The sequence below is a fragment of the Zalophus californianus genome, chromosome 4 (genome assembly GCF_009762305.2).
Source record: "Zalophus californianus isolate mZalCal1 chromosome 4, mZalCal1.pri.v2, whole genome shotgun sequence".
Taxonomy (NCBI): domain Eukaryota; kingdom Metazoa; phylum Chordata; class Mammalia; order Carnivora; family Otariidae; genus Zalophus; species Zalophus californianus.
Window position 1 is genome coordinate 8450224 of NC_045598.1, and position 142584 is coordinate 8592807.

At 51.4% G+C, this 142584-nt stretch overlaps 1 protein-coding gene and 1 pseudogene across 4 annotated transcripts; one reads left to right on the forward strand and one right to left on the reverse strand.

Moving 5' to 3' along the window:
- The first annotated feature begins 17770 nt into the window (after window positions 1–17770).
- DISP3 (dispatched RND transporter family member 3) lies at window positions 17771–79782 on the forward strand. Of its 4 annotated transcripts, none has more exons than XM_027582105.2 (21): window positions 17771–17973; window positions 36593–37694; window positions 38592–38811; window positions 48755–48891; window positions 49795–49929; window positions 50229–50389; window positions 51704–51843; window positions 52797–52945; window positions 53151–53312; window positions 54152–54313; window positions 56342–56455; window positions 57696–57832; window positions 58872–59056; window positions 60941–61071; window positions 61149–61321; window positions 62330–62456; window positions 63019–63164; window positions 65066–65225; window positions 65769–65882; window positions 66351–66517; window positions 67307–67669. In XM_027582105.2, the coding sequence occupies exons 2-21, from the start codon at window positions 36596–36598 to the stop codon at window positions 67667–67669; spliced, it is 4182 nt and encodes a 1393-aa protein (XP_027437906.2). In that variant the 5' UTR covers window positions 17771–17973; window positions 36593–36595. The 4 variants fall into 4 exon arrangements, 2 of the variants coding, with proteins under 2 accessions (XP_027437906.2, XP_027437920.2); XR_003517868.2 differs by lacking the exon at window positions 17771–17973 and adding an exon at window positions 79532–79782 and having other exon boundaries at window positions 36596–37694; window positions 67307–69713; XR_003517867.2 differs by lacking the exon at window positions 17771–17973 and adding an exon at window positions 71516–73388 and having other exon boundaries at window positions 36596–37694; window positions 67307–69713.
- A 31232-nt stretch (window positions 79783–111014) lies between these two features.
- Window positions 111015–111291, reverse strand: LOC113916096 (annotated as a pseudogene).
- Between the last annotated feature and the right edge of the window lie 31293 nt (window positions 111292–142584).

Consider the following 142584-nt stretch of genomic DNA (forward strand, 5'->3'; position numbering starts at 1 on the left):
AGCCAGGGCCCTCAGATGTGTCCTTGGACTGAGGATGTGGCACTATTCTTGCACCTTACTGTGCAGGGGCCCTTCATCTTCTTCCCGAGACAGCGAACTCCCTGGGTTCGGGCGAGGGCCGTGGTTCCCCCTGCATCTCCCCTCCCAGATCTGACAGAGCCCACAGCAGGCAGAGCCTGGCATCTCCTGGCCTGGGGCTGAACCAGTGGGGCTTCTGTGTCCTCTGTCACGGCAGAGCAGCCGTCCAGGGAGTCTCCGAGAGAAGCAGCTGATAAGTGCATCAACTTGCCACGGGAAGCAGGAAAGGTTGGCTTTGGGGTCAGACGGACTGGTCCCTCCGTGCCAGTGCTGTGTGACCCTGGCCCAGTCACTTCAGCTCTCTGGGCCCTCATTTCCTCATGTGTACAGCTTTGACAGACAAGGAGGGAGCAGAGCAGGCAGCCGGTGGCGAGCACCACGCCTCCCTGCCTCTCCCCCACGGTGCTCCACTCCATCCTCCATGGGGTGATGGATGCGGCCTCCGTTTCCCCGGCTTTCAACTCACATACTTAAATTCTCACCATTTTTCTTTTAAGAAATGAAGCACAACACAGATAAACAGCCATTGAGAATCATGACGCCATAATCCAGGAATTCTCCTTCCAGTGCAATCTGTTCAGCAATTATTCTGTGAAGTGGAGGGAGAGCATCATGGGTAAGCGCAGCACGCCAATTCCCAGGGGGAGGTGAAAGCCCCGATTCTCCAGATTGGTCTTTTCTCCCCAGAAATGTCAGCACATGTCCCAGTTTGGGAATACTATGTCCCCCCGTCCTGGTGAGCCCCCGAGGAGGGGGTCTCTGCCTGCCAAGTCAGGACCCTGCTAGCAGGGAGTGGGGTGCGGGGCAGCCAAGTCAGGACCAACACGTCTGGTTACTGCTGTGAAAATGGCCAGTGGATGTCCTCTGGGGGCAGCCACGCCCAGGGAGCCAGGACCTGGGAGGGTAGATGCAGGGGGGAACACAGCCCTCGCCTGCGCCAGGGGAGTTCACCCAGTGGAAATGCCCGGGCTTATGGTCAAGCTTTGGCTCTGACACCTGCTGGTTGTGTGGCTTTGGGCAGGTCCTTTAGCCTCCTTGGAGCTCAGTTTCCTTGGCTGTAAAATGGGTAGCAGTAGTACTTACCCAGCATCTGGGTGGTGAGGACTGAGAGGGAGCCTGGCGGTGCTCAGCATCATTTCTGGCCCATGAGGAGGGCTACACACATGGCTGTCTGGCTGTCCATCATCCCAGGCAGAAGAAATGAGGACGGCCTTGATGTGCTGCTGAAGGACAGAAGAGAAAAGAGCCGGGAGTTCTACCCAACAAATCGGGAAAGGCTTCCTGTAGGAGGTAGCCTTTGAGCTGGGCCTTGGAGGAGGAGAAGTTGGATTCCTGTAAGGGAAGGAGACACAGGCATGAAAGCCAACTTCCTGAACTGGCATAAGGTTTCATTGGGTATGAGGCTCCGCACACAGAGCTTGGAGCATGGGAGGTACTCAATCCACGTTCCCCTCTCTCAGGGCCCCGGGCTTAGGGAGAATGCGCTTTCCCTCTCATGGGACTTGGCACACAGTACGGGCTGAGTACATATTCCCCTCGCAAGGTTGGCACATGGTAGGTGTTCTGTATACACTCCTCTCCCTCGGGGACTGATAAGGTGCTCAATGCACGTTGGCCTCACACAAGACACGGCATACAGCTGTGTTCATCACATGCCAGGATCTTTCCCCTTCTCATCCCCCTTTAAGAGCAGGGACTGTGCCTTCTCCTTGCTGCCCCACGGCATCTCACCCATGGCTGAATGCACAGTAGGTGCTGGTAAATGTGGACTGAATGGGCCTCCTCCTTCCGAGCAGGGCTGAGCACAGCAAATGGGAGCATGCAGGCAAGCTGAGAGAGGGCAGCTTCTCCAGATCCCTGGAACTCGGCTGGATGTGTGAGCATGCTTACAGCCGCAGCACTGCCTTCCCCGCCTCTCTGGCATCAATAATCTGACTGCAGTCACTGCCCCACTAACCTGCCCATTGGCTCCTCACTGGAGACCCGGGGTATGACCCTGCTGCCTGTCTGCCTCCCTCTCTTCCTCCCTTCCACTTCGCCAGGAGGGAGTCAGGCCAGACCGGCTGTGCAGGACAGCCTGGCAGCTCGCGGGCTCTGCACCTCTCAGGCCCACTCCAGGGCAGCAGCGGACTCTGAGTGCCAAAGGACTGGCAAGTGGGAAGTTGGCTGATATGCTGGTAGAGTGAGGTGCAGAAGGTGCCATTAGCAGGAGTATACTGGGGCCCCTAGGACATCTTGCCCCTGGCACTGGTAATCTGGGCACCTCATTCAATCACGTTTGTCTCGAGCATTTATCCCTACCAAGCCCAGGGCTTAGCGTTAGGGATCCTGATGGGTCCCTGATCTCCAGGAGCCACAGTCCCCCAGGGGAGGCAGACTATAATGGAGATGCGTAATGCAGGCAGGACATGCTCCCATCTCTGTGCAAGTTCAGCTGTCCCTGCCTGGAGGCACAGGGGACTTCATGGAGAAGGTGACATTTGAGTTTGGCCTCAGTGGTGCATTAAGATTAGACCAGAGGAGTACAACAGGGAGTGGGAACGAGCTGTACAAAGCGTGGGGGTGTGGAAGGGCATGAAGGTGGAGACAGGTCACCTGCCCCCTTGACACATTTTTCTGGCCCATGTGGATACACCAGCTTCTCTATTTCTCAGAGCCTGAGGAGGAGGAGAGAAAAAGCGCTGGGTTCCAGGGTCCGGGGCCTGCCACTGTCACTAACACTGTGGAGGGGCCTCAGAGATCAGCCGGCACCTGGGATGGTAAAGAGACTTAAATTTCAGTGCCACCTGGGAGGGCCGCACTGCCTGTGGGGGTGGGGGGAGTGCTGAGAAAAGTCCGGGGTCAGTCTGGGCACAGTGGGGAGCAGTGCTGTGGCAGATGGGCAGTGTGCCAAGGGACTCTAAGGAGGGTGACAACCCCGATCTGCTCCACCCCTCCCTCATTTACACACATGGAAACTGAAGCCCAAAGAGGGAGAGTCCCCCACCCAAGGACACACAGAGCCAGGGACAGATGCCAGAGCTCCTCTCCCAACCCTGAGTCTGTCCCAGAATTACCGGAAAGGCTGCTAAAGCATAGGTTCTGGGCCCCATCACCAGAGTTTCTGATTCAGATGTTTGCATTCCTAATAAGTTCCAGGGCGATGCTGCTCGTTCTGGGGACTTGACTTTGAGAACCACTCTTCTACACTAACCTGCTAGGCTGAAAAATGAAGATAACGCCATTTCTGGAAGATGGAAACAACCAGGCCCTCCTAAGCTACCAGGGTTGTAGTGAAGGGCCCATGAGGTCAAGTTTCAGGATGTACTCTGTAAAGTTAAAGCAGTGGTCCCCAGCCTTGGCTGCCCATTAGGATCATCACTTGGACCCTAAAAAGTCCTGCTGGAAAAGGGATGACAGTTATGTGATGTGATGGAGGTGTTAGCTAACGTTACTGTTTTGCAAGATATAAGTGTATCAAGTCATCACATGTACACCTTAAACTTATACAATGTTAAATGTCAATTATATCTCAACAGAGTCCTGCTGCCCAGGTGACAGCCCAGACCAATTAAATCAGAATCTCTGGAATATATCCAGGCGCCTGGGTTTTCCAAACCTCCCTGGATGATTCTAATATGCGGCTAGCCTTGGGAAACAGTGGAGAACCTTGTTGACATTGCAAACTCACATTTAGTAGGTGCGAAATGGGACTGAGAGTCTGCACTTTTAACAAATGCCCAGATACTGTATTTGCATAATGCAATAAATGCATCTGCATTTTAAACAAATGCCCAGGTATTGCCAATGCTGCTGGTCCATGGACCATGCTTTGAGAAGCAAGGTCCAGAGGAGAAAGAGAGCCTGAGGCTATCATCTCTGAGGCTGGTCCATTCTAAGGGTTCATCCTCACATTTGCAAACCCTCCCTCCCGGTTACCAGTGTTACCAGCAGGCCATCCTGGTTACATTGTTTCCATCCTCTCTGCAGCCCTGACTGGGGGGATCTGGGGACCATTCCAGAGCCCTGCAGGCCCCCAGCTGCTTTGTCAGGCAGGAGCCAAGCACACCATCCGCTGCTCCTCATTTCCTTCATCTCCATTCTAGTCTTTGGCAAACAGCGTCAGATATGATAGATTTTTTGTTTGCAAACCTAGGCTCCAGGCTGGAAATTGACATCTCCCTTTCTCCTGATGCATCCTTTGCATGCTGTGGTCTTTTTGCCCATGATTGCTCCTTGTCAGTTGCCCGTAAAGCATTTCAGCCAATTCATGAATTGATTGAGTACCTACTGTGTGCAGAGGAGATGACAATTTGCTCTGTGCCCTTCGGCAAGTGTATCACCCACCCCAACTGAGCAGCTTGTGGGTCAGGACCTTGTTTTAGTCACCTTAATGTCCTGACACCTTACTACAGTGCCTGGCAAGTAGACTGTGCTCAATGAGACTGCTGAATGAATAGCTCATCAGGGACCCTCAGAGCCTTGGCTTCTTAGCCTGTAGAATGGGAGTGCGAAGGCCCATTTCATAAAAGTGTAGTGAGGCTTATCACTATTGGGGAAGCCTCCGTTTTTCAAGTGGACAAATTGATGCCAATTTATACAAGTAGCAAGCCCCTGGAGAAAGTGGAACTGGAACCCAAATTATTATACTCAGGAACCTCCATGCGGGGCAAAAGAGCCACTTACCTTCTGAGGAAGAATGGCCAGGCCAGAAGTGAAGCTGGGTCCAGGAGCTGTGGCCAGGTGGGAGGCCCTGTGGGCTGGAGAGGAACACAGCCAATGGCAGCCTGGGTCCTGGCAGAGAGAAGTGGTCCAGCAGCCAGTTCAGCCATTGGCACCTTTGAAGATCCTCTCAGCAGGTGGAGAAGCCAGCGCGAGATGTGATCTTCCGTTCCTTTTCCTGAAATATCTGCTCAGAAAGGTCAGCCAGCAAGAGTGGGCACTGATGCCAAGAGGGAGGTTGGCACACTGGGCCAGGCGCCTGCCTCAGAGCAGTCTGGTCTGGGGCAGGCTTTTCTGCTGGCCAAATGCAGCTTTTCTAAGGGGTGTCCTCATCATCCACCTCTCCTTCCCAGCAGCACTGCTTGCACTGCTCAGAACCCATCTCTTCCCTGCATGAAAGGATAAAAGGGTACCATGCAGAAGGACAATCCCAAAGGGCTGTCTGGGATTGTGCATCTCATTGCACATGGCTCTCCCAGGCCAATCCACAGTCTAGTGCTTGGAACTGCAGGAGCTCCTGGTTTGGGACAAATGCACTGGCACCAGTGGGGGTGCATAAAGGCAACTCGGGCCCTCCCCTGCTCCACACCCATAGCTTTGAGGTCCTCTCCATATTCCTTTCAGTCAGGCTTAGTCTCTAAGGACTTAAACTCTGAGATTCAACCAATTTGGTATTATTTTTCTCAAAGATTTATTTATTTATTTTAGAGAAAGAGAGCGAGAGAGAGTGCAAGCAGGAGGGACAAAGGGAGAGTGAGAGAGAACCCCAAGCAGACTCCACGCTGAGCATGGAACCCGACACGGGGCTTGATCCTATGACACCGACACCATGACCTGAGCCGAAACCAAGAGTCAGATGCCCAACCAGCTGCAACACCCAGGCGCCCCAACAAATTTATTATCCTAAGCATCCTTGGCGTTAGCTGCCCCAAATTCCATGATTATGGGAGTCCATGATTATTTAATCAGGACTCTTTCAGTTATAAGTGACAGAAAACCTTTTCTACCCGATCTAATAGCTGAAAAGTCTCAAGGTAGGACTCAGGCATAGCTTGATCCAGGAGCTTAAGTCAAGTCTCCCTTTGTCCCTCAGTTCATGGTGAGGCTGGCATACTTTATTCTTGGAATCAGTGTAGTGCCATGATGGCTATTAGTAACACAGAGTCTATAGCCTCTCAGATTCAAGTCCTGCAGGAAAAACAGAGTCTCTTCCTCGCTTCCTTCTCACTCCTCATGTCATGCCCAGAAATTTTTTTTAATTTTTTTATTGTTATGTTAATTACCATACATTACATCATTAGTTTTGGCTGTAGTGTTCCATGATTCATTGTTTGTGCATAACACCCAGTGCTCCACGCAGAACGTGCCCTCTTTAATACCCATCACCAGGCTAACACATCCCCCCACCCCCCTCCCCTCTAGAACCCTCAGTTTGTTTTTCAGAGTCCATCGTCTCTCATGGTTTGTCTCCCCCTCCGACTTACTCCCCTTCATTCTTCCCCTCCTGCTATCTTCTTCATTTTCTTTTTTCTTAACATATATTGCATTATTTGTTTCAGAAGTACAGATCTGTGATTCAACAGTCTTGCACAATTCACAGCACTCGCCGTAGCACATACCCTCCCCAATGTCTATCACCCAGCCACCCCATCCCTCCCACCCCCTACCACTCCAGCAACCCTCAGTTTGTTTCCTGAGATTAAGAATTCCTCATATCAGTGAGGTCATATGATACATGTCTTTCTCTGATTGACTTATTTCACTCAGCATAACACCCTCCAGTTCCATCCACGTCGTTGCAAATGGCAAGATCTCATTCCTTTTGATGGCTGCATAATATTCCATTGTGTATATACACCACATCTCCTTTATCCATTCATCTGTCGATGGGCATCTTGGCTCTTTCCACAGTTTGGCTATTGGGGACATTGCTGCTATAAACATCGGGGTGCACGTACCCCTTCGGATCCCTACATTTGTATCTTTGCAGTAAATACCCAGTAGTCATGCCCAGAAATCTGACGAAAGTTCAGGACTGAATTCTCTTTGGCCTGGATTTGCCAGGGGTCTATTTCTGAATCAATCACTGTAGCCAAGGAGACAATGGGATGCTCTGATTGGTTTAGGCCTGGGTCACATGTGCATGCCTCCCACCAAATCACATGGTCTAAAGGGGAAATGGTGGTTCTCCATTGGAAATTGGTGGGCCGCTATCAAAAAATGGTGAACTGATGAAAATAGAAACAAATTGCTAAAAAGTGTCCCCACACTGAGGTTCCGAAGCCGTGTAGATGAGTGGTCCTATGAGAACTTGACTCAAAGCTTTGAGGGGCCCCTAAAGCTCACCTTTCAGATTTGGGACAATGGGTAGTGCTGGAAGATGGGGGTGAGGATAGATCTCCAGCACTCTCCGCCCTTCCGAAGTTAAACAAACGATGTGCCTCCTTCCTCTCCCTTTACCTTTAACACTTGGAGCCTGAGTATTCTCTTTACATTTCTTTTCCACCATTGTTTTGCAATCAGCACAGCTAAGTTTCAGATGGGAAAGGTGGAGCATCCGCTGAAAGCTCTGTGGGTAGTAACTGCAGGGAAGGAAGCTGAAGAGACTTGTCTAGTGGCTTGCGGAGCAGTCAGCGATCGATTTCAATCTGTAGGAGGGAAGGTGGAGGCATAAACTGAATTATTGGTCTTAATTCTCCAGCCTCCCAGATTGGTATTTTACATTTATAGCCTTGCTATGGCTACATCATGAGCTGAGTCTCCTTCATCCCCAGTTGACTTTTTGAGCTTGGCCAGGGGACTTGCTCTTGTCATTGGGATGGCAGCACATACAATGAGAAAAGAGCCTTGAGATGTGTTTAGGCGGTTGTGCTTATGTTCCTGCATTTCTGCCACAGCCACAAAAGGAACCTAATCAGGGTAGCTGCAGCCCCTTATAGGATACATGGAGCATACATGAGCTGGACCACAGCCTGAAGCAGAGTTCTCCAGTCAGGTTCTAGACCTGTGAGCCAAATACACATATTAATGTTAAATCCTCCTGAGACTTTGAAGTGGTTTGTTACACAGCATTATTATGGCAATTGCTGACTAATAAAGGTAGCAAGGATCATTGGAGGCTCTGGGTAGCAGAGACAGTGTGCATCAGCCCAGCTGTACAACGGGGACTTTGGGGGACCCCACAGGATCAGGAGTCGGGGGCCCAGGTTCTGTAGTTTCCCCATGAAGTGCCATGTGATCATGGGGAGTAACGCCTGACTCCAGATTCTGGCCTCAGTAGCCAGGGCCTGGAGCAGATGGTCCTGGAAGTCCAGGCTCTGTTGCTTCTTAGGATCTGCCCTTCATGCCCTCAGCCCTTGCCTGGTAAGTGGCCCCCTCCGCAGAGTCCTCATGCACCTTCACACCTCATGTGCCCTTGCGCAACACACTCTATATAGAAAACAAGTCAGACCGTGACAAATGCAGAAATAGATGTGTGAAATTGTTCCAGGAGCAAAGAAGAGAGAGAGCTAAAGACTCTGGGGAAGAGTGGGTGTAGGGTTGGGGGGTAGCTCCAGCATGGAACGGATTAGTTGGGCCTTTAGGATGAGTAATATTTCAGCCGGTAGAGAAGAAGAGAAAGAGCCTTTCAGACAGATGGAGTGACGTGAGAAAGGCTGTGAGGCATATCTGAGCCATCACGGGCTCTTGGGGCAGGAGTGGAGTTGAGGCTCCTGGGGGCGGCGGGGGGCTGCAGTAACAGGGTTGGAGAGAGGCCATTGAGGAGCAAAGGGCCTTGGGTGTCATATTCGCTCAGGGCTGTGTCCTGTGGGCAGTGGGGAGGGTGGAGCCATGGAGCATTTGGATCAGCAGACCCTTCAGCAGGGACCAGAAGGAGTCCTAGGGGCTTCCTGGATGCCTGGGAGCTCTCCTGGCTTCCCACAGCTCATGTCAGCCCTGGGGGAGAGCAAGGCTGGACTCAGGGCCACTGCAGGCTCCCCATGGCTTGGAAGCCCTGCAGAGTGAGCAGGTTTGGGAATAGGAGTACCCAGGGAATCTGTAAGAGTTAAACGGGAGTCTCTTTGAAATAAATGACTGAATGGGAACATCAAGAGGAAGCAAGAGGGTGGCAAGTGAGCTCATCTGGGTCATGGCATTGGAGGAGCTGACTGAGCCTCGAAGCCCCATTCTCCTCTTCCCTCCCAGACACGTGACTGCAATGCGAAACGCGGAAGCCTGGGAATCAGTCAGAACTGGGTTCAAATCCTGTCTCTGCCACTTACTAGCTATATGACCTTGGACCAGTGACTCAACCTCTACCGGTTACTTCTTTTGTAAAACAAGGATGATAATATCCACTTTCTGAGATTGGTGTAGAGATTAAATAATAGTGTGTGACATTTATACCAACCACTTATCAAGGCTCGGCACTGATCTTGGTAACTTTCCGTGCACCCCCAACTCCTCATCGCACCTTTAGGAAGTAGGTGCTGCTATAAGCTCCTTTGACAGGTGAGGACAGCGAAGCACAGAAAGGTTAGGTGACTTCCCCAAAGTTACACAGCCGGTAAGTGGCAGAGCCGGGATTTGAACGTAGGTTGTCTGGCCCTAGGACTTATGCTCAGAACCCACACGTTCTATATGAGATGATATGACCCATTCACATATCACACATGGGACACATACAAAAATGCTGGCTATGACCGTGCTATCTAAATCCTACCAAAAAATATTTGGAAGAGCAATTTCTGGGGAATGAGTACCAGGGGAACCCCCTGGGCTAGAGGGAGTATGTTTCTCTAATTCTCTTGACCCAATATGAGATGGAGAAGGCCATGGCCTGTGGACTGTGTACCAGACACACTGTATACACTATCTTATTGATCTTCACGACCACTCTTCGAGGTGAGTACTGTCTCTCTTTTATAGGCAAGAACGCTGAGACTCAGAGAATTCCGGCAGGTTGACCACCATCACCTGGTCAGTGGCATAGCTATAAATGGACTCAAGACTTTGACCCCAGACTCCATGCTCCTAGCCACCTGCACTGCAGGCCTTAGTTATCCATGGATTGAAATAACCATGATCATGAGGCACTTGGGTGCCTCGGTGGGTGAAGCATCTGGCTCTTGATTTTGGCTCTGGTCATGGTCTTGAAGTCGTGAGATTGAGCCCCACGTCAGGCTCACACGCTCGCCATGGAGCCTGCTTGGGATTCTCTTGCTCCTTCTCCCTTTAACCCTCCCCATCAAGGAAAAAAAAAAAAAAAGCTTTGAAATGACCATGATCACAAAATCCCCAGGGTACGAGGGGAGTCTTCTGCACTTGGCCCACTAACACCTGGTCCCACATGGGTGTGGTGGTCTGGTTGCATTTCCTGACTTAGCGAGCATGATGAACAGCTGACTCTGGGCTGCTCATACACACTGTGGGAAGAGAAGGGTTAGAAGGTGCCGAGAACACAGCAATCCAGCGTGGGGGGATGAAATCAGCTTCGAGCTTTAAAGGAAAATCAAAAGACAAAAAAAACCCCACATCTACCAACAATCCATCCAAGGCTGAAGAGAATGGATCACACCACCTCTGGCCTTCTTGCCCCATGTGTGATGACGTGCTATGTCCCCAGCAGCACAAAGGGACAGGAAGAGTGTGGGCCTTACATCCTGACTTCTCTGAGCCATACTTTCCTTATCTATAAAAGAGACGTGATTATTCTCCAAGGGCCTGTTGTGCAGATCGAAGAGGATGGTGCAGGAAAAATGCTTGGTACGGGGCTTGTCACACAGTAAGTACTCAGCAAATGTTGACTGTGGTCATTATCAAGGGAAGGAGTAAGTGTAAAGGAGGGAAGGTGAGGAGTTTGGAGGTGTTTAGGGGTGTGGGTGGAAAGAGAGGAAGGAAAACAAGAGGGAGGAGGAGCAGTGGAAGGGCGGGGAGAGAGGAGATGGACAGGGAGGACGAAGAGGCGGAGGTGGGTAAGGGGACATGCCACCAGCCTGGCTCCCCAGGCACAACCGGCCGTGTCAGCCTGGCCCGGACTGCTGCCCCACGTGGTCATTAAGACTATTCACATATTCCTCCTGCATCCTGCTGCCATATCTGCCAGATGTGGCTCTGGATGCCAGTTAGAACAGCTGTCCCCAGACGTGCCCAGCTGCAAAATGAGGACTCAGAGGTGTTGGGAAGGACACAGAAGCCTTGGAGGGTTGGCCAAAGGGACAGTGCTGTCAGGAGCCAACCACACCACTGCAGTCACCTGCCCTGGGCCTTCGTCTTCTCATAAATGAGAAGCTAGGAGTCAGCCTGGCATTTTGTGTCAGGTGATGTCTGCAGCCTGTGGCCCTGGCCCCTGCATCTTGTCCTGGGAGGGATGAGTATGACCCTGTCCTTCTGGGTCCTGGGGACTGTCCTGCCATTTTGCAGAATGGCCCTTCTAGTGTCCATGGAAGAATGTTATCAGACAAAGGAATTCTCAAATTAGAATGCGAGCTCTGTCTTAGCATGTTGCCCTTGGTAGACTGGGGCTCAGAGAGAGGCAGTGACTTCCCTAAGGAAGAACAGGGAGACTAACTTAGTTGTGTTTTAGACCTAGGAAGGGGACTCTGAGAGTGGGCACCCAACCGGGACCTAGTTCCTTGGGGAGCAGTGGCGTGAACAGATAAACGTGGTATCTCCAACATCAGGCAAATCTTGGTTCAAATCCTCTCCATCACTGACCCTTCTGTGAACTTAACCAATTCCTTCACCTCTCTGACCCTCAGTTTCTCCACTTGTGAAATGGGAATAACAATATGGTAAAGAATCTGAGCTATAGAATCAAACTGCCTAAAGCCGAGTCCTCAGTATTTCCCTGCCATGTGACCTGAGGCAACTTAATCTCTGAGCCTCAATCTTCTCACCTGGAAGTGAGGATGATAAAGGACTCACCTCCTGGGGTGGTTGTGAGGTTAGACGAAGTAATACATATATGGGGCCTGGCATGCAACAAATTGTAGCCATTAATTATTAATGATGCTGATGTTGTCAGTAGCATCCCTTGCTGCCTAAAAGGTATTTTAACTGCCTGAGCACTGATGATCTCTCTACCAGCCCTTTATTCCAGCTTAGGGGCCCTGGCCACAGAGTTCTCTGGCACAGAACGTTCCGCACCATCCCACACTGGATGTGCTGGAATAGGAGCTGGTACTAGGGCAGCCCATCAGAGCCATGCAGATTTCTGACTGGGAAAATGCCAGAAAAGCTCTTTCTTGCTGTTACTGCTGAGGCCCAGATGGGGCCTGGTGGTCAGGGTTAAAGACAGCTTGGCTCCTGGCGCCAGTAGGCCAGCCAGGCTTGAGGCAAAGGGAGGCACTGGCCAACTTGTACCAGGAAGCTGAGGCCAGAGGGACAAAGGGTCAGTGTTGGGGTGGGATTGGGGGAGGGGAGATGGGGCTGGAATTCCATGCTGAGTCATGAAAGAATTCACACACAGGCAGGTGCATGAGGAGCATTAGCTATTCCTGGGGAGAGGCTGGGAGACAGGCCCTATACATGACCCTACTCTTAGGCAATCCCTCTGGGCACTCAGAGACCCCCCACCATGTGTAACTGAGTTATTCTTGAGTGTCAGCATTGCTCACACTAAGTTATTCTTGAACATCAGCATCATCACACCATCTCTGAGGATCCAACTGAGTGGCCAAGTCCATGTCCCTCATCCCTCTGCCCTCACCTCAACCATGGCCCAGGTGTTTGGAGGCTGGCATCTGCCACTGTCGTGGTCCTGAAACACCCCACCAGTGAGAACTGTGCTGGGAACTTCTACCCAGCCTCTCCCAAGTAGTTCTGAACCAGGTGATGATCTTTATTCCCTGTCTTGATAAAAGGTAAGTGGTTTCTTTTACTGATGCAGAACCAACAGATTAGTGACTCTAGGCTTAACTATTTATGTAACTGGTTTCATGTTCTCTTGGCAGTTCCATTACATTTACCGCTGCCATTCACCCCCGAATAATTGGGGATTCTACCCTCCCCATGGCCTCCTACCCATTCTAAACTCATTTCTTCTGCTCATACTCTTCAAAAAAAATCAGTTAGAGGGGCTCTAGAGCTCACTAGCTTCGTGCCCTCATTTGTCAGGTGGGAACAAGAGGCCAGAGTAGAAAGGACACCAGGACCACAGTGGGAGTCATAGCAAACCTGGGTTCAGCATCCAGGTCTCTTAACCCCCATCTACCTCATTCCCCATTGCCTCCCACGTCTGCTCCCCTGCCAAGGGACAAGGGACCCACAGGCAGCACAGAATCTCCTGCCAGGGCTTTGTCCATATAAAACAAAATACAACTTATTTCCAGCTCACCCCAGGCCACTTAGTGTGTTGCTATGTGCTTCTGCATAGCGTTTCCCTGAATCTCCCTCCATGAAGAGGTGTGACCACCGTCCCCAGTTTATAGATAAGGAAATGAGCTCAGAGTCATGAAGGGATTTTCCCAAAGATGCAAAGCTAGTATGTGACTGAACTGATTCAAACCAGAACTTTGGGGACATTTCTGATCTCTCCCTTGCCGGGACTAACAATAAGACCCTCAAGGAGTCTATTTAACCTGGAGGTTGTATTCTCTCCTATATAGTGGGATAGTCTTTGGCTAGTGCCACACAGTGGGCTAGATCTTTGGCAAGGTCTTGCTCCTTCCTGCCGTTGCTTTGGCCCTGCTATGTGTAATGCCCCTCAGGGTCTAACCCTTGGGTGACTTCCACTCTTGAAGACCTCAGGAAAACTTGGTCTTCTCCAGACGCTGGGGTCAGAGCAAAGGCCCCTAAAACATGGATGGAGAGTAGGGTGGTATTGGGGGAGAATTATGCAGCAGAGTGAATATTGTAACTGGCTTTCTTTTCAGAGCCTGGGTGTCTGCAGGCCCAGGTACTGGGGCTAATTGTTGCAGGCAATTAATAACTTGGATTGTATTCACTCTGGTGCAGGCTGCTTGTTTCCTTGGAGGAGGCAGGCAAGGCTGGGAAAGGAGTGCTAGGTCTGGCTGCTTACAGAATTCTGGAGGTAGGAGGAGAGGGTTGCCATCTGTCCGGGCTCCCCAGGCCCTGCCTATTCCAGTCTGGCCCTATCACCTTTCTCCAGACCTTTCTATCTTCTCTTGAATTATTGGCCCCTCTACCCTTTGCCCCCCATAAGCTCACACTCACCTCCTGAACAGAGCTCCAGGGAGAAGGAGGAAAGATGGTGCTTTGGTAGAAGCTCAAGATTGAACCCAGGGAGGCCTGGGTCCAACCCAACTCTTCCACTAACTTCCTACATGACCTTGAGTCAGAAATTCATTCACCATGAATGTGGGCAAGTTTCCTGAGCTCTTTTGCATCCATTATATCAAATGAAGTGCAGTCAACCCTGAAAGTCATGGAAAGAGGGAATGATCATTCTACCCATCTCTATATATAACTATAACAACATCTAACTACATATGTGACTAATTATCAGATGGTTGCCTATAAATCCGTGCTCCACCTCAGCTGAAAAGATCATTGCAGGCATATTATAGGCACAGATCATTATACTCCCATTTTGCAGCTGAGGAAACTGAGTCTCAGAGAAATAAAGTGACTTATCCAAGGTCATAGAGTTAGTAAAAGACTTCTACATCTAGAGCTTTTTCCAGCACACCCAAGTCCACTTGCCTCTACTCAACGGTTTCCTGGAGAAGTGAGACTAGAAGTTGGGGTCAAGAGCTCCAAAGTCAGTGTGTTAGGAGATTGAAGAGAGAATTACTTTTAAATGTAATTATTGTATTCCTTGATGCTGGAACAGTAGAACAACTGTCTTAATCTACCATATTTTTCAGGATAAACAATTCCAACCCTCCCCATATACTCTTCCCCTGAGCTGCTCAACCATCTGGTGAGAGACTTGGTTTGTACACAGTTCATTTCATCAGGGGTGGGGCAAAGAAGTGAGAAGTGTTATGGTCACCTCCAGCAACACACCTCCAGGCCATCTCTTACTCAGCAGGCCATCATCATCATCATCATCACCACCACCACCTAATATTTATTTAGAGATTGGTTTATGCCATACACTGTGCTAAATGCTATTTGTGCACTGAGATTTACTCATTTAATAAACTCTTTATAACCACTACTATGAGATAAGTACTTCTCCCACCCCCATTATATAGACAAAATAACTGAGCTCAGCAAGGTGAAGTGATTCTCCCAAGGTCACACAGCTGGTAAGGGGTGGAACAGAAATATGGCTTTATTGGGAGTGGTGGACTCAGAGGTTGGGCTCAGAGGCCCTACTTCAGACGTAGTTGAAGAGAAAATGAAAACAGAAATAAAGGGATGGGAACGAAGGACAAAGCAGCCCTTTATAGCTCAAACCCCTTACAAAAGAAGCTTTCAATTAGTCCTGAAGACAGAGTATAAGGGAAGCCGCTTATCGGCATTAAGAGGCATTTAAATCAGATCCAGGAAGAACTTCCAGCAGACAGCACTGGAGCGGCAGAGGGGGTGGGGAGGTGGGGGGGTTGGGGGTAAGGTGGGGGTACGGACTGTGGGGGATGGAGAATCTCAGTCTCTGCCGCCTTTCTGTTGGGCAGATCACTGAGGCTTCAGGGAGGTGCCCTGAGGTTGGGCAGGGATCTCTGAGTCCAGCATGCCCAGTCCCCCATAAACACTCGTCCTACAGGCAGTGGGGAGTGGAGGGAAGGAAGTCTGAGGATGAGGCCCTGCAAGGAGGTTTCTCATGACTTTCTGCGCCCGCGCCAGCTATGGCTGCCACCACCAGTTCCACTTTATGGCAGGCATATTTCAAAGGCCCGGTTCCATTTGCATTTTTAAAACTCTGCTGATGGCCTGGGAAAATTGCATCCTTTCAGTGTTCTCGAGCACCACACTCCCTACCTCCTTCCCCACTCTGTGGGCCTCTGCCTCTGCATCCTCGGTACCCAGAAATCCCTGGACAAGGGCAGAGCAAGCCCATCCCCCACTGGAGAGCATCTGGAGACCCCTGGAGGCAGCAAGGGCTTGGAGGAGGGTGTGGCCAAACTGGCCACAGCTGTGGCTAGCTAGGGGGCATGAAGCTAGGACCCCCATCCGCTAAAAATAGTTCCCAGGGGAGTGGGGACTGTGTCCCCAGGTGTGGGCCAAGGGTGGCACAGCACCATGGGGGCTCCCTAGTGGCATTCCCTGTGGATCTGTCAGACTGAGAGCAACAGTGCAGGAGGCTTGGAGAATTTCGAGGAGGCTCCTGGAAGCAGCCATCAAACCAACTGAGAAGAGTAAGCCATTCACCCAGCAAAGAAAACCCTTTGCTCTCAGCTGGGCTTGGGAACACACTTTGTATCTCCCCTATTACTCCCTTAAAAAACCAGTCTTTTCTTTGTTCTCCTTCCTCCCACCCTCTCCCATGGCTTCACATTTTCTGGCTTCCTTCTGGGATGTGGCAAGAGAGACCAGAGATGTGCACAGTGGCACTAGGTCTGTTCCTTTGTACTCCTATGTCATATTTGGCGACTGATCTTGGGGGCAGCAACACACATACTCCCCACTTCTCAGGAGAGGCCTCCTGTCTCTGTCTCCCTCCCCTCCCAGCTCAGGGTGGCACCCTTGGAGTCAGGAGCTGCTTCCAACCCTAAATTTCTTCAAGGCCAGATGAAGCCACTGGGAGTCTCCTAACAGGCTTGGCCAGTCTGGCAACGGCTCCCCTGGGGATCATGAGCACATGGGGAGTGAGTGCTGGGGCAGGGACACTGGCTCGGGCCATTTGTTTCTGCATAGATGAGCTCTCAAGGCATCCAGGGTCATAAATACCAATGTGTCCAGTTGGCAGTGAGCCAGTGGGTACAGCTCCCAGGGACTGGACACCACAGAGCAGGAATGGTAAGTGAGCCACAGACCAGGAGCTCCACTCAGCACCTTAACATTAGAGGTGCCCTCAACTCCATTTTCCTCTTTTAAAGAGAAGGGCTGGAGAAACTGGCATGGGTTGAGTACCTGTGTGTGGGTATGGGGCTTGGTGTTTCATTTTAGAATTCTCTCGTGTTCTTATCTCTCCCGGAAGCTGGGAACTTGCTGCAGGCTGAGTCGTGTTTCCCCCATCTCTGTCTTCCCTGCTCCTTTCCACACACACTCTGAGGATATATGATAAACTGGCTCACCCCTCACACAACAGTGGTGGTGGCCTCCCTACTTCCTGGCTTGTCTAAGTGAAACCTCTCCATTCTGCAGCTGGGGTGCTGTGGCTACCCCGCTTTTGAGGCGACCCGTCAGACTCTCCCCCGGTGACACCAATGCCAATGCCTTCTGAGCCCTGATGGAGAGAAATGGGCCAGGCATTGGTCTTTGCTGCCCGGCCCCTTCTCCTTGTAGCCTTTCGGACAGGGGTGTCAGGCAGACCACGTGCAAGAGCTGGAGGGATGCCCGGCCCCAGGGGCTGGCATGGCTCTGGGCTCGGGTGCCAAAAAGGTGGATGAAGGAGGGAAGGAGGGACGGCGCCAGGAGCCCGGGTTTGGCAGCTCCCTCTGGAGAAGACCCGGGGATGCCCTCGAGTGTCCAGGCGGCTGGTGATCTGCCAAGGCTGTGCGGACGGGGACACAGGAGCGTCCCGTCTGGGAGAGATCTGGGGACCTAGGAAACTTGTGGGCGGGCAGGAGTCACGGCCTGGGCCGTTTGCAGAGGCGTGCATCGACCCCCAGGGGTCGCTACGCCGCTTGCAGCCCCGCCCGCCGGCATTGTGAGCCCGGCTGTACCACCGTGCAGCTCCCGCAGGGGGAGCGGCGGCCACCGCGGCGCCAGGCGGCGGGCTCCAGAGACAGCAGTGCGCGGCGGATCGCAGGCCCTCACCGGCCACCGACGCAAGGCCAGGCGGCGCGCAGGCCGGAGGCACCAGTGGCTGGGGGGCAGCGCAGCTCAAGAGACTGCTCCGGACACCCCCACACCCCGTGGTAGGAGCCGGGACCCAAACAAAGGCGGGCGGCGAATAAAAGGCGGCGGCAGCGCGGAGTGCTTGGGTTGTGCACTGGGGACCAGATTCAGCACCAGGCTGTGCGCGGTCTGTGCTCTCTGGAGCGGAGTGGGAAACCCCGGCCTCCTGCAGCTCCGAAGAGCTTCTCCCTGAGACTTCCGCGAGGGGACAAGTCCTCACGGCGGGGTGGCCGAGCCCCCAGCCCCTCCGGTGTGCCTCCTTCCCGCGCCCGCGGCTCAGCCAGCTCAGCTTGGCAAGCCGAGGTGAGTGCGACGGCCGCTGCGCGCCATCCGGGTCGGGGCTGGGGGATGCATTGCTCGGAGGAAGGGGCAAGCCCTCCGCGCCGCCCCCACCCCGGCCTGAGCGGGGCTGTGTGTGGAGTCCTCTAGCTCTCTGGCCAGCCTTGGGTGCAGGCCTTGGCTTCCCCGGAAAAGCCAGCTGGTGGTGGGCAGAGCCCGGAGCTTGCCCCACGCGACCGGGCCCCGGGTCCGCACCAACTCCTCCCGGGGCCGGAGCAGCTTTTTCATTCTGCATGGGTCAATTTTATGTCCACAGTTGGCGAGATTTCCGATCTCCGGGGACGCTTCCGACCTCCAGCCCCCTGCTTGTCCTCGCGGGTGGATGACTGATTCCGTAAAAGTTGAGTGTAGGTCTAAAAGCCGCCCGGGATCCGGCTCTCGGCCCGGCTAGAGCGGAGGGAGGAAAAGGTTAATGACCTCCTCTCCATCCACTCCCCACCTTAGCGCACTCGTGCTTTCGGCCGGACATTTCCCGAGTCCTGGAAAGCAATTAACCTGGCTGCAGGTCCAGTTGGGCGCGCGGGAGCTCTGGGGCAGACTGGGCGGGCGATGGAAGCCGAGCGCGATAGGGTCCCCGGGCCCTGCCGAGACGCGAGTGAAGGTGGAGGTGGGCTGAGCAGCGGGCAGTGGCGGCGCTGAGGCTTGGGGTAAGATTCCTGATGTGAGTGGCGCGGAGTCCCGTGAGCCAGCCCCGCCGCTGGGAGAACTTTTCCCAACTCCCCGGGGAGACCTGCAGCTGGACTGGCAAGGCGCCTCCAAGGAAGACTTGGAGACTTCCTTTCTGAGGCCCCTGTCTGCTCGACAGCTGGCACCAGGCTCCTGCGGTCCCCCTGAGGCTGGGCGCAGGTGCCCTCCTGTCCACGCCCCGGGTCAGCACCGCGGACAGCGCCGCGAGCTGGCCTTGGAGACCCACAACCCCCGCGCCCGCCCACGGACCCACGGTCCTTGCGCACACTCACACAGACCTACAGGCCACAGGCCACCTGCAAACCATCCCCACACCGACTCATAGTCCACTCATGCAAATATATATCCACTCACAGTCCACACACAGAGGGACGATCCATGCACTCACACGTGGGCAAACTCAGGTCTTCCCACAAGCACTAGCATCTGCGCAGCGTCTTCCTCCAGGTCCTGCTGTCTCCGGACATCTTTCTAAGCCCCAGACTCCAGAGCTCCTCTCTGGGTGCTCGCAGGGATACCCAGTGATTCACAGAGCTGTTCAGGCTCCCCGCACAACACACACATACAGACACACACTTCGTTGGGGAGGGGGGGTTGAAATTCCCCCCGCCCCCCCCCATGCAGACCTGAGCAGGAAGCCGGGCATCTGCCAAATGGAAGGAGGAGGCTATGGCCCAGTGGAAGCTGTGGGCAGAAGCCTGGCCTTACAGAATCTGGATTTTAGGCTCAGAGTCCATTTTGCTCAGCTCACCACCCCCATGCCTGCTCCCCTTCCTCAGATCCTACTCCAGACAGATCTTCTACAACCAGGGTACGTGCCCCTCTTTCTGCATCATTTTTTGTTTGCACTTTCTCTTTGTTTCCCTGCTCTGTTGTCCTCCCCCATGTATCTCCCCCTCCTTTTTTTTTTGGTCTTTCCCAGTTCCTCCTTCCCAGCTGCCTTCACTCTCTCACCAACTTTCCTTCAGCCTGGGTCTGACCCCAGTCCATCTTTGCTCCAACCTGGACACAGCTGACCTTTAGGGGGAGCCGACTCCATTCTCCAGGCAGATTCCATGCCTCCACTCCCTTCTCTGTGAAAGTCTGACACCACCCCCCTCCCTGCCCATGGCCTCAGCAGCTTCCGGCCCCTCCCTGGGAACATATCTAGGGCCAGATGCCCCAGAGCCCCAACAGTCTCTCCAGGGGGCCAGGATTCCTCTGTTCTGGAATCACAGCAAGCCCCCAACCCATGGGGATTTTGAAGTATCTGGTACCCATGTTCTGGCTTGCCCTTTGATACTTCTTCTGCTATTGCCCTTAAAATCCAAAATGGTGTTGGAAGAGCAAGAGTCCCAGCGTGATGTGGTGGAAAGAACACTGGAGTGGGAGTAGGGAGACCTGCATTCTAGTCTCAGCTTGGCCACAGTCTCCCAGTGTGTCTTTGGTCAAGTTATTTCCCTTCTCTGAGCCTCAGCCTTCCCATCTTTGCAAGAACAGGGCTGGCTGAAGTGACCTTCAAGGGTCCCTGTTTGGTCCTAAGAATGTGGAACATTAACTCACTCTTGAGTGTGGGTGGGATTGAAAATCAGCGTTCTAACCTCAGAGGTTATAGTACCTTTCCCCCCTGCTCAAAGCACCTACCACTGGTGATTTCATCTGTCCCCTGAATGAGGGATGTTCATTTCCTTTATAGGACCAGAGATGTCAAGTAATTTTCTTGAGGTCACATTGCTGAAGCGCATTCTCCATTGAGGGGGACATTGTTGTGTTCTGCATGAACCACTGGTTCTGCTGGTGGATGCTAGGTGAATGAATGAATGAATGAATGAATGAAGAGTAGGAACTTCAACCTGGATCTCCTGACCCTAAGAGCCTTAGAATTATGGTTTAAGCCCTTTTCTCTGACAGTTTAAACACATTTCTCTTGTCTCCTCATCTCCCCTTCACTCATCTGGTCATCCAGGCAGATGGAGTTGTCTGTGTTAAGGTCCTTCCTCCCTGAGTTAAGGTCAGCTCTGGGCTGGTTGTAAATGACCACAGAGAAGGGACTCGCTGAGCACACCTTTAGAGGCCTGCCTGGTGGGTAGGGTCTTGGCAATCAGCCCCAAATCCCTAAGACCTGGACCAAGTCAGATGTCCATGGGCAGCTGGCCAAGATCTGAGGCCAGGAGGGAAGAGAGTCATGCTGCCATCTGACTGAGTGGCCACTTCTTACAGCCCCACTAGCTGAGTACTGCAAAATCGCCTTTACAGATGAGCACAGTGAGATGCTGCAAGATGAGGCGGTTTCTGTAAGGGCAGTCTTCCGGGCCACTGTCAGTCATAAAAATAGGCACCCAAAAGTGGTGGTGGTGGTGAAAGCAGTGGTTGATAATAACATTATTGGTGTTGATATTGATTAGCCTCTTCAGTTTTTTTCCCCCTCTTTGAAATTGTTTCCCCACCTGAGCCTCTTCTACTCCTCCCCCACCCACCCAGATATGGAGAGACGGAGGGCTGGACCAGTGAGGCAGGGGTGTCTGATTGTTGGTGGATCCTAGCTGAGAGAAAGCTTGTCATTTTAAATCCTCTTCCCCCTGCCCATCCTCCCCCACCAGAGCATGTCTCCTGCCAGAGGAGCTGGGAGGAGTGTCAAAGTCTGTCAAAACACCCTTCCAAGCTGGGTTCCAAATGCAAAGCCCAAGGAAAATAAATAAAGAGGGCAGTGTCAGCCCGAAATAGAAACATGCACCAACTCACAAATATGCATGTTTTCTGAAAGTCGCATTTCACGGGCAGACAGTGGAGCTCACACTCCAGCTGCTCGACAAAGGCCAGAGGCATAGACACTGCCAGGATAGCCCAGGGAAGGGGGCAGAACTTCCCCCAGTGAGCCAGCTCCCTGCCTGGCCACAGGGAGACCAGAAGGCCACTCCTGCTCCTCACCAGCTGGAACGCACATGTGTGGGAGGACAGCAATTAGCGTGTGTCTGTGTGGTCATCAAAGCTCTTTGGAAATGGGCACCATTCAAGGCTAATGGCCTCAGGTCCCCTGCCTTCCAATGGGAGCCGCAGGCTGGTAATAACAATGCTGATCATGAGGCTGCCGTTTGTTGAGTACCTACTAAGTATTTACATATACTATTTCCCTCAACCTTGTAGCCACCTCATGGAGGAGGGATCATTATTCCCATTTAATATATTGGAAAACCAAGGTTCAGGGAAGTAAAGAGGCTTGCCCAAGGTCATACACCTAGAAGAGGCCAGATTAGGGACAGATTTTTATGGAATAAGCCTGAAGTCCCTATTTTGCCCAGTACTCTGCTTTGTTTCTGGTATTCATCCATCTATCCATTGAATGAATAGTTTTTGTCGAGAAACCATTTACATGATGATTTCAAAAAGAATGTAAATTCCTCTGCTGGCCCCAACAAGGGTGAAGCGTGATGCTGTGGACTGAGTTTAGATCTGGCCATCTCTCAGGGACCAGGGGTGGGTACCTGAGGTTTCTGGGCTAGGGCTGGGACTGGGGGCTTTGCCTTGGCATCCTGGACTCTGTCCCCAACCATGGGAACCCAAACCTGTCTGCCTGTGGATGGGCTCAGGTGGGAGCCCCTTATGAAGCTTGGACTAGGAAAAATGATTTAACTCTGTGAGATGTCAGGGCTTTAAGAGGCCTCTGCCGATAGGGAAGTGACTTCAGAGAGGGCAAGCTGCGAAGCATTACCCAGCAGTGCATTGGTGACAGACCCTGAATGCCAGGGAGCCAGGCTGGTGAGTATGTGGGAAGCATCCAAGGGCCCCCAGTGAAGAAGCTGAGTCAATGCAGGTGGTAAATGTAATACTTCCTTTCCAAGGGCAGGGGTGAAATGCAGCTGGCTTTCACTGCATTTTATACCAAGTCCTCTCCTCTGCACCCTGCACCCCCACCTCAAGCCTGACCCTACTGACCTGCCCACGTCCCCACCTGTGCATCATCATAAACAGCAACACTAGCAAAAACAGAACATTTGTCATGTGCCAGGCACCGTGCTAAATGCTTTACATGCATTAATTGATGTGATCCCTACAACAACCCAGAGGTAGGTGTCCTTACTCCACTTCACAGCTGAAGGGACTGAGGCTAGAGAGGTTGACTCACCTGCCCGAGGCCACACAGCTAGCCAGGAGGTAGGTGGAGCCCACAGAGCCCCTGTTAGCAGGTTTATTCTGGGGGGTAAGGAAGGGGAAAATCCGGAACTGAAGCCAAGGGGAAGGAGGAGCTGATGGGCAGCAGCAGGCTATTTATATTACACTTCCAGGTCTTGTCACGTTTGCCGGCATTTGTGCCAGGAGGAGCTGTGTCCCTGCCAAAAGCTGGAAGGAAGAAGCCTGATTCAGGGTCCTGGGACCATCCCCTGGGGGACTTTACTGAAGCTTCAGGTCTGGGTATGTTTCTCCCTGAACTCAGGGGAGAACCCACTGGGCAGGCGGAACCCCTGGAGCACGCCCTTGATTCTTGCATCCTGCTTCCTTCCTTTGTTCCTCCCTCTGAGGGAACCAGACTGGGAACCTGGGAAATTCAGAAAAAGCCATCACGTGGCAGATCGAGGGTCTTGCTGTATGCAGTGAACTTGACCACTGGAAATGAGGAGGTGGTGGGGACAATGAGGAGTGGCTTGGATTCAGATGCCAGCAGGTGCCATCTAGGTCTCTTATAGGGGATGCTCCTTGGAACCAGGGAGTGATGTCCTGGGAGACTGTCCAGAGGCTTAAACCTCCTCTACCAGGAAGAGTCTTCTCCTTAACCCCCCACCCCCATCCCACAGCTGTCTGCCCGGGCAGCCCCATTGTGTGCCAGGCACTGGGTACAGAGGTGGGAAAGCCTGTCTCGTCCTTGTAGGGCTCACCAGAGTCTCCCATCCCCACCCAGCATCTCCTGCCTAGAGCAGAGGTGATAGATGAAAGCGATGGCTCCTCTAAGTCCCCTACCAGAAGTAGAAGAGGGACCCAGGTGTCCTCTGGGGCTCAGACGACATGATCCAAGCAAGCAGTCATTCCTGGGTCAGGAGAAAAGTCTCCCACGGGTGGTGTCTGCAGCACACTTGGGTGCTCTTCCCGGCTTGATGTCTTGGTGGGAGATGGGGTGTGGTAGGGAAGGCTCATCCCCCACCCAACCATCTGCCCCTGGTATCCAACACACATACTGGCACCTGGACAATACATCCTTTGCCAACCTTCTTAATAGAGGAGAGGTGACTGCCAGCTGGAAGCCACTCCCATCATGGAGGAGAATGTGGTGATCTTGTCTCTGGGGAAGGCGGCTTAGATGGGGCTGAGCTGGGCAAAGGGTTTGGCAAACTGGTGTTCCTGGGATGTTCGGGGAGGAGCATGTGTCCCTCTCCCCCATTCTGGCCTTTGCCCTGTCCCGGAGGATTTCTCATGTTCTTGGCTGGGAGAGCTCAGCGAGGTGACCACTCCAATGACAAAGATGATGATGATGATGATGATGATGATGATGATGATGATGTTGATTCTAATAACAGCCAACATATTTGGAAAGTTTACTACTTGCCAGGCACTGGGCTTAGAGCTTTATAGATATTACAGCTTCATCTCCATGCCTGCCCTATGAGGACATCACTATTAGTATTCCATTTTAAGGATCAGCAATGTGAAATGCAGAAAGATGAAGCACCTTGCTGATGAGCAGTGGAACGTGGGCAGGCTGGCCTCAGGTGCCATAAGCACAGCCACCATATGATGATTGAGGCCTTGCTTTGGCCTTCATATTAACTTGATTTGGGTCTCTAAAGATTGCAACCAAAGTACCTTTGGATCCTTCAGTAATCTGAGAAATTTTTACGTATGGGTCTGTGTCCTGGTTGACAGGGCGACATGCATAGACCATTTGCTTCTTGACTGCCAAGCATCCAAAACAGATCATGTTTCAGATGTCCAGATGTGCGCAACATCTGGCAGACTGGCAGGACTTGTCTGGCTTTCCTCCAGATGTTTCCCCCTTTCGATTCTATGTAGACACAGCTGGGACTTGGATCCCTCTGGACATGACCGAATGTGTGAAATCCCTGGTTGAAAAGTATTTGCTGGCTTTAAAGCATCATCTGTGACTTCCCAAAGGCAGGATGTTGGTTTTGGTTCCTTTCTGCCATCCATGCCTGAGACATATTAGGCTAAGCTAGAGAGAAATCAGGCTTTGGAAAAGTGTCAGCAGCCAGAGGAGAAGACCCTGCCTTCCCTTCTTCAAGCAGAGAAGCTGGAAAGAAGCTGACTGGTGGAGAGCATTGCAGGTAGTAGGTGCTGCATGTTCCTTGCAAGCGTTCCTGACTTTATGACCCGGTCTCCAGAGGCTTTGAGCAGATGGTTCCAGAGTAACAGAGCCAAGAATTTGTGATGAACAGGGATGTGTCAGCCAAGAGGCCCTCTTGGACATGAATGAGCATAAGAATAAATCTGGGGTGGGAAGGTTCATAGAGCCTTCTGGGGGAAAGGAGTTCAAGATAAAGGCGATTTAATAAGTCTTTATTTTATATAGTGAGCACCAACGAGTGAATGAATGAAGACAACGAATGAATGAATCAGGGAGTGAGTGAGTGAATGAATGGGAAGTGGACTTCGACAGAGAGGTCCTGGATTTGATAGAGCCTGACCCCAAGTACTGACAAAGGGAAGGGACCTGTTCTTGTCCGCTGGAATGTCCTTCAGCTCAGGATCAGGGAGAGAGAGTCTGAGTCCTTGAACCTTGCCCTCCTACTGCACACCCCACCCCCTCCCATTCTGCTGGACCCTCTGGTCACAGGGCCCCTCTGGTTCTGGCCATGGCAGGGATTGGAACCAGGGGCCTGCAAAGCTGATGGAGGTGGCAACCCCAGCACCCTGAGAAATCTGCAATGCTCTTCACCTTCCCAGCTGCTCCCCGAGCCCTAAACCGCCCGTTTCTTTCTTGTCATACTTCTGTGTCCTGGCCCTTTGGGGACTCCCAGTGACAACTGGGAGGTATCTGAAATCTCATTGACTCCAACTCTCCCATTTGACAAAGGGCAAACTGAAACCCAGGAAGGAAGACTAGCCCGAGATCACAAACAGATAGGAGACAGAGCCCCATTACTGTGGAAGGATTTGGGGAGAGTTCCCACTGACTTAGGGTAACACTGCACCATTGAGCAGGGTAGGGATGGGGCAGAGAGGGACTGAGATCCTTGAGCCCAGGTAACTTCACTGGGGTCTCTCCTGGCCTCTGGGGCTGGGAGCAACAGTTAATTCCTGGGGCCCTGAATCTCCCAAGCCTTTTATGGGAAAGGCAGCAGAGTTGAAGAGGGATGATACTTGGAGATCTGCTCTTCATCCTGGGCCCTCTGCTCTGACTGCTCAGCTCCAACCCTCAATTCCTGTCTCTGGAGGTAGCTGCACCTTCACAGAGTGTGGGCCAAGGCTAAGAGCCAGTGTCAGACTCCGCACCCTGCCAGAGGCCTCTGTGCTGGCCTCATGTGCACAGAGGTACCAGCTACCCCTCCTAGACTGACCCTTCGACCCCCGACTATAGGCACCTGATCTGTCCATCATCAGTATAGCCAGGAAGCCCTTCCCCAGAGCCACTGACCTGTGCAGGCACTGAAGCTGCGTTTCCACCTAGGCACCCAAGTTGATGAACTTGCTTGTTAGTCCATGATGCTTCTCTCCTCTCTTCCCTGGGGCCAGAGCTGTGCCTAGACTGCAGCCAGATAACTCTGAGGGCAGACACTGTGAGAGAGACAGAGAGAGACAGGGAGAGAGCAAGGAGGAGCTCACATGTGTGCACACCAGTGGGGGTCAGGAAGGCTGACTCCACATCTCGGAGAGTTTTCAACATGTAACACTCAAAACCGAATATAGTGAGAAGAGTATCAAGCTTATCAGAAATCTGGTTCAAATAAATCCCTTTACTTCTTTTAGCCTCTGTTTTCTTGTTTGCAAATTAGAAATAATTCCTAAGACTTGGAAACCCATATGAAAATGATCTACAAGCTGTTAGGTTGCTGCATGGACACAAGATCATTCAGTCCCCCGGGATGGGAGGGCAGGGAGCGCGGTGGCTCTGGCCTGGGAACGCAAGGGCCCAAGCAGCCTCCAGGATCTCCTTGCTGAGCTCCTTGATGAGCTTTCATCTGGTGCTGGCCTTTTTGGCCCTCCGCAAACCCAGGAGCAGGGGCTCGGGGAGCCCCGAGGGTTCAGAGGGAACATTTGCCCTGAGGTTTCTCCCTTTTTTTCGGCGCAATCAGGCTGGGGTCGAAGCCTTCCTAGAACTCCATCCCAAACCAGTCTTGGTGGCCTCTCTGTGGGTTTGAGCACTTTGCATTATGTGCTTTGTATCTTTCAACTTCCAGTTTACCCCCAAGCTTGTCTTTTGCGGTGTGGGGCCAAGAAGGGTCTTGCAATGTTCCTGGACCCACAGATGTGGTCTGGGTGTGCTGGGGGGAAGGGAGGGATAGTCTCCAAAGCCGCCCCCAGAGCTAAGACCCTACAGACGACCACCTGCTGTGTCCCAGCAAAGCTGCTGACACTGAGCACACGTATGTCCCCGGGCCCCCCAGTTACACAACAGCTTCTGAATGGGATGAAAGGGAGCCCTCTCCCCATCCGTTGTCTTGGGCAGAGACTGAGAATCCAAAGGGGGAGGGCTTGAGAGCATCTCTCCTCAGATGGGGGACTACCATTCAGGGGTATTAAGTGACTTGCTCTGAGTCATACAGCAGCAGGTCAGTGGCAGGGGCGTCCCTACTCCCAGCCCCTGGGGCCGCTTTTACTGCCCAGATGGGCATCCCCTGCTCCTGCCTCCTTCCTAGTCCCTGACCTTTGAGCTGCGGGGACTGCTGGCTGGAGCCAGAGATGGTAGGGGAATTGTTCTACATATTTGTTAATCAGGTCTCAGAGAGAGAGAAGGACCCCAAGCTCATCATCCACGAAGGAATCCAATTTGGCTTTTATGGCCATGGTTATTGGTCATACTTTGTGGGGATCTTTTTTTTTTTATTATTAACCCAGCAGTCCGGGGGCTTGGGGGCTGACTGGCTGCTGGGCCCAGTGGGTCCTCCAGGTTCACACTGAAGTCCAGACAGCGGCCAGGACTTGGGACTGGGGGTGGGGAAAAGATGGTGGGAGGGGGACAGGCTGGCCAAGGCATGTAGTGAGGGTTTTCAGGAACCTTCTGACCCTTCAGGCAAGGGGTGCCTGGGGGCCTGGCTATATTTTTTGGGCTCTGTAAGCGTTACTGGTTTTATTAAGCTTTCATTGCCTTTTCTTCAGAGATGCCAAGACTGCTTGGCGGGCTCCAGGAGCCAGGACTGATGGGTCTGGGCCGTGAGGCCCGAGTTCCTAGGCGACAAGAGGTGGGTGGGGTGGGGGCAAGAGTGGGTCAGTCTGAGTGTAATTCCCCCTGCCAGTAGAGCACAGAGGCCAAAATGATGGGCTCTGACACTGGCCTGCAGAGGCCCGGACCCCACCCCCCCACCCCTGCACACTGCCTCATAGAGCTGAGGCTGGATTAGAGATGACATAAATAAATGAAGTGGCCAGCACTGGGCACATGGCAGTGCTTGGTGGATGCAGGGCTCCCTGCCCAAGCCCCTCGCACAGCTTCTGCCAGACAGTAAGCCCTTGGCCTTCTATTCTCTTTCACTGCTCGTTGAAGAGCTGGTTGGCAGATCTGGGCATCCTGGTTGTGTCCCTCTCTCTGGACATAAAGTCCTGGCCCAGGTGCCATCATTTCTTCCCTCCCTACGGCTGGAAGGAGAGGCGCTTGGAGAAGTGAGCCCTGGCCGGAGTTCCAGGAGACTGAGTCCATCCTCAGGATCAGGGGTGTGGTGAGCCTGCAAAGAGGCAAGTGTGAGCCCCAAGGTGGGGAACACCAACAGCTAGACCACCTGCTGGAAGAAGTCTCTGGGGACTGGGGAGGGTGACCAGGGCAGCAGGGTCTTTCAAAGAAGGATCCTGGACCATCTGCAACAGAATCACCTGGGCAGGTGGCGTGACTAGATTCCTGGGCCTCACCATCCTTCCCCACCCCCTGCGCCCAGAGTCTGATTCACTGGATCTGGTGTCTGGCCTAGAAGTTTGTATTTTAACAGGTGCACCTGGGGCCTGATGCATGTTAAAGTCTGAGGGTCTAGGAGGTAGAGAATGAGAGTCGGCTCCAGCCATGAGCAGGAGCCGGATTTGGGGCTCTCCCCACCTCTGAAGCTCATCTCCACTGTACAGATGAAGAAACTGAAACCCCAGGCCCCCCGTGGGTGGCCGAGCTATGGGGCTCAAGCCCAGGTTTGTCTGACAGCAAAATCCATGCTTAGCTCCCCACCGCCACCCCCCAAAATCAGGCCCTGGTGCTCTCAGGACCCATATCCTTCTTAGTGGTGGGGGGACGAGCTCTGTCCCCCTGAGCCCACTAGAGACAACACAGAACGGGAGAGGGCAGCAGTGCTCCTGTGACCATTAATACTGGATTCCTCTGGTGCTGGCTGGGACGTTTCCCCGGGTGATATATTGACCAGAGCAAAGCTTGTTTGCCGGATATATATTGAGCTGTTGGGCTCACGAGTCAGTGCCCAGTTTCCTCACCAGCCGCCAACCCAGGAGGCCAGCTGTCCTCCACACGCTCTGTCTCCACAGCTCGCCCTGCTCTGGAAAATGAGGGGCTGGACAGGCTCGCTGCAGAGCCCCTGCCGACTCCCACTCCCACCGCTCCTGGCTCCAGAGAAATAAGCCCAGATTTTCTTTGTGGGAAGGGGTCATGTGCATCTCTCTGAGCTTCCTGCCCTCTGCTGCCACATTTAGCTAATGAGGCTGGTGTTTCTTGGGGGGGGGGGGGCAGGAGGTCTGAAGGGGCATAGGTGTAGGTGCTTGCTTCAGCGACAGCTACAAAGCCAGGTTTCCCAGGGGCTGGGGCAGGGAGGATGGGGGTGGGAGATTTAGGGTGTTCTTGCTGCGGGAAGGGCTCAGACGCCCTGAGAGCCACCTAACCTCGCCCCTCCCTCTACAGATTTGGAGGGCATTCCCTGGCTCTTTAGCCATTTTCATTTGAGATGCTGGATAAGACTTGCAGCTTTTTGAGAGAAGACTCTAGGAGACACCTAAGATCTAGCTGCTGGGCTGGGACTCCCTGCCTCACCTCTACTTTCCCTCTGGGGAAAGTGTATTAGAAAGAAACAGAACCAATAGGATGTAGATAGATGGATGGATAGATAAAATAATTGGCTCACATAAGTATGAAGACTAAGAGGTCCCACAGTCTGTAATTGGCAAGCTGGAGACCCAGGAGAGCCGATGGTGTAAATTCCCACCTGAAATCCAGCAGACTTGAGACCCAGGGAGAGCCAATGTTTTAGGCCGAGTCTTTTAGGCTGGAAAAGACCAATGCTCCAGCTCCAGCAGAAGTTCCCTCTTACTCAGCCTTTTTATTCTCTTCAGGTCTTCAACTGATTGGATAAGGCCCACATTAGGGAAGGCCTTCTGCTTTACTCAGTCTCCACACCCACACATTGGTCCAAGTCTGAACATCCCATGGCCCAGCCACATAAAGTTAACCACCAACCCATGTTCCCATCGAAGGGAAGACCAGGCTTCCGAGACTGGTGGAGACTTCCTTTAAGTCACGCCTTGAGCTGTCATGTACCAGAAGCAGAATTGCTGACACCTGAGTGATTTCTGGCCTTGTGGGGCTGGTGTGGGCTTGCTAAAGAGCTGTAGGTTTCCTCCATGGGTATTGACATCTCAGCTCTCAAGGAACTTAAGGGCTACCTGGAATGGAGAAAAGATCATGAGCTTCAGAATCTGAAGACCTAAGGTTCACTCTAGTTTCACCCCTTATTACCTGTGTGACCCCAAGGGAGTCACTTAACCTCTCTGTTTATTGTGCTGTTACATGGGGAAGCTTGTAATGCCTCCTTTGCAGGACTGATGTGAGTACGAGAGAGGGTGGATAGAGCACCTGCACATGGTAGACACGCGGCTGATTATTAAACTATGATTATCTTAATGGGTGGCAGTTTCTGCATTGTGCCAGTTGGACTCTTGGCTTCACCCCATCCGTGTGATTCGGCCCCAATTTCACCACCATGTCTCTAATACTTCTGCAGCCTCCTGAGATGCAGTGCCCCAGTCTCGGAGAAGGGCTTGGGATTCGGGATGGCAGGCACATAGCTGGGGCATCTGGAGGGTAGCGGACTCTCAGAAGATGGGGCATTAGGACTTAGGACATCGCTGCCCAGGAGGGACCTCCCTTCTCCTGTCCTCCCTTCTCTGCCTCAGATGAGCTGAATTCACCAAAGGACCAGACGCAGAATCAGGAAGCAGAGAAGAACACAATGTCCCTGCTCCAGCATCAGGGGAGAATGGGACTGTTCAGCTCAAACGATCTCATTTTGAACTTGTGCCCAAATCTCTCAGCCGAAGGGTAGGAGAATCAAAGACCCCGAGATGTTTCCAAGGACCAGTGCTGCTGCATCAGGGAGGCAAACACCCTGAGACAGGAAGAAAAAGCTGATTATCTCCTAATTGCCGTTAAATTATATATACATACACGTATTTTAAGTCGAATCTGCATGTCTAATGTGATCTTTTTTATTACATTTTAATAGTCTGGCTGGGATAAGGGAATGAAGAAGGAAGGTTTCTGTCACCCACCATGGGGAGGAGGGAAGTTGTAACTAGGGCCGAAGGCAGCCTCTGGTGTGGGGCCACATCCCTGGGAGCCACTCTGCAGGAGAGCAAGGAGGGGGCTGGGGGTGTCTTTGAGGCAACATCGCTTCCCACCAAAGCCCCATTCTGTCCAAGTGGGGGAGTCCACCTAGCTTGGGACTTGAAGAATGCTTTTTTCCCTAGACCTTAAAAACAGCTTCCCCATTTGGCTCTTTGGGTGCACATGCCTGGTTGTTTCCGGGGACTGCCAACCCCAACTCCCCACCCCCCGCCCAGAATCTGGTGATGGATCTGACTGAGCACTCCAAGCTCTCGGCTCTTCCACTTACTCTCAGAGGTGGCCAGAATTGAACTCTGGGCCTCCCAGGAGCCCATGAGCCAAAGTGGACATACATCCACAAAACAAGCTCTCCTCCCTTCTCTTGGGAGAAGCAAGTGGGGCAGCTGCCTACAAGGAATGGTAGACCCTCGGGGCCTGGAAAGGAAGAACCTGGCTTTACCCAATAAGGGTAACATCGCCTCCCACCAAAGCCCCATTCTTACCCAATAAGAACTTGGGTTAAGTACCTTCTCTTCACTGGGTCTCAGTTTCCCTAGCTGGAGGATGAAGGAGTTGGACTGGCTGCACTCTGGTGTCCCTTCTGGGCCCAGTGAGCCATGATCTACTCCCTGTTCATTTTAAAGACCCTTCTGTTCGTCTCAGGGGAGCAGGAGATTTTCACACTCGCTCACTCATCGGGCATTCTCCAGGTCCTTCTGCTGTCTAACCAGGGTCTCTCCTGCTGCAACTTGGTCACCCCTCCTCATTTGGTCACCCTTCCTCATTTGGTCACCCCTCCTCATTTTCTCTCCTTGGTAGACAGAACCCTCCTCCCAGGCTGATTATAGTAACTCCTCAAAGAGTTGAGGTCTGTTAGCAAAATCCCTTCCATGCACATACACACACATTCTATTTTTAAATAACAGTATTTCTCACTCTAAAAGTAAGGCTGCACCTGATCACTGCAGAAAAACTGGAAATAGACAAGTATAAAAAAGAAAATAAAAATCACCCATAATCCTCCCAGACCGAGATAACCACTATAAACAGGGTTTTTTTTTTTAATGCATATACATGTGGAATTTTTTTTTCTGTTATAAAACTGAGATTTTGCTTCAAATGTGGCTTTGGATTGTCCCACCCCTGGCCCTTAAAAGTGGGCCAGGTTCTTCCCTTCCAGGCCCTGAGGGTCTACCATTCCTTGTAGGCAGCTGCCCCACCCGCTTCTCCCAAGAGAAGGGAGGAGAGCTTGTTTTGTGGATGTATGTCCACTTTGGCTCATGGGCTCCTGGAAGGCCCAGAGTTCAATTCTGGCCACCTCTGAGAGTGAGTGAGTGTGTGTGTGTGTGTGTGTGTGTGTGTGTGTGTGTGTGTGTGTATCAGAGACAAAGCGGGCGAGGAGCAGAAGCACTGCCCCAAGGGCCCACCCTAAGGGAAGACCATTAAAGGCACAATGGAAGTTGGCTCATGACGGGCACTGTGGAGATGTCCTTAGCTCCTATCCATGGAGCAGCTGGAGCTCCTTGCTAAGCTAATCAGTTCCCATCATTTGAGAAAGGAAAATAAATGTGCAGTTTGCTGCCCACCCTGTGGAAGGGCCCAAGAAGGTGGTTGCCCACTGAGGCATCGCTGTCAGCCCCCACCAGCCAGCTGGGCCTCCCTGGGTTTGGGGAGGGTCTCTCAGATCTCGCCCACCCTTGTTGGCCTGCAGACTAGGCCTCCTCTGCAATTTGCAGGGATGTCACCGCTAGAAGGACCTGGCTCTTCAGCATCCCAATGCCAGATGGGCAAGACAGGGCCCCAGGAAGGGAGGGACATGCCCAGGGTCACACAGAAAGTTGGTGGCTGAGCCAGGCCTGCAGCCCTGGTGGCCAACCACCAGTCTGGTGTCATTTCCCACATGGCAGCTTTTCTTTTCAGGGGTGGACTGAGAAGGTGGGCATGGGGGTGGAGGGGGCGCGACAGACAAAGAACTCATCAAGTCCACTGCTTGTCTGTTTCATCCTCTTCAAGATTCTCCCCCCACCCAGGCAGAAGTAACCATACTCTCGGCCATATGTTTATATTGTTTGGTGACCATCCTCTGTCCAGGGGGAAGTCCTATCTAATATCTAACTCAGATTCTCCAGACATTCCTTTGCCTTATTTCATTCAGCAATATCTGTTAAGCACTGATCACCACCACCTGCCCCCCACCGAGTACTTTAGGCCACATGGAACCCAGCAGGGAACATAACAGCGAAGTCCCTGATGTCTTGGAGTTCATGTCTACCCAGCTGTGGGGCTCTCACCGGGAGGCAGAATGGCTGTGCCCAATTTTCTGGTCACTTAAACCCAGCAAATGTTGTCTGCAGGGCATGAAGTCACACATAGGGGTCAGGGATCCATTGCAATTGTTCCAGTTACTGTTACTATGTCAGCAATCATCCCCAAACTTAGTGATGTATGACAACCAATGCATTATGCTCATGGACTTTCAGGACAGGGCGCCAGGAGAGGGTGGCTTAGCTCTCCTCCACAGTACCTGGGTCTCAACTGGGAAGACTTGAAGGCTTGGGTTACTCCTTGACTGGAGGTGTCTTTACCCACGTGTCTGGTGGTTGATGCTGTCAGCAGGAGCTCCTACGTGTGGTCTCCCTGCCTGGGCTCGTCTGGACTTCCTCCCACGTGGCAGCTGGGTTCCAAGGACAAAGTGTCCCAAGAGAGCCCAGGGGAAGTGGCCTCTCCCTTTGTCTCAGAAGTCTCAGAGCACCACTTCTGCTGTGGTCTCAACACCACCCCCCCAGGCCCCCAGATTCAAGGGGAAGGAATGCAGACATTACTTCTGGATGGAGAAATCTCAGTCATACCATGAGAAAAGCACATGAGATGAGAGAGATTGTTGTGATCATCGGTGGCAGATGCAATGGGCCACGTGGGTCTTGCAGGAGTTCGCAGCCTTTGGGGAGAATCAGAGTATAACAGGACAGTAGTTGTCATTTCCCAGGGACTGTGGTCAGCCTACTGTGTACATCATCCAACCACCTCTGTGAGGAGTACTGTTAGCCCCATTTTGCAGATGGGAAAACCGAGGCTCAGGAAGGCTACCCTGTCGGCCCTAAGTAATATAGCTAGGATCGGCACCCAGGTCTGTCTGCCTCCAAAGCCATAGTCCTTAACATTCTGCCTCTCCTGCCTTGTCCTTAAGTAATTTTTACCCCTGAAGTATGGTGAGAAGCTTAGGCAGGCAGCTGGAGGCTTCAGATCTGGGAAGGCTTCTTGTCAGAGGTGACACTTGAGCAAGACCTTGAAAGATGCTTTAGACTCAGACACCTGGGGAAGGGAGTGGCATTCCTGGTGGAATAGCAGTGGGTTAGAGGATCCCCCAAATCACTCGGGGAGTGCAGCTGTGATCCAGAATCCTGGCCTTGGGACCCCCCCCCCTACACACACACATCAACATATTGTGAACTGTACACCCCGAAAGGCTGGGGATAGGGTGGATGGACCCCAGAAAAAAGGCACAAGTGGCCCCTGCCCCTCCATCATATGCCATCAGCATCCTCCTTCCAAGGCCGGGAGTGGGGCTGGGGCTCCCACCTGCCCCCACCTCCACAGGCCGACTTAGTTCTCCCCTTTGGACACGGGGTGAGTCTGAGCTGCCTCTGGTTCACACTTGGGAGTTTCTGCCGATACAAATTGGGCCCCGGAGCAGATAGCATCCCTTCCGCAGGCTTGCTTTAGGGCATGGCAAATGGAAAGTCTGAAGATCTCATCATAGGAATCTTGCATATTACAGGAGCAGTCCCCACCCCTGCCAGACCTCTCTCCCTTTCAAGCCTTCTCTTTTGCCCTCCTCCTCTCCCACCCACCCTCGCCCCACTCTGTTTCTCTCTCTCTGTTTCCCTATTTGCATCTCTGCCCACCCCCAACCCAATTCCACTCTCCTCTCTGTCTCCTCTTTCCAACCGTCTCTTGTCTCTCATCTCTCCCATTTCCTGTCTCCCTGTCTCTGCTCCCCCCCTTCCCCTCACCCTTTCTTCGTCACTTTCTTTGGGCTGTCGGCAGCGCCCTCTCTTCCTGGACAGACCGTCTAATTGAAATGGAGCACTCTAGAGAATGTTAATAGGAAAGGCAGCATTAATTAGCCAGCTCTGGCATAATTAGCTTCCTCTTCTCAATGCCTGGCGTCTAACTGGATAATGAGTCTCTCTCCGTCCAAACAGAGGACAGGACAGACAAGGGGGCCAGGCCATGCCCAGGGATGCTGGAAGGCCTCCTGCCTTCGGGCCACCCTGCTGGAGTCCTCAGGCTGCCCAGCCTGCCCTCTCCTGCCAGGCCCTCCTGCTGCTTGTGCCCAAGTCCCGGGGAGACAGATGCCTGGCCCCTGCTCATGCCCAAAGGTTTGACGTTGCTGGAGCTGCATGTTAAGCGGTCTGAGTCTGACAAACAGTGGCTGCAGCTGCAGCGTCCCAAAGAGGGGGTGGGGAGCTATTGAGAGTTCTTGAGGAGAGCCATGACAGGCATCTAGTTCCGGGACAGCCCCATGGGCAATGGCTAAGCACATTACAGCCCCCAGAGGGGAGCAAAGAAATCTGTTTATGTGACAGATAATAACGAATATACTGCACAGACTGCAGCGTGCTTCCACCCTTGACCTTCCTTGCAATTGTGTGAGGCAGGAATGGCCACGTCTATTTTATAAAGACTCTGAGGTTCGGAGAGGTTTCCCACCTTGCCAATGTTCACGCTACCAGGACCCGAACTCGGGTCCATCTGATTCCAAAGATCACATTCTTTCCCGTCTATCCTGATACTTCTGCAAGGTACTTCAGAGTTGCTGATTAAATAAAAGTGATTACAGTGGAGTAACACCTCACATTGGCCTTGAGTTCTAAAATCAGAGCGTGGGAAGCAAAAGTTGGGAAATTGGGCGCAAAGTTCCCTTCAAAAAGCCCTTACGTGGGGAGGAATGTCTCTTCTGTTTGCAACTGATTGCAAGTGATTCTCCCTTTTCTGTGACCTTGAGAGCCAAGATCTAGTTGGGGGAGGTGATGGACAAGTAACGTATTTTTTTCTTTCTGTTTTGTGTACGAGCGATTAAATTCAGTTGAGTTAAAGGCCTGCTCGATGCAATTCCACTGTAGTATGTGTGGACGCAGTCGATTCCCAGGGCCGGGCAATTGCAGCCACGGGGCACCCTCCTCTCCCTCTCTCCAGCCTGCTGACCCTCTCCCTCTCCTGTAGGCTATGGACTCGGAGGATGACCCCTTGCTGCAGGATGTGTGGCTAGAGGAGGAGCAGGAAGAGGAGGAGGAAGCAACCGGTGACGCCTTTAGGAGGGCCCAGAAGCCAGGGCCGCAAGCTGGGGAAGGAGGGCAGTGTTGCTGGCGGCGTTGGACCTTGCCTTCCCGGCCCCCGGCCTCGGGCTTCTGGAGTACCCTGGGCTGGGCTTTCACAAACCCGTGCTGTGCGGGGCTGGTGCTCTTCCTGGGCTGCAGCATCCCCATGGCCCTGTCAGCTTTCATGTTCCTCTACTACCCGCCGCTGGACATTGACATTTCCTACAACGCCTTTGAGATCCGCAACCACGAGGCCTCCCAGCGCTTTGATGCCCTCGCGCTGGCGCTCAAGTCCCAGTTTGGGTCCTGGGGGCGCAACCGGCGCGACTTGGCCGACTTCACCTCAGAGACGCTCCAGCGCCTTATCTCGGAGCAGTTGCAGCAGCTGCATCTGGGCAACCGCTCCCGGCCGGTCAGCAGGACCACCCCGGCAGTCTTTGCGGCCCCAAGGCGTGGCCCAGGCCTATCTCCGGACCCTTCCACCGACCAGAAACCAAAAGCCGATCGGATTGGGCGTCTTCGGCGCGAGGCCCCACCCCCGGTGGATCTGGCAGCCAACCAGAGTGAAGGCCCAATGAACAGGCGGCTGGAGAGGAACGGGCGGTGCCAACCCAGCGCCCCGCCCCCTGCTGTGGCTGCGGCCAATCAGAGCCGAGCCCGCCGAGGAGCCTCCCGCTGGGACTCCTCCCGCTCATCTGTGAGCGCCAACACCCAGACGCATGCGCACTGGCGCATCGAGCTCATTTTCCTGGCACGCGGCGACGCAGAGCGCAACATTTTCACCAGTGAGCGGCTGGTCACAATCCACGAGATTGAGCGCAAGATCATGGATCACCCGGGCTTCCGGGAGTTCTGCTGGAAGCCCCATGAGGTGCTCAAGGACCTTCCACTGGGGTCCTACTCTTACTGCTCGCCCCCCAGCTCACTCATGACCTATTTCTTCCCCACTGAGAGAGGGGGCAAGATCTACTATGATGGCATGGGCCAGGACCTGGCTGACATCCGGGGTGAGCAGCCCTGTGTGTGGCTGGGGGTGGGGGCCGGTGGGGAAGGACTTGTGAGAGATGGGGCCTTGGGTGGGCAGGGCCTTGATGAGGCTGGGGGCTGGGTCTTCTTGGGGCTGAGACAAGGTACTTTAGAGGTGCACAGGAAACCCGGCTTCGGACTCACACCTGAAGGAGGCTGGGGTGGGACTCGGCTGCGGGTCGGAGTGAGGCTGGAGCTGCCTGCTGGGTGTGACTTGAAGGTGACAGGTCGAAGGGCTGGGAGCAGTGTTGGGTGTGAGATGGGATCCAGGGGTGGCAAGGAGGGAGGTTTGGGCACGCACCTGGGTTGGGGGAAATTGGGAGTTAGAGAAAGCATGGGCTGGGGCTTGGGCTCGAGGTTGGTTAGAGGGAAGCCCGGGTGTGGTGACAGAGGACTGGACATCTAATCAGGGGAAGATAGGGGAGAGACTGGGGTTGCAGGGAGACCAAGGTGGGCTTAGTTCGAGGTAATTTAGGGATGAGCCTTGAAGGGGGCTAGAGAATGGCCTCGGGGCTTGGGGGCTTAGGTATGCCTTGTAAGGGACACATGGACAGGGTTTTAGGCAGATGGAGGGGGACTGGAATGGGAAGGTGGAGTTCGGGGATTACAAAGACTGAGCCTTGGAATTAGGTGAAGTTCACATGCAAATAAAATGTGAATTTATTGGGGGCTGCCTGAACAGGTCTGGGGGCTGCTACTCTTGGGCAGTGAGTTCTTTAAACCCTCTCTCTGTCCCATCAGGGACAGTTGTAGGCAGCCTGAGGGGGAGTTTCCTATGTCCTTAGAAAGGAGTCAGATGGTGAGGAGGGCAGAGTGATGTTGATGGAGGGCTGGGGGGGAGCTGACCCTCTGAGCTCCTTGGGCCCCCACCCCTGCAGGCTCCCTAGAGCTGGCCATGACTCACCCCGAGTTCTACTGGTATGTGGACGAGGGCCTCTCCGCAGAAAACCTCAAGAGCTCCCTCCTGCGCAGCGAGATCCTGTTTGGAGCACCCCTGCCCAACTACTACTCGGTGGACGATCGCTGGGAGGAGCAGCGGGCCAAGTTTCAGAGCTTTGTGGTCACCTACGTGGCCATGCTGGCCAAGCAGTCTACTAGGTAGGAGGTCCAGCTGCACCCAGTGTGTATTTGCCCTTGTGTATACCAGGAAAGGGCTGTGTTAGGGCAAGAAACTGTCTTCCTTCCAGGTGCTTCTTTCTCCTAAACCCCAGATCACCTGCCCCTCAACTTTCTCCCTAGGAGGTCTTTCTTCTTGAATCAGGGGCAGAGCCAGATGCATCTGTCACTCGGATGGCTGAAAGACTCATTTTCTTGATCAGTGCTAATGGGCAGTGAGCATGAAAGCTTTGGCAGAGGCAGGAAATCCCACAGTTCTTGCCCCTGGAGGTGTGGGGTATTGCTTTTCTCCTGAGATGGTGCTAAAGGGCTTTCTGAAAAGAGTATTGACTGGGGAGTATTGGCCTCTCTGCCTCTACTACCCAGGGAGGTAGTTGGCAAGTCACTCTTCTTCTCTAGGCCGCAGTTTCCCTGCCTTTAAAATGGGGATGGTGAGTCCTCATACCCTTCTGGAAGCATTAGGAGATGAGCCAAGAGATGTGAAGGTGCTCTCAGGCAGTGGGTGCTTTGGTTGTCCTCCAAACCTTGGGATATGTGTCTAAGAATACAACTAGGCCCCTCCTCACCCAGAGAGAGCATTAGATAGTTCATCTGTCAGTCCTGATGGACAATAACTGGAATGCCTCTCAGTCCTCTGCCCTGACAGGCCAGCCCCAGACACAGGAGGAATCATTCTGCCTGAAATACCCTTGTTCCCTCCATTACTCATCCATTACATTGAGCAACTACTTTGAGCAACTACTGTGAAAATCAGAGCTAACATTCATGTGGCACAGAGCAGGTAGAAGCCCCTTATACACAACATCTCATTTAATCTTCACACCAACCCAATGAGGTAGGTGCTATTATGATTATCTCCATTTTACAGTTGAGGAAATCGAGGCACAGCACAATTAAGGAAGTTGTCCAAAATGATAAAGCCATAAGTGGTGGAATGGCATTAAAATCCAGGCTTTCTGGGGCACCTGGGCTGCTCAGTCGGATAAGCATCTGACTTTTGATTTCGGCTCAGGTCATGATCTCACAGTCCTGAGATTGAGCCCCACATTGGGCTCTGCGCTGGGTGTGGAGCCTGCTTAAGATCCTCCCCCTCTGCCCCTGCCCACTTTTGCACATGCTCTCTCTCTCTCTCTATCAAAAAAAAAAAAAAAAAAAAATCCGGGCTTTCGAATCTGGGCCCCTTACCCTTTGTGCTTTTACACCAGTTGCTGCACTAGGAGCCTTCTCCCAGCCATGCTTCTTTGCCAAGGAAATCCTGTTCATCCCTTAAGATCCAACCTGGGCAGTTTCTCCCTAAAGCTGGATCAAAAGCCCACTCTGCCCCCTTCCACCGTGCCATTCCTTCTTTCTAAAGGAGGCAGGGAAGAGCATGTGTTGAGTTAGATATATCTGGGGTCGCATACCAGCAACTCCACTTAGTTGTGTGAGTTTCAGTGGGCTCTCTCACCTCTCTGAGCTACAGTTCCTTAGTAGCCCTTGGCAGTCTGTATTTTATTGTTTAATTCCTTGTCACTCAAAGGGCAGCCCTCAGATCAGCAGCGTCAGCATCACCTGGGGGCTTGTTATAAATGCAGAATCTCAAGGCCTTTCCTTGACCTGAAGGATTCCCAGGTGACTTGTTTGCACATTAAAGTTTCAGGAAGTCTAGTTTCATTATGTTTCAGTTGAGTGTGAGTTTGTTGAGGCCTGGGATTGTTCCTGGTTCACTTCTATAGGCCTAGCCCCCAGTACAGTGCCAGGAACCCCTTAGGAGGGATTTGTCTTGGGAATGAACGAGTGGATGGGTGGATGGATGAATAAATGGAGGTGTTCCTGAGAAAGGTACTTGGCTGGCTGGATTAGGAAGCCGGGAGAGGCTGGCTGCAGGAAGATCTGTAGGGTTTCAGATACCGACAGTTACCTCTGCGTAATATGTTCAGCTGCTGAGTCAAAACCTCTGCCTGAGTAGAAAAGCCTCTCTTCCCCTTCCCATCCCCCTAGAGCTTCATAGGTGTGGTGACAAGCAGAGTCCCTATAGACTTGACTTTAGTATCTTCTTGTGGAATAATCACATCTTTTTATTATTCTATTACTGGTTACCCAAGAAATGGCAACATGCTCCTTGACTTATTACAGAATAATACACATGATCACTTTTACTACTTCCCTGATAATACTAGAATTTTAGAACATGTTCACTGTGCTTATATCTTGTTGCATGCATTTAATTCTATATACATTTAAACCCCATAAGACTTTACATTATTACTCTACTGAGTCAGTACTCATTTATATTTACTCACATATTTACTTTTCCTGTTGCTCTTCATTACTTTCTACAACTTCATGTTTCCCCCTGGAATCGTTTTCTTGTATCTGAAGAACTCTCTTTAGTAGTTTGTTGCTTTGTTTTTGTTTTTGTTTTTTTAGCACAGGTTTGCTGGTGATAAATTGTGTTGTTTGCCTAGAAAACATCTTTATTTTACTTTCATTTCTGAAGCATATTTCTGCTGGTATAGAATTATAAATGGGTAGTTATTTCCTTTTAATACTTTAAAGCTCCCAGTCCATTGTGTTCTGACTTCCATCATTTCTGTGGGAAAGTCAGCTGTAAATATTTTGATTGCCCTTTGAAAAATTGTCTTTTTTCTCAGGCTTCATTTAAGATTTCTTTTTTGGCTTTGGTTTCACCAAGAGTGGTGAAACTATGATTTATGTTGGTGTAGTTTTCTTTGTATTTGTTCTGCTTGGGATGCACAGAACTTCTTGAATCTGTAGGTTGATAACTGTCATCAGTTTTAGGAGTTTCCTGGCTATTGCCTATTCAAATATCGCTTCTACCTTTTAGGATTCTTTTTTAGGATTCTAATTACACAAATGTTAGACCTTTTCACTGAGTTCCATGTGTTTTCATTGCTCTTTCCAAGGTTTTTATTTTTTTTCTATGTTCTAGTATATGTACTTTCCATGTTTCATTTCTTTCTGTGTTTTAGATATTCCAGTATATTCCATTATATTCCAGTCTTCTGTTATATCTAATCTGCCAATTAATGTCTATTGAGATTTTAATGTTAATGTTAAGTTTTTCTGTGGAGAATTTCCATTTGATTTCTTGTTATTGATCTAAATCCCTGGTGAAATTCTTTAGTTTTATTTCTTTTGTCCATATTAACCTTTCTCTCTTGAAACATATTGATTATCATTATTTTAAAGTCCTTATCAGCTGACTTTCAATATAGGGATAACCTGTGGATTTGTTTCTGTAGTCTGTTCTTTCACTTGGTTTTTGGTCATGTGGTCCTGCCAATGAGTATGCCTGGTAATTTTTACTGAGTGATGAACAGTGTGTATAAAAAACAAAGAGGTCCAGATGATATTTTTTCCTGCACAGAAAGTTTGTCCTTCTCTCCGCTAAGTAGACAGAATTGTGATTGATCACCTTAAGTAACCAACCATTTCGCTGAGTCCGGGCTGTTTTGCAGCCCTGCAAAGTTTCAGTCTGCCTCTTGTTTGCCCTTGATTCTCTAGAATTTTCAACTGGGAGCCTGGTGTATTCTGCACAACTCTTTTCCCTAACAGTTACAAACTCTAATATTTGTTTCTCAAAAGTACAAAAAGAAAAATAAAACAAAAACTCCATGCCACTTTTTCAGAGGCTTTCTGCTTAGACTTGCAGCCTAATGCTTCATGCAGCTCCACTACTCAGCACAAGTATTGAGGGAGAAACTGACCATATACTCTGCTGGTCTACAAGTTTCTGCCCCAAACTATGCTAATTCATCTGACTCCTAGCCTTGATTTTCAGCCTTCTGCCTGTGTTCAGAATCAGCAGATGCCTCCAGGATGAAAACAGCTATAGAAGGGCAACTTACGTTTCCTAGGTTCTTCTGTTTCCAGTCTTTCTGGAGTTCCTCTACTTCTCATTACTTTAGGAACTCTTTACTGTCATTAAATAGATGACTTCTGAATTTCGTCTGACTTTTTGTAGTTCTTGGCAAGAATATTGTCTTCCATGAGCTATTCCTTTATACCTGAGAGTAAAAATTTGGACCTTTGTCTTTTTATAGCCAGCAACTAAGATAGGACCTAGAACTTCAAAGGCACTCTATAAATGGTATACAAATGAATGAATGAGGGCGCCTGGGTGTCTCAGTTGGTTAAGCGACTGCCTTCGGCTCAGGTCATGATCCTGGAGTCCCAGGATCGAGTCCCGCATCGGGCTCCCTGCTTGGCAGGGAGTCTGCTTCTCCCTCTGACCCTACCCCCTCTCACGTGCTCTCTCTCTCATTCTTTCTCTCAAATAAATAAATAAATAAATCTTTAAAAAAAACGAATGAATGAATGAATGAATAAACAGTTGCTTGAACTTTCAGTGTTCTACTCTAATGAAAGATCAATTAACCTATTTAGTTCAACAAAGTAGATAATCCAAAGATCTTTTCTACTTGGCTTTTAAATGTTCCATTTGGTTTTTTTAAACAGCTTTATTGAGATATAATTGACATACAACCAACTGCCCATACTTGAAATTTACAGCTTGATTAGTTTTGACACATGTATATACCATAAAACCTTTACCATAATCAGATGGTGAACCTATCCATCTCCCCCAAAAGTTTCCTCCTGTACCCTGGCTAATCACTCTGTCCTGCCCCTTCTTGTCTGTCCACCCCTACCTCAGGCACCACTTTCTGTTTTCTATCACTATATACTGGTTTTCATTTTCTAGAATTTAATATCCATGGCATCATATAGTATGCACTCATTTAGTTGACCTCTTTCAGCCTAATTATTTTAAGTTATATCCATGTTGTTGCAGGTATCAATAGTTCATTATTTTTAGATGCTGAGCAGTAATCCAGTGTATGGAGATGCCACATATTTTTTTAATTTTTTATTGTTATGTTAATCACCATACATTACATCATTAGTTTTTGATGTAGTGTTCCATGATTCATTGTTTGTGCATAACACCCAGTACTCCACGCAGAATGTGCCCTCTTCAATACCCATCACCAGGCTAACCCATCCCCCCACCCCCCTCCCCTCTAGAACCCTCAGTTTGTTTTTCAGAGTCCATCGTCTCTCATGGTTCATCTCCCCCTCTGACTTACTCCCCTTCATTCTTCCCCTCCTGCTATCTTCTTCTTCTTTTTCTTTTTTCTTAACATATGGTGCATTATTTGTTTCAGAAGTATAGATTTGTGATTCAACAGTCTTACACAATTCACAGCGCTCACCATAGCACATACCCTCCCCAATGTCTATCACCCAGCCACCCCATCCCTCCCACCCCCCACCACTCCAGCAACCCTCAGTTTGTTTCCTGAGATTAAGAATTCCTCATATCAGTGAGGTCATATGATACATGTCTTTCTCTGATTGACTTATTTCACTCAGCATAACACCCTCCAGTTCCATCCACGTCGTTGCAAATGGCAAGGTCTCATTCCTTTTGATGGCTGCATAATATTCCATTGTGTATATATACCACCTCTTCTTTATCCATTCATCTGTCGATGGACATCTTGGCTCTTTCCACAGTTTGGCTATTGTGGACATTGCTGCTATAAACATCAGGGTGCATGTACCCCTTCAGATCCCTACATTTGTATCTTTGTGGTAAATACCCAGTAGTGCACTTGCTGGATCGTAGGGTAGCTCTATTTTCAACTGTTTGAGGAACCTCCATACTGTTTTCCAGAGTGGCTGCACCAGCTTGCATTCCCACCAACAGTGTAGGAGGGTTCCCCTTTCTCCGCATCCCCGCCAACATCTGTCGTTTCCTGACTTGTTAATTTTAGCCATTCTGACTGGTGTGAGGTGGTATCTCATTGAGGTTTTGATTTGGATTTCCCTGATGCCGAGCTATGTTGAGCACTTTTTCATGTGTCTGTTGGCCGTTTGGATGTCCTCTTTGGAAAAATGTCTGTTCATGTCTTCTGCCCATTTCTTGATTGGATTATTTGTTCTTTGGGTGTTGAGTTTGATAAGTTCTTTATAGATTTTGGATACTAGCCCTTTATCTGATATGTCATTTGCAAATATTTTCTCCCATTCTGTCAGTTGTCTTTTGGTTTTGTGGACTGTTTCTTTTGCTATGCAAAAGCTTTTTATCTTGATGAAATCCCAATAGTTCATTTTTGCCCTTGCTTCCCTTGCCTTTGGCGATGTTTCTAGGAAGAAGTTGCTGCGGCTGAGGTCGAAGAGGTTGCTGCCTGTGTTCTCCTGTAGGATTTTGATGGACTCCTGTCTCACGTTTAGGTCTTTCAACCATTTGGGGTCTATTTTTGTGTGTGGTGTAAGGAAATGGTCCAGTTTCATTCTTCTGCATGTGGCTGTCCAATTTTCCCAACACCATTTGTTGAAGAGACTGTCTTTTTTCCATTGGACATTCTTTCCTGCTTTGTCAAACATGAGTTGACCATAGAGTTGAGGGTCCATTTCTGTGAGATGCCACATATTTTTATACAGATATCTAATTGTTCCAACATATCTGTTGAAAAGAGTATCCCCTCAACAAAGATTGCCTTTGCACCTAGGACAAAAATCTATTGTCCATATATATGTGGGTTTATTTCTGGACTCTGTATCTATTTCTTTATTTGCACACTTAAAAAATACATACACACAGGGCTATTTCAATTTTTTAAAAATTCACTTAAAAAATATAGGGTGATTAACATTATCTATTTCTTCTTGTATGAGCTTTGGTAGTTTTGAGTCTTTCATGAAATTTGTCCATTTCATTTAAACTGTCAAATTTGTTGGTATAAAGTGGTTCATAATATTCCCTTATTATCTTTTAAATATCTGTAGAAACTAGTGATGTCACCTCTTTCATATGTATCTTCTCTCTTTCTTCGTGATCAGTCTGGTTAGAGGTTTGTCAATTTTACTGTTCTTCTCAAAGAACTAGCTTTAGGTTTCTTTGATTTTTTTTTCTGTTGGTTTCGTTTTGTTTTTCATTAACTTCTTCTCTGATCTTCATTATTTCCTTTTGTCTACCTACTTTACATGTAATTTTCTCTTATACTTTTTGAAGTAGAAGCTGAGGTCATTAATTTGAAACATTTCTTCTTTTCCGATATAGGTATTTATTGCTATAAAATTCCCTTTCAGTACTGTTTTAGTACATCCCACAAATTTTCATATGTTGTGTTTTTGTTTTTATTCAATTCAAAATACTTTTTTAAAAAGATTTTATTTATTTATTTGAGACAGAGAGAGAGAACACGAGTGGGGGGGCAGAAGGAGAGGAAGAACGAGAAGCAGACTCCCCACTGAGCAGGGAGCCTGACTCGGGGCTTGATCCCAGGACTCTGGGATCATAACTTGAGCCCAAAGGCACTTAACCGACTGAGCCACCCAGGTGCATCTCAAAATATTTTCTATTTTCTCTTCTGATCTCTTTTTTGGACCCATGTGTTATTTAAAAGTATATTATTTAGGTTCCAAATATTTGGTAATTTTCCAGATATCATTTTGTAGATGATTTTTAATGTAATTCTTTTGTGGTCAGAGAGCATACTTTGTATGACTTTAGTCCTTTTAAATTTATTGGGTCTTGTTTTATGGTCCAGATTGTGGTCTGTCTAGCTAAATGTTCCCTTGTGCCCTTAAGAAGAATACATATTCTGCTCTTGCTGGGTGGGGTGCTTAATAAATATCAATTAGGTCAAATTGGTTGATTGTGTTGTCTGGATTAATTGAACCCTTTATCATTTTGAAATTGTCTTCTTTATCCCTAGTAATATTCTTCGCTCTGAAGTTTACTTAGTTTGTTATTAATGTAACCATTCCCGCTTTCTTTTGATTTGAGTTAGCATGGCACATCTTTTTCTATCCTTTTGATTTTAACCTATTTGTGTCTATATTTAAAGTGGGTTTCAGAGGAGCATGTGACTCTTGATCCTGGGGTCGTGAGTTCAAGACCTACACTGGTTGTAGAGACTACTTAAATAAAAAAATATCTTCAAAAAAATCATAAAATGTGTTTCTTGTAGGCCGCTAGGTTTTGATTTTTTTAAAAGCTAGTCTGACTGTCTCTGCCTTTTAATTGGGGTGTTTAGACAACTATAGATAATGCAGTTATTAATATGGTTAGGCTTAAGTCTATCTTATTTTATTCTACTTGTCATATATTCTTTGTTCCCCTTTTCCTCTCTTTTGCCTTCTTTTGGACTAATTCAGTATTTTTTATTATTACATTTTATTTCCTTCGTTAGCCTTTTAGCCATAACTTTTTATTTATTTTAGTGCTTGCTTTAGGGCTTAAAGTATGCAACCTTAGATTATCACAGCGTACCTTCAGATGATGTCATACACCTTGTGTATAGTGTGGGACCCTTACAGTGGTATACTACCATTTCTTTCTTCCTGGCCTTTATGTTACTCTTGTCATGTGTTTTATTTTCATACATGTTATAAATACCACACTATATTACTATTTTTGCTTATATGGTCAGTTATCTTATAAAGAGACTTAATAAGTAATAATAAAATTTTATATATTTGTTCATGCCATTACTATTTCCAGTCCTTCTTATTCTTTTGTATAGATCCATGTTTCCGTCTATTATCCTTCTCTTTGTACCTGAAGGACTTCCTTTAACATTTCTTATAGTGCAGAGGTACTGGAGATGAATTCTTTCTGCTTTTGTGTATTTGAAAAGGTCTTCATTTTGCCTTTGCTTTTGAAATATAGTTTTGCTGGGTATAGAATTCTGGGTCAGCTGTTTTCCCAGTAGGTAAAAGGTACTGCTCCGTTGTCCTCTCACTTGCACTGTTTCTGATGGGAAGTCTTCCCTATTTTTGTTCTTCTGTGTGTGATGCATCTTTTTCCTCAGGCTGCTTTTAAGACTTTCTTTTGGTCACTGGTTTTGAGCAATTTGATTATGATGTGCTTTGTTGTTGTTTCATTCATGGTTTTGGGGGGTTTTTGTTGTTGTTGTTGTTTTGTACTTGGAGTTAGTTGCTTGAGCTTCTTGAATCAGCGGGTTTATAGTTTCCATCAAGTTTGGGAAAGTTGCACCCTCCTTTAGGGAGCCCAATAGCCCATATATTAGGCTGCACTGGGGCCCAGCAGCTCTCAAGGTGATAAGTCAGGATAACCATAGAACCAATTTTGATTCTCATCTCTCAGGTATTATCGTCCTGTGTTATCTCATGTCCAGAGTCTTGCTTTATATATTTTCTCTTTTTTGTTGTTGTTAATTTCATGGGGAGGGTAAATCTAGATTTGGTCTTATCACTCCATCATGGCCAGAAGCAGATTTGTATTTTAAAACTCAATATGACCAGCTGGTTATGTTTTTGTTATTACTAAGAGTAGCTTGTGGGACGCCTGGGTGGCTCAGTCGGTTGGGCATCTGCCTTCGGCTCAGGTTATGATCCCAGGGTACTGGGATCAAGTCCCATGTCGGGCTCCTTGCTCAGCGGGGAGCCTGCTTCTCCCTCTGCCTGCTCTGCCTGCCACTCCCCCTGCTTGTGCTCTCTCTCCCTCTGACAAATAAATAAAATCTTTAAAAAATCTTAAAAAAAAAAAAAAGAATAGCTTGTGTCACCTGTACACTGACTAGCCATGTAAAACTGCATATATGGAAGCTGGTTTGAATTTAGGATTTTGCAGCAAATATTGAGAATTGGGAGATGGCATAGGATTTGACTGTGATTATTATCTGTGCTGAGTATGGTCTGAACCTTGGCCATACATTTGAATCACCTGGGAGATTTTTAAACACTGATGACTCAGCCCCACCCCAGAAATTGTCGGAATAATTTGTCTAGAGTCTGGCCTGGACATCAGGATTTTTGGAAGCCCCCAGGTGACTCACTGTATAGCCAAGCTAAAGAGCCACTGCGGAGGTGGATATCTCCTGGTCCTCCAAGTGTCAACAGCCATCTGCAACCCACTTCCGTCTTTCTTCTCCACCCCCCCCCCCAGTAAAGTCCAGGTTCTATATGGGGGGACAGACCTCTTTGATTACGAGGTGCGCAGGACCTTCAACAATGACATGCTCCTGGCCTTCATCAGCAGCAGCTGCATCGCGGCCCTCGTCTACATTCTCACCTCCTGCTCAGGTAGGCCTCCTCAGAAGGCCCAGCAGGAACCAGCTCCCCTCTCCCCTCCCCATGTGCTCCTGTCCCACCAAAGCCTGCCTTCTCCAGAATGCCAGAAATCATCTTGAATCTGCCGTGTCAGAGCTGGTGGGTGGGGTGCTCAGAGGTCACCTTTCAACCCCAGGCAGGGGGACTGTGGTCCAGACACAGCTCGGGCCATACCCGAGGGACCCCACTCCCAGGACCTCACATGGTTAACCTTGTGCCCTTTGACCATCATTTCCTTGCTAAAAATTTTTTGGGGGGAGTCTGGAGTATCAGACCCTCCTTTATGGATTATTCTGTAGCCTGTTTTATAGTCCCCAGCTGCCCTTTTGTCCCTCAGTTCACTGTAACACTGCCACCTTCCCACATACCCTGGTTGCTTCTTTCTCCGTATACAGTAGGTACTCTCTATTGCCCACGCAATGACAGATGACAGATTAGCCAGACCTTCAAAAATAGAAAAGACATTCATTCATTCATCCACATAACAAATATTAATTGGGCACCGACTATGTGTCGGATGCTCTAAGGTGCCAGAGATCCAGTGAAGAATATCACAGACACGTTTACTACCCTCATGGAACCTCTAGTCTACTGGGGTGCAGATGTTAAATATATAATAATTCCCTACTAGCAACTGAGTTCAGTTCTATGAAGATGAGGGCCTGTGAACCACCCACTCAGATGGCTCCCTCTGCCACTCTGGCTTCCTGCCTGGCCCCTTCTGTCTGGGCATGAGAACTGTTCAGGACATACCCAGGGTGGTGAAGGGCACTCTGTGGGGACATGGCTGTGAGGCAGAATCCAGCTGTGCCCTCGAAGGGTGTGTGTTCTGCTGGGCCCTCCCACTCTCTCCTGTGTGCCTCTTGCCCTGCCCAGTGTTCCTGTCCTTTTTCGGGATTGCCAGCATTGGCCTCAGCTGCCTGGTGGCGCTCTTCTTGTACCATGTGGTCTTTGGTATCCAGTACCTGGGCATCCTCAACGGCGTGGCTGCCTTTGTGATAGTGGGCATCGGTGAGTTTCCTCTGTGGCATGGTGGGAAGGGTGGAAAGGAGGTGAAGATTTGGAATAGGGGCCTCGTTCTGGGGAAGGGGTAGGGCCAGGGAGCAAGGAGGGTGGGGCTTGGATTCTTGGTGGGTAGAGCCAAAGGTGGATGGGTCTTTCCAAACTCCAGGCTGAGAAGCAGGACTCCCCTGGAGCCTGACCTCTTAGGGGGCCACTCTGGGTTAGTGTAGGCCCAGCGTGGGTCTGATTCTGGAGACAGCAACATGATCCTGAGCCTGCCCCTGCTGGCCCGGGGCTCCCACCCATAGGTGTGGACGATGTCTTTGTGTTCATCAACACCTACCGCCAGGCCACCCACCTGGAGGACCCCCAGCTGCGGATGATCCACACCATCCAGACGGCAGGCAAGGCCACGTTCTTCACCTCCCTGACCACAGCTGCTGCCTATGCAGCTAATGTTTTCTCCCAGGTGAGAGACTGCCTTTGTCCCTGGCCCGGCCTCCCCGTTCCTCCCATGGGTCCCTGGGCTCTGCTCCCCCCACTCACCCCTTCTCTTGCAGCCACACAGCGTTTGCCTCAAGGCACCTGCCATGTCCCTAGACTCCGTTCTTGCTACTGGTTGTCATTACCAGAACTTAACAAATGGGAAAATTATGACAATACAAATAGTATTTATTATTAATGCTCACTAATAGTAATCCAGCCTCTGCCCTGAAGGGTGTGTGGCGATTCCCAAAGCTCTTCCACGTTTAGTTTTCAAGACATATGACAGAGGTAGTGTTACATCCCTATTTTCCTAATACCGAAACTGAGGCCCAGAGAGGTAAAGTGATCTCCTCAAGGTCACACAGCTGGTAAGTGGTGAGCCTGACCAAGTCCGCTGACCCCCAGTCCAGAGCTCTTCCCCACCCACCAGCTTCACCCTACATTGTCGTCCTTCTCATTGACATCCTTCTAACTGGCCCCATGCTCCTTCAGGCCCCTGAGTTGGGCTCAGGAGAAGGATCTGAGTTATCTGAGTTCGGGCCAGGTCCTTGGTGCCGACAAAACCCGAAAGGCAGTGAGCCCACGTGAGCCTTCGAAACATTTGACCTGGGCCAAGTAGCCCATCTAGAAACCACTAGGTGCTTTGGGATTATTTGGGCCTTGCTAGAGAACTGTGTCCAGAAAACAGGCAGAGCTGGGTTCTAGGTCCCCTTTGTGACTGGCCGTGTGACCTTAAGACCTCTGAGCCTCACTCGCCTCCTGTGTGGATTATTCAGGGACTGAAATGAGCTGGTTGTCAAAGTTTTTCACAAACAGTGAAGGCCTGGGTGCTGTTGGTTACAGTTTCTTTTGACTGCCACATCCCTATGCGGGTCCCTGGGACACCCTGGAGCTCCCCCCATGGCTCCCCAGCCCCGGGTGCACATGTGAGCACTCCCTCCCTTACCCTCACTCACATGTGGCCTGGTCTAACAGGCTGTCTTCCTCTGACCCCCTAGTCGCTTGGGTAATGACCGTTAGTGAGTGCTTGCTCCGTGCTAGGCACCACCGTGGGCAGGGGGCTGCAGTGTGGACCTGAGCCTCTGCCCTGGAGATGGAACTCTTCCTCCCCTGCTGTGCCCCCTTCCGCCAGCCCTCGCCTTCCAATGTCCTCCTGGCAGCCTGGGCCTCCTCACCGCCCCCACCCCCATTCTGCAAGTGGTCTGGGGTCCTGAGTGCCTTTGGCTACAGAGGTCCAGGCTCCCTGGACTCCGGGCCTGAGCGGCCTCACAGCCCGCCTGTACCTCTCCATTGCCAGATCCCGGCCGTCCACGACTTCGGCCTGTTCATGTCTCTCATTGTGTCCTGCTGCTGGCTGGCTGTGCTGTTCACCATGCCGGCCGCCCTGGGCATCTGGAGCCTTTACATGGCACCGCTAGAGAACGCCTGCCAGACCAGGTGAGCAGCCGGTAGAGGTGGGGGGGCCGTGTCCTCTCACCAAATGCCCATAACACGTCCTCCAGCACCGCTCAGCGCCCCACCCTCTCTTCTAAAAGCTGTGGGATCCTTTATTGAGTACCTTCTGTGGGCCCAGTTCTATGCTGGGCACTCCTGCAGGACCGAGGAGGGAGAAGAGAATCCTGCCGGGGAGTTGCCATTTGGGAGGACCTACTCTGTGCCAGGAAGTGGGCAAAGCGCTTTTATACAAGAACTTATTCCCCCCCAGGACCCTCGGAGCTGGGTGCCCTTGTTTTGCGCATTTTACTGACAATGAAACAAGGGCTGGGGGAGGGTGGGCAACATTCTCAAGGTCACCCGTTCAGTAGGCAGCAGAGCCGAGATTTAAACCCAGTGGTCTGACCGGCACCCCCGCGCCGGCCGCCATGTTCAGCGCTTCTCGGGTTTTTGCCTTGGTGGAGTAACCATGTTTAGACACAGTGAGCCGCGTGCAGAGTTGGATGGGTCGGCCCACAGGTGCTGCCGGAGGTCAAAGGGTTGGGGTCTTGCGGGCTGGGTGGTCAGGGAAGGGGGAGGGAGGGAGGGAGGGTGGCCACATGGAGTCAGGCCTGGGTGGCTGGCTGGGCTTGGGTACTAGGAATGACAGGGGTTCGGGGCTTGGGGCGGGGCACACCAGCGCAGGGGACCCTCTCCCTGGGTCCTGGTTGCCGTCACCCTTTGTCTCCCCAGAGGAAGAATGGTACCGAGGGTCCGGGGGCGGGGGGTTGGTTGGGGAGGTGGCCCCGGAAAGGAATCAGGCAACAGGCTCCTGGGAGTCTGTGGTGAATGTCCTCCAGGAGACATCCACAGCAGTGTGAAGCCGGGGCTCATAGGGTGGCTGGGGCCTTGCCCCAACCTCCCTGGGCACCTGGGGCCTCCCCGGGGCTCACCCCTCTCCCCCACTCTCTCCTTAGCTGCCACCAGAAGTGTGGCCGCAAGAGCTCCCTGCACTTGCCTGGGGACGTGTTCGCCACTCCTGAGCGGGCTGGGGGCAGCCCTGCCCAGGGCCCCATGCCCTACCTGGATGATGACATCCCCTTGCTGAACGTTGAGGAGGAGCCAGGTAAGTTTGGCGCTGGCCTGCCCTGCTGACCCTGGCAAGACCCGGGCCTGCATCTGCCAGGGAGGTCACCTTTGATGAGATGGTGTGAGGACAGACTGGTCCTGATGGCCTTAGGGGATCCTCATCAAGCACTTGGACTTCCCTAGAGAGGACAGGGACCAGAGTGGGCTTTGACCTCTGATGAGCCGCTGCTCTGCCCTGGCAGTGTCGCTGGAGCTGGGAGACGCGTCCCTGGTATCTATGCCCCCCGAGAGCCTCCAGCCAGCCCCCGACCGGGGCAGCAGGGGCCAGCTCATTGCCCAGCTGCAGGAGCTGCTGCACCACTGGGCCCTGTGGTCCACTGTCAAGAGCCGCTGGGTGATCGTGGGTAAGTGGGGTCTCCACCCTCTTTCCCCTCTGACTTGCAGCTTTTCCCCAGTGCCCGAGGCATGGGGGACAGACACCCCAAAGGACATATCGGCCCTGGGAGCCCAGCCCCCTCCTGCACATGACCCTGGGCTGGCGTCTCACTCTCTGGGCCTCACCCCCTTCCCGTGTAGAATGGAGCTGGTCCCCCATAACTGTTGTTTATGGAGTACCTACTGTGTGCCAGTCATCACATTGGGTGGTAGAGCACAGCGCTTAAGGCTTGGGCTCTGGAGTCAGACCAGCTTGGCCAGATTAGAATCCTAATTCTACCATGTACTGGCCGGGTAACCTTGGGTTTGTCAGTCAGTCTGAGCCTCAGTTTCCTATCCTGTTCCTGAGGATAAGAATTGTATCTGTCTAATAGGGCAAGCCACGGTACAAGGAAAGAACTCAGACCGGTGTGTGGCATGCAGTAAGTGCTCAGTAAATGCTGAGTGCTATTATGATTATAATCACTGACAGTATTTAGAGTTGTGTTTAATCAAGTGGACGTGCCAGCTCTTCAGAAACTGTTAGGTGCTCTAAGGTGGTGGCTGGTTCTTGTCCAAGAATGCAAACTTGTAGCTTCTAGTCTGCCCCCCAGGTGACATGAGTAACATCCAACCCCGACCGCCAGAGGACCAATCCCTGACCAGCTTCAGCCGCAGGCTGGCATGCCACACCTCTGCCAGCTCCCCAGGGACCCTGCCCCCCACCACTCCCCCATAAAGGGAGCAGCTCTTCCCCAGGGCTGTGAAGGCCCCCCAGGCCCCGGGCCCTGGCCCCCGGCGCCGTCTAGCATGCCTCCCTTCTTGGCAGGGCTCTTCGTCTCCGTCCTCATTCTGTCCCTGGTCTGTGCCAGCCGGCTCCGCCCCGCCAGCCGGGCCCCCCTGCTCTTCCGGCCCGATACCAACATCCAGGTGCTGCTGGACCTCAAGTACAACCTGAGCGCTGAGGGCATATCCTGCATCACCTGCTCAGGTAAGAGTTCAGTCGGGGTGTCCCCTGTGGCTCCCCGCTCTCTTTGGAGCTCAGGTCTCAAAGACCATTGGCCTGCGAGATGCAAGGTCCAGGTCACTGTGCAACCTCAGCAAATCACTCCACATCTGAGCCTGAGTGTCTCCCCATTTCCTGAAACGGGTATTTACCGGGTGCTGGGGAAACCGTAGTGGGCAGGACAGGCTTCCTGAGCTCTGGGAGTTCATCTGCTTGCTAGGAGCCAGCATTGGAATAGTAGATCTGTGCTGTGATGGAGGAAGAACGGGCAGCCTGGGGAGCTCAGCATCATGGAAGGCTTCCTGAAAGAGGCAGTGTCTAAGCTGAGACTCAAAGAAAGGGAAGGAGTTAGCCAGGCTGAGAGAGAGAGAGAGAGAGAGAGAGAGAAGAGAAGAGGTCTAGGCAGAGGGAAGCACCAGAGGTGGGCAAAACCAGGGCCAAGTTTGAGAGAGTCGGTCTCAGGAGCTAAGGCTAGCCAGGTATGCTGGGCCAGGGACTGGAGGACTAGAGTGAAGAGTCTGCATCTGATTCTAATTGGCAGGGGAACAACTGGAGGATTTTAGGCAGAGAAGGGCCATGACTGATTCTCCCAGGTGCTGTGTGGAGGTGGTTGGGAGGGACAGGGTAGAAGCTGGCTGGGAGACCAGGTAGGAGGCTGGTGCCTTCATCTGAACAAAAGACAGTGGGCCTGGGCCAGCGTGCTTATGGTGGCAGTGGAGTCAAGAGGTTTCTAAGAGGTGAAATCCACAGGATTTGGTGATGGCGAGTGGGTGTCAGGGATGAGCAAGGAGGTGAGTTGAAGATGTCTCCTCGCTTTAGAGGGAGTCTGATCCAGGCCCTCATTTTACAGAGGGAAGCCTGAGGTCAGGGTTGGGGCCAGGGGAGGTTGGCCCAAGGTCATACAGCTTTGCCAGGTCAGTTAGAGAAGCTCCTAGGAGAAGATCCACTGACTGCTGTAATTGCCTTCATTTAATTAGAGCAGTGTTCACATTAACCTGGCCTTCCCCTTGGTAATGGCATTAGCCAAATGCATGATAATCGACTGCAGCTTAGAGAGGTGCCCAAAGAGCCCCTCCTAAATTGGAGCTAGCCCCGGCCGCATCCCTGGCTCCTCTCTCTCCCGCCCGCGCCTACACATTAAATTCCATTACCACTGCGGCTATGAGGCCACCTGCAAGTCAAAAAGCCACTCCTCTTTCCTAGGTGGACAAAACCCAGGATGGTGCCGAAGTTCCTGGAATTGTCCAGAGAAGGGCCAGGAGGCTAGCCCAAGTCCAGCCTCCGCCCCTTGCCCCTCTTAGCTCCCTGAACTGCTCTTAGGGAGACCTGTTGGTGTTGCAGCAGAAAGGGCTTTCAGGGCCGCCAAGACTGGATCCAGTGAGGCTCTGCCTCTTACTTCCTCTGCAGGTCACAGAACCTCCCCGAACCTCTCTGCTTTCTCCTCTGTCATATGGGGTTAATGATAATGACCTCCGAGAATTATTGTGAAGATTGCATCTTTGAAGGTGTAAAATTTCTCTCATGAAACAACAACAAAAGAAAACAGAAAATTCACCCCCAGTGGGTGAGGCAAAACAGGACAGTCTCTTGTCATCTCTGCTGGTTGATGATGTCCCATTTCTAATTGTTCCCACTCATGGAGCATTTATCACGAGCTAAATGCATGAGATGCAGCATCCCGTTTGGTCCTTCCGCCACCCTCTGGGGGTTCGGAGTCACCCCATTTGACAGAGGCGGTACTTGAGGCATGGCGAGCACAAGGAGGGAAAGCATCAGTGTCTTCCTTTGGATGGAGCTGACAGGTGTCTTCCTTTTGCCTCCAGATTCCTGTGAATTCAGTATTTGGCATTTTTTTCAGTTCCATCCAGTTTCCTTCAGACCCCTGTCACCCCTCCCCCAAGCCGAGGGCCCCAAGGCCCGTGTCCCTAGGGTGGCCATCTCTCTCCACCTCTGCCCTCCCCTGCTGGGCTCAGCCAGGGAAGCCCTGCTGTCCCTAACGAGGCACGGGGGTAGGTCTGTTCCAGGAGAAGCCCCACAGCCTGCAGAACAACATCCGGACATCCCTGGAGAAGAAGAAGCGGGGCTCGGGGGTCCCCTGGGCCAGCCGACCTGAGGCCACCCCACAGGGTTAGTGGGGAGTGTGGTGTGGCTGGTGGGGAGGGCCTCGGGAGATCCTGCCTAGTACTAGGACCTTCCTAGGAGAACAAGAGTCTGTGTTGTTGGAGTCACCGAGGAGGGGTTGGGTTGGGGGGTGAACTCGGGGCCCTTGCCCACTATCCTACTAGCTCTTCTCAGTCAGAACAGTAGGCATCCCCTCCTGCCACCACCCAGCCAGGCCTCTGGCGCCCCAGCAACCTGGTATGTGTGCCAGATCCATCCTGAGTGTCTGGGGGAGGGTAGGGGCATCTTGAGCCCCGGAGGCTGGCTTATCCCTGCCCGGGTCCCCATCAGAGGTGGATGCTGGGACACATGTGGGATTTAGCCCCGCTATGGGGCAGTTCTGTGTCCTTGTCACCCCGTGGCTGTTGTCACCCTCTGTGTGCCTGCTGTTGTCATTCGCAGCTCCAGCCCCACCATTTACCCCGCCCCCCATCACGGGCAGCACCACCACTACCCTAACCCAGATGGCACATCTTCACCACAACTTAGGGTCAATCCATCCACCTACACTGCCACTCCATCCTGGTGACCACTGCCATCTCCCGCTTCATCCGTGCCACCACCCCATCCCCACGCCCACCACCAGGACCCCCCATCATGGTCATCGGCTCGCCCACCACCAGCAGCCCCCATCACGGCCATCGGCTCGCCCACCACCAGCACCCCCATCATGGCCATCGGCTCGCCCACCACCAGCACCCCCCATCATGGCCATCGGCTCGCCCACCACCAGCACCCCCCATCACGGCCATCGGCTCGCCCACCACCAGCAGCCCCCATCACGGCCATCGGCTCGCCCACCACCAGCACCCCCCATCATGGCCATCGGCTCGCCCACCACCAGCACCCCCATCATGGCCATCGGCTCGCCCACCACCAGCACCCCCATCATGGCCATCGGCTCGCCCACCACCAGCAGCCCCCATCACGGCCATCGGCTCGCCCACCACCAGCACCCCCCATCATGGCCATCGCCTCGCCCACCACCAGCAGCCCCCATCACGGCCATCGGCTCGCCTACCACCAGCACCCCCCATCATGACCATCTGCTTGGTCCAATAGAGAGGAACAGCGCCAGCATTTAGAGAGGAGCCCAAGTTAGGGCTCAGCTCCTCGGTCCACAGAACAGAGAGTGGGCTGCCCCAGGTCAGGGGAAGCCAGGCAAGGGGACTGTCCACCCCTCCTCCATCCTTCATTTGTCTCCCAGACTCCCCAGGCACCGTGTATGTATCCAAGGTGAAGAGTAAGGGCCACCCGGCTGTGTACAGGTTCTCCCTCAACGCCAGCCTACCCGCCCCTTGGCAGATCGTGTCCCCCGGGGACGGGGAGGTACCTTCCTTCCAGGTGAGCCTGGGCGGCCGTGACCTGAACCGCCAGTACCAGGGAGGGGGAGGCAGGGTCTGTGAGGGAGACGGGGACCCTCTCCCAGCCAGGTCTGTGGAACCTACAGAGTGGTGACAGTATGCGCTTCCAAGTCAGCCAGACCTGGGTTCGAGTCCTGGCTCTGCCATTTATAATCTGTGTGTCTTTGGGCAGATTGCTTAATCCCTCTGAGCCTCAGTCTCCTCATCTGTGAAATGGGGTGTGTGAAGTCCAGCCAGGGTTGGAGACACGTGAGGTAATGGTATATAGCATGTAGGACACAGGAAGTGCTCGGTAGGCAGTGGTTACGTGATTGTTCTCAGCAGCTGCTCCAGCTTCTCAGGGCCACCCCAGGCCTCCAGGGTCTCCCTCTCAGGAATCATCTGTGTTTTTTTGATAAGTTACACCCTGTGTCAACTCATTTGTTCAGGGTTTCTATTTCCATCTGAATGGTGAGGTGTCTGAGGCATTTCCTGACTCTGAGCCTTTGCCATGCCGTTCCCACTACCTAGAAAGCTTTCCTTCCAGTGGAACGCACGGCAGGCCCCTCACTGATATCTCAGCATGAATGTCGCGCCCTCAGAGAGCCCTGCGCTGGCCCACTTCTCATCTGCCCTCCTCCTCCCTGACCATTTATCCCATGTCTTATCATCCTATTACATTCATAGACCCTGAAAGACCCTAAAGCCATCGTGACTGGCAGCTCCATGGGGGCAGGGACCAAGCCCATCTTGCTCGCTGCCGTACGCTCAGAGCCCAGCTCAGGTCCTGGGTAGAGTAGATGCCCCGCTGGAGGAAGGACTGAGGTTCAGCCAGGGAGGGAAGGATTTGCTCCATCTGCAGATTCGAACCCAGGCCTCCTGAGCTTCTGCCCAGGGCTCTGCCCCGCCCCCCACGGCAGGGGGGGCTTGGACAGGGTGGGGGACCTGCCTTGGTGGGAGGGGCCGGAGCCTGAGGCCGGGCCCAGGCCGAGGCAGCCCCCCGGAGTCACCTGTCTTGTCTCTGTCGATCCACTGCTTAGGTGTATAGAGCGCCTTTGGGTAACTTCACCAAGAAGCTGACCGCTTGTATGTCTACAGTAGGGCTGCTCCAGCCGGCGAGCCCCTCCCGCAAGTGGATGGTGACAACCTTGGCCTGTGACGCCAAGCGGGGCTGGAAGTTTGACTTCAGCTTCTACGCGGCCGCCAACGAGCTGCAGCACACGCGGTAACGGCCTCGCAGATAAGCCCCTTTCCCCCAGCCGGACCCCTCTCCCCCAAGAGATGTCAGCAGGCACCTTTAGGAAGCCCCTGTCCACATGCACACATGTGTTCGGAGAGTTCTTGGCCCAGGACTGGGGAGTGGGGGACGCCGGCACAGAGGACTGGCCGGTGACCGGCTCCCTCCCTGCCCCCCTGCCTTGCGCTGGCGCCACTGCCCCTCCCCCGCATGCCCAGCAGGTGCCGTCTGGGGCCTTTTGCACTTGCTCCTCCCTCTGCCTAGAATGCTCTTCCGTAGCGCCTCTGGTGTGATGGCTTCTCTCCAGGATTCAGGTGTCCACTCCGATGTCCCCTCTTGGGAGAAGCTGTCCCTGAGCAGAACTCCCTCCCCGTCCCGAAGAACCATGCCCGGTCCTTCTCCATGTGCTACCCCTGCTCCCTTTCCGGCCCCCATGGCCACCTGGAATCACGCTGACCTGTGGTTTATAACCTGTCATTCCTTGGGAACATCGTGCAGTGGGCACATTGACCGTGTCCCCCGCTGTGTCCCTAGCACCTAGCGCAGGGCCTGGCGCCCAGGGGGTGCTCAGTGAACACTTGCCAAATGAGTGGATGTGTATGCTCTGTACCTCCTCTCCAAGGCACTATTCACTCTTTCTATGTAATTAATTCTGCAAATATTTTAATGCCATCCCCTCCCCCGCCCCGCCAGACCGTAAGGAGACAGGACAGAGACTGTGTTTGTTGTACTTACGTGCTGTATACTCAGACCCTGCCTAGTGCCTGGCATGTAATTAGTGCCCCAAAACACTTAACAGGTGACAGCATTCTGTTCCCCAGGGGGGCGGGGGCCTCTGAGCAGCTGGGGACACCTGTGTTCTGACCAGGGCCCCACATTCGTGTATCCATTGAGGCTGTATTTCGTTGTTCATTGAACAAACACGGGGCGGCGCCGACTGTGTGCCGGCACCCCGCTGGTGCTGGAGATACGGTGGTAAATAAGACAGATGTGGCTCCTGCCCTTAGGCTGGCTAGCGGGAGACAGCAGCTAACAAGTGAACCGCAGTGTCATTACAAGCGATGGCACGTGCTCTGCTCTGGAAGGGGGTGCGGTGCTGGGCCTAGAGAGTGACAGTGCAGGCCCTGCGCTGGTGACGTGAGGGGCTCTGACTCTGACAGAGCCTGACCTCGGGGTGCTGGGCCCCCATAGAGGCTGGACGTCACTTGGGGCAGAGGGCAGTGGTGTGGAGGTGGGGGCGGGTGACCAAGATGGGCCTACCGGGCTCTTCCAGCCCAGGGTGCCTTGGCTTAGGGGGTGGGGGTCCCTCTGCCCATCCTCCCCTGAGCCCAGGGCTGGGCTCACTCTGCACATACACAATAGCAACCAGGATCAGGCTGCCTGGATGAGCTTAGAACATTCTAGAAAGAACCTTGAGCTATGTCAGGTCCAGTGGTGAACAAGCTAACCATGGAACCCTTGCTTCACACAGAATCTTGAGGCTCAGTAACTATTCAGCTTAAGGCGGGGGTGCTTCTGAGTAGGGAATCTCAAGGCTGGCCTGGGGCCCCTCTGTGAACTCTTGCACCCCCTGGAGGGCAGTTTGGAAACTCCTGGTCTCCCTCCCTCATGCCCCAGGTGGGGAGACACACACAGAACAGGAGGCTGTTGAGCAGGCCACGTGGTGCGTCCTGGCAGTGGGGAGACCAGAAGTGACCTCCACACCCCAGCCCCCAAACTGAGACTAAATCCTTGCGCTGGGGGGGGGGGGGGAGCGAGTCCGTCCCCGCCCTCTTCCAGTCCTGGTACCCAGCCACCTGTGGCTATGCTTGCCTCACTTCCCAGACTCCTCCTGGTCTTCCCAGCCTCAGCCAGGCTCCTTTGCCTCCACAGGAAAGTGTACTTTGCTCAGTCCCACAAGCCCCCTTTCCACGGGCGTGTGTGTGCAGCCCCTCCTGGCTGCCTTCTCAGCTCCAGCCCCGACGGCCCGACCAAAGGCTTCTTCTATGTGCCCAGTGAGAAAGGTACATGTGGGGAGGCTGCAGTGGGGCCTCGGGAGGCTGGGCCCCGCCTTCCCATACAGATGTGACTCCCTCTGCAGTGCCCAAGGCCCGCCTCTCGGCCACCTTCGGCTTCAACCCCTGTGTGAACACGGGCTGCGGAAAGCCAGCCGTGCGGCCACTGGTGGATACAGGGGCCATGGTCTTCGTGGTCTTTGGCATTATTGGCATCAACCGCACGCGGCAGGTGGACAACCATGTCATCGGAGACCCGGTACGTGGGCCCACTTTGGGCAGATGTCAAAGGGCCGGACCACACCAGATCTGCAAACAAGTACCAGCCCAGATGGCCACTGGTCCAGCTCCCCCCACGCCCTCTTGCTCCTCTGACTGCTCACCAGGCCCAGACAGGACCACCACAGGCCCTCGAGGGCACTGTTTCTCTTGAGGAGCGATCAGGGTTGAGCTCTTAGAATCGCCCAGGAATCTAGGTACATTGTGGGCCTGAGCTGGTTGCCCTTCACCCTGAGGGGCTAGAATGGAGCTAAGGGAGATACAAGCATGTAAACTTTGCCCCCCCCCACCGTCCTCTTTCTGCAGAAGGCCCCTCCCTGCGCCCACAGCCCCTGCTGCATGCCTGACTGAGGGGCCCTCCCCTCTGTGTGGGCTCCGCCCCCTGTAGGTGCTTGTACCCCGTGCTGGGTTCTTGGGTGTTGGAAGGGAGAGAAGCTGTCGGAGGCATGGCTAGGTCTGTCTGGCATGGAATAGGTGCTGAGCATGTGGTGGGAAGGACCATGGATGTGGTAGGGTCAGAGCTCCTGCCTGGAGAAGTCAGTCCGGCTGGGTATACAGGGTTTCAGACCCGAAGTAGTTCAGGACCCAGGATAGTCAGAGATCTGTGTGATCAGTCCCGACCGCGAGTCCCCCAGGTGTTCAGAGGAGCGGGGGAGGCGGGGAGGACACAAAGCAGTTGAGGGAGGATGGAGATTTGGCTGTGCGGAGCAGGGAGAGACAGCAGGAAGCCCAGGTGAGAGCACGTGAGTGAAAGCAGGGCTGAGCCTAGGGGCCCTGTGCAGGGTGGGCAGTGTTGGGAGCAGAAGGTGCTGCTGGGAGCAGGACAGAGCAGCCTCGGGCATGGACCTCAGGCGACCGTGCAGAGGCTCCAGCCTGATGTCTGTGAGGGTGGCAGGGAGCTGTGGAAGTTCTTCCCCTGGGGCGGGGCTCAGGACTGAGTTCCCAACTCACTGAGCGGCACGCGCCCACTTGTGTCTCCTTGGGAAAGGGCAGTGTCGTCTATGACAGCAGCTTTGATCTCTTCAAAGAAATTGGGCACCTGTGTCACCTCTGCAAGACCATCGCGGGGAACTCGGAGCTGGTGAAGCCGGGCGGGGCCCAGTGCCTGCCCTCAGGTGCGCGGGAGAGCCGTTTGTCAGAGGGAGGACACACCAGGGAGGCCGTGCTGTTGCTCCCAGGGTGGGCAGCCACGAGGACACCCGTGCCTGGCATGAGTCCTGCAGACACACGTCTGAGCTCGAGTTGGTGTCCACATTGGGGCGAGGGCGTGTGAGTCTTCTAGAGCCGTCTCGTGCGCGAACACGGATTGGTGCAGAGGTGCGCGTGTGTGGGGATGTGTGCAGTGTGTGTGGGCACACCTGCCGGAGTGGCTTTTCCCAACTCGGGAGCCAGGGCCAGGTTGGACGCAGATAAACCCGGGTGAGGTCATGCCAGGGCTCTGCCGAAGGGGCCACAGGGTGTCCTTTTCTACCCCAGTGGCAAAGGACTGTTGGAGGTTACCTAACGGCCCACTGCCACTGGTGGCAGACACGTTTTGAGGCTGGGAGGTTGGGGGAAGGGCTGTGCCCCTGCCACACGCTCACCCAGGGGGTGAGTACACATGACCAGGTGGGATGGGGGGGAAGGGGTGCTCTCCAGGTCCCCAGCCCGACCACCTGTCTCCCCTTCTCCCTGCAGGCTACGGCACCTCCTCCTTCCTGCAGATGCTGCATCCTGAATGCAAGGAGCTGCCCGAGCCCAACCTGCTCCCTGGGCAGCTATCGCACGGGGCGGTGGGTGTCAAGGAGGGTCGAGTGCAGTGGATCTCCATGGCCTTTGAGTCGGTGAGCTCCCAGCAGCCTCGTCTCACAGTGCTTGGCCAGATCAGAGGGGCGGCTCTTCAGAGAGGGGGATAGTGCAGCCCAGAGGTTAAAGTACTCCCCGCCCCAGGTCACATGGTTATGAGTGTCGACATCAAGTGTTAAACCTGGCATCTGACCACAGGGGGCTGCCCTTTCCATCATGTAGGCCGTTCCCACCGGCCCAGGGTCTGTGTTGGTTCGTCGCCTCTGGGCTGAGGAGTCACTGGGGCTGGAGGCTGGCGGAAGTCCCGGACGCTCCCCTCTGCCGCTCTGGGGGGCCGGGTTCTGGGCCACAGACCCGGGTGCTGGGCCTCCCCCAGGAGAGCTTGGAAGCCAGGGGACCAGCCATCCCCACACCTCACTACTTCCTCTGTCATCCTGACCCTCCCTGGACCCCGCCCAAGGAGGGAGGCCCATGTGCAAGCACGCTCAGACACGCACACACAAGCACACCTGACCTGGGCCTCCGCGGGCCCTGTGGCTGTGACACAGGGCTGTGTGCCGAGCCTGCTGCAGCCGCGCATGTGCTGAGGCCCAGGGTCCAGTCCCAGCTCTGATCCTGGTGTGCGCTGTGGCTCCTTGAGCCAATCATGGCTCCCCGCCGGCCTCAGGTGCCGCCTCTGAAGATCCCTGCCCTCTGCGTGGCAGTCCCGGGAAGCAGCAGGGCCATCACGTAGAGACGTGGGGGACGAAAACCGGTCCTCGTTCTCTGGCCCCTGGACCTGCTTTCCTTCCCACCACCTGCCACTCGCTCCAGAAGCAGCCACCCTGAGTCAGGAGGCCCCAGAGCCCCTTCCAGTCCACCTCCGAGGGAGCCCCAGGCCAACGTAGACACCACTTCAAAGCCCCGGGCCGGTTTTTTTTCTTTTAGTTGTGGTAAAATATGCATCGTAAAATCGACCGTCTTAGCCATTTTTGAAGCACAGTTCTGGAACACTGAGCGTATTTACATTGTTACGCAACCAGCACCACCATCCACCTCCACAATTCTGTCCTGTGAAGCTCGAACTCCCTCCCGCCCCTCCCCCAGCCCTCGCACCCACTGTTCCACTTCGTGTCTCAGGGAATGTGGCTACTCCGGGCCCCCGAGGTAACTGGAATCTACAGCACTGGTCTTTTTGTGTCTGGCTTATTTCATTCAGCATAATGGTCCCCAAATTCACCCATGCTCTGGCCTGTGTCAGAATCCCCTCCCTTTCAAAGGCTGAGGCCCTAGACGGTTTGAGAGAGGACGGAATCCCCTCTCGGGCTCATCCACACCACGGGGTGTCACTTCCAAGCTGACCCCACCAACACTCGGACACACACGTGCACACAGACACGCTGTAAGCTGGTCTGTGCGCAGGGAGAACAGAATTGGGCGTGGGAGCATGTGTGTGAAGGTCCCAGAGCAGGGTGAGTGCCTGTGTCCCCCCGCCGAGCGGCTCCGAGGAGCTGGGGGCTGGAGACGGGCGGGTTGCTGGGCTGTGACAACAGCTCTGATGGGGAGACACCAAGGCCTGCCAGAGCCCAGCAGAGGCCCGTCTCGGGGCTTCCGGGAAGGTTTCCTGGAGGAGACAAGCCTTGAAGGATGATGGGACCTGGCTGTGCGGGCAGAGGGAACAGTGTGTGCACAGGCTAGGACGCGGAGCATGGGGGCTCCGGGAGCTGCCGCTGGTTCTGTTGGAAAGGGATGGGGTCTTTGGTGGCATCAGAACCTGCTGCCCTTATAAGGCTAACACGTGCACCCAGAGGCCAGTGGGAGGTAACCCTGGACTGGGGCACTGTTCGTGTGCAGGTGGCCAAGGGCCGACTGTACCTGCCACAGAACGGACCAGCCGTCACCTGGAAAGAGTGAGTGGGCACTGCCCCCCACCCATCTCAATGGTTCATGTGCCCCACAGACCACGTACAAGGGCAAGTCCTCCTTCCAGACGTACTCGGACTATCTGCGCTGGGAGAGCTTCCTGCAGCAGCAATTGCAGATGTTCCCCGAGGGCTCGGCCCTACGCCGAGGATTCCAGACCTGTGAGCACTGGAAACAGATCTTCATGGAGATCATAGGCAAGCGGCAGCCCAGCCCCTCATCCCTTTAACTCCCCGGGCCTGAAGTGGCGGGTGGTAGCAGGTGACCTGGGGCAGGGAGGGCACGGCATTGCCTGTCTGAGCTGCAACTTATCCTCTTCTCTGTCCTGGCCAAGAGTCCTGGGGCAACCGTAATGGCCCAGTGGCCAGGAACACCAGTCAGAGGCCAGAGTGTGGGTCTCCTGCTCAGGGGCACCTAGCACCGTTCTTTGCTCCTTAATTTGGCCACCTAAACAGTAACAGTGATCACCGTTGTGGCAGCTCTCTGTCATGATGGGCCTTCCCAGGGCCACGCCCTGTGCTGAGGGCCTGACCGTGTTCTTTAAACTCCAAAGGAGGCCTGTGTGGGGTGGGTACTCTTACTGTGTCACAGGTGAGGCTCAGGGAGGCTCTGTGGCTTACCCGCAGTGAAACGGACAGTGCCCAACCGTGGGATCCCAGTAACCTCCAAACCGTGGAGGGGCGGTGGGGGCGGGGCACCCCCCAAAACCCAGCTGAGAACCCTCTTCTCTTGCCTTCCAGGGGTGCAGAGTGCCCTGTATGGCCTGGCCCTATCCTTGCTCATCTGTGTGGCCGCGGTGGCCGTGTTCACCACCCACGTTCTCCTCCTCCTGCCAGTGCTCCTGAGTATCCTGGGTATGTGGGGGGGGGGGTGGCAATAGGCATCAGGCCATGGGGCCAAGAGTCGGCAGGGGTCCCTCTGGTGGCCTCAGGTCAGGAGGTTCCTCTCCATCCTTAACTGTCACACATCTTTATTGAAGGTTTCCCAGCCACCCCACCCCCACCTCAGGCAGAAAGACCCTCTGTGATGGTCACTCATAGGACAGTGCCCCACCAGCCTGTGTGCTCCCAGAAGGGACCTGGATGTTGCCGGGTGGTAGCTCCTGGCCCAGTGACATGTTGCTGCACCTATCCCTCCCCCCAGAACCCCTGCTTCTCTCTGGCCCTGGTCCTCCTGGTCCCTCCTGTCACCAGAGGTGGGGGCTCCACTCTAGGATTTGCCCCATCCCCCAGGGGCCCTCTGAGTTCACCCACCACCCCTCTGGGACTGTGTGGGTGAGCCTGGGTCCAAGCTGCCTGCCGGCCGTCCCCTGCCCCCTGCAGGTATCGTCTGCCTTGTGGTGACCATCATGTACTGGAGCGGCTGGGAGATGGGGGCCGTGGAAGCCATCTCCCTGTCCATCCTCGTCGGCTCCTCTGTGGATTACTGCGTCCATCTGGTTGAGGGCTACCTGCTGGCCGGAGAGAACCTGCCCCCCCACCAGGCTGAGGTGAGCACCCTGCCGCCCCCCCAATGCATCTCCTGTCCCCAGTGCAGCTGAGGGGCCCCCAAGGCCAGCTGGACACCCCCGGTGCCCAGCTCCCAAGCAGACTGTTCTAGGGGCCGAGGTTTTCGCGGCCAATCTCCATGCCCAGGGTATGTAGGTTCGAAGGCAGCCCCGCCAGAGCAGTATTGTGGGCCTTGGGCAGGCCCGTCCCCCAGCCTGCTTCTCTAATGAGCATAAGGGCTCGGACCAGATGATGTCCACGTGCCCTCCCTGCTTCCCTGAGTCCGAGTCTCCTCCAGCCTGGGGAGCAGGGTGGCCCATACTAGTCATGACTCTGAGGCCACCCCCCACACACATCTTTGTGGCTTAGCAACAACATGTTCATATATTCAGTGCCAGGACCAGCTCTGGGTCTTACAAAGTGTTTTGTTTTCTCCTAATTTGGAGTTGTGGTATGGAAATGTTCACCGATACATAAATTAAATCAGTTACGTTTTTAGGGGCTTTTAGCCCAAAGCAAGAGATCCGTTGCCATCAGGGCCATTTCTGAGGACCTACAACGCAAATCAGCAGCAGCCTGGCTGTCCTAGCAACCATTAGGCGCCTGCCTGTGCGCCTTCGGCAGGGAGTCCGGCCCTCTCCCCACCAAGCCCGGGAAGTAGGTGCTGTCACCAGCCCCATTTATGGGAGCAGAATTGGGGGCGTCCAGGAGCGGACTGGCCCCAAGCAGGGAGGGAGCCCACTGGTGTGTCGGGCCCCTGGCCCCAGCCTTTGCCCTCTCCTCGCACCCAGGACGCCCACTCGCAGCGCCAGTGGCGGACCCTGGAGGCCGTGCGGCACGTGGGAGTGGCCATCGTGTCCAGCGCCCTCACCACGGTCATCGCCACGGTGCCCCTCTTCTTCTGCATCATCGCCCCGTTTGCCAAGTTCGGCAAGATCGTCGCGCTCAACACAGGCGTGTCCATCCTCTACACGCTCACGGTCAGCACGGCCCTGCTCGGCATCATGGCGCCTGGCTCCTTCACCCGGACCAGGACTTCCTTCCTCAAAGCCCTGGGCGCTGTGCTCCTGGCGGGGGCCCTGGGGCTAGCTGCCTGTCTCGTGCTCCTTCGGAGCGGCTATAAGATCCCCCTGCCCACTGGGGCCTCCCTATAGCCCTGGCAATTGGGTCCTGACTGGCGCACCTTTCTGTCCAGTGGGTGTGGGACGAGGCGCTTGTTCTGACCCCAGAGGCATGTTGTTTCCTGGCTCGGCTCTAACTGGTTCTGTCCCCGGGCCTGGGTGGGAAGAGGCGCCCCACCGCTCAGTGTGGGAGCGGACACCCACCTGTGTGACCTGCACTGCCTTCATGACGGCACCCCGCCAGGGCTGGGTGGGAAGCCGGCTGCCACCCCGTTCATCTGGGCTGCCAACAGCTGTGTCAGGCACCCCCTGAGAGCGGAAGAGTCCAGCCCCCCTCCATGCCAGCTCACCACGGGGGTGTCCCTCTCGTACTGCCTCAGTGCTGGCGACAGCTTTCCCATGTGGGTGTTACAGGGCCCCCATTCTACAGCTGTGAAAACAGGCACCAGGAGGCAAACTGATTGACGTGGAGCTGGGGCGGTGGCAGAGCCCAGCTGCCTCCTGAGCCCCGTGCCTCCCTCGGGGAATTTGCAGGAAGAGCACAGTGGGTTCAAGGGCATGGGCCTTGCACCCCCTACCCCTCTCCTCCCCTTCCCCCAGCTTTATGGCGGCCAGTGCTGGGTGGTCCTGTGGTCCCTCCCAGGCCTTTTGGTCCTGGCCAGAGAGTACAAGAGACTGGCCTGGGGTTCTGCATGTCCTACCCTGGGCCCCAACACAGCCTTCCTCACTGATCCAAGCCCCCATCTCCCCCACTCGACTTTGGGGGGTGGAACTGGGGGAGGCAGTCCTTGGGTGGGGGGCTGGCTGTGCCTGCCGCCAACTCACAGCAGATGGTTCCTATTCGAGTGAAATGACACCGCAGACCGCCGCCATTAACACGAGCATCATAAGCATCACTGGCTCCACCGCGTTCTTCACACTGTAATAACTAAGTGCTTGCAGGCTGCTCGGCCAGAACCTGGCACAAGGGGTGGGGCTGGGCCTGGAAGGAGATGGAGGTGGGTGGAGGGTGCCAGCCTCCCCAGGAACCAAGGTCCCAGAGTGCTCTGCGAGCCCAGGTCGAGGTTGGGGGCCTCAGGTAGCGCTGTGGGCGTGAGGTTCAGTAGATGCACCTTCTTTTAAGGGGCTCATCTGGCTTGTCAGTTGGGGCAATATTTTAAAAGATTTTATTCCTTAGAAAGATGAGTGGGGAGAGGAGCAGAGGGAGAAGCAGGCTCCCTACTGAACAGGGGGCCTGATGTGGGGCTCAATCCCAGGACCCCAGGATCATGACCTGAGCCGAAAGCAGACACTTCACCAACTGAGCCACCCAGGTGCCCCAGTTGGGGTATTTTTGAGCACCTCTGGTGTGCCAGGTACTGTTCTTCCTTGGGGCAGACATTGCCCCCCTGGGCCTTAGGAAGCCAGACACAGACTGAGCTGGAACTGAGCCCTGAGGGTGGGAATGACGTCCAGGGTGACCTCCAGGCTAGCTCACCTGGTCATCTGTAGATATTAACCGAGGGGCTAGGTCTGCAAGGCAGAGGTGGAAAAGTGTGTCCCCACCTAGTGCATGCCGGGGACCGAGTGGGGACTCAGTATTTGTATGGGGAACAGCAGGCTTTTGGACCCACCATCTATGCTGAAGCCAGACCCTAAGTAATTCATGGTTCTAGTTACTGTGCCAGATGTTCTTCTCAGGATTTTTATCCGTCTGCCGGGGCTGCCAGAACAAAATGCCATTAACTTGCAGGGGGTGGTGTGTGTGTGTGTGTGTGTGCTTAAACAACAAATTTATTCTCTCAGTTCTGGAGGCTGGAAGTCCAAGCTCAAGGTGTTGCCAGGGTGGTTCCTTCTGGAGGTTCCAAGGGAGAATCTGTTCTAGGCCTTTCTCCTGGCTCCTGCTGATCGCGGGCAGTCCTTGGTGTTCTTGGGCTTGAAGACACGTCCCTCCCCATCTCTGCCTCCGTCTTCACATGGCCATCTTTTCTCTATGGTGTTCACATCCTCTGATCCCTACACAAGGACACCGGTGGTATCGGATCAGGGTCTACCTTAAATGGCTCCACTTGATCATCTGCAAAGACCCTGTCTCCAAGTAAGCTCACATTCATAGCTCAGGGTTAGGACTTCACTATATCTCTGGGGGGGACACGTTTCAACCCAGAACCAGCAGGGCTCAACGTTAGCCTTCGGCTCATTTGTTAGCCTTCCAGAGTGCGTGCTATCATACCCATTATACAGGTGGGGAAGCCAAGGCTCTAAGAGATTGATTTGGCTAGGTCACACAGCTGGTAACGGAGGAGCCAGATTTTGACCCCAGCCAGTCTGCCCCAACCTTTAAAGGTATACAACCTCTGGGAGAATTGTAACAAAGCCTGACAGATGGGGGCATTCAAGGTTGGTGGTCAAATCAAGAGGCCTGTTCTTAGAAAATCTGAGATGGAAACCCTTGAATGTGTACAATATTTCACCCTTAAGTACTTTCCCCGTCAGCCTTCTGTGAAACCGGAGCCCTCAGAGGCCCAGCAAAGAGCAGTGAGGCTCGGGGGCAGGTTGAGCTTGGGACCACACAGCCCTGAAGGGGCTGCTCAGGGGTTCAGACCGGTGAACCCAGGGCTCCAGCAGCCCTTGTCGGGGGGCCATGATACAGGGTGGCACCCCTTCCCGTGACTGACGCTGTGGGAGGAACGGGCCAGCTTATGGGAGGAGTTCAGGTGGGAGGGGGTGACAGGGAGTCAGGTAGCAAGGTGACAAGGCACCCTAGAAGCACTTAGAGAAATGACTGTCCCATCCAATAACCTCTCCAAGAACCTAGTTTTAATGGGGAGGCAGAGTCGTTTGCATATCATTTGCATGCAATCAAAATAATGCCCATTTGTAAAGAAACCCTCATTTAGCCCATTTTCTTTTAAGAAACCGCTCCTCTTCATTCCCCTTGACCTCTGCTTTTTTTTTTCAGAGTGTTGGGTGGTGTTGAGCAGGCAGCCAGGCCTTGGTGTCACTGTCACCTCCCCCCAGGTGACTAGGGCTGCCCCGCCCACTACGACTCTGGTACCCCTCATAGGTCTCCAGGGAGCTGGGTTCCCATCTTAAGATGGGCTCCTGGGGCCCGGAGAGGGGAAGGCGGTTCGGGCAGTACCAGGCTGCTTCTCCTGCCCCGCCCTCTGCGGGTGGCATTCTCGACTTTGGATCTTTACTTCCTCATTAAAACTGACCTGTCCTGGTCCCTCAGGCCCTACATCTGTCCAGCTGCCAACCAGTAATGCTACCCCTTCCCTGGGGGAAGGATGTGGGTGACTATTTGGGGCCACGCACTCGGCTGTCTACTTGCCTACAAATAAATCCCCCTTTATCTTGTTTGTGAATATTGGCACACAGAGTCCCAGAGGCACTAACTCCCATGAAAAGAACCTTGACCTTCCTTTGCTGCTGATGCACAGCTCACGGTCTTAATGAGCTTTTGCCGAGTGCTAATGAGATGCCCTTCAGTAGCTCGGGCACAGCAGTTAGCCTGGGGTCTGTGAGGAGGTGCAGGTATTCCGCAGGCCAAGGAGGGCCACAGGGCCCAAGGGGATCCCAGGGGAGAGAGACCCCTGTCACCTGCAAAAGTTCCCTGAGCCCCTGCTTCTCTCCCTCCTTCTCTTGGAGGCCAGGAGATATTAACGAGAGCCAGCTGTTTGGGAGCGCCTACTGCATCCTGGGTCCTAGCCATGCATTCTTGGGAATCCTCACAGCATTCCTCAGAAGGGGATGTTTTTGTTTCCGTCTCACTGCTAAGGGAAATTGAAGCTCAGAGACATGAAGTAACTGGTCTGAGCTCACACAGCTTGTGAGACAGAGCCGGGCTTCCCACCCAGGGCTATTGGCTCCTGAGTCCATGCTCTCTGTCCCCTACAGCCTCTCAGCATGTACCACATTTGACTCCAGGGCCAGCTGATCAGCTTCCCTCAGTTGCTGTGCTCCACCTGCGTGCTAATCCGACAAAAAGGAGCACCCGATCTGGAGTTCGGAGTCCAGTATCCGAGTCTTAGCTCCAGCCCTGCCCCGGGGGGGCAGGCCACTGAACAAGCCACTGAACATTGACTTAATCTGGGAAATGGGGCAGGAGACAAAATGACATCCAGAGCTCTGATCCATCCACTGCTATGCTGGCAGGATTTGAGTCCCCCGAAGTCAAGCTGCCCCTGTGCCCACCACCGGTGGCCGTCCCCTGTGAGTCTTGTTCTCATCGTTGTTCACATCTCATAAACAGAAGAATGCCCATTGGAGCGGTGCGTTCATTTGTTCAACAACCTACTTAGCACCTACTATGTGCCAGGAACCGTTCCAGGCCTCGGTGATGCAAGGAAATGCAAACACAGACCCAGACCCTGACCTCATGGGCCTTACCATTGAGGTGGGACAAAGAACTTTCATAAAAGAACCCCTCAAACATATAACCACAAACCAGAGGGTGGTGAGGGAGAAGAGTGAGGCATAAGGGCACAAAGCCATGAGGCCGGGGCTGGCAGAGGGGTCCCTGGAGAAGGATGAGGACCACTTTCCTCGCCTCGGGGGTGCTGATCCCACCCGACACAGGCCTCTGGAGCCAAAGGACAGCCTACTGCAGGCTGATGCGAAGGCATCAAAGAAAGGATTCATTGGATCTTAGAGGGGATAAGACCAGAGCCCTCTTGGGGCAGCAGACATGGAAAGGGACAACACGCTGGCCCAGGAGAGAACATCTGGCTCAGAGTGACACAACCCACCAGGTGAATCAAAAGAGAGCCAAGCAAAACACGTGCAGTAGCCCTGTGCACAGGGCTCTCAGGCCAGCCTCGGTTCCTACAGAGAAAGTTTCTCAGGAAGAACTGAGTCTCCTTTGCCCCTTGGGGCCTCTAGAGGAGTTCAGGGGTGGTGGTCACATCTGCTCCAGCAGGCTAAATGCCATTGCCTTTGGCATTCGAGGCCCAGCAGAGTCCTGTGAAATTCTGGCCACTCTGAACGGGTGTACAATAGGAGCCCAGCCTCTGGGGGCCATGGGTCCACACACTGCTGTCCCTGGGGGTTCAGGCTGGCATGGGGCCTGATGTCTTTGCCCAGCTCTGCCCTCCAAGGCTGCCTGGATTTGCCTTAGAGACGAGGTCTGCATCCTGAGACCAGGATGGCAGAATGTGCCTCCCAGCCACAAAGAGGGGCTCAGGCCCCCCACACCACATCTCCAACAGAGGGGCTCCGAGGGAGCCTCTTCCAGTTCCCTCATCTTCTTCCCAGCCTTCACTGCCTCCTCCTTGGTTTCCCCACCTTTAATCTGTCCCTCATACAAGCCCATTCTTCCCTCTTCTGGTCGCTGCGCCTTGACTTTTTTTCTTTGAGGATCTTCCCCATCCCAGACCTGTGGTGCAGATGAAGCTGAGGCAACCCTCCCCCCACACACTCCCCTAATTACCCCCTCACATTACCCCCTAACCAGGTGTACGTGGCATGTAACCCACGCCTGGCCAATCAGTGCATTCCATCTTCTGGCCATAGTGATAGGTTGAGGGATGGACTGACCCAAGCCAGTACAATGAATGTCTTCCTGGGGACTTGGTGGAATTATGGCAAAGATAGACTCTCCTTTGACCAATATTTCTAGGTTGTGGGAGGAAATCCTGGAGCCTGCCTAGGAGTGAGGCCGAAACAGAGGAAGGCAGACCAAAGGGTAAAAGTCAAATTTCTGATAACATCACTTAAGCCCCTGGATCCAGCCATGCCTGAAGATAAACGTGCCTAGATTTCTTTCTTAAGCCAATAAATCCCCTTTTCCTTAAGCCGCTTTGAGTAAAGTTCTCTTTCACTTTAAATCAAGAGTCCTAACTAAACAATCTCCCCCAAAGGCTTTAAGTATTTCTATCATTTACGGGTTTAAGCCCCAACTCTTACACATGACATTCAAGGTCCATCGTGATCTGGCCTCAACCCTCTCTTCAGGCTCATCTCCTACAAGGTCCTCCAGCCATCCTAGACGGCTCACCTGTCCCAGATATTCTCCATCTCCATTCTGGACTGTGCGCACATGTCCCCCTCTCTTTTCCCCATTAACGCCTGTCAGACTCTGACCTGTCCCTCAAGGCTCAGCTCAGATGCTACCTTCTCCACGAAGGCTTCCTCTTCTCTCTCATGGCCCCTTGTTGGAACACCAAGCTCCATGCTATCATGAGTTGTGTCCACATCTACCTTCCTGGCTGACAATAAGCCCTTGAGAAAGGAAAAATCTGTGCCCACCCCCAGGACTGCCCAAGGAAGCTGGACTCTATCCCAAGGAATGGGACTATAATGAAGGGCTTTTTAAAGCAGGAGACCATTTTAGGCTTATCCAATTGGTAAAAATCTAAACATTTTATAACACCCTCTGTTGGCAAGGTTATGGGGAAACAGTTCTTTTATGCATTGCTGGTAGGAGTATAAACAACCATCATGGAGGGTAATTTGGCAATAACTATCAAAATCACAACCGCATGATCCTTTTGATTCAGCAAACCCTCTTCTGAGAATTTATCCTGAAGATAAACTTACACTGGTCAAATGTAGACGTTAATCACTGAAGCCTTGTCTGGTATAGCAAAGGACTGGGGGCTCCTAAATGTCCATCAACACAGGGACCAATGAAATAAATTAGTCCCTTCAGACAATAGGATACTCTGTAGCTATAAAGAAAGAACGAGGAAGCTAAGTGCTAGCATATGAAACGTAGTCCGGCTATATCAAACAGGGCGACCATTGCAAAATAGTGTGTAAAATGTGCTAGCTTATGGGTTTAAAAAAAGGGGGATAGTTGAGAGGATATATACTCATTTTGCTTGTGTATGCATAAAAAAAACCCCGAAGGAAGCATAGAAAAGCTAAAAAGTTGGTTACCTGTGGGTATGGGGAGGGGGTGGGTACCAAGCATATGGCAGACAACAACTGAAGGAAGACTTTTATAAATCTTCTCACATTCTGGATTTTTTTGACCGTAGGAATGCAGTACCTGGATGATTTTTTTTCAAGCAGAGGGGAGATGTGGCTTTCATTTGCTCCTCAGAGTGCTCACTCTGGTTGCAGGGCAGAAGGTGGACTGGAGGAGGGTGGAGTGAGGCAGGGCGAGCAGTGAGGACGAAGGGGAGGGGTGCACCCCCACACACCCAGAAAAGGCATCAACAAATATCAGCTGAGGTTGTCTGAACCCAGGCACTGCTGGGAGCTTCTCTGGCCAGTGGCAGCCTCCCTGCCTCCTTCTCTAAGCAGAAACATGGAGCAGTCACCTGCTCTGGAGTCAGAGAGTTTGTAATCAGAGTCTTTGAAGTGATTGGGAGTGTGGCATTTCCTGATGCCTCTCCCTCTCCCCCTTGGAGTTGAGCAGGCAGAGGGAATGCTTGGGAGGGGCCGAATAGGGTGATAAGAAAAGGCTGGGGCTGGGCTCCGTGGCCGTGCCATTGTGGAATCCTAGAAATCGGGGTTTGTGTCCTCATTCTGCCTCCATTAACTGTGTGAATTTGAGCAAGTCATTTGCTCTATCTTAACCTGTTTGCTCATCCATTAAATAGAATAATCCATGGTGCATGGTTGTTGCATTTTGAATGAGGTAGTACAATGCCAAGGGGCTGGCCATAGCGATACCTGTTAAACCATCATCACTATCATTGGCATTGTTACAAAACGGATTTCTCCCAACTCAGGGTAACATTTATGTGCTTAGAGTTGCAAAGCACTCCAATAAACAGGAACTATTTACTCCCCAATTAGTTCTTCTCCAACTGTGGGTAGAATGTGTTTTCTTGTCCCATTGGTGCTGGATCTAGCCATATGACTGTGAATTGTCTATTGGGATGCTGGCAGGAGTGAAGCAAAGCCTTGAAATATATCTGTCCCAGGGGACTTGCCCTCCGAGCTTCTGTTTCTCCAAGGGAAAGACATGCCCCAGGGAGCCCACTTGCTCCAGGAAGCTGAGAGATATGTGGAATAGACTTGACCCAAACTGTAGTCTGGAGCCAAACAAAGCTGGTCCTAGCATAGATCATCTGACTCTTCAGCTGACACTGCTGATTGTTATTTTAAGCCACTGAGTTTGGGGAGATTTGTTTTGCAGCATTATTGCAATGATAGCTGACTGAAGCATTGGCTATGACTTCCAGAATAAAGTTGAAGGTCCTTCAAGTTTTTTTAGGATCTCATTGACAATTTTCTCAACTGTATCTCACACTACTGCCTCCACTTTGCACCTCAGACCTCAGCCAAACCAAACTTCTTTCAGTCCTGATGCCTGTGGTGCTGTGGCTCACCTCCAGCCCCTATACAGACTGTCCTCCCTGCCCAGAACACTCCCCTACTGCACCTTCATAGCTCCTCTCTACCCTTCAGACTCAGTTTCTGCTGGGAAGCCCTCATTAGTGCACCAAGTCTGGGTTGGTTGTCCTGGGACGTGACCCCATAGCCCTCTGGATTGCTTCTGCCCTGTATTTTTAGTGACCTTCTACTTGTCACTCTCTCTCCCCACAAGGGCATACTCCATGAAGGCAAAAGACTTAAAACCCTCAGCTCCTAGCATAGAGTATATTCATTGAAAATATTTGTTGACTGAATGAATGTCCTGCCCCTTCAAGCCTCCATCTTCCTACCTGTAAAATGGGAACTATCTCATCAGAACTGGGGCAGAGTGATGCCCTTGCTTTGCTTCACTACAGGGGGATGAATTAACAGGTGCCTTTTACTCTCCAGCAACTCTGCATCCCTCTTTGCCTTCACCTCCTCCCCCACCTCTTGTCAAAGGGACTGGAGGCGAAGGTCGTGGTTTCTCAGCAGATCAGTGGAGTCTTTGTTCTGCACAAGCCTACCTGCTTGTACTTATCTGGCTTGTGTGGGGAGAGGAGAAGGGCTTCTGACCAGGCTGTCCCCAAACTATCACTCCACTCTGCCTCCCAGAGCGCCTTCAGGGCAGATCTGCCTTGCCTTCGTGAGAACAGGCAGAATTCTGCAGGGTGAGTGAGAGAGGAGGGGTAGAGGGAAGCTGACATGTAACTGAGTCCCTTCCACATGCCTTGAAATCACTTCATCCCTACCACCCTCCCTGAAAGGAGGATTGTATCCCCATTTTTCAAAGAAGACAGTGAGTCACCCATCTTCACCCAGTGGTGGGATTCTAACCCGGACTGTCTGACTGCAAGGTCAGTTTCTACTGCATACAACTGCCTCCACACCGAGCAATGATCTGGTGTACCTCAGTGGTGCAGGTAGCGTCAAAGGGGACAGAGAGCATCGATGACATTATTACAATAAAAAGAGAGACGCCCTAAAATGTGTACAGCACTATGCAACTCACAAGCCACCGTCTCACCAGTTTCTCCTAACTTTGCCAAGCAGGCCTATTACCATCCCATTTTACAGAGGAGAAAACTGAGGCTCAGCAAGGTGAAGTGATTTGTCCCAACATCCCACAGCAAATAGCGAAGCTGAGGCAAGACTCCTCCCACCTTGTCCCCTGGATCACTGAATTCCAGAGGTCTCACTCAGGGACTCTGGGGCCCTTGCCCAGGGGGACCTTGGGACATGTCCTTTCCCCGTGGTGTGGTAATCATACCATCAGGCTGCCTGGATTCCACCTATAGCTGTGCAACTTTGTGAAAGTCACACGAGCTCTCTGAGTCTCAATATACTAGTTATCTATTGCTGCCTAACAAACCACTTCAAAAACGTGTGGCTTAAAATAGCAGCCATTTATTTAGCTCATGATTCTGTAAACTAATTAAATTAGACTGGGCTCATCTGGGTGGTTCTTCCGATCCTAGAGGCTCCCTCCTGCATCTGCAGTTAGCTGTAGGTTAGCTGAGTGCTTTTGCTTTGGGGGCTTGCCTGACTGTCAGGCTGGAGGAATAGGGGTCACAAGGCCATATGTCACTCACCAGACTTGTTCACAAGGCAGTGTCATGGTTCCTGGAGAATGAATGGGAGCACACAAGGCCTCCTATTATGGCTTGAATTGTGTTCAGCCCTCCTGTTATGGGTTGAATCCCAGAAGATGGATTATCAAGCTTTGTTTTAGAAAAAGAGAGGAAGCACGGGTAGAGGGGAGAGAAAGGACACATACATTCACCAACCCCAAAATGCAATTTATAAAATGAAAATCTGGTGTGACATTCAACTAAATTAACAATTTATAGATAATTCACTATGCTTATACCATTAAGCAAATGCACTTTAAATTGATTTCAAATTAGTGGGCTAATGATTTCCCCCAGGTCCAGTCTCTGCCAGCCCCCCAGTGCAGTGTTTTTAATAAGAGGTAGGTGTGCAATAACGGCCTCTTTATTCCATAATTGAAGCCCTAATTGAACTTGAGGTCATATCCAAGGGCCCTATTGATCTACATAGAGAGGGAAAGTGCTGACAGTGACCATCTTCAGGCCAGAGGGGTGGGGTGGGCCAGGGGATAATTCTGCAGCCGTGGCAGATTTGGAGATCACTTTTTGTATGATCTGCAGGTAACTTGATGGCTGATGAAGTTAAATAACCTCGAGACAGGCAGAGCTCTTAATCCCTGTCCTGCAGGAACTCCCTAAAGACATGTCAAGGAACTATGTAACCCTCCAAGATTCCCAGGGCCCCAGGGTAAACACTGCACCCTCTCTTGTCCCACCATGCCTAGCTGACCCCCAACTCCCTAGGCCAGAGGGATCCAAGTCAAGGTACACCACAAAAGTGTTCTACTATCCTTCCTCATCCTAAGTTTCAAGTCCTTTAACCCTCAGCTCAGCCAAGAGCTTCTCCAACCTCAGCTCAAAAAGGTAGGGTGGAAGGTCTTTGGTTCTTGTTGGCATAACTCTGATTGTTTCCATTTCATAAACACAAACCATTACCCATCTCTATTGTTGTCTCTAAAGGGGCTGTAAGAAACTTTAGCTCCATTTCAAGAGAACATGGGAATCTTGTTTTATTTTTCCCAGCCATTTTGGCTGTTCTGAACCCAGAGATCTTTTTTTCAAAAGGGTATGACAGACAAAAGGGAGTGGGAGGGGAAGCAGAGAGGGAAAACGAGAGATCCAGAGGAAAGGAGTGAGAAGAATGACAGAGACCTAGTGTTAAAAAAGGAGAGCATAGAGCAACTGAGAGAGAGACATTTTACAGAGGAGTAAATGTGTAATGGAAAATATCATGACCCCAAGGTCAGGGAGAACAGCCAAGGGAGGTGAGGCAGACTGTGAGCACTGGGTCTCCTAATGAATGGGATGAATGTTTAGGACAATCTGTAAAATATTCCACGTGTGCCCTTGAGATTGTTGAGCTGTCTATAATACAGTTCAAATTTGAGTCTTAAAATTATCTAAACATTGGGGCACCTGGGTGGCTCAGTCGGTTAAGTGGCTGCCTTCAGCTCAGGTCTTGATCCCAGGGTCCTGGGATCGAGTCCCGCATCAGGCTCCCTGATCGGCGGGGAGTCTGCTTCTCCCTCTCCCACTGCCTGCCGCTCCCCCTGCTTGTGTTCTCTCACTCATTCTCTCGCTCTCTGTCAAATAAATAAATAAAATCTTTAAAATAATTATCTAAACATTGTATATTAGCAGTAGGTACAGTGCTCCCAAATTTCATAAAATCTGGAGAAAGACAAGAATAGGAAACAACAAAGGAGGAGGAGCTTGCTATTTTCCCTGTTACCTATCCCCATCCCATTCTTGGAACATAAAACTCCTTGCAGATTTTTAATTGGCCTTTAGCTTGGTTATGGTCAGTCTGTGGAACTCCCAAGATTCCTCCATTGCACGGGGGGTTGGGGGGGAGGGGGTGGGGGGAGGGGGTGTAATACCATGCTCCTAGCTCTTGACCGGATTCGTCTCTCAGACATGTTGTACCTGGGGTGTGGAGGAAGAAGAAGGTTATTCATTCTAAGCTCTGCATCATCTCATTCTCATTTCATTACAGGGATCAGTCATGGTGATAATCAAAGAGAAGAAATGTCTGAGAGAAGAATGTCTCTGGTTTCTAGGAAGAGATTAGTAGGGAATAGCCATTGAATCAATATTGATTAATAAAATTTTCCGGAAAAAATCTAAACCCACATTATTTGAACAGAGTCTTCCATGGAACATCTTCTCTGTTGATCAAAAGAATGAAGAAAGGCAAAATCAGAAGTGAGAAATTCTTTTTTTTTTTTTTCAAAAAAATGACTGTGAATTGATGGAACCACTTTAGAAACATATGTATATACCATGATCAACAATTTCACTCCTGGGTATAAACCCAACATAAATGGGTGCTTTGTCCATCAAAAGGCATACACAAGATTGTTCATAGCTTTTTTCATAACAGCCTCAAACTGGAAACAACTCAAATGTCCATCAACAGTAGAATGGATCAATAAACTGTAGTTTATTCACACAAAAGAGTATTTATACAGAAATAAAAAAGAATGAACTACTGATATGCAGTGACATGGATGAATCTCAAGACATAATGTTGAATGAAAGAAGTCAGACACAGAAGAGTGAATACATTTACGTGAAGTTCCAGAACAAGAAAAACTAATCTATGGTGACAGATGTCAGAAAAAGGGTTACCCTTGGTGGGAGGCAGTACAAGGAGGTGGTGCTGAAAAATGTTACGTATTTTTATCTGGATGGTGGTTACACACACATACACACACACACTTTTAAGCTGTATACTTAAGATCTGTGTGCTTTATACAAGTTTTTCCTTAAAATGACTAATAAATATTTTTAAAATATTCACTCCACTCCATCAGCCCCAAATTTAAACCATCATCTGTCAGTCACTTCTCGAGGGCCATGAAATTCACAGAGCGTGTGCTTTATTTTCTATCTTGAGGGACATGGAAGCATACCTGCCCATTGTGCAAATGAGGATAATGAGGCATGGGATCTTTGGGCAGAGGCTCTGCTGCAGACCACCCAGTGTAAGGCTGAACTGACAGGCGTCATGGTAAGTGCAGCTGTGAACCGCGATCTGTGGCACCTCTGTCCTTCCTCATGGCATTATTGATGTGGTTCACAACGCCTGAGGCTGGACATGCCCCTTGGAGCTGCCAAAAAGTTCCCATCATCCCATAGCCCTGCCACTCTCCCTAGAGCAGAATAGGATGGCTGTCGCAGCAGCTCCTGGATTAACTTCAAGAGATGCCAAATTAGAATTGAATTATAGTTCAGCCTTGTGATTCCCAACAGCTATCACTGCAGTGACCTAACCATGGCAGGACTTGGTGACCACACGCCACGGGTAGCTCTCAGAGGCTGTTTCAGCACCTCGGACAGAGGTGCCCCCACGCTGTGAAGCCCAGGTGCCCTGCTGGTTCTATTATTTCAGCACCAGGGACAGCGACTCACGCATTAAATGGCTTCGGAAATAGACTGGTCTGGCAAAACGTTATTTGCAGAGAGCAATCTTCCCACAGTTTGCTATTTACACACAACGCTACTGCTTCCAGTTTTGTATAACAAATTAAATTCTGACAGCATTAAAAATGTATGTGTGATGAGAAGATTGGTTTGGAAAACACCCAACATTTACCTCTCTTCCACCTCCCCCTCCTTTCTCCAATCCAGATGTTTCCCAAGGGACCCGCACTTCAGGGAATGCCCAGTTAAATGGGGTTTCTCATATGTAGAATTGTCAGTGGAGCACAGGGGTAGAAGAACAGAACCCCTGGGACCCAACTTATTTTCCCTTCTGAAACCTAGATGCAAGAATACCTTCCTCTCTGAGAGAGTGAAATGCAAGGTCATTTAGAGATCTTTCCTTTAACATATGTGCACAATCCATTCATTCATTCAATTAATATTTATTGGGAGCCTAGTGTGTGCCAGGTCTTGTGCTAAGCACTGGAGATAAGATGGTGAGCCAAATAAATCCCCTGCTCTCGTGAGCGTACAGTCTAGTGGGAGGAAAAGACAGGAAACACATAAATATATCAATAACGAAGATAATTTCAGTTCGTTGTAAGTTCTATAAAGAAAATAAGTAGAGAAATGGGCTGTATGGTGACTCATTAGGAGAGTCAAAGAAGGCTGCTCTACAGAGTTGTTGTATGCGTTGAGTTTTGAACAATGAGAAGGAGCCAGACTTGTGACGAACTGGCAGAAATGCATTCTAGGAAAACGGTGCCACAGCTGCGTAGGTGCTGAGGTGGGAACAAATGTGGCAAGTTCAAAGTGTGAAAAGGAGTCCAGTGTGGATGGAGTATAGTGCATGGGGCAAAGACATGGTGGAAATAAGGTTGGAGAAGTAGGAAGGAACCCGACCACATGGGCTTTGTGGGTCATATAAGACATTTGGATCTTAAGCATGGGAGTGATCTGATTTATGTTTAAAATAACCTGCTTTTTTAGCTGCTATGTAGAGAATGGACTGGGGGAGTAGGAGAGGAAGTTGGCAGACCAAGTTAGGCTGTTGCAATGGTCCACTGAGAGACAATGGTGATGATAACCCCCTCTCACCTCCAACCACAAGCAATTTTATCTCCAAAATTAAGGATGCACTTCTCTGAGCCATCCATGCTCCCTTTCTCCAGTCCCTCTTGTAACCAGTGCCACACACATACTGTTTATTGTGAGATATTATGAGAGAACATGCACAGGGTCATATATTATGGTTTATTTACTATTGAAAGAATGAATAAATGGTGGCTTCAGAGCCATCTCATATCTCATCTAGAAATAGAATCTAGTGCCTCTTTGATGCCAGTTTTTCTCACTCTTTCAATTCATGGGTTACCACTTGGGGAGGAAGGACAGCAGAATGCACTGCAGAGCACTTAATCCACTCCTCATGGCTCATCATCTGAGAAAAAACCTCATCAAGCCAGTGGGAATTATAGGCTCATTTTGATGAGATGCCAATGGGGGATACTATACATTATTAATTATGCAGTGAACCAAAGCATCAACATATATAATATTTAAAGCATTAACGTAACAGGGATATTACTTCCCAGACCAGCCAGAGGACCCAGGGAGACCACAAATGCGTAGTATACAAGTCCATGCTCTACCCAGTTAAGCTTGCCAGCCATAAGAGTCTTGGGAATTTACATCCAATATGACCACCAGGAAAGGAGCAAACTGAGCAATGAGGGGAAAAACTTGACTTAGCATCAGGGCCTCTGGCACTTGGTCTCATCTCATTCATTAACTCACTTGAGAACGTCAGGCAGATCCTTTCCTTTCCCTGGACCTCATTTTTCTCAACTGTAAAATGAGGGGTTTGTTTGAACCTCATGATTTTCTAGCTCAAAAAGTCTCTAAGTCTGTAATGGCCCTCGGACCTTAATTTCCCACATTCTTTTGAATCTATTCTTGTACTCCCCAAATCCCCAAAAAGTATGGAAAGCATGTAATATTATGTCCACTTTTCAGGATGGGAAAACTGAGGCCTCGAAGTCACAAGTACTATTCACACATTCACCAACTGAATGAGAGAGGGCTTAGATGCCATTACAACTCACCCAGGTAAATCCCAACTCTTCCAGATGGAGTTGACAGCAGTGCATTCTGCAGGCCTCACTCCAGACATCCCCTTCCCCTTCTCCCAGCCCCTTCAAGCCCCTGCTGTATCCTGCAACCTCTCTGGTCATACCCAGGAGGGGTACATAGGCACAAAGATGCCTGTGCTCCCTGCAGCCTCTGGGTATGCATTGCTACTTCAGTTTCAAGGCCACTGGCAAATTCCAACATGGCCAGGCACTTCCACTTGGCTCATAATTGGAATATGTCAGCTCATTAGCATGAGGAAAGGGAGGAAGACACCCTGGGCTTTATTGACCCATCCTGATTTAATAGGTGTTCCCTTTGCAGCTCCAGGCCTTGGAGAAATCTGTGCCCCACCTGTGTGTGCCTGTGTTTGTTATGGAAATTACCACTCGCCCACACATATAAATCTGCAAGAGAGCCTCTTGTCATTTCTAATAGTTCCACAGGCTGCACTGAGAGAAGGCTGGGCAGAGCTGAGGTTATTTGGGAAGTGAGGGACCTCCATCTTTGTGTTAACATTAGAGGAATCTTGACCACCCAAAGAGCTCGTGTAATAGGTTCAGTCATCAAGAGCTTGCAGTGTGCCCAGGACTGTGCTCAGGGTTTCCCATGTGCTGTCCCATTTAAACTTCCCATAACCCTATGATCTCCACATTTTTGATGAGAATAGTGAGGCTAGGAGAGATTTAAGTGACTTGCTCAATATCACAGGAATGGAAAGCAGATATACCTTTAATTGCCCAACTTCTAAGTCATCTCCATGATTCTTGGATTCTTTGGGGGATAAAATCATGGTGAGAGGAAAGGAAGGAATGGAGATGATCTACCCCATGGGAGGTAGAAACTCCCCAGAGCAGTCTCTCACGATTTCTCTCCTGGAAGATGTTCTGCTTCCCTCTGGAGGAAGTTTCTCACCACAGAATGAGACTTGGGCTCAAAATCTTGGCTCTTCCACTACTTTTGTGGTACAATCATCCCTCTCTCCCTTGATTTATTGTTAAGAATTCTTTCAGTTGTGCCAGAAACATGAAAATCCTGGACAAGACCTGGACAGGGGCATAACTCTACCCAGAGGCTCAAGCAATGTTGTTAGACCTCTGTCTCTTTCCAACTTTCAGCTCTGCCTGTGTCAGCTTGGAATCATTCTACAGGTAAACTTGCCCCAGCCAGTAGCCAACAGGGTCACCATAGGTCCAAAACTCCATACTCCCAGACAAGAAGAACACCATTACTGACAACCACACCAAGACTAAGTATATGTAGGATGTATTTTTCCATTCATGGACCCCACAATATGTCCTATCCCACGTGTTCTTTTACAGTGTAACATTGACTCCTTCCATCTCAAGGGCGAGTGTATGTCCCTTCCCATTGAATCTGGGCAGATTTTGTGGCTGCTTCAACCACTACAATATGGCAAAAGTAACGCTTTCCCTATTTCCAGGTCCGGCCCTTAGAAACTGGCATTTTCCAGGGCACCTGGGTGGCCCAGTCGGTTAAGCATCTGCCTTTGGCTCAGGTCATGATCCCAAGGTCCTGGGATCGAGTCCCGCATCAGGCTTGCTGCTCAGCAGGGAGTCTGTTTCTCCCTCTCCCTCTGCCTCTTCCCTGGCTTGTTTGCATGCTCTCTCCCTTTCAAATAAATAAATCAGATCTTTAAAAAAAAAAGGAAAAAAGAAACTGGCAGCTTCCATTCTTTGCCTCTTGAGACAGTCACCTCTGAAGCTCTGGGCCCCCATTTAAGAAGTTCAAGGCCACCATGTTGTGAAGAAGCTCAGGGCACGTAGAGAGGCCAAGGGCAGATGTTCTGAATTGACAGCTCCAGGGGAGGTTGAAGTGGACAACCAACACCACTACCAGACATGTGAGTGACATTGCCTCAAGATGATTCCTGCCCCTAGAGTGGGTCCTCCTTGGTAAAGCCCCAAATATCATGTACACAAAGACAAGCCATCCCTGCTGCGTCCTTCCCCAATTCCTGACCCACAGAGTCCGTGATCATAATAAAATGGTTGTTTAAGCAACTAAGTCTAGGTATATTGTGTTATGTAGTAAAAGATAACTAGAACTGTGTGTGTGCGTGTGTGCGTGTGTGCATGTGTGTGTGGGGGGGGGCAGGTGGTGTTGGAGAGGTTGTTTCCCATAGGAATTAGAAGGCAGATGGATAAACACATCAGACAAACAAGTACTATATCTAATACCTGAAGAACTGCCCATGGGGCCCACCATTTCTAAATGTACCAGGTTTCACTACTGGCAGGAGTGATTGTGTGAAAAAGACCATGTACAAGTTGGTCTGTCCCAGGTGTTGGGCCTCACATTGCCCAATTAGCCTGGCAGAGTGTCAAAGCACTTAGTAACCTCTTCTTCTAGCCAGTGAGCTGGCTGCTCCTGTAAGCAAAGTGCCTCTAAGCAGGGTCTCTAAACTGCCCAAGTCCAGGGTTTACCACTCACCTCCTTTTCCTGATAAATGGTGCCCACCCCCCATTGCCATGTCAGTGGCATTGACCTTGAGGTCCCTCTCCTTTTCACCCACCAAACCCATGCCAGTCATTCTCACAGCCCCTCCAGCCCCTTCCTGGGCTCTTTTCACACCCCTGCCCCCCCTACAGCCTCCTGGATTCTGATTCAGGGACACTCTCTAAATTTTGCCCCTCTTTTTTTTTTTAAGATTTTATTTATTTGACAGAGAGAGACACAGCGAGAGAGGGAACACAAGCAGGGGGAGTGGGAGAGGGAGAAGCAGGCTTCCCTCTGAGCAGGGAGCCCGATGCGGGGCTCGATCCCAGGACCCTGGGACCATGACCTGAGCCGAAGGCAGACGCTTAACAACTGAGCAACCCAGGTGCCCCATGCTCCTCTATTTTTGTTTTGTTTTGTTTTTGTGCTTATTCCTTCCTTCCAGGCTTTGCAAAACTGCCCTGTCTCTCAGGTTTTTCTCTCCCCTTTTCTGAATGCTTAGATACTCAAGTCCCCAATTTCTTCATCCTCTACTTCCCAGAGTCATCAGTCCACAGGACCAAGTAGAACTGCCTTCCCCCACGTACCCAGCATTCAAGCTAAGAGTGTGGTTTCTAAGCCAGCTTGGCTCTAACTCCTGGCTGTGTGTTCCCTGGCACCTTAGTCTCACTCTGTCTCATTGTCCTGCCTATGAAAGAGAGATGACAGTAGCCCCCACCTTGTGGAGTTGATGTGAGGATTAAACAAGATAACCCAGGTAAAGGACTCTGCACCTCGTTCCTATTAATTGAAAAGAAACAAGGACTCTCAAACTCCTTGTTTAAATATGAATTCCAACAGTGCCAGGTTTGTTCGTGCTCATTCGTGCAGGAGAAGAGACAATGCCCATCACTCTCCTCTGGTTTCACAAAGACAACTCGCAGGTATTTATGCCTTCCAGAAAACAGAAATACCCACTTACATATTATCACCAGGGTAATAAATTATTAAGTAAGACAATCAATCAATTATGGGGGGGTTTCTTTAAGAGCGAAAACTGTTTACTAAGGAGTATTGCAACCATATCCGAAGTCAGGGTGCCATATAAAACTTTTCTGTTCGAAATAACATTTGCAAGGATGGATTTTTCATGCAGACTAGATTCTGCTTTCCTATAGCTGCAGGGAAAGTGGAGACTTTTTTTTTTTTTACCTCTTATCTTGCTGAGATTTCTTTCCAGCTGTTACAAGGACCTATAGTTTCAAGACCCAATATTGGAATTCTATTAGTCAGCACAGAAGGGGGAAAAAAAGCAGTCTTAAGGAGGTCAAAACTTCCAGTATAAAAGAGAAAAAAGCAGAATAGTGTTGTCAAATGACATGTGGGCTATTTGATAATTCTTATTCATGCATCATACATAATAACCTTCAGTACACGGTAGGTGGTGTTTCTGTCTTTGTTCTTATGACATGTAACCCTACAAAAACCACCATCCAAACGGTCAGTGGCACCATGGTGAAGGCACATGGTCCAGCAACCAAAAAGTTATTTAAAATTACTTCCATTCTTCAAATCCATGTCTCAGGCTTTCTGAAGGGGACACATGGTCAGAAAAATGTCCTAGTTTCCTTGTCTCTGTCACCTATATCTGTACAGTATTTGGCTCCCCTGGTGCCTCCTTCCTACCAAATCCCCCCCCAACTCCTACTCTAGGTGTTCTCCACCATTGTCCCTGATCCTATATCCCAAAAGCCAAAGAGCTGGTGTGACAACAGGCGGGCCCTCCCTGGAGTGGGGAGGGGGCTTAACAAGGGTGGAAGGAATCTAGGAGACAACACCAGACCCCCTTTTTCAAGTGGGGTAGGCAGGCTGGCGACACCCCAGGTTAATTCTTTCTGTCCCGTCACACCCCCATGAGCGTGACAAGGACTCTCCGCAGCTAATATCTCTCTTGTTCTCAGGAGCATCAGCGTTCCCTACTTGGCATTTAGGATACATCGCTCCAACTCTGACTCACCGGGGACTGCAGCAAATCAGAGTTGGGGCTGCTGCCGTGGGGGGGAAAGTTCTGCTTCTCTCAGCCCCAGCTGTTCATAGCAACCAGCCAGGAACATTGGGAAACAGCCTGGTGATGCTTTTAATCTCAGTCCAGAGCCGGGATGCTGGCCTTGCTACCAAATCCCAGTGCAAGTTGGAATTGAGCCCGGGGGGTCTCACCTGCCTGCCCAGCTTAGCCCAGACTGATGGGATGCTCAAACAAGGCAGCACTTTGGAAGTCCCCCTTCCCCTTTCTTCAACAAGAGATTTCCTTGCCACCCACCTACCACCGCTTCCAACACACTCACCATTCTGCTTAATTCAACAGTTTGGGAAATTGCCTCTGAAACATTCCCTGAGAGCAGGGACCCTTTGGCACTGGGGCGTGAGCTTCTTGATCACAGGCACTTTTGTCTGACACATAGTAGGTGCTCAGTAAATATGGATTGAATGAATAAATGAGTGGCCACTGACATAAGAGCAAAGATTTAAATTAGATCACGTTACTCACTGATACCTGGCAGAGAGCAAGTTTTTGAAGGGACTGGGTACCGAGGTTATTCGTTCATCCGCTTGGCAAATACTAGTTGAGCCTACCTGCAGGCACTGTGCTAGGCACTGAAACGCAGGTGACAGGGGCAGGAACTGTCCCTGTGCTCGTGGGGATGAAAGGAGCTGCCCTGGTTTGACACAAGGACACCTCTGCCCGACCTCAGAGCAGAACTTACTCAGTCCCTGGGACCTCTTCTCCAGAGAACCAGCTCTCTCCAGACCCCCATCCCTACCCACCCTCCTTCCCCACCCCCCAGGAAATTCACAAAATGAGAGACCAGAGGTAAGGGAGTGAGTGTCGCTGAAAATGGCCATTATCAGATTAAACAAACCCCATGGCCTCCAGCCAGCACCGCTCAAAGCCCCAGCTCCAATTTACTGGGATGAAAAAGCCTCATCCATATTTCATTTCAGGCACTCATCATCCTCAGCTGCTGTCCCTCCCTTCAGTGGGCCCATTTCATGCCTCCCTGCCTCAGACAAGGCCCCAGACCAAAGGGGACACGCAGGCCCTGAGCTGACAGCCCATTTGTCCAAAGTCTGCCCCCATCCCCTGCAACACGCACATTCTGTGATGGACTCAGGCCCCTCTCTGAGCCCAGGCCCGCCTTCCATCCCTTCCCATGGGCCAAAAGAAGAGCTATCCACCCCCCTCACCAGGGAAGGCACCCCTGCTCCTTCGTGTCCCCCACACTGGTGTCCCGACCTCCCCCAAGGGACCTGGGGCTTGCCACAAACCTGATGGTGTTGGCAAATCAGCACAGGGGTTGGGGAGCCCATCTCGAGTCCCTGCAGGCAGATCTAGGACAAGATCAGGGATTTTCAAGCATGAAAAGGACCTCAGAGATAAGGGAACTGCTATTCATTTTCTCCCTCCACCAGCAGAGTGATGGGCATTTGCCTTTTTTCTCCCTCCTTGCAGAACCAACTGGAAACTAAAGCAGCCAGGGGGCTTGGCAGGACCCAACAACCTATGGAAACTGCAGGATTTTAGTAGCTTGGCTATGGATAAGCAGGGGTCTGAAGAGTCGGCTAAACAGTACGAGAGGCGGGCAGGAGCAGGGGGGACCACTCTGTCCTCACCCTTAAACACAGCCAAAATGAGGGTTGGAGAATTGAGGAAGAGAGAGAGCAGCCCTGAGCCTCCAGGGCCACAGGGCCATGAATTAGGGGGTGGGGGAGGGTGTGCTCTAGTTCAGCTCTGTTATAGTGACCTTGGATGAGTCCCTTCCTGTCCCCGGAATTAGTTCACTCGGTTATAAAATGAAGAAATTAAATCAGGCCAGTGATTTTAAAGACAGAGCTTAAAGGACACACCCCTCCCAGAGTGGAGTGATGTCGGGACTCCTCCTTACTAGCACAAAGAGCGCCAAGCTCAGAGTGAGGAGGGAGTTTCTGAGCAGTACTGCAGGCCTGGGTGGGGGGTGGGGGGGTCTTCAGTCCAACCCAGGGGTTCCCAAGCGACTCGATAATCTAATGGGGGGGTCCCACATGACCCATTGAGTCCACATCTTTAAGAAGGAGAACCCGGCCATCAGCATTTTCCAAAAGCTCTCCTGGTAAGACCAGTCACAAACCAGCTTTGGAAATAGCTGAGCTGGAGGGGAGGGAGAGAAAGGAGGTGGCGGAGGGACCCTCTGAGGCTTCCAGAGCAACAGGCAGAGGAGCGTGAGGGCCGAGGCTGTCTGGGGAGCACCTCCACTGTCCGCCCGCAGGGAGGGCACGTTCAGGAGACATGCGCTGTCCAGCGCCACCCCCACGCCCCCACCCCAAGAGGAGCTAGTGCAGGGCTGGGCGTTATCTGCCTCCCTGAAGGCTTCTTTGCTGTACAGCTGTGAGTTGTGAGTTCTTCGAGGGCTCCCCTGGAGCACTGGAGTGTCTGTTTACAGTTCATTAGCTACTTGACAGAGAGGCTCCAGGAGCGAGAGATATAAAGAGGAAGTGTCAGGGCCCGGGCCTGGTGCAGATCCGTCAGAAATGAAGATAAAGCTGCTTGAAGATGAAGAGGTCTGACAGTAGCTACCGCAGCTCGGGCCGGGCGCCTGGCCTCACAGGTGGCCAGTGAGGACAGCTCAGCTGACCTGAGACCTCGCGCCCGGTGTCCTCAGCGCACCCACGGCCCAGTCTGCTGGCTCCCTTGGCTACTCACATCCCAGAAACCAGCAAGATGCCTAGCAAGAGGGGGTTGGCTAGGGAAATGGCCCCACAGCCCCTCCGTGGCATACTGTCGGGCCATCAAGAATTACATTTACAAGGAACTTGTCACTACATGGGAAACGACTTCTATGCTATAAGAGTTGCGGGGGTGGGGAAGCAAGATGTGAAATTGTATGAACAGCATCAACCCTGCAGAATGAAAATTACACATGGGAAAAAAATAAAAAATCCTGGAAGGAAATACTCCAAAAAGTAATGGTGGTGGTCCCTGGGTGCTGAGTGATCTTTCTCTACTCCCTGCTGGTCTCCATTTCCCACATTTTCCATACCAAGCATGATTGCTTTTGTAATGGCAGCAACACACTTTACTTTTAAAATAAAAGGATTTTTTAAAAAGATTTGATTTATTTATTTGAGAAAGAGAGCATGAGCAGGGAGGAAGGGCAGAGGGACATGGAGAAGCAGGCTCCCAGATGAGCAGGGAGCTTGACTCCGGGTTGGATCCCAGGACCCTGGGATCATGACCAGACGCTTAATCAACTGAGTCACCCAGGCATCCAAAATAAAAAGATTTTAAGTCTCTTCACCATCTGAACTTATTCCATCCTGCCATTCACAGGGACAGAGCCCCACTTCCCCAGCCTGAGGTCCAGCCCCCTTAAGACCCAAACCCACGTCTTCTGACTTGAGCTATGTCCCTGAGCCCATTAGTCTCCCTGGAAGCTCAAGGCAGATGCCCCGGTAATGGTTTCTGCAGCACTCCAGCCACATTTTGGGGCCAAGGGGGGGGGGACTTCCTGGGAGTTGGGCAGCCCCTCCTAGCCTGCTCCCTCACACCCAAGGACAAGCTGCCTCTCCCCCCTGTTCACCAGTGAAGTCATTATCAGTGGGTAATTGAAGGTAGCAGAGCATCTGTGCTTCTTTAGCCCCTGAGACCCAGAGACAGAAAGATAAACGGAACTGGGATGTGAGTTTTCAGGAAGGGAGGTGGGGGTGGTGGGGTGGGGCTGGCTGGAGAAGCTGCTGTGGAGATTCTCAGCAAGCCCTTGGTCATAATAGTAACAAGCAACAGTACTGAGCCCTTTCCATGGGCCGAAGTGGGCTGAATGGGGGTCCCCTGAAAGATATGCCCACCTAGAATGGATGGATGTGGATTTATTTGGAAAGGGGGTCTTTGTGGATGTAATTAAATTAAGAATCTGGAGATGAGATCATCCTGGATCCATCCAATGACACCTTTCCTTATAAGATACAGAAGAGAGACACACAGACACAGAGGTGAAGGTGATGTGCAGACCCGGGTGGAGGTCCAAGTGATGCGTCTTCGAGCTGAGGAACATCAAGGAGGGCGGGCAACCACAAGAAGCTGAGCTTCCAGAAGGAACCAAGCCTGCCGACACCTTGATTTTGGACTTCTGGCCTCCAGAACAATGAGACAGGAAATTTCTACTGTTTAAGCCCCCCAGCTAGTGGTCATTTGTTTGGGCAACCTTGGGAAAGTAACACGTGGTGAAGCCCCTTATACCCATCATTTGTCTAATGAGATAGGCTCCTCTATCATCCACATCTGACAGAGAGGGAAAATGAGGTTCAGAATGGTTATGCAACTGTCCTAAGTTTGCACAGCGGTGAGCAGGAAGGGACTGGGGCCCAGGTCTGCCATCCTCCCAAGTCCCTGACTATGCCAGGGACTGGTGCTAAGGCTTTATACCCATGGGCTGCAGCCCTAGACTCAGGCTCTAGCTCCATCACTCACAGGCTATGTGACCCCACACAAATTACTTACCATCTCTGAGCTTCAGCTCCCTTATTAGCAAACTGGAGAGACTATCAAGAGCTATCCCGGGGGTCTGTCGTAAAGATTTGAAAGCTAGAGTGAAGCTCTGCGCTGGATGACCTCTCCATGTCAGGGATATCTTCTGTACCCCGCCTGCCCCCAAGGATCCCCCCACCCCCGCCACGGCCAAGCCACGAGCCCAGCCTCTCTCCATTCCCATGCTCCAGACACTCACAGCTTCCGGCAAGCCAGAACAGCACCAGTTCTAATGGCAACAGCAAATTGTGCTCATAAATTAGGGTTCGGCTAATTGTGACTTTATAGACCAGTAGTAGACATTCTTTTTCAAACCCTGTCTGTAAACACACAGCAGCCCCGCTGAGCAAGTGCCGAGCTGTATAAAAACTCTTTTAGGCAGAAATATATAGGCAGTGGTAGCTGACTCTCCAGGATGGCACCTCATTCATTATGTTTCTTTCTCCTCTCTTTGCTGAGCAGCACTGCGTGTAGCTAATCTGCCAGCATAGCTCTCTCTCACTTCACCCCATAAATCCCTGGCCCACAGTTGCCCCCAGCACAGCCACCTGCCAAAGACACAACAACACAGCGATGACCGGGTGGGGGCCGCCCCTTGTGCAGTCCCCACCTCTCAAAAAGCCTGTAAGGTCCTGCCCTCCTGAGCAGGTCACTGGGAGCAGGGAACAGTGGGAGCAGTGGGGGCAAGGGGAGCAGGGGGGAGGGAGAGGAACTCTGGCATGGGGAGCGAGATCCCAGATACTTCTTATTACAAACCCACCCCCACTCCCATGCCCCATCCTCACAAGGAGAAATGGGGCTGAATTGGAGGGTCCAGCGGCAGCATACAGAGTTTGGGTGAACTGCATGGGGCTTCAGGGTGGAGAGTCACTGAGAGCAGGTTCCCCAGGGGAGGATGCCGAGGGGAGTGATCTGGAGGCTGGGAGTGAGTCTCCTACTGTGTTCCCCCTGTCTCCTACCTCTCTCAGGAGCCAGTGACCTTGGGAGGTCTCCCCAAGGCCGGCCAGGAGCTTCTTCACAGGGGTGGAGAGAGAAGGATGCTGACCCACTCCCCCTGCAGGAGAAAATGCTCTGCTTTGCGGTCCGACCGCCTGGGCTCAAATCCACTCTTGCAGAGCACCAGCTACGAGCCAGCACCTTGCTTGCCTTGCTCATTGCCTTTTCACATAATCCTATGTGGTAGTCATGTACGGATACCATTCCCATTCTGCAGATGAGAAAACTGAGGCACGCCGACGTTATGAAATTTGCCAGGGTCAGCAGATAAATGCAGGAGACGGGAATAGAATCCAAGCACCACCCCCGTGTTCTCATCCATGGTAACGTTTCCTTGGTTAGACCTCAAGGTGGCAAGTTAGTCAACTTGAGCACTCACGCGTCATTTTATTTTTGTAAATAAACTTTTACGAGAACATGGTCACCCTTGTTTACACGCTGCCATGGCTGCTTTCTTGCTACAAGGGCAGGTTAGGGGGAGATTCTATGGCCTCAAAGCCTAAACTATTTGCTATCTGGCTTTTGCAGCAGCAGTGAGTCTTGCTCTGGGGAAGGCTGAAATGAGATCATCTGCACACAGACCCTGATCTGTGAAGATCTCTCCATCTTCATCCCCGCATAACCACTCTTGGCTGCCACTGCCTGCCCACCACACGGGGCACCAGACCTCTGTCCCCTCCTCTCCCAGAGACAATTTGTTGGGGGGGGGGTTGCCTGGGCCCCATGTAGGATTCCAAGTCATTAGCAAATCAAAACAAAATTTCCTCCCATCCCCCTTCTTTCCCACACATGACTCCAGCGTGCCAATTATGCTGAGCCCCAGCCTCAGCTCAGCGGAATATGTTTCACTTTAAGAATGAAAGGTATTTCTTAAAAGCATGTGGTTATTCTATTGAAACTAAATCCCCAAATAAATCTCCAACCCTGCAGCCACACACAATGGAGAAAAGTCGCTAAATAAACAGTCACTAATTTGCACAGGATCCAGCCCTGACCCACTTCTGGGTCTTGCCTTTCTAAACAGCCTCTTTATGGTTATCTATTCATTACCGACCCAGTTTTCTTCCCTGTGTTCCAAAGGTTGGATTCTCTTCAGCCTTAAGCAGACACTCAGTTTGTTATTTGAATTATTTAGTTTACATATTTGAGTATTCTGAATTATATTTTATTTACAACTGTGGTCAGTTTACAAATATATGGTGCACTAAGGTTGGCATGTACAGCTGGGCAGGCTGTGCACTGTGCAAATCTAGGAGCCACTGCTCACCCTTCATGTTCTTAGATTTGTATATGGATGAGGATTACTATCTATCAGATGTCAGTCAACTCTCTTAAGGAAGGGGCACCTCTTTTGAGTGGGGTTGTGTTCTGAGTAAACAGCTGTCACTAGCAGTCACCGTCCTCATTGAGCTCACAGTCTAGTAAGAAATCAGACATTGAAGAGGGAATGACAACAGTGACAGTAAAAGGAAAGGGATATGAGGGTGTTCTGGGGAATCTGGTTGGAGGGAGTGGGGTGAGTGGGAACCAGCTAGATGGCAGAGTGGGGCAGGGGAGGAGAGGGTGGGAGAATGTTCCAGGCCAGGGGACATCAAGTGAAAGGCCTGGAAGCAGTAGGCAGCAGCGGCTTCTCTCTAAAGGAACGTCCTCGCTGACTCACTCTCTGAACCCCAGTGCAGCTAGTTTTCTGCCTCCTCAAAGGAGCACTGTGTACTTTCCCCTGAACATCCCTGAGAGGAGAAGCTGCATGTCATGCCTTGATGAAAGGAGAGGGAAAACATTCAGTTTGTTCTGTGGTAATGACCTGCGTGGTGGAACAGGGCCAGTTGGTAAGTACAGTCTGTGCTTCAGGCTCAATCACAGGCGCCCATGACCCAGAACACAGTGTCTGGAAGAATGGATGTGGGAAGCGAGTGTGGTCAGCAGGAGCTCAGCCGTGCAGCCAGACACAGCCCCAGAGCCCAGTTTCAGCCGGCTGCTGCCGCGCACCAGAGGCAGGGCAGGGGTGCCAATGTTCAGCCCCACCTCACCCCTGCCTCTTCCCAGGGCAGCAGACCTGGTCAGGCTAGCTCTTGAGAGGCTGCCTGTGTTAAGATCTGACCTCTGCCATGCCTGATCTGTGTGACCCCGGGCAAGTTACTAAACCTCTCTGAGCCTCTGTTTTCTCATCTATCAAATGGCATAACAAGAGTGCCCATTTCATAGGGTCTTCATTCATTCAACAAGTATTAATAGAGTGCTTCCTGCATGCAAGATCACAGGACCCCTGTTGTCCCCGAATTCTCTTTCGGGTGTCTTGTGAAAATCCAGCATGCAAATCCACACTCGGGATGCAGCACGTAGCCTGGCTCCCCAGAGGCCTTATGATGATCTTCGTGAGCATTTTCTTCTTCTGTCGGTGTGCTGCTCAGACAAAGGCAGGGTGGCAGCAAATCTGAGAGTGGCCAGTGTCAGCAGAAAGGAAGTTCCAGCAAATCATGGCCGTGAGCACAGAGCCCGGCTGTCCGGTGCCAAGTGCCTGTGGGTCCACAGGGAGGGCTGAGAGACGTCAGGGCCTCAACTCCTGTTGGGCGTGGAGACAGCTCACTGGTTGCTTCACCGTCGGGGTGGCAGGATCCTGTATGGGGGTGCTGAGCGCTGTGTGAGACACACACACACACACACACACACACACACACACACACACACACACACACACACAGACACAGCCCAGGTAGGCGGACTGAATTTTCCCTTGTCTGGGATGGGTGGTGGGTTTGCAGACGAGAACACAGAAGCCCTCACACTATGGGGAAGGGCTGCAGACCTCTGAAGAGAAGATGCCCCTGAGGAAATGGGAGCCAGGGCTTTGGAGCCCAAAAGGGAGAGGAACGAGTGAGACCTGCCCAGAGGGGAAGGGGGAAGGCCCCCCAGCACCACCCTCTCCCACACGCTCAGCACATGCACCCTGAAAAGACTCCCCCACCTGGGGCCAGAGGTGCAGCACAGGACCCAGGTAAACACACGACCCAGGCTGGCCGATCGGTTCACCCCATCCCCTTGGCCACCATGGTCATGGAGAGGAGTGGCCCCTGTGGGACCGGGGCCTGGGAGGGCCTGCGGCTGAAGCTGTTGGCGGCCATGTTGCCACCACGAGGGGAAGCCCATTCGAAGCCAACAAATGGACAGAGAACTGGGCGCAGCCTGACTGAGCTGGATTTTCTCTCCCTCATCAGCAGTGGCCTCCAGAAGCATGGTATTGGGGAGAACAATGGGGTGTGTCTGGGGCCAGTGAGGACGGTCAGGACAGTTTTCTGGGCCTACCACACATGTCTAAAGGACAAAATGGGAGCATGTGTGTCACACATGGGCCCCCTTGGCCCAAAGGCACCAGGCGGAGGCAGCCAGCACACACGGGAGAGGCAAGGAGAGGCTGAGGAGGCCGGTGGTGACTCTCCCGGCAGTGGGGTGCCCACTCTGTAGGTTCAGATCCTAAGTGGGCTGCTTACCAGCTGTGGAACCCTAGGTAATTCACTGCCTTGTGCTGTGCCTCAGTTTACCCAGATATAGGATGGGGATGAAGAGAAGCACCAAGCTTAAGGTTTTGGAAAGGAACTACCAGGGTGTTTTCAGGAGGTGCTAAATTCATGCACGTTAGATTCATGCAGTCAGTGTGAGTTGAATATTTCAGAATATAAACACCCACGTTCTCTCCCATACAAATGCATGCACAATTTCTCTCTCTCTCTCTCTCATACACACACACACACACACACACACACACACACACACACACACACACACACACACACACACCCTCTTCCTGATCTCTTCAGACACAGCAGAGAACTGGCTGGAGTGGGGGGTGGTAGACATGCCCAGGGGCAGACATGGCCCTGGCCACCACGCTTCCAACAGTGATTGTAGGGTCAAGCTAGGAGCTCCTGAGAGCACCATTTAGCCGATCCAGGTGGCCACCGCGGAGACCACGTTTGCCCAGGAGCTGAAGTCAGGGCCATGCAGGAGCAAAAAATCCTTTAAAAGAGCCCACCTGCAATGCGGGTTAATGGGGTGGCTTTGGTTCCCATGGCGAGAAGAGGAAATTACAAGCTGGGGAGTTACAAATTCAGAGGCTGGGGAGGGGCCGTAAGGGGAACTACCTGGAGCTAAGCTTCTATGCTGCGGCACTGGGAAGCTCTGGCCAAGGCTGAGCTTTCTCCCACCCCTGCCACCTCCGATTTGGTGCTTTTTCATGTCAAGCGGCTAGGGGTCTCTGAACCTGTCCAGACCCGAGATGCTCTAGATGTTCCGCTGGGCACATCTCATAATTACAAAGCAAGTCAATTGCTCTATTAGCATAAGGTCATGGGGTTTACAGCTTTTTCTCTATTTTCACCATTTTCCTTAGTTTTTTGTGTTACTTTAAAAAAAATCATAGCTAACCCTTAAATAGCCCTTACCGTGTGCCAGGCACTCTACAATGACAAATATTAACCCTCACAACATATCTCTGCGGGAACAGGACAGGGGAGGGAGCTGAGGCTCCAAGAGGTTGAACAGCTTCTCAGGGCCACACAGCTGGGGAGTGACAGAGATTGGTGGGGGAGTCCATGCCCCGGACCACTGCCCCACGCTGCCTCACAGATATGTGACAGCCTGTCTTTGGGTCAAAGACAATCTTTGCAAGATTGATCCCTGCTTTCGGCCACCTGCGCACTTGCCTCATCTGAAGACAGAGGGAGAAGACAGCCATCTCCAAGCCAAGGAGAGAGGCCTCAGAAGGAACCAACACTGCTGATACCTTGATTTGGGATTTCCAGCCTCCAAGCTGTGAGAGGATAAATTTCTGTTGTGTAGAAATTCTGGACCAGCCTGTGGTCCTTTGTTACGGCAGCCCTGGGATGCGATTCCCAGCTGCAGCCCCAGGGGCAACCTTCCTGCCTCACAGCCCTGACGGTAGGTTTGCAGGCAGGGTCAACACCAGTACAGACCCCTTATATTTCCTCCTTTGCCCTCCCCACCACCCTCCCCGTGGGAAGAGAGTCCTCTTCTTCAACCCCCAAAAGTGGGTTGGCTAAAAAAGCCCTCCCCAAGTGAGGCATTTAATAGGTAACAGACTGTGTCTAAACACTTCCTTATAGAGAAGAATCAGATTGCAGTCCTGGTCACATCTGTTCTGCCCCGCCTGGGTCTCCAATTCCCCATGCAGTAGGCCCTGGGCCCCAGCTCCTCACAGGAGTGAGTCAGTCTCTGACCTCACAGCCTGGCCATCCCCAGCTGGTGTCTCTGCTGGTGTCTGGGGGCTCTGCAATGGGGAGAGACCTCAGGAATCAGAGCCTACAGTGAGCTCAGGAGGGCATGGGGGGGAAAGTGCTTGTCTGGGATTCTTTCTTTCCTTTCATTTTGTTCAACTTTTTATGGAAGTTTAAAATGCATATGGAAAAGTGTACATTCTAAGTGTTCAGCTCAGTGAATTGTCTCAAGCCCAGACCCAGATGAATAGAACCCAATCCAAATAGAGAGGGCTAGCAGTACCTGAGAGGTCCCCCCTTCATGCCCTTTTCTAGCCACAACCCCCAAAGGGAGACCCTGGCAGTACTACCCTCAGATCCAGGCTGGGGTCCCATGCTGTGGGGGGGGCCTCACACTTTGGAAAACTTCTCTTCAAATTCTTTAGTCCCCCTCTGGTGGCTGAGGCAGCCAGGGCAAACAGTACTTTCTGGACAAAGACCAGGGTCTGCAGGGGCCTGGGTCTCTATTTCTCCTCTGGTGTTCTTTCTGACCCCCTGCCCTACACATAGGACCACGCAGATGCCCCCATGGGGCTCTGGGACTCACACTTATATTTGTCCTGGGGCCCGACAGCATGCCCTGGTTCTGGGAGGGGAGCCTGGTGTGCCAAACACTCCTGCTGGCAAAATGTATTTCTGCTGTGAGATTGTGCAAGATCGGGCCACTAGAATGGTGCTGACATGCTGATTTGGAACGACTTGCTCACTCTGGACAAGGGACGAGCTCGGGCCTCTGGGCTCCCATGGGGCCACTGCCACCCTTGGGCTGGAGCTGGGCATCACCTTTTGCCCATCTGCCTTCTGGCTGCAGTAACGCCTCTGGTCTGCAGCACCGAGGACAGCAGGGCTGGTGGCAAGTGTCCCCAACCCTGTGTCCTTCAGCCCCCGGCACCCAGGCCAGTGACCCGTCCTCCTCCGCAGGACTCCACCTGTCAGGCAGTCTGGCTTCCAAGGGCTTCTGAGACTGTTGCTCCATGGGCTCTGGCGGCACTGCATTGATGCATCAGGGAACGGCAGAGATGAGAAGCTCTATACTATTTCAGTAACAACAGGTCCCAGAGAACCACAGCCCTGTGGATCCTAATAGCACTGTTACCTTCTCCTCCTGGTGGGAGAAATGAAATTAGCCAGGAAAGGCACGTCTGATGACAAAGAACACAAAGCCAGGATTTCTGGATCTAAACAGGAGAGATGGTGTCTGGACACTAGCAGGAAACGGCGCCAGACATAAAGAAACGGACCATACGATACACAAATACATAAATGACTCACTCTCTGTCCATTGTTCTAAATCTTCAGTAAATCACCATGCCTCGTGTGGACCCATGAGCTTTGTAAAATATTTTTAGTAAAATTGTGTGTCTAGACAAGGGTCCTGCAGAAAAAATACTTGCCCTGAGCCTCGCAGACGACAAGGATGGCGTGACACCCACGGGTAGAGTTGCCCGATTGTGGAGGTTCGGTTGCAGGAAATTCTGCCCATTGCCTTAAGGAGTTCTGCCAACTTACACTCCTACCAGCTGCATCCCAGAGTTCCTGTTGCTCCCCAACCCCGCCAGCACCTGGTGCTTCCTTTTCACCTGTTCATCATGGTGCTGGGAATAGTGCGATCTTATTACAGTCTTAATTTGCTCTTCCCTGATCATTAATGAAATGGAGCACCTTGTCACATTTTCCTTGGCCATTCTGGGGGCCTCTTTTTTGGTATTGATTTGTAAGCGTTCTTCATCTTATTCTGGATGTGAGTCCTTGGTCGGATAAATGTATTACAGATATCCTCCCCCGTCCTGTGGCTTTTAGCTGGGACTTGACATTTTCGAGCGTTCTGGGGCTGCCTGTTTAAGAATGGGAGCACATTTGGACCTGTTTAAGAATGGGAGCTCTCACCACTGCCAAGGGGCCCCGGGAGCAGGCGTGGAAGAGAGAGAGAACAGGAGTGAGGGGAGGAGAGCTGGGGAGATGGCCACTGCTCCTGGTGTTGGAGGCAGCCTCCGTGAGGCTCAGCACCCAGCCCCTGAGGTCCAGCAGAGCGGGGTCAAGTCCTCGCTGCTCCGGCTTTCAGCCACGGGGCCCTGGGTGGATGTCTTGATCTCAACTGCTGGTTCTTCAACATCCGAGTCACCTGGAGGGCTCCATGGAACATCGGGCCCCACCCCAAATGAGAATTTACATTTCTAACAAAGGATGCTGATGCCCCCCAGTCCGGACACCCCACCTTCAGCACCGCTGCTGTAAGCCTGGTGCCCTATACACCACTGTCTCAGAGCCAGGAGGGGGAATAAACGCCAAAGCCTTGGTGCACCTGCTTACCTCCCAGTTTGACCCAGTGGGAGGTGTGTGCAGGGCCCAGCTCCACTGTAGGGCCCAGCTCTGCTAGCTGTCTGGGTCTCACTGCTCCCACAGACCCCACTGAGACCCCACTGTAACCCAGTGGGCCCTGCAGTCAGCCAGATCCTGGCATCTCCCTCACTCGTGGGCGACCTGGGACAAGCGGCTTAACTTCTATACCCTCCTTGTCTGTAAAACAGCCATCAAGACAGGAGTCTCGGGGAGGCACGAGGGAGGTGATAACATACACGGTGCTCAGCATGCAATTGGCACTAAGGAAGCCCTTCATTAGTGGTGGGTAGTCATTCTTCTTATTATTAATAATATAATAATAATTCACTCTTAGTATTAATTCTTGAGTTCTGGCTCTGCAGAAAAAGAAGAAAAATAGCAAAATGGAATAGTCAGATGGTGATCTTTCTCTAGAAAACAGCAATGCCTGGTGGAATAGAAAGGAGAACCCCATATTCAAAGCTACCCCAACCACCTGCTGCCCCCTCCAGGGTGCATGTGCACGCACATACAGACAGACACATATGGACACACAGACATGCACTTGCACACACACACACCCACACACCTGCTGCCTCCAGGTACATCTGAGACCTTTTGCTAGTTGCCCTATAAATGGTCTGATTCCCTTTCTCATTATAAGACAAATACAACGTGGGGTTGCCTCAACAGACCTACAGGGTAAGGCCTGTGTGACATGGCTGTCCCCTTAGCTGTGGCAGGCAACCACACACACACACACACTCCTGCTGACCACCCCTGCTCAGCCTCCAGCTTCGCCCTCTGCCCCTGCCCCAGCCCACACACTCCCCACCAGTCCAGGCTTCATCTGAGATGTAAGAACTTGTGGAAAGAGGGTTGAAGGTGTCAGAAGGGACAAGAACAGAGAGAAGGGGCTCCCACTGGGCCCCCAGTGTGCTTCATCCATTGTCTTGCTCAATGCCAAAGGTAAGGAGGGAAGGCAGGAAAGGGGGCAGTTTCTGGAGCCTATTGTCTGGGTCTGACACTCACTTGCTGTGTGACCATGGGCAAGCTACTTAACCTGTGTCTCGATTTCTTACTCTGTAAAGTGAGGATGATAATTATACCTCCCCAGAGGATTGCTAGGAAGAGTTAGTGAGTTAAGGTTCCTAAAGTGCTTGACAGAGCGTCTGGCACACAGTAGGTCCATGATAGCCTTTGGTGGTCATTATTATCCCCATGATAACTCCTATAGAAGAGGCAGCGCCCTGCGTTCCTGAGGAGCTAGGCTCAGAGAGTTCCACATCCAGTGAAAGTGGCAGGTGGGGGTTGGGGCCAAGCTCTCTTACAACCCACCAGGAGCTTTTCCTGCTTCCCAGAGGCAGCCCCCCTTCTCCCCAAACCGGCAGCTCCCCAGCCTGTCCCATCTCAGTCAACTCCATCCTTCCAGATGCCCAGGCCCAAAACCTTAGTGTCACCCTGCCTTAGCTCTCTCTCACAGCCTCAGCCAACCCAGCGGCAAGCCCCATGGGTGCCACCTTCAAATGCACATAGGGTCTGCTAGCTCCCCACTGCCCACTGCCGTGCTGGCCCCAGCTGGTCTCCCCACTGGTCTCCCCGCAGCTCCTCTCCAGGAACAACAGCCAGACGGATCCAGTTGAATCTAAATCAGAGCATGCCCCTGCTCTGCTTCAAACCCTCTGAGGGCTCTCATCTTGCTCAGATCACGGCCAGAGTCCTTATGGTGGCCCCAATTTCCTGCATGCTCCGGCACCCGGCCACTCTCTCACCTGAACTTCTTCTGCCCACTCCCCCTGCTCCAGCCCCACTGGATTCCTGATGTCCCTCCAACACCGCCCTGCTCCACCTCTTCCACTGGGAATGCTCTCCCCCACAGATTCACATGGCTCACACCTACCCTTACTTCAGGTCTTTGCTCATAGGCCACCTCCTCAGAGAGACCTTCACTGACCACTCTGCTTAAAATTGCAAACCACCCCCCAACCAGCCCCACCTCCTACTTACTTTGTCACTCTCAGAAATTATCATTATTTCCCATTTACTAATTTATCTTACTCTATTTTTCTTTTTTTCTCCACTGGAATCTAGGCTCCACGAAGGCAGGAATACTGGCCTGCTACATCCCCAGTGCTTAAAACCGTGCTTGGAACATAGCAGGTGCTCAGTGAATGTTTGTTGAATGAGCAAATGACCCAACAGAGCTTGGAGGGAGAGAAGCCGCGTTCAGCTCCGTCCCCTTCTCTTCTCACCGCTGGCCGGTTTCCCTACGTTCCCACAGCAGGAGCTCAGTAAGTGGGCACATGATCTAGGTCTTCCTGCCTTTGAATTTGTGGCTGGTTAGATTTTTAGAACATCTTTTCTGAGCCATTTACATTTAGATTTTCATGGAGCAACTGTCGACTGGTAGAGAGAGAACCATGGTCCCCAAGCAGAACAGTGGTCGGGCCACTGCTGGGGCTGGGGAAAGGTTGTTCACGTCCAAGATAAGTCACTGATGGAAGGGAGACAGCCAGGAGAGAGACCAGAAAGAGAAGATAAATGCCTTTGTTACTTATTTTTCAGTGCACCTGCACTAGAACAAGAATAATGGAAATCAAAATAGAAGGGGGGAAAATCACCCACATCCTTCACAAATCATGCCATGACGTATTTATTTGTGATGAGAGGCTCTGGGCAGAAGACATGCGCAGTGGTTGCTGGGCCATAGAGCAGGGAACCAGGTTCCAGGGCTGCCCCTGGAGTTCCCAGCCTTGCTGCCAATGTGCCAGATGAGCCAGAGCAGAAGCAGGGCCAGCTTCCGCTGAGGTCCCATCTGGAAAATGGGACGGAACAACCAGAGCCCGCAAAACACATTCAGGATGAGAGGGATGCCGGGGTGGGTGAGAGGGAGGCCAGGCAGGCAGGAATGGGAGCTCAGGGCTTTGGCACTTGGACGGTCAGGAGTCCATCTCAGCTCTAGCCTCCAGGCTCTGCGCTCCAGGCTCGGCCCTCCATGCTCCAGGCTAGGTGATCTTGAACAACTTCACCTCCCTGAGCCTCGGTTTCAGATTTTGCAAAATGGGATATATATATATCTCACAAGGTTGTTGAGGAGATGAAATAATGCAGTATGTATTTAGTTAGATATAATAGTAACGATACACATCTATATAAAATCTATATAAAATTTAGCACACATAGAAATCATTTCGCAGATGCAGTAAGTCTTCCTTCAGCGTATACTTACTGTTACTACTACCACTGCTATTCTACTAAAGGGAATAGCAGAGTGAAGAAATGAAAGAAATCAGAATAAAAATACCCTTCTCATGAGCTCATGAGCTCACCAAGGTTTTGAACCCAGTAGATGGAGAAGAAACCTCCTTTAGAACACATCATTCAAAAACACAAGAAAATGGTTGTTTTCCAGCCAAGAAAAAAAAAAGCATGATAACGTATCACACATGCACACGTATCTTCTTTCATCGAAATCAAGCTGAGGCAATTACCAAGCCTCAGAGTGCTGCCCCGGGTCATGTCCCGTCTACAGGCATTCGCAAGCATGACTCCCACTTCAGAGTCTAAAATCCCACCAAGTGGGGAACTGACAGCTCAGAAAATTGCAAGAACCCTGTGATGTCAGGAAACACACAGCCCGGGCCGTAAACAAGCTCCTGAATTCCATCTGCTTCCTGTTTCCTTAGCAGGTGCCATCCTGGAAGAAGGGGCCTGGCTGGAGGGAGCACAGCCATGTGACGGGATGCAGGAGGTGTGGAATGGGCTGCTCGGGCTCTGTAGTCCAAAGCCGGCTCACCTCCTGGGTGTGTGTGAGACTGAGCCAGTCCTTTGGTATTTCCAAGCCTCGGTTTCTCCACCCATAGATGGGGTTCCTGAGTCTCTACTTCCCGGGAGATGGTGTGAGCCATCAAATAACATGATGCCTGGTGCCTCAGATGCTCTCATAGGGGATGCTGTGGGTGGCCCTCCAAGCCCACTGGCAAGCGCCCTTCCTGCCAAAGCCAATGCCTTCTTACAAACAGGACTCTGTAGGTTCTTCTCCAGAGCGTTTACTCACTGCCTGGACACTTGCAGCTCTCACAGGGATGACAGTCAAGAGTTGGCAGAGCGGAACCTGGGTGGCTCAGTCGGTTAAGCACCTGACTCTTGACTTTAGCTCAGGTCATGATCTCAGGGATCCTGGGATCAGAGCCCCACGTTGGGCTCTGTGCTCAACATGGAGTCTGCTTAAGGATTCTCTCTCTCCATCCCTCCCCCTGCTCTCTCTCTCAAATAAATAAATAAATCTTAAAAAAAAAAAAGAGTTGGCAGAGAAATCCCTGGTTTCTTCGCCCCTTGCCCAGCAACTCTGCTCTAGGAAGGCTCCCAGAGGTCCCCAGAAGTGAGCCCGTTTGCCCATAGTGGTCACTTGCTCATTAACACCTGTTGCGTTGGCTTCCTTCCCTTACCCTTTCCAACTTTGCTTCTCCCAGTCAGTGTTCCCTGGGCCTGCCTCTGGGGAAACTCAGCCTTAGACAGGGCTCAATAAATGTCAGCTATTAAAATAGTAAGAAGGGGGCACCTGACTGGCTTAGTTGATGGAGCATGCGACTCTTGGTCTTGGAGTTCTAAGTTTGAGCCCCACACTGGGTGTAGAGATTACTTAAAAATAAAGTCTTAAAAAAATAGTTAGAAGAAGAAGGGCCAATAATACGGCAGCATCTTGAGTCTGAGGTCCCGGCGGAACATCTAGTTAGCATCCCATCTAAGGCTCAAGAGAAATGACTGGAGAAGGCCACTGGGGATCGCCCACAGAGAAGAGATGGGGGGTTTTGTTATTGTTTGGTTTTGATTTTCCAAAGATTTATAGAAACAGAAATAAGTTGGTCAGACCCTGGTTGCGGGTAGAAACAAAACTTTTTAGATTGAACCAAAGCACATCCCCAAAGATATTGTATTGCAGGAGATCTTTATAACAAGATCTGTAGTGAACTTTTCCTCCTCTTTTGGAGAGAACTACCACCTAGTTCTGTTCCAAATCTGTCTTGTGCTCCCGGGAAGCTGCAGGAAGGCGCTTGAAAGCTGATTCTTTTAAAATATGGCTTTCTGGGGGCGCCTGGGTGGCTCAGTCATTAAACGTCTGCCTTCGGCTCAGGTCATGATCCTAGGGTCCCGGGACAGAGCCCCGCATGGGGCTCCCTGCTCCGCGGGAAGCCTGCTTCTCCCTCTCCCACTCCCCCTGCTTGTGTTCCCTCTCTCGCTGTGTCCCTGTCAAAGAAATAAATAAAATCTTTAAAAAATATATATGTATGGCTTTCTGTTTTGTTCTTACTGATACCATCTTGATTGTACTGAGCATGAACAATTTCGCCTTGAGGTCACTGAGATTTCAACAAGTCCCAAGGATGACCCCTCCACTTTTGGTTGCAAGTTCTCACTGCGAGGGTTATTTCTGATGCACTTACGCATCACATATTTATTTGCGGCCATGGAGGGGATAGACACAGTACAGGTGGTTTTGGGGGTGGGTGTCAGCAAGGAAAAGATTGCAGAAGTTGGTTTTGCCCAAATTTACAAGGGAACGTGGAGGAAGAAAAGAAAGTAGCTGGACAGACAGCTGGGAGCACAGACCTTTGTAGGACAAGCGGGGAAGTGGAAGGGACGCAGGCAGGACCACCAGTAAATTTAGAGGAAGAAGAACATCAAAGAGGTGGGGGCAGGGTGGGGAGATTTTTCACTATCAAATTGGGAAAAAAAATAATGGTAATACACAGTGTTGTTGAAGACATGGAAAACAAGCACAAGATTCGACAATATGGCAAATGGGAAAACAAGTCATAGAACTATATGCTAAGAATGATCTTGATATTTTTTTCTGGTTGTTAATAGCTATTTGATTAAAATATACAAGAATTGGGGCACCTGGCTGGCTCCATCGGTATTAGCATGCAACTCTTGATCTCGGGTGGTGAGTTCAAGCTGGATGTAGAGATTATTTAAAACAGAAATCTTTAAAAAAAAAAAATAAATAGGGGCGCCTGGGTGGCCCAGTCAGTTAAGCATCCAACACTTGATTTCAGTTCAGGTCATGATCAGGGTCGTGATATCGAGCCTTCATCGGGCTCCACGCTGGGTGTGGATCCTGCTTGGATTCTCTCCACCCCCTTTCCCCTCTTACCCCCTGCAACATGTGCCAGAAATAATAAATAAATAAATAAAATATATGAGAACTGTAACACAGTATCAATAGGGGTTCCTCTTGGTGATGGATAGTGAGGGTGTCTGTGGTGGGACATCAGCTCCATATGGTCCATCAGGACCTTTGGGTGATGTCCGTTTTGATGATGCCAGCACCACTCAACCCCCATCTAACGTGCCTCCCCTTCTTCCAATATTGGAATTGCCCCCTCCTCAAAACCCCACTATATTCCAAAGGCTCCCTTGCAGCTCAGTCACCTCAGTGAGCTTACAGCTTTTAAATACTCCTACAGACTGAATTGTGCCCTTCCAAAATTCATACATAGAAGCCCTCAAGCCCTCGCCCTCAGTGTGATGGGATTTGAAGGTGGCACTGTGGGAGGTGATTAGATGAGGTCATGAGGGTGGGGCCCCCAGGAAGGGGTTAGTGCCCTTAGGAAAGGAGACACAAGACAGCTTGCTTCCCCACCCTCTCCTCTCCCCGCCATGTGAGGACACTGCAGGAAGGCAGCCGTCCGAAAGCCAGGAAGAGTCCTCACCAGGAACTGGATCAGCCAGGACCTTGCTCTCAGACTTCTCAGCCTCTAGAAGTATGAGGAACATGTGTCTGTTGTTTAAGCCACCCAGTCTGTGGTACTTAGTTAGAGCAGCCTGGACTAGTACAAATACCATTTCCATCTTTTATGTGGCAAGCCAGACTTCTGAAGTCTGATTCCCTTCCACGTTGTTTGTTTGTTTGTTTGTTTGTTTGTTTGTTTTTAAGATTTTATTTATTTATTTTTGAGAGAGAGAAGGAGAGGGAGAGAGAGCGTGCACATGAGAGTGAGGGGAGGAGCAGAGGGTGAAGCAGGCTCCCTACTGAGCAGGGAGCCAGATGTGGGACTTGATCCCAGGACCCTGGAATCATGACCTGAGCCGAAGGCAGATGCTTAACCGACTGAGCCACCCAGGCACCCTCCCTTCCACATCTTAAAGGTAAACTTCTTTTCTTTTCTAAACACTCTGAGCTCCATGGGGCTTGGCTGCTTTGACTACTTCTGTCTGATGACCATAGCTCCATTTCTGGGGAGTTCCAGTGTCCTGGAATCCAGTGACCCGGGAGGGCTCAGGACCCCAGTGCTGCTGGTGTGGATGGTGGCAGCTGCATCCTGATTCAGCAGCTGGGTCAGGGTGGTGGTTGTGCCAATCTGGAACCGGCCGCTGGAAGAACAGCGTCTCCCGCCCCCCCCCCCCGCCCCTGCCACCAACTCCACAAGAAGCTTCCTGACTATGAAAGTGACATCCTCCCCGTTGGTGGCTCAGCTCTGCTGTGTGACTGTAGAAATCAATGCTGAAACCTCAAACTGGGTCTTCAGCCCCCAATGATTCAACAGACCATTGAAGACCTTGAGAAAAGTCCCCTCTTTGCTCTGAAACTAGCCTGGGTGTCCTCGCCTCCTTACACCGGGCAGAGGAGCTGGGCATGTCCCTTCTTCATCCTGCCTATTTTTATAGCACAAACTCCAAACCCAGCTTCCCTTGGGACCTTCCCTTCGATTCTCAAAACGTCTCAGCAGTGACTATTCTCCTTGTGCTGTGGCCATAATTAACCCTAAGGCAAGGCGATTCCTCTGCCTGACCAGGACAGCTTGTTACAAAGATCTGATTTGAAAAATCTAGGGGCGCCTGGGTTGCTAAGTTGGCTAAGTGGCCATCTTCAGCTCAGGTCATGATCAGGGTCCTGGGATCAAGCCCCGAGTAGGGCTCCTTGCTCAGGGGGAGCCTGCTTCCCCCTCTCCCCCTTGTTGTGCTCTCTCTCTCTCTCTCTCACTCTCTCTATGTGTCAAATAAATAAATAAAATCTTCATAAAAAAGACTAGATCACCATTTCTGGATGTTTCTGATATTTACTACCACGAGTTACTGATATCATAAAAGAAGTTTCAGAAATAAAGATGTCATACGGGAAGTTAAAGGAAAGGCAGCATGGGAAGTTATGCTGGACACAAGAACCCAGCGTAGCAATTAGTTCCCTGAAAGGAGACAACTAGATTTTACCATCGGGTCCTGGTGAGTCCCCTGGGCACGTGGCTGCCATAGTCACTGGCTACACATGGCTACGGCACACTTGAAATATGGTTATGGAGATGGGCTAGAAGTGTAACATACACATCAGATCTCAAAGAGCTGGTACAAAAAAAAAGAATGGGAAATATCCCACTAATAATTTTTTTTATTGATTACATGTTATAGGTTGAAATGATACTAGTTTGGATATACCAAGTTAAATGAAATATATTATTAAAATTAATTTTACTTGTCTCTTTTTGCTTTTTGAAGGTGGCTGCTAGGACATGTTCAAGTCCATGTGTAGCTGGCATTCTAGTTCAATCCCAGGGACGGCCCTGCCCTAGAGCCTCTCGGGGATGGGGAGAGGCAAGAGCCTCAGTTTTGGGGTCAAGAAGTGAGTACGCTAAGTGGAGACCTAGGCAGGGGGTGGGGAGGGAAGGTAGTTGTTTCAGAAAATGCAGTAAAGAGAGAACAAGGAAAATGGCTTGGGGAGAGGAAGGGAGAAGAGGAGTTGTATTTGAAGATAGGAAACCCAAGGATGCTGGCTAAAGATTAAGACACAGGAGGGAGAAGGCAAATTTGCCAGAGAGAAGAATATATTGAGCCAATCCCAGAGTAGGGATGGAAGACGGGAGCAGACACTGAGGAAGAACATTTACGGGCATTGTTCCCTTAACTGAAAAGACAGGCTAAAACAGTGGAGTACACATTTGAGACAATGTGTTATGTGTAACATGCGCACAGACAAAAGGCTGGGAGTGATCCCCAGGAACGTTCATGCTCTCTGGGAGTAGAATTACCATTTTCCCCCACGTGGGCTTTTCTGTGCTTTCCCAGTCTCCTTCAACATATAGGTATTGATCTTGTAATTAAAAAAGCAAATAAAAAATTTTTTTCAAGACTCCAGGAGGCCCAGGAAGCTTCTGGATTGGAGAAGGACACACACAAGGCAGTTGTTCAGAGTCTCCTGAGATTCACCCCAGGCCCCACCCCTGGCTTAAGAATCGGAATCTTGAGGAGGGGTTTCCCCCAACGGTTTTGAAGGGAGCCCAGCTGCACAGCCCATAAAGTGACCTGGAGGCACGGGAGGCTTTGCAGTACAGATGTGGATGCTGGGTCCAGGCTGAGAGGCTATCAGTGACTTAGATTGAGGGCCCTTCCGGGGAGGCTGGCTCAGTACCCATTCTCAGGCAGCAGCAAAGAAACCTGGGAGGGCTGCTAGGGACAGATCCGCAACTGGGAGCCTCCCAGCCAGACTTGAGGCTGAGGCACAGGGTCAGCACCACCCTGGCAGGGTCCTAGAACTGCCTTGCATTAAATTTCTCAAGCCCTCGGATCTTTAATCCCCTGCATCTTGGCCAGGGCTGATTTGGCTCACCCTAGTCCACTTTGAGGTTAGGATAAAATGAGCTCATGCCTACCTCAGGGAGCGCTAACTATGTGCGCAGCAGTGGGGAAGCACTGGACGTGCCTCATCCCACTGAAGCTTCACAACAACCCTGCAAGGTGCTGATATCTGCTACCATCCCATTTTACAGATGAGGAAACTGTCTCAGAGAGCTTAAGCCATCTGGCCCAAGGAAATGAAGGTCTGAGCATGATAACCAAGTGGCAAAGGCAGAACTCTAACCAAGGTCTGTTCACTGCACAGCCATCCTGTGGCTTGCTTTAAAAAAAAAAAAAAAAAAAAAACTCATCCAATGTTTATTGAATAGTGAGCTGTTGCCAACACTGCTGAAATCTGCTACTCACTCACCCAGAATCCCTCTCTTGGCTACCCCCTGAGAAGGAAACCAGAAGCAGGACCACCCCAAATGCAGAATAGCCAGAGGGAGGGGGGATATGAGGAGATGGGAAAAGCAGGGAGAGGAAGGAGCAAGACAGGGTGCAGAGCTACACTTACAGGGACATACACCACAGAGATACCTACACACAGAGACACACACACAGACATACACGCAACGCAAGGACCAGGGGTGTCAGCCTCTGCCCTCACCCAGTGGCCACAGGAACATCAATGAAAGACCAGGCATCCACAAGACATTTCAATCCTTCCTGTCTTGAAGCATCTGCTGTGAGAGGCTGGGCCAAGGTCACTGGACTCTCAGGGCACATTAGCCCTGAGCCAAGGCAGCTTGGATGGGGGCCACAAGCCTCAGAAACTTGCTCTCCATGTCCATGTAGCCAACACCTCTCTTCTTGGAATGAACCAACTTCCCCGTTCCATTACTTCAAAGAAGCCGGTGGCCTTTGGAATCCCCTCAGCGTAGATTCCAGGCAACTGGGAAACTCATCTTCCAACTTCTTGAGCTGAAGATACTTGGACTTGTAGCCTCAAACACCACAATAAACGGCCTGGTTGGCAAGGGCCATGGCTAGGGACTACAGCATGGGCAGTGGCGCAAATGGGCAACCCACCTACGGCATGGACTGATGAGCTCTCTGTCCTGGGCTTTCTTAAATTCCTCAGCCCTTGGCGTGTGTATCTGAGCATCATGGATGCAGTTTGGACCTGAGGGAAGAGCAGAATGCTGTATCTCTCTCCCTGACCTGTCAGAAAGGTGGAGAGTATCCAGGAGGGCCTCCTGAGGAGAGACACTGGGGGGCAGGGGTGGCTTTCAGGCTTTCTGACCCCTGGGAGGAGGCCCAGAAGGTACTGTGTTCAATACAGCATCATTTTCAACTTGTCAGAACTTGCCAAATGAATTACAAAATAAAGCCCCAAATGACAGAATAATGAGCAATTCATTTGAAATGTAAAATAAATAGGTAAACCTCTGATGAGAAGCAAGATAAATGGCATTCGGATGACATTTGGTGATTAAATTAAATAGTAATGAACTTGTGAATAATGTGCCTAGAGATGGCTGGGGAGGGCGATTTTTTTTTCTGAAACCGAGGACTTAATGCTCCAACTGTTCTCCATTCTCATGGCTGAGAGTCTAGCTGGGGGGTCACGGGCTCTGGGAGTTGGACGGGGGGCAACTGGCCCACCTACCCCACCAGAAACCCAGGCTGGAGGGCAGAGCCAAACTTGAACTTCCAGAGACTCAAGCCCAGGTCCATCAGTACTAGAAGAATATTCCAGACCATCTAGTCCATTTCTGTCATGGTATATGCCATGGGAAGTTGAGCCCAGAAGAGTCAAGAGACTTGTCCAAGTGTGACCAGTAGAGCCAGGATCAAGGTCTTCTGACTTGCCTACTTCCTCTTCCCCCCTGTAGTAGTTGGTCCCCAGAGATGACCCCCCAGTAACCACACCTCTTGACATTCACACCCTTATGTGGTGCCTCCCCTTAAATCTGAGCAGGCTTGGGATTTGCTATTAACCATGATGGAAGTGACATTGTGTGGCTTTCCAGGCTGGGTCACAATAAACCTTGTAACTTCTACCTAAGACTCTTGGAACATTCCAGGGAAAGCCAGCCACCATGTAAGAAGTCCAACTAGTCCTCCATGCTTTGAGGAAGCGTAAGCTAGCCACATGGAGAGGCTGCATAAAGAGGGAGAGATTGGGGCAACTGGGTGGCTCAGTTGGTTAAGCATCTGACTCCTGGTTTCGGCTCAGGTCATGATCTCATGGGTCATGAGATCAAGCTCCGTGTCAGGCTCTGTGCTCAGCAGGGAGTCTGCTTGAAGATCCTCTCCCTCTGCCACTCCCCGCCCCCAGTCGCTGGCTCTCTCTCTTTCTCTCTTTCTCTCAAATAAATAAATCTTAAAAAAAAAAAAGGAAGGAGAGATTGCTGAACAACCTCTGGGTTTTCTGGGGCATCTCAAACGAGGCACCAAACATGTACATGAAGAGGCCATCTTGGAATCCAGCCCTGCCAAGCTTTTGGATGACTCCAACACCAGCCACCATCTGGCTGTAACCACATGAGAGACCCCAAGTGAGCTGAGTCTAGTCAACCCACAGAAATGTGAGTGTTAATAATAAATGGTTGTTTTCGGTTACTGTGATGATTAATTTTATGCGTCAATTTGACTGGGCTAAGGGATGCCAAGATAGCTGGTAAAACATTATTTCTGGGTGTCATGTGAACCACCAAGCCATAAAGTTGGGTATGTGCACAACACTCCCTCATCAAATGGAAGTGGTATACATGCGATCAGAGCCAAGCAGGCCCTGAAGGCACAAGTAAGTTAAACGAAGAAATGGCCCAAATGCCCATGGTCCCCATTCTTGCTATACTGCTTTCTCTTCCAGCCTGTTCCTATGGCCTCATGGGGAATTCCCTATGATCAGCTGACAGAGGAAGAGAAGAACTCAGACCTGGTTTGCGGATGGCTCTGCACAACGTGCAGTTTACCACCCAGAGTGGACAGCCACAGCATGGCAGCTCCTCCCTGGGACATCCCTGAAGACACGGTGAAGCAAAAGCTCCTAAAAAGGGCAGACAAATGGGGCAAAACTTTGGACCGTGCATCTTGTTGTCCACTTTTCTTGGCAGAAAAAATGGCCAGATGTGTGGCTATATACTGATTCACGAGCTGTGACCAATGGTTTAGCTGGATGGTTGGAAGGAACGTGACTTAAAAATTGGTGACAACAAAATTTGAGGAAGAGATATGTGGATAGTCCTCTCTGAATGGGCAAAAAAATGTGAAGATATTTCTGTTCCACATGAATGTTCACCAAAAGGTAATCTCAGCAGAGGAAGATTTTAATAACCAAGTGGATAGGATGACCCCTTCCATGATACCAGTCAGCCTCTCTCCTCAGCCACCCTGTTATTGCCCAATGGGCTCATGAACAAAATGGCCATGGTGGCAGGAATGGAAGTTGTTATGGGCTCAGCAACATGACTTCTACTTACCAAGGGCAACTTGGCTATGGCCACTGCTGAGTGCCTAGTTTACCAGCAGCAGAGACTAACACAGAGCCCCCAGTATGGCACCATTCCCCAAGGGTATCAACCAGTTACTGATAGCAAGTTGGTTACACTGAATCACTTCCATCATGGAAGGGGCAGATTTTAGTCCTTACGGGAATAGATACTTATTCTGGATATAAACTTATCTCCCCTGCATGTAATACTTCTACCAAAACTACCATCGGTGGATTTATAGAATGCCTCGCTCACTGCCATTGTATTCCAATCAACATTGCTCCTGACCAAGAAACTAACTTATAACAAAAGACATGTGGCACTGAGCCCATGATCATGGAATTCCCTGGTCATATCATATTCCCCACCATCCTGAAGCAGCTGGCTTGATAGAACAGTGGTATGGCCCTTTGAAGACTCACTACAGTGTCAGCTAGGTGGCAATACTGTGTAGGGCTGGGGCAAGGGTCTCCAAAAGCCTATGTATGCTTTGAATCGGCATCCAATATATGGTGCTGTTTCTCCAGTAGGTAGGATTCACAGTCCAAAATAGAGGGGTGGAAATGGGAGTGGCACCATCCCTAGTGACTCACTAGCAAAATTTTTGTTTCCTCTTCCAGAGACTTTATGCTCTATTAGGCTAAAGGTCTTAGTTCCAGACGGACAAAGTCATCCCTTAGGAGACACAACAATGATCCCTTTGAACTGGAAGCTAAGACTGCCACCCAGAGACTTTGGGATCTTCAAGCCTCTGAGTCAACGGGCAAAAAAGGGAATCACAGTGCTGGCTGGGGTGATTGATCCTGGCTTCCAAGGGGAAACTGAACTATTACTCCACAGTGGAGTGTGGAAGTGTATGCCTGGAATCCAGGAGATCCCTTAGAGAATCTCTTAGTGTTGCCCTGTGATTAAAGTCAATGGAAAACTCTAACAACCTAATTCAGGCAGCACTATGAATGGCCCAGACCCTTCAGGAATGAAGGTTTGGGTCATCCCACCAAGTAAAAGACCAAGACTAGCTGAGATGCTTGCTGAAGGCAAAGGGAATACAGAACGTGCTGTAGAAGAAGGTCGTTATAAATACCAATTATGACCATGTGACCAGTGACAGAAATGAGGACTGCAATTATCATCAGCATCTCCTCTTTATTTGTTGTGAATGTTTGTATGTCTATGTACATATATTAAGCAAATATCTTTGTTTTCTTTCCTCTCTTATTCCCTTATCAAGTAACATAAGATGTTCCGACTTAATGTCAGTATTCACAAATTGTTGATTTTACATCCCAGTGTTTAAGTTGTGGGACATCGAGGAGAAGAGTAAACAGCACTCAAGGACTTTGCCTCCTCTTCTGGGGAAGTAGTGTGTTTTTGCACATATGCAGCATAGCTGTATCATGTTAGGCGGAATTATGACCTTGTGATTGTCTTTATTTGGAGATTAAGTGTGGTTTATGGAGATTGGTGTGGGTGTCAAGTTGACAAGGGGTGCACTTGTGATGGTCAATCTTTTTGTCAACTTGACAAAAAGGGATGACTGGATAGCCAGTGAAATGTTAATCCTGGGGGGGTATTTCCAGAAGAGATTAGTGTTTGAATCTGAGTAAAAAAATTGTCTCGCAGACCTGAGTGAGCATCATCCAACCCATCTAGAGCAGGAATAGAAAAAAAAGCAGAGGAAGGGCCAATTTCCCCTCTTTGCTTGAGCTAGGACATCCATTGTCTCCTGCCTCAGATGTTGGTGCTCCTGGTTCATGGGCTTTCAGGCTCAGACTGGGACTTACACCAACGGCCCCTCAATTCTTGGGCCTTTGGACTCAGACTTACACCATCGGCTCCCCTGGTTCTCAGGCCTTTGGACTCAACAGAACATTACCACCAGCTTTCCTGTTTCTCCAGCTTGCAGACAGCAGATGGTGGGAGTTCTCAGTCTCCATAATCACATGAGCCAAGTCCTATAAATAAATCATATATGTGTGTGTGTGTGTGTGTGTGTTCTTTACATATATATATATATCCTATTGGTTCTGTTTTCCTGGAGAACACTGACTAAAACAGCTACTAAGTTTGAGGGCAGTTTGTTACACAGCAGTTTATAATCAGCAGATAACTGACTTTCAAAAGAAGGAGAAGGAGTCGTCAGGAAGCAGTGGGAGACCAGGGTCCTCAGGCCCTCCCTCTGTGTCTAATGTGGGTCACCCTTGAACCTAGATGTCCCATGAGAACCACCACTCCCTGGCCTGGAGGGAGCCTGTCAGAGGTCTTAGAGAAACTGACTGTTTGGTTTCCTTATTCATTTATTCAGCAAATACGAATAAAGTTCCACCATGTGAGGAGTAAAGATATGACTGGGAGAAAAGCAGGTTTTGTCCTGGGGCTCACAGCTCACCAGGAGAAATAGACATCAACCAAGTAATCTTGAGGGTTGAGTTACAGAGACAAGAGCTGTGACAGGAAGAACCACGTTCAGTAGTGGCATAAGCAGATTCCCCGCTGAGCATGGAGCCCGACACAGGGCATGATCTCACGACCCCGAGATCAGGACCTGAGCCAAAATCAAGAGTCAGATGCTTAACCGACCGAGCCACCCAGATGCCCTTGATTTTCATTATTACCATTATCACTAATGAAAGTGGAGCTGCTTTACAAAGTCTTCCATTTCCCCCCCCCAAATTAATGGAGAATCTATTGAGTATCTCCTCAATGCCTACTTTGTAACCTGTCTACAACTGGATGCTTTCCAAGCCCCTGAAACTTAATGTCCCCAGATCTTCCTCCTCTCAGGTTTTTCCCCAACGCTACTCAACCTGGCTACTTCGCTCTGTCAATGACTCCAGCATCCATGGCTTGGGGACACTAAATGCTGGCAGAAGGGACAGGTTGGGAAGAGTTGGGAGAGTAGGCTTTCAACCCTAGGACTGGGAGACTCCGAAGACCTATACCCCTTCAGGGTCGCCGGCAGCACCCACATCTCCCAGACAGTAGGATCAGCCTCCTGACCCAAGAAACCAATCTCTCACTTGGAAACCAAGCGAAGCCTCACTTCCCATTTTGCCTGAAGTGGTAGCCAGATACGTGCACTAAACCTTGGTCCCTCTGCGCTGTAGGAGTTGGGGACAGGGACGGATGGGTATTCATATTCAGTTTTAACTGTGATCTTTACCATTTGGAGGATGACTTTCACCTTTCCGAAGCTTTTGCACCCTCAGAAACCCTCTTGATTCTCCCCCTACTGTTTATAACTGCCCCCACGTGATGGATGGTGTGGCGTCCCACCCATGCCCCTTGGCACTCACCTCCACACATGGAAGCTGCTCACCGCAAACACCTGCAGCTCATTCCTCAAGTCCCCGGAAGCATGGGTGCCCTCTGACATGGCAGCCATTTCAGCTGCACCCTGCGATGTTTGGCGAGTCAGTGAAGGTGGGGTTAAACTTGAACTCTAGAGCAAACTCTAGAACCACCACTCCCCAAACCTTATCAATAGTAAGATTTATTCTGTTTCATGAACCTGACACTAAAGCTCAGAAACCAGGGCCAAAGTGGAAGCCATCTCCCTGTTCACTCATTCATTTAGCACACATTTACTGAGCACCTACTACGTGCCAGGCAATGTGATAGCTCCTGGGAATATAGCAGTGAACAACACAACCTCAATCTCAGTGCTCTGTCGGTGAAGTCTTAGAAGGCAGTGTGGCCGAAACAGGCTAGGTGCTTACCAATCCCCTTTCCATTTCCTTGGCATACAGGAAAACTACATTTCCCAGCTCCCCTCATGGTCTCTTGACCTCTCCAAGCCTCAGTTTTTACCTCTGTGAAATGGGGATAATAACAGTTGATCGTGAGACTGTGTGAAAAGTATTTAGCTTATGATGGATGCCTTATTATTATTCCTGCTCCTGCTGCTGTAAGTGGCTTAATGAGTCTAAAGAAGAGGTGGGCTCTGTCCCTGGTTGTGAATTTCATCACTTACAACTATCTCTCCCAACCCAGGGACTCCAGGGACTTTTGTCCAGCCTCCCCAGATCTCTGACCCAGAGACAGGAAGGGCAGGGCTGGAGGGGAGGCGAGCTGCTGACCGATAGCCAAGGGCGGAGTCTCCTGGAAAGACATGGCCAGGGGGAAACATGAGTTTGGAGAGCATTTGCAAAGATTCACAGTTACCAAGAGACAAAATAGTGTTTTCTTCTGAGAAGTTGGGAGGCCCTTGTCCCCCATCCCCCTTCCCCAGATGCTACACGTGTACAAACTGAGGACAGAGACCTCAGTTTCCCCCAAATACCTGGAGGTTGTTGGGGAAGGAGGAAAATGAGATCCAGAGTGGGGAGTTAGGAATCTCTGACCGTAGGTCTGTCTCCACCCTCTTGAAGTCGATACTGTTAAACTGGGGGTGCCACTCTGTCCCCCACCTCTAAGTGGGAATGTTGTGAAGCTAAAATAGCATAATTGGGGTGAAAGCTTTCTGGAGCAGCAACGTTCCAACACCCCTGGGCAGTGCATCACAGAGGCAACTTCTATGATCCCAGATAATAGCCCCGTGAAGCCATTAGGTTATTACACAGCATTAACATTAAGGTACTTCGTCTCCCTGAACTTAACTCATACCCTGCCCCCGGAGATGGGCACGGATTCCAGAGCAAACACTTGAGGCTTGAGAGTCCTGCCCCAGGGATGGTGGGGCCTCTCCTTTTTTCTTTCCCAAAAGAGGCTTTGACCTTCTACTCTGTGGCTCTTTCTTAAACCTAGAAATTATGGGAAAGGAAAAAAATGTTCCAGCCAGTGAATTTTCATGAGTATGAGAAATAGGAAAATGCTTTCCTACATTCATTAGCCCCGAAGTGCCATTAGCCTCCAGCACAAGGACATCTGTGTTACAACCTCAGGGCCTCTGCTCACACTCTTCCTCCTGCCTGCATGCTCTTCCCCCAAAATATCCATACAGCTTACCTTTCATTCACTCAGGTCTCTATGCAAAGGTCATCTCCTCAGAGACCTCCCCCAAAGACCCTCTCAAAAACATTCCCAGTCCTCTTTATCTTCTTATCTTGCTTAATTTTTTCCTAGTTCTTGTCCCTGTTCCTCATTGCATTATATATTCATTGGTTATGGCCTGTCTCAGCCACTGAAGTCTACGTTCCCAGAGGGCATGAACGCTCTCACTCACGATTGCATTTCCAGCACCCAGGACAGAGCCAGGCACACAGTAAGGGCTTAGCAAATATTTTTTAACAAATACATGAAATAGATATTTGCGCTTTTTATTCATTCCTTAGCAATGTACTGAGTGCCTTCTGCCCCAAAGCACTGGGGATAGAACAATAATAAGAGCCAATTCTGCCCTCAGGGAGTTCACAGCTCAATGGGAAGCAGAGACGTTAGTGGCCTAACAAGAGCACAAAGTTGGGAGCTTGGACTCAGGTTTATCCACTAATACCCTCATCTCTGGCCCCAACAGCTCCCCTGGGCTCCAGCCTCATTCATCCAGCTGCCCACTTAAAATTGTTACTAGGATGGGAATTCAAAACAGAAATCCCGATTTCCCTCTACCCCCCTGCTCTTTCCTCCTGTTCAAGCCCAAGGGCACGGGCTCCATTTCAGTTGCTCACACCAAAAGCCCATCTTGTATTCACGGTTTGCCCACCCCTGGCACCCAACTGGCAAGTCCTGTGGGCTCTGTCTCCAAAACATATCCTAAAATATGCTTCTTTGTACGTCCCAGTCCCTAAATTGCTTTCCAAGTCAACTCCCTAAATGCTTCCAACATCCCTGCCCACTCAGCAGACAGAGGGATCTTTTAAAAATATAAATCAGATATGACCACCCCTCCCTTGCTTAAAGGTCTTCAGTGGCTCCTTCAAACTCCTTGCCTGTTGACTTCTCTGACCATCTGCTCATTCCACGTTACCCACCACGCACACCCTACACAGGATCTCCTCTTGCTTCCAAGACTCCAGCCTCTTTGCTTCTACCCCAGGGCCTTTGCACTTAATATGTCCCCTGCTCAGAAAACTCTCTCCAGACCCTTGCAAAACCAGCTCCTTCTTATCATCTGGCTCTCAGATCAAATGTGCTTTCTCAGACAGGCTGCCCTTGACCACCAAACCGCACTCCCAGTCACTTCCATGACCTTATCCCCCTGGCTCCCTACATCTCACGGAACACCATCTGAAACACTCAGTTTGCTTGTGTGTTGATCAAGCGTGTGTCTCTGCCATTGACTGGAATGGGGAGACTTGTAGCCCAGAAAGCTGCTGGTAGGGAGGTTACAGAAGGAGGATGGCAAGTCCTGCTTGGCTTTGTTGAGTCTGAGGGGTGTGGGGTTGTCCAGGTGGGGATGCCCAATAGGCAGGAGGACCTGTGGATCTGGAAGTCAGGAAAGTGTTCGGAGTTAGAGACGGGGATCTGGATGAGCACCCTGAGAAGGGCGTGAAGAGTGAGAAGGAGTGCGTGTAGATTGGCACAAGAGGGAGCTGGTAGCCACAGCAGGTTCTGAACAGGTGGCAAAGAAACCCAGAGAAAAGCGCTGGCCACACAGGCCAGCGGGGGCGGGGGGAGGGGCAGAGCCTGTGCCCCAGGAAACTCAGTCCAGTGGTCCTTGAACAAGGGATAGAGAAGACACCACAAAGGCAGGCTCCCCAGCACGTGATCTCCTAGGAGGGTATCCTCTCCCCTTCTGCAGATAGAGGTCTGAAATGTCATCGGGGTCCCGGCTGAGGCCTCAATCCAAGCCGCACTCTTCCCTCTGCTCCACAGGGACAGCCCCACCAGGCCCTCATGCATCAATTCTCCTGCCCCTTGGCTCTTACGGAGCCCCTGCCGATCGATGGCACTCAATGGAGTCAATAGGGCAGGGCCAGAGGGCCTCAGGCGGAGTGATCCTCACAGCGGTGTTGTTGCCAACATGCGCAGGGACAGATTTTCCATTAACCCCATGGCCCTCTCCTAGAGCACCCCCACTTGGCCTCAAGCCACAGGCTTCTGGCTCCTGATCTCTGCTTCTCCCTGGCTCCCTGCCGGCAAGCGCTGAACTGGGGAGCACGCTGCACTGAGTGTCAAGAGCCTCGGGAAGTTGACCCTCTTGCAGAAAAGAGCCAGTGGGAGGTCAGCTGGATCCCCTCTGTACCTGTCAGGCCCAATTCCGGGGAGCAGGAGACACAGAAGAGGAGGTGGCCAACCGGAGGGTCCCAAGAAGAGCCTCAGTTCCCAGGGCAGTGATGGCAAAGTGTTGGCAAGGGCAGTGTGACTTAGAGGTTAGGCGGGCCGGGGCTCTAGCACCCCGATCCACCTCCCAATCCCTGCACTGCTACTTCCTAGCTGCCTGGCCTTAGGCCAGTCACCGGAGGTTCAGCTTGTCCATCCGTAAGATGGGGATAATGAATAGTACCTACTCCCATAGGGCTGTGGTGAAGATCAAATAAGATAATCCATGTAAAATGCTCGGTATGGGGCCTGGCACATCAGTGCTTGAGAAATACCCATATTCGTTATGATTTCATCTTTGAATCCTTTTTAGAACGAGGTAGAGATGGAGGAAAGAGGACACTTCATGTTTCCCCAGTATTTCAGCCCCAATTTTCTTTCCTCCCAGATTGTTTGGTTCAGGGGAGCCTGTGTTCAATGTTATCTGGAACATTCTCCAGAGTCAACTGGCTAAAGGCCGGAAACACGTTGTTGCTCACTACAACCCCCACCACACCAAGGAAAGGTATGCCCAGGTGCCCGGGCACTAGCCAAGGGCCCCACCTCTCAGCAACCCCTCCTCCAGGGAGCCAGGAGCACAGTCCAGCAAAGACCCCAATCAGGATGTTCCTGGCCACGTTCAGAGACTCTGGACCCTTCAGGTTCTCCAGGGAGCCAGGAGCACAGTCCAGCAAAGACCCCAATCAGGATGTTCCTGGCCACGTTCAGAGACTCTGGACCCTTCAGGTTCTCCAGGGGGGTGAAGGGTGCTAAGGGTGGGGGTGGGGCAGGCAAGAGTCAGAGTTATTGGCAGCAATAACAGCAGGTGGGTTCCTGGGCCCCTGGGAGGGGGAGGGGTGTGCAGGATGGTATTTGTACCTCCCGGCACCAGGAGCCCTGAAAGGCACGGGCTCTTGTGGTCTCTCTCCAGGTGGAGTGGTTTCTGTGTGACAAATCATAGGTTTAATGACATCTCTCCTGGGTGGGCAGGGGGTGCCTCCTCCAGAGGGAGTCTGGACCCAGGGAAATGGCTGCTGGTAGCTGTTGCCACCCGCGGGGTGAGCAGAGCCTGTCTCTGCCTCTTTTTATAGATTAAAAACTGAGAATCAGGTTAAGCACCTCGTCCAAGGTCACACATCCGTTACATGGGGAGAAGGGGTCTAAAGTCCAGATTTCTGATTCCAAGTCCAGTGCTCCGTCAGGGGTGGGGAAAGGATGGGGTGAGAGCCTTTTGGGGAAATGACTTGATCACCTGCTCTCAATGGCTTGAGGCCCCGGATGCTTGGGTCCCCACAGGGGCTGGGTCTCTTGGTCCCGTGGGAGAGGAAGTGGGGATGCAAGTGGGAAGGGTGATGGCAGGGTCGGAATCAGAAGTAGATTTTGGCCTCGCTGCCATCCTGTCTCCCCATGTGACCTCGGACAGACCCCTTCCCTTCTCTGAGCCTCAATCTTTTCAGTTATAAAACAGAGAGATTACATTAACAGACCTCTTCTTGCTCTCAAACTTCAAAGGGATGCTCCAACACCCTCAGCTGTCAAGAGAAGGACTGGGGCCCAGAGAGGGAGAGTGTCTCACTCAAGGTCACACAGCTCCTTGTGGCAGAGCCAGCTAAGATCGGATGTTGGACCAGATATGGGCTACGAGGCCAGTCATAGGTGTCCTTCTTCGGCCAGTTCTACAATGCCTCTGCCCAGCCAGGGCCGGATCCAACCCTCGGGTTGCTCCCCAGTCAAGCCTGTGGCTTTAATCCCCACACTGTCCAGGCTGTGGGCCTCCAGCTGTGTTCCCAGACTCCAGGGGGCTTTTCCTAATGGGGAAATGGCAACCAGCCCCGCAGAGGGATCTTGGTGACAGAATCAGAGGGGCAGGAGGGGCTCTGCTGGGCTCCTTCCTGTCTCTGCTAAAACCCCTCCCTCAGCTACGGTGAGGGATGACTGGAGGTAAGAGTTAGGAAGGCCCTCGCTGAGGCTCCACGAATGGGAAAGGGCAGGCCCCAGACCCAGGCTAGGCCCAAGACAAGAGGACTTTTTTTTTTTAATTTATTTGAGAGAGAGAGAGACAACATGAGAGAGAGAAAGCAAGAGCATGAGCTGGGGGGAAGGGTAGAGGGGGAGGCAGACTCCCCACTGAGCAGGGAGCCTGATGCAGGACTTGATCCCAGGACTCCGGGATCATGACTTGAGCCAAAGGCAGACTCTTAACCGACTGAGCCACCCAGGCGCCCAAGACAAGAAGACTTTTTTTTTTTTAAAGATTTTATTTATTTATTAGACAGAGAGAATGAGAGATAGAGAGCATGAGGGAAGAGGGTCAGAGGGAGAAGCAGACTCCCCGCCGAGCAGGGAGCCCGATGTGGGACTCGATCCCGGGACTCCAGAATCATGACCTGAGCCGAAGGCAGTCGCCTAACCAACTGAGCCACCCAGGCGCCCAAGACAAGAAGACTTTTAAAGTCCTCCCCTCGATGGGAGCAAAGTACACCAACAGCTCCTATTAAATATAACATTTTTGCCAACAATTTTCTACGGGATTTTTATTATTTTATTATTTTTATTATCTTGGAAGTGTTTGGCTACCAGGCACTGATTTAACTGGCAGTTGGCTTTGCCTTCCTTCTCATCCATTCTCCGGCTTACCCGGGATTTCTTACCAAGTGAGAAAATGTAGCTGACAAATTGCTTTCATAAGTAAGGACACTTTTATGAATACCTAATGTAGTAATTAATGCAGTTGACCCAACGTTACATTTTGTAGACATTTAACATTTATTAATTTCGATTTCACAGTTTTCTTTTCCCATTTTGTAGCCAATAAATATTTCAAGCTCTCAGATATTTTTGCAGGATCCTTAAAAGTTCATAGGCCCAAAGAGCTAGTGTGACCTTGGAGAAGGGACTGAACCTCCCTGGGCCTCGGCTTCACACCCCCACCCCTGTCCTCCCCGGGGGCCCTGTTAGCTGTGGGCAAATCCTGCCGGGCTGGGCCACCCCAAGGGGCAACATTTTAGAACCACTATTGATCAACCCCAACAGGGGCTGCCAGGCCTATGATGAAGACACTCAGGACCACACAAAGACAAAGACAAAGACCTCCCTTTCACCCATGAAGAGCAAAGCAATAAAAAATGTTATTTTGCCAGTCAGTTGAATTTCATTTGTGTGGTTTGGAGTGTATTTTCTAGTTAATGAACCTGCCACATTTATGACCACTCTTTTTCAATTCGATGGAGAGAAAGGGGGAAAGGAAAGGGGAAAAGCCTGCCATATTTCCCCCATACAGCTGGCTGGCTGACAGCAGCTGATCTGGGCAGAGCAGAGCTGCACAGCTGTGGACCTAATAGCCCGGTCAAGGGCAAGTTCACTGGGGAAGCAACCGTTCATGCAGCATATTTGATATGGGTTAGACCGCAGGGATAAGTTCCCAGCAAAGGGCACTCACTCAAGGGAAGTCCCCAACCCCACCTCCAAGCATCTTTCTTGGCTCAAGGTGACCGGGTCTGCTGTGGTCCTCTGCTGGCGGGCTGGAGGATGCCAAGTGGCCAGCGCCCTGTACCCTAGTTAAGCAGGTTTGGGGCAAAAGACAAGAGACTGGAACATGGCCAGGGGAAGAGGAGAAGGTATGCCCCTGACATACTCATCCACCCATGAGGCACTCTGCGATCGGGTCCTGAATAAGCCATGACTGGTGGGACCAGGGCTCCAACTACAGACACACACACACATACACACATGGGCTTCCTCTCCTTCCCCCAGCCCAGCACCCCTCCCTGGGCCACTTTTCAAGGAGCAATCTGAGGCCTCAGTCTCTGGGGGGATTCTCAGCTGCCCACCCCACCATTAATTACCCCAACAGAGGACATCCCCGCCCACGCTGGTCATGAGCTGTAAGGGCAGCAAACCGGGCATGACTTTGCAGGGCTGCCGAGCGGGTGGGCTTTGGCAGGCAAGCCCCTATCCAAGCCGGAGAAATCCCTCTTCTTCTCTGATTTCTCCCTCAATCACCCCCGCACCCCTCCCACCATCACAGCAGCCCCGGCTTAACTCACATGGTGCAGTCGTGAACCGTGTCTTCATTCATTCACACACTTTCATTCGCATTCACTATATGCAGGCAGACAAGGCGGACGTGTGCCCGAGGAATTCTCAACACTACTAGAGAAACAAGTAAGCACGGCAGTCACAGGGGAGGAGCCAAGTTCTGATGAGGGAAACACAGGCTCAGGGAGCACAGTGGGTGCCCCGCCAGGATGGTGGAGGCAGCATTCCTAGAAGACTTCCTGGAAGAGGAGACAGCTCATCTGGGAAGGGAGGAGGGGTTTCTGAGAGGAAGCCTGAGCACAGAATTGTGCGTCATTCAGCTCTCGCCCCAGATGAACAGCGAGAGGGGGGCCGGAGCTTGGAGGCTTGCCTTGAGATGCAACACCCACATGGCCACAGAGTGTGTGAATGGGAACTGAGGGGAGAGAGAGTCTGAGTCACTAGTTTCAGGCTGCCAGGGCCTCAAATCTTCCACTTTTCCCTCCCAAGGGATTTGCATTTGAAGAGGGATCAGAGCCCCGGAAGGGCATCAGCTTAGCTCTCCATCCTCTGCCAGAGAGACTTTCATCTGGGCCTCTTCTCCCTTCTTCCCCTGGTCTCCAGATCCTGCACCCTCGCACCCATCTTATGGGGTGATCACCGTGGTAACCCCCACACTGGGGGTCCTGCCCCTGCCACTAGCCTGGGGCACACCAGATCTTACACAGCCCCCCGCCTTGGCTGAACCAGCACTGAGCTCAGCGTTCCTGCTAGGCCATGGAGGGGGAGTGGAGAAACACTAGGCCCTCCAGGGTGCTCTGATTTCCCACCTGGTAAGACCTTCACATTGTAACAGGAGTGTCTAGAAACACTGTCACCCCGAGGAAGGTAGAAAGAGATGGCATGGAGGACACTGAGGCCCAGAGAGCCGGGGGACCAGCCAAGGCTGCAAACTAGTAGGTGTCCTGGCCCCGACCTGAATCCAAAGCTGTCTGGTTCCAAAGTTTGTGCCTCCAACCACTGGGCCCCTAAGCCGCAAAACCCCAAACACCTGCCACGGCTGAGCGGGTCAGAAGTTGAGTGGAATGCGAGCGGAGGGTGCTGTGGGGAGTCGGCGCCATCTAGACAGATGGCCAAAATTCTACCCCAGCTGACAGCTGCCTTGTGGGAATGTAGGCTCCGGGATGTGAGATCATCTGATCTTTTCAGAAAGCAGGAATCCAGGTTTTCATAGGAGATACTCAAGTTCGTAAGGGTTATTAATATCAAAATACATGTCATTAGATGTTGTATTGGTTAAACAAGACATGTCTACCTCCAGTTTATATGTATTAACTCAATAAATATTTAATGAGCACCTACTATATGACAAGTAGGGTAACCGAATCTTCCCAGTACACCCAGGCTGTGCTGGTTTGAAGACTGACAGTCCCACATCTGGGAACCCCCTCAATCCCTCTGCCAGATATGGAGCTTTGGGTCTCCAAGAGGAACATAAGAAAAAGTCCCTGGCCTGTGGGAGCTTCCTCTGTGGGAGAGGGAACAGTACAGGCATCCCCTGGGCAAGACAGAAGGAAACAATACAGGGTGAAGGATAGACTCAGTGGGAACTGGGCGGGGGGTGGAGGGTGGAGGGGCTGATCAAGGATGACTGCTCTGAGGGGGTGACAGTCATCCCCGCCGAATCCTGAAGGACAAGAAGAAAAGTAGTCAAGACAATATCTGCCATAACAGATACACCGGCGAAAACATGAAAATGTGTCCGTACAAGCTATTCACCGCAACTCTATAAAAACAAGATTGGAAATGACCCAGATAACATCAGTAGGGGCGTGGGTGGTGGGGCGCCATGCAGCCATAAGCAGGAACAGGAGGAGAAGTGTACCCCACTACGCAGTGCCTGTTGTCAAGGACACACCATTGAGTGGAAAGCTGGGGTGGAAAGATGCATACAACAGGCTGCCATTTATCTAAGAAATCGTGGGGGTGTGCTTACATTTAAAAGCAAATAAGTACAGGGACGTCCGGGTGGCTCAGTCGGTTAAGCATCTGCCTTCGGCTCAGGTCATGATCCTGGGGTCCTGGGATCGAGTCCTACATCAGGCTCCCTGCTTGGAGGGGAGTCTGCTTCTCCCTCTCCCTCTGCTGCTCCCCCCACTCTCTCTTATTCTCTCTCAAATAAATAAATAAAATCTTAAAAAAAAAAAAGTAAATAAGAGCAGGGGTGCCTGGATGGCTGTCGGTTAAGCAATCGACTCTTGATTTTGGCTCAAGTCATGATCTCAGGATCGTGAGATGGAGCCCCGAATCTGGCTCTGCGCTCAGCAGGGAGTTGGCTTGAGATTCCCCTTTTCCCTCTGCCCCTCCCCACCGCTCTCTTTCTCTCTCTAAAATAAATAAATAAATCTTAAGGGGAAAAAAAAAGTCACCTGAATCTGGAGACAGGCAGGAATCCACGGTGTCCCAAGTGAAAACTCAATAAAAATAAATTAAAACATTGGCAAAAGAAAAAAACGTATGGGCCAATGGGGGAAATTTATCCATGTCCTAGATGTCAGATGATATTAAGAAAATAGAGCTTATTTCTTGGGTGTGATAATAGTGTTGGGGTTAGGTTTCTGGTAAAGAGTCTTTTTATCTTTTGGAGCTAATGCTAAAATAACTACAGATTAAACGACAACATGCCTGAGTTTTGCCTCACAAAAACCCCATAGGGCAAGTGGGTAGGGTTATAAATAAAACAAGACTGATTGGTCATGAATTAATAATCCTTGGATCTGGGTGATGGATAGGGTGGAGGTTCATTATCTTCTCTCCTATTGTATCTGTTTGAAAGGGGGAAAAAAGTAAAAACAAACAAATGAAACAGGATTTGGGGTGAGAACTTTCTAGACAGAGGGTATCAGCCACCACAAAGGCCCCGGGGCTGGTGTGAGTGTGGCCAGTGCAAGGGTAGGGAAGGAGGCCAGTGTGGCAGGAACACGGTGGATAAAGGACGGGAGTGCCACACAAGGTCAGAGACACAGGGGTCCCGGCCACGCAGAGCCTGGGGCCAGGGGCAGAGTGTGGGCTTCACTCTGACCGCCAAGCAGGATCCATTAGATAACTGTGGGCAGCAGTGGGGTGGGATCTTTTGATTAAAAGCATGCAGCCTCCCCACGGGGTGGAATATTACTCAGCCACAAACAGGAATGAAATACTATGCACCCCTATAACTTTTAACATACCAAGTGAAAGAAATTGTAGGAAAGGCCACATATTGTAGGATCCCAATTATGTGAAATATCCAGAATAGGCCAACCAATAGAGACAGAAAGCAGACTCATGGTTGTCCAGGGCTGGGGGAAGGGGGAGTAGGGACCGACTGCTAATGGGTTACAGGATTTCTTTCTGGGGGGTGGAATGTTCTGGGATTAGTTGCGACAGTTGCACCACATAGTGACTATATGAAAACCACTGAATTATACACTTTAAAATGGTGATTTTTATGTTACATGAATCATAGGTTTTTTTGAAAACCCAAAAAAGACAAGATCCTTTTGGCTGCTCTGGAGAGTAAGCAACAGGAAGGGAGCCAGGGAAGCAGGAAGAACAGTCTGGGGACAAGACCAGCCATGGCCATGGGAAGATACCACTGCTCATGCCCCCAGTGGGCTGGCTGGGGAGGAGGCGTAGGGGTGGGTAGAGATGCCTCCATCCACCAAGATGAAGAAGGCCAGGGTCCCGGGAGTAGCAGACTTCTGTTGCATATTCTTTAAGTTCTAGGTGCTTGGTGGTCATTAGTACCTCCCCCCACACCGTCCCAGCCCTTCTCTTCCAGGCCCCCAGGTGTGGTGTGGGGCCATGCAGCCACTTTGGGCCAATGAGGTATAAGCTGAAGTGAAGTGCATAAGGAAACCCTCCAGAACTCGGTGCCAAGGAGGCTTACTACATTCAAGATGGTGGCTGCCTCGCCCATCTGGGTTCTGGAGTAAGAAGACGTGAGCAGAGCCGCAGAGAGTCCACGACAGATGTCCCAGCTCCACCATCACTAAGTGAATGACCTTGGGGAAGTTGCTGAAATTCCCCATGCTTCTGTTCCCCACCTATGACATAGGGACCGTAATAATACCCACCTTTCAGCATCACCTGGCCTGAAGGAAGTGTTGAATATGTGCTGATGAGATCAATAAAGGAATGAAAGTGGGTATGTCAGTCAGGCACCTTTAGTCACCAAGAACCGAAGTCCAATCCAAGCTAGTTTGTGAGGAAATGGTGCTCAGCAGCTCCAGTAACTGAAAAGTCCAAGTATGGTAGATTTGGCTTCAGACACAGCTGGATCCAGGGACTAAACAACGTCCTTCAACCTCATATCTCTCTCTCTCTGTCCTGCACACAGCTCCCTCCATGTTGCATGGGAGAGCAAAACTCCAGCTGACATCATCCCAATAAGCAACTTTAGACAAAGGAGAAGATGCAAAACCCCAGAGAAGAGATTGGCTCAGCCTGGATCTCATGGGCTCTCGTTAAGCAGAAAGGGGTCCAGTGATGAAAAGCTCCCACAACTAGATGAAGTGGCAAGGGGAATGTTCTCCCAAAGGAGGGGGGTCTGCCACCAGAAGAAGAGGGAGCAATGATGCTGAGCAGATACAATAGGGACACATCAGAGTCTCCCAGTAGGTAACTGGGCAGCTGACCAGGGTGGAGCTGCAACCTGTGACCACCGGGGAGGAAAGGGTGTGGGAAGGGGGTAAAGGGGAGTTGGTGGGAGAAAGGGGAGGAGAGGGGAGGGAGAGGTGTAAGAGAAGAGAAGAAAGGAAAGGAAGCATTAGGGAGAGTAGGGAACAGGGTGTGCCTGGACACGCAGGGCTCCCCCTGAGCTCAGCATCCATACGGGCCCCCAAACACCCTGCTTGCATGAGGCCAGCCCCACCCCAGCCCCGACCCGCTCGCCATAAGGTCATCCCACACCACTGGCCATGGTGCTTGGTTTCCACAAACCAGGTCTGAGCCCAGCTGTTCATGTTGCCCCTCTGGCCAGTCAGCCCATGTGGGGCCAAGAACTTTTGCTGGAATTCTGGGCAGACATCTTTCTCCTTCTATGCTGGGAAATGTGGCTGGGATGGTGTGGACCTTTTGCCACCATGAAGGAAGCCATCCTCCAGTCGAAACCAACACCAGGAATGGAAGAGAGTGGAGTGATGGGAAATAATCACCATGACCACTGAGAGGCTGAGTCCAGCTATGGGGCTGGCTTACCACTGGGCCCCAGCGGTGTGAGCTGATACACCCCCTCGCCCGTTTAAGCCACTTCAAGCTGAGTTCTATTACATTCACACAAGGGTAGCAGAAAAGCTGAGGGGAATGGAGACCAGCCACTGTCTTTCCCTGAGCATCTATCTGTTCTGCCTGATGCCAGAGGGGGGCCAATGGCCACAGAGGGGTCTGTGTTAGTCAGGGTTCTCCAGAGAAACAGAACTAATAGGATATGTGTATATATATAGAGAGAGAGATTTATTTAAGGAATTGGTTGGCAAGTCCGAAATCTGCAGGATGGGCCAGCAGGCTAGAGACGCAGAGGAGAGCCCACGCTGAAGTTCGAGTCCAAAAGTGTCTGCCGACCCAGAGGTCAGGCTTTTGTTCTATTCACGCCTTCAACTAGTTGGATGAGACCTACCCACATTATGGAGAGCAATCTGCTTTTACTCAAAACCCACTGTCCACTGATTTAAGTGTTAATCTCATCCCAAAATACCCTCACAGAAACATCCAGAATAATGTTTGACCACTTATCTGGACACTGTAGCCCTGCCAAGTTGACACATAAAATAGACAGACCATCACAGGGTCCCTAGATGCACCTTGTTCAACCCCCTCAGGTACAGATGAAGAAACAGAGATCCAGAGAGGCCCACTGGTCTGTCCAAGGTCACACAGCAATATAGCAGCAGAACCTGGCTTCCTCCATCAAAACTTGCAGGCCAGTGCTCTCTGGACAGTCCCCTCACTCCTGCTGTGGCTGCTGGGAACCCAGGGACCAGCTGAGAGCGAGAGCCACAGCCAGGCTAGCCACACGGCCAGCCCAACACACCTGAGTGATTGGCCTTCGAGAAGAAATGCTGGCTGGCATGGAATTTGCATATCATTTACAGGCTGTTCCCCAAAGTTCAAACTATACAGAAACTTCTCAGATCTACCTTTTTCCTTAGAGCCTTGTAGCTTTAGCCGCATTCCTTTGGAAGGACCCGGAAAGCACTGGTTCTTCTGGGTTGGTCACCTTCCCCCTCACCCAACCCCTGACTCCCACCCTGGGGCTGCAACAGCCGTGAGGTCAGGGTCAACTGATCGAGGTTTTCCTCCATGAGGCAAATGCACCACTGCCCATGTGGGAGTTCCTTCAGGTGGTACAAGAATAGACATTTTATTTTAATAGTCATGTATTCATTTTTATGTTGCTTTGAATTTATGACTAGGGATGCTGGTTTCCCATTTATGGAGGTGATATAAAGTTTCCCTTTAAACTAACTTTAGTTTTTTAAAAGTGAGTCAATGGAAATAAAAAATAGTCAGTAAATAATGGAACAGGCAGGATGTCGATATGGCCAAAACAGAGATGAAATAACCAAGATTTTAGAAATGCTGGACTGACCAAAATATCTCCTGCCACCCTGTCAACCCGCTTCCACTTGGCCTGGCCCCAGTGGAGGTGAGGGCCGAGGCGATATAGTCCTGCGTGTTGGGAGGAAGTGTGCACTCTCCTGGCTCAGGAACTATGGCGTGTCCAGCCACCTCACTCCAGAATCCTGTAGACCCCAGGGAAAGGGTCCCAGCACCAGTTTTGGGGACTCAGTATCTACCAAAGGAACATCCCACCGGGACCCACTTCCTCTCATGCTTCCCAGAAGGGGAGTCATGGTTTCCCACCTAGACCACCCACCAGCATGGAAATAAGCCATTACTCCATACATAAAAGCCTGCAAGGTAATTAATATCCCAGCCATTTAACTCAGCTGTAATACCCTCACTGTTAATAAGCTAGCTAAGAGCTCCGCTTGAAATTAATAACTTGCAAATGACCCAAGAGCCCTGGTTTCCTACCTTCTTTTTTTTAAACCAAAAAAAAAAAAAAAAAAAACCAGAATTTAAATAGAAAAGCAATTTTCATTTATGAGCCAGTATCATTATTCATAACCGGAGAATTCTAAGGAGTAAAAGCCTTTTCCACTTAATTAGAATCTTGAGCAACACAGCAAAGAGGAGAGGCCATATCTAGTACAGGGCATTTAGGAGGCCAAAGGTACAAATGGAAAGGAAGGAAGTCCCTCCTGGGTAGCTGCAGGTCTGCACAGCTGCATGAGGAGCAGGACCCGCCCTCCGTGCATCTACTGCAGACCGAGTCCTGCTCTTGCAGCCACACGGGGGCTGAGGTTGGCAGGGGAGAAATATGCAAAGACGCCGGCATGTCACGTCCATGTCCTCAAGACACAAGCGATAAAGTCTCATCTTAAACTGCAAGGGAAGCAGAAGGGAGAGAGCAGAGCCAGCAAAGGAGCTGCAGAGACCAGATGAGAGGCTGGTGGGGAGGGAGGATTGGAGGCAGGAGGGACGAAACGGGGAGAGAGGGCTGTCTGTCCTTCTTCCCATATGGAGGACCCGGCCCTGAGGCTCATGACCCCCAAACACCCCACCCCGCATACCAGACGCTAGGCTGGTACGCTCTCAGGTTAGCCTTACAGTAGCCTGCAAGCACACAAGACAACCTGTATCTCTGTCCCGGGGAGGAGATGAGACTCAGAGAGGGGAGGGACATGCCCTGGGGTCACCCAGCCGGGCAGAGCTACGAAGCAGACTCAAGTCTTTGATTATGGCAAGTCCAGCATCCAAGGCCAACAGCCAGCTCTGCCTTCCTTTTATTTATTTATTTTTTTAAGATTTTATTTATTTGTGAGAGAGAGAGAGTGGGGAGAGAGCCAGAGGGAGAGAGAGAATCCCAAGCAGACTGCTGCTCCGTGCAGAGCCCAACCCGGGGCTCGATCTCACAACCCTGAGATCACCACCTGAACCGAAACCAAGAGTTGGACGCTTAACCGACTGAGCGACCCAGGCGCCCCAGCTCTGCCCTTTCTTTTAAACCTCCCAGCATCCTGGTAAAGTAGACATCGTCGTCGAAACTGAGGCTCAGGCTAGCTGAGGGCAAGTACTGGCCAGGGCTGAGGTTGGGACTTGAACCCAGGCCTTGGACTCAAAGTCCAGCGCTTGCCTCGCGCCAAGGCACAAATATCAGGAAAGCTGATGGTTGAACCAAAACACAGGGTTCAGCTGAGCCCCTGGAAGTGGCATCTAGACTCAGAATTTCCAAGCTCTAATGATCCGGTGAGGGTGCCTGGGTGGCTCAGATGGTTAAGCGTCTGCCTTCGGCTCAGGTCATGATCCCGGGGTCCTGGGATCGAGCCCACACCAGGAACGGGGAGTCTGCTTCTCCCTCTCCCTTCTGCTCTTGTTCTCTCTCTCTCTCTCAAATGGATAAAAAATCTTTTAAAAACATAAAAATAAAATAAAAATCTGACGAGTCACCTCATCTACTGCCATGCTCATTCTACAGGTGGGGAGACCAAAGTCCCAGAGAGGATGCCCTGACTTGGCCAAGGTCACATTCTCCACCCCTTCCCCCCCTCCCCATTGGCCTCCTGGGGCATCCCCAGGCTGGCACCCCCACCTCCCCTCCACAGCCCGTCCCACCCCACCCCCAGGCACTGGCATGCAGGGAGACCTGACAGCTCCAGGAGGAGATCGCAGCTCCCAGATGCTCTGCCAGACAGGCCTGGGCCCCCCCCCCCCCGTGGGCTGCCTACCACGTGTGGACACAAAGCCGTCCCCCACCCCAAGAAGGCTTAGGTTGGAGTCTGGGCTCAGCAGCTGCTGCCTCTCCAGTCGTGGGCAAGACATTGCCTGTCAGCTGTCAGGGGATCAGAGGAGACAAGCCGTGCCTCGAACAGGGATGAGCCCGTCGTCCTATCTGAGGAACCAGATTTCTTAGGCAGTGGTTCGCAAATGTCTGGTTATAAGCTCGCTACATCAGAATCACTTCTCCAGAACACAGCCCCTGGGCCCCCCCGCCCAGAGAGTGTGATCTGCTGGGTCTGGGGGAGGGCCCAGGAATCTGTATCTGAAAAGCCCCCTGCTCCGTGCAGCTAACTCTGGCAAGCAGGCTTGGGGACCGCTGCTCAGAGCACTTTACTCACAGAGGGTCAAATTTTGGGGCACCTTAAGGACCCCCTAGCCCAGCCCACCCATTGTACAGATGGGAAAACTGAGGCTTATGGGGCTTGTCTTGATTCAGTAATGGTGGTATTACACAGAGCCAGGTGTCCTGGCTCCCAGCCTGGGGTGCTTGCCCTTCTGTGAAGCCATCCTGGGGAACAGAGGGAAAGGATTTCTAGCCCAGGACTGTAGGCCATGCTTGGCACAAAGCAAGATTTTCATGGACAGTTGTTGGATGGGAATGAAGAGCATCGATCTGGGGGACAGATAGTGCCTGTTTCTGCCCATCTCTCCCCACTCCATGGGGTCCTGAAGGAGCTCAGTCACAATGGTTTGTGGGCCACCTCTCTCCTTCCCTCCCTCTCTCCAGCTCTGTCTCTGTCTCTCTGTCTCTTTCTTTCTCTGTCTCTGTCTTTCTGTCTGTCTCTGTCTCTCTCTGTCACTCACACACACACACACACACACACGGGTGTGTGGGCGGGCGACAGGACCGGGCTGCCCAGAGTTCTTACCCCTCTGACCTCTACACCCTCTCTTCTTGGGATCTGTGAGTAACAGCAGTTGCCTCCTGGTCTATTGGTCTCACTGCACCTAAATAATCATAAAACTTGACTGTAAAACACCCTCTGCACCTCAGTTTCCCCATTTATAACCTGGGGTTGCATCCACCCATCCTGCCACAGGGGGTCAGCAGGAATTGAATGTGGTAACGCTGTAAAGAGCCCTGAAACCACGGAGGGCTCTGATCTTCAGGGAGAGAGGAGGCACATTCGAAGCCAAAGGCAGTCGTTTGAGGACCCAACGTCAGAATGCCTCCTCGGGACCCCTCTTTGGAGTAGGTAGGGCCAGAACGACCCCCCTCTCTCCAAAGAGGTAAAATGAGGCACGGTGAGGTAAATGACTTACCCAAGGATACACACTGGTTACCCAAAGATCCAGGATGAAATGAAGAGATGGAGACGGTGTCATCCAGGCCGGTTGGGGTTAACCAAGGAGAGTGTCTCGCGGGAGGTGAAGGAGATGGAAGAGCCGGTTGCCAGATTCGCAGGGCACGTGCACTCACACACACGTTCACACCCTCTCTTTTCGCCAGCCCCAGCAGAATTAGGAATGCAGGCAGTGTAGAGAACCGGCTAGACAATTACCCTGCCACTCCCGCTCCTAATTCTCCCTCCCTGTCCTTGGACACAATTGAGAATCTCTTTTAGGTTCACAATTAGACCCCTTCTCCAACTGGCATTGTTTCTGCGCCTCACCACGTGACTTCCCCTCTCCCCGAGCTCTTCAGCGGCAGACCTCTCAGCCCAGCGAAGCCTGACAAATCCTTCCTGCAAACGTGTCTCAGGCTCAGAATAGCCTCCCCAAATAAAACAAAAACCCTCACGAAGTGATTCCAAGTAAGTTAGAGCATTCTGTGCGTACCAACGTTCCCAGCGTGTCTGCCTTCTCCCCAGGTCACAACCATTTCTCGTCTCTGACAGCCATTCAGGCCAAGGCCACAGACAGCCAAGGGAAGCCCATTGCACCGAAGACCCCCACCGACCAGATCACAATGATTAGACGCCCCCCACCTCTCCTCTGTAGCGTGCTGGGGTCGGGGAAGGAAGACATCTGGTCTCCCGCGCAGAGACAGAATAACAATGCTCATGGATGTTGGCAATGCGAGCTACTCTAAGCCCTGTGCATTTATTAGCTCACTTAGCCCTCATGCCAGCTCCCTGAGACAGGTATCATTACTGTGCCCCTTTGACAGATGGGGACGGGGACCATCTGACAACCAAGATCCATGTCCTCTCAGGGCAATGATCATTGGAGCAGAGAAATAGCTGCCTCTTTAGGTGGAACATGCACACTTCAGTTTGCCCTAGTCCACACTGCTCCCTATTATATTATACCCTGGCCCCTTTAAGTCACTTGCTTCCCACCCCCCCCAGGTGTCTGAGTTTGTAACCCCTACAGCATGTTGCCTCCTCCCCCGTACTTCCTCTGCCCCCCATCTGACTCTTAAGGCATCGGGATCTGGCGCCTACAGATCTGTAAAAGTCTGCACCCTTCCTTCAGACCGGCTCCTCCAGGAAGCCTTCCCTGTTTAACCATCAACCCCGTAAATGTCTGAGCTGAAAGGCTTCCCGGAGTCCATCTGGTGCTCACCCATCAGTTACAGATAAGAGCCCGAGGCCTAGAGAGCCATGACATGCGGCTACCCCCTCACACGATCGCGAAGCCCTGTCCCACCAACAAGGCCCCCACTCCCACTCCTACCAGTGGTGGGGAACTAGGGCTGGGGTTGTTCTCACGCATGTTCTCATTACTGAAACAAGATGCGCGGTGTCTCTTTGCCACGTACGAGGTGGCTCTCACTTCCAGGGTCTTCCTGCCCATGAGCCAAGGCTGCTTGCCCTCTCATTCCTCCTGACTCTTCTGTGAGTCCCTGAGCTCCAGGACCAGGTTTTGGGCCCTCCCCCGCCCCTCTGCCTTCACCTGGGTACAGCCTCAGGAAGCCCGAGCCTGGAGCTCCCACAGACTCTCCTGTCCCGATACTTGCGTCCTTCGTTCTGCCTCCATTTCATACCCACCCCGGTTACACTCTCCTCCTGGGCTGAAGTGAGGCCTGATTCTGCCCCGAATTTCCCAGCTGATGAAGGAGCATCACAGAGAAGCTAAATGTGACCCAAGGTCACAGCTGCTCCTGCCCCCGGACTCCTGTTTTGGCTTATCTCCCCCTCCAGTCTGCATTGCCCTCCACAGAAGCCAAGAAGGGACTCTGTGACATCGCTGTGACCATTCCCCTGTCTTGGACCTCCCCCTGAGGACCCTCACCACTTGGAAGACATCCCATTTTCTGGAGTAGGCAGTAGAGAACTTGGGCCCCCCAAATTTTCTCGAAGCCTTTGCTATATAGGCCCTGGCAGATCCCCAAGCTCCCACTCCCTGGTCTTCCCTGGATTCTGCCTGTCTGTGGATACCCCATACAGCTGTGCAGGTTGTGCACTGCTCCCGCAGCACAGCCACATGCTGCAGTCCTAATTGTCACTCACTAGGCATCGCAATGCGTCCTACATGATGCAGCTGCCAACTGCAGGAAGCTCTGCAGCAGCCCACCACTCCCGCGGGCCAGGGAGCCTCCCTTCCCTCCACTGTATCTCCTCCACCCCTGCCCCCACCCCAGCCACTAAACTCCCTCAAGCAACTGGGAGTGGACCTCCAGGACTGACAGGAAAGGTCCCCCAAGCAGGGGAAATCTTGCTTGGCCATAATTAAACTCCACCAGTGCACGGGCTGCAGACAAAAGGGAGCCCATAATGGGATTAGAATTGTCATAAATTAAAATCATAAATTCAATAAATGCCTTATCGGCCTCCCTCTGGAAGTGGCTGGCCCACAGTGGCTGCCTTTGACAGGCATAATGGAGGGGCCATGGGAAGATGGGTCACTGCAAACAGGTGGGGGAGGCGGGGGAGACTCTGGCTCAGCTGCCAGGCTGAGCTGAGGGGGCCAGGCCAGGGGGCCCTTTTCCAAGGAACATCCCACAAGGACAAACCATGACAGCTGACAGTGTTGGCTCCTTATCACCCCCAGGATTAATACAGCCTAGCTATTCACCAACTTCCTGCCTTAGAATTGGTTGACACACCTTCCGCCACACACAACATGGGCACCATTAAATGGCCTTTGGCCTCAAATGTGTGGTGCAGAAGACCTACATTGACAAAGCAAAGTTCTGGGTTTGAATCCCAGCTCCAGCACGTGTGAGCTGCATGGCCTTGGCCAGGTATCTGCCTTCAGGAGCATTCACTTCCCTCTAACCCTGAAGGCACCACCCATCTGTCCTTCCATTCATCTCCACATTTGGCACATAGTTATGGTGTTTGGACTGAGTGCCAGTCTGTGCTAACCCCTGGGGGAAATGGCAGTGAGCAAGACACATAAGATCATGGCGTTGACCTTCCACTGTAGAGACAGACATAAGCAGACAATTTCACAAATAATTGATTATAATCGCAGAGGGGCCACAAAGGAGAAACCCAGAAGACCCAACCAAGCTGGATAGGGGGATGTGTGGTGAGAGATTTTGTGAAGAACTAAAGCTCGAGCTGAGGTCTAAAGAAAAAAACAAGAGAAGAGGGTGAGGGAAGCATAAAGAGATCTCAACATCAGGAAGAGTGTGTGCAAAGGCCCTGGGGTGGGAGCAGCGGGGATCCTAGTTTAGGGGGGCCTGAAGTTTATAAAACCTGGGTGGGTGACAGGGCTTTAAAAAAAAAAGAATGTAAAATTAGGCATCAAAGTTAATGTTTATTTAGAATGAAATAAAGTTCTAAATAAACTTTAGAATGAAATAATGTTTATTTAGAATGGAAAACACATTACAAATTACACACATTCTAAAGCTGACAAATACCACAGTCATCACAAAATCCAGGAGAGAAAAATATACTTTTATTAACTGTTTAACACATCTCTATAATATTTTCTTCTTACATTTATTGGCAGCAGACTCTTGGATTTCTCTCTTTGTGTGTCAACATTTTGTAATATCATTTTCTAGAGGATAGAACAATAATCCCTCCAGCATGATTGAGGGAAATTCACACAAATGCATGTATATAAACACACATATGTAATACACACATATATAATACATATATTTTGTTATACGGGATGCATAAAGCATGTGGCTTCACACATAGACACACTCATTGTCTGCAGAGCTGCTACAGACGTATGCCCTGTTGTGGTCAGCAGAGTAACGGCCCCGCAAGATATCTATACCATCGTCCCCATAAGCTGTGAACATCTTAAGTTACATGGCAAAGGGCAACTAGGTGGTAGCTGGAATCAAAGTTGACCTTGAAATAGGGAGACGATACAAGACAATTTGAGTGGGCCCATGTAATCCCAAGAGTCCTTAAAAGTGGAAGAGGGAGGCAGGAGGGAAGGAACCAGAGACAGCAGCGTGAGGACTCAGCCCAGCGTCACTGGAGGCCAGGGCTACAAGCCAAGGAGTGCATCCAGCCTCCAGAAGCTGGAAAAGGCCAGGAAACAGATTTTTCCGTCAAAGCTTCCAGAAAGGAAAGCAGCCCTGGCAAGACCTTGATCTTAGCCCTTGATGGGAGAGTCATGTTGGACTTCTGACCCCTGGAACTATAAGATACCAAACTGGCATTGTGTAAGCCACAGAGTTTGTGGTAATTTGTGGCCGTAGTAGTAGAAAAGGAATGCACCCACAAACACAGGAATTCTAATCAGTTCCATTTCACACACTCACCATTGAGAAAGGAAACACACACACACACACACACACACACACACACACACACACACACAGTGTGTTTATACTGGTATATCATGTGTTCTCAAGGATGTCCCTGACTGGAGAAAACTGGTTTTGACAAGACCTTTGTGAGAACCACTTAAGAATTTCCACATCCGGGGTGCCTGGGTAGCTCTGTAGGTTAAGAATCCAACTCTTGTTCTCAGCTCAGGTCTTGATATCAGGGTCGTGAGTTCAAGGCCTGCACTGGGCTCCGAGCTGGACATGGAGCCTACTTTAAAAATAAAAATAATAATAATAATATAATAATAATAATAATAATTTCCACATGCAACAACTGACTTCCTACTCCACACATGCCAAACCACATGCCAAACCTTCTGAGACGGACACCTCAGGACACACACCTCCCAAGTCAGGTCAACCCCTGGCCCATGTTTTCATGTCACAACCTTGGGAGAGTCATGGGTGGGGGTGGTAGGAGGCCTCCTTAACTAGACTCAGAGACTGTGAGCCACACACATAGATCCCGTTGAACCCACACTAAACAAATGTCCTCTCAGTTTTGCCTTAGATGGATTCTAATGCTGTCATGGCCACCCCAACCCCCATCCCACAGGCAACGGGAAAACAGAGCATCTGAGTGGACAGAGACAACAGTCTTAATGGGCTGCAGTTAACACATCTCCATTAACGAAGTTTACAAACACACCTGACTGTGTGGATGCGATGTTAGGGGAAGGGACCTGTGTAACAGAAGGACCCTGAGCCTTGAGCACTGAACTTGGGCAAATCCACGCTTGCCCCGTTCAAGTAACTCAAAGCAGGTGCGGGGCCTGGGGCACAGTGGGGCTGGAGGGGTCATGGGGGCAGCTGGTGGGCCAGATGGCTGGGGCTTGAACCCATCTGATTCACCAGTGGTGAATGGAATGGTGACGAGGTGAGGTCACAGCAGCTGCTGGATGGTGAATGGCTGGAGGAAGGTTATTGCAGGGGTCCCAGGAAGAGCTGATGGAGGCTGGGGAGCTGGGAGGAGGAACAAGCACCAGGCAGGAGAACCACAAGACCTTGGGACAGGTTGGAGATGGGGCTTGAGGAAGAGGCAAAGTCGGGGATGACTCTGAGGTTCTGGCTGAGAGATAGAAGGGTTGGGGTGGAGCAGGGGCTCCAAGAGGAGAGGCTGTGAGGGAGAAGAGGGGACTCTTTGTGCCCACCTCCCCTTCCACCCACAGGACGGAGAAAGGAAAGTCTTCCCTCACTTCCCCTGCAGCCACCAAAGCATGACATTGGGACAAGACTAAGACCCCGCCATGCTAGTGCTCCCTAGTGCCTCAGCCCAGGAAGCAGAGCAAAACCTCCAGAAACAGAAATGGGTTCTTCTCTTGGTGACAACGTTCTTGCAGCTGCTCAGCCTCCCTCAGGACCCCACCCATTCCCAAGGCCGGTGCTTGCTTTCCCCCACCTCTCAAGCCCCTACTCCTCACCCTCTGGAGGTATCCATTCCCCCCCACCCCAACTCACAAGCCAAGCCCAGAGTCTTTGCTGGTGCTTATTAAGCTACTAATTAATTGAATTTTTCCCCCTCATTGCATGCTGTTAATTAGTTTCTTGTAGTAACAGAGACTATTATTCTTGGAAGTAATAACTTGGTCCAGGAGGCAGTTTTAATGTTACTTATAATTGCTGGAGGAGGTGGGTTCTTGGGCTCAGGTGGGTGGGGCTAATTCAGGAAAGGAAATAAAAGTTGACGTGATTCTCTTATCTAAAAGATGACTTTCATGTTCATCTTAATGTTGTCCTGTGTCTTCCAAATTTTCTCCAATGGAAAGCATTATCTTTATAATATCAAAAGTATGCTGGAACTAATATGTGAATTCAACAAAGTCGCAGGATAAAAAAATCAATGTACAGAAATCTGTTGCATTTCTGTACACCAATAATGAAGCAACAGAAAGAGAAATCAAGGAATCGATCCCACTTACAATGCACCAAAACGCATAAGATATCAAGAGTGAACCTAACCAAAGAGGTAAAAGATCTGTACTCTGAAAACTATAGAACACTTATGAAAGAAACTGAAGAGGACACAAAGAAATGGAAAAATATTACATGCTCATGGATTGGAAGAACATTGTTAAAATGTCTGCACTGCCCAAAGCAATCTACACATTTAATACTATCCTTATCAAAATACAACCAGCATTTTTCAACAGAGCTAGAACAAAGGATCCTAAAGTTTGTATGGAACCACAAAAGACCCTGAATAGCCAAAGCAACCCTGAAAAAGAAAAGCAAAGCTGGAGGCATCACGATTCCAGACTTCAGGCTATATTACAAAGCTGTAGTAACCAAGACAGTATGGTACTGGCACAAAACCAAACACACACATCAGTGGAACAGAATAGAAAACCCAGGAATGGACCCACAACTCTATGGTCAACTCATCTTTGACAAAACAGGAAAGAATATCCAAAGGAAAAAAAGTCTCTTCAACAAATGGTTTTGGGAAAACTGGACAGCAACATGCAGAAGAACAAAACTGCACCATTTTCTTACACTATACACAAACATAAGTTCAAAATGGCTGAAAAACCTAAACGTGAGACAGGAAACTATCAAAATCCTAGAGGAGAACACAGGCAGCAACCTCTTCGACCTCGGCTGTAGCAACTTCTTACTAGACATGTCGCTGGAGACAAGGGAAACAAAAGTAAAAATGAACTATTGGGACTTCATCAAGATAAGAAGTTTCTGCATTTCTTGCTATAACTGTGTGTTGCCCGTCAAGGACCAGCACCTGCCTAGGGTAGCATATCTACCAAGAGCCTAAGTGAGACAGTCCCCTGATAGCATAAGTTGAAACCAGGACTTACAAAGATAGGACTAGACAGATTTGTCCAAAGGTTAGAAATGGACTATAAATAGAAGAGCTAGAACTCAGATATTATAAGAAAATTAGATCAAAAGAGGAACTTTGAGTTCTCTATGCATATCACACTTCTGAAAAAAAGTTCTGTTCACGCAGACAGGAAATCTGGTAAGTTGAGAACTCCGACATATTCCATAGGGATAGTAAAGAGGCAGGTAGGACGCTACCTTTTTGAAGGTTAAAAGAGAAGGTCTGACATGTATCATATGACCTCACTG

Excerpts from the sequence above, each read along its gene's own strand:
- DISP3 (XM_027582105.2), top strand. The coding sequence starts at position 36,596 with ATGGACTCGGAGGATGACCCCTTGCTGCAGGATGTGTGGCTAGAGGAG. Across the intron at positions 37,695-38,591 it reads GGACCTGGCTGACATCCGGG|GCTCCCTAGAGCTGGCCATG; the intron begins GTGAGCAGCCCT and ends CCACCCCTGCAG. Across the intron at positions 62,457-63,018 it reads GGCCCAGTGCCTGCCCTCAG|GCTACGGCACCTCCTCCTTC; the intron begins GTGCGCGGGAGA and ends TTCTCCCTGCAG.